At 42.0% G+C, this 139,604-nt stretch overlaps 12 protein-coding genes and 1 long non-coding RNA gene across 22 annotated transcripts in view; 8 read left to right on the top strand and 5 right to left on the bottom strand.

Moving 5' to 3' along the window:
- The window catches only part of arap3 (ArfGAP with RhoGAP domain, ankyrin repeat and PH domain 3), a 29,139-nt gene extending 8,745 nt beyond the window's left edge, over positions 1 to 20,394 (top strand). The window contains exons 4-35 of the mRNA XM_022761351.1: positions 4,380 to 4,420; positions 4,549 to 4,631; positions 4,817 to 4,890; positions 5,839 to 6,078; positions 6,947 to 7,016; positions 7,235 to 7,355; positions 7,769 to 7,953; positions 8,175 to 8,281; positions 8,719 to 8,918; positions 9,381 to 9,466; positions 10,023 to 10,205; positions 10,413 to 10,554; positions 10,751 to 10,855; positions 11,121 to 11,277; positions 11,364 to 11,466; positions 11,710 to 11,908; positions 11,996 to 12,059; positions 12,148 to 12,311; positions 12,460 to 12,672; positions 14,713 to 14,818; positions 14,897 to 15,044; positions 15,172 to 15,240; positions 15,427 to 15,501; positions 16,126 to 16,243; positions 16,509 to 16,637; positions 16,779 to 16,915; positions 17,025 to 17,107; positions 18,683 to 18,718; positions 19,157 to 19,220; positions 19,357 to 19,494; positions 19,727 to 19,765; positions 19,895 to 20,394. Of these exons, the coding sequence (XP_022617072.1) occupies positions 4,380 to 4,420; positions 4,549 to 4,631; positions 4,817 to 4,890; positions 5,839 to 6,078; positions 6,947 to 7,016; positions 7,235 to 7,355; positions 7,769 to 7,953; positions 8,175 to 8,281; positions 8,719 to 8,918; positions 9,381 to 9,466; positions 10,023 to 10,205; positions 10,413 to 10,554; positions 10,751 to 10,855; positions 11,121 to 11,277; positions 11,364 to 11,466; positions 11,710 to 11,908; positions 11,996 to 12,059; positions 12,148 to 12,311; positions 12,460 to 12,672; positions 14,713 to 14,818; positions 14,897 to 15,044; positions 15,172 to 15,240; positions 15,427 to 15,501; positions 16,126 to 16,243; positions 16,509 to 16,637; positions 16,779 to 16,915; positions 17,025 to 17,107; positions 18,683 to 18,718; positions 19,157 to 19,220; positions 19,357 to 19,494; positions 19,727 to 19,765; positions 19,895 to 20,377 (4,162 nt within the window). The 3' untranslated portion in view covers positions 20,378 to 20,394. The remainder of the gene's footprint in view (positions 1 to 4,379; positions 4,421 to 4,548; positions 4,632 to 4,816; positions 4,891 to 5,838; positions 6,079 to 6,946; positions 7,017 to 7,234; positions 7,356 to 7,768; positions 7,954 to 8,174; positions 8,282 to 8,718; positions 8,919 to 9,380; positions 9,467 to 10,022; positions 10,206 to 10,412; positions 10,555 to 10,750; positions 10,856 to 11,120; positions 11,278 to 11,363; positions 11,467 to 11,709; positions 11,909 to 11,995; positions 12,060 to 12,147; positions 12,312 to 12,459; positions 12,673 to 14,712; positions 14,819 to 14,896; positions 15,045 to 15,171; positions 15,241 to 15,426; positions 15,502 to 16,125; positions 16,244 to 16,508; positions 16,638 to 16,778; positions 16,916 to 17,024; positions 17,108 to 18,682; positions 18,719 to 19,156; positions 19,221 to 19,356; positions 19,495 to 19,726; positions 19,766 to 19,894) is intronic.
- Positions 20,395 to 24,142: 3,748 nt separating this feature from the next.
- f2rl3 (F2R like thrombin or trypsin receptor 3) lies at positions 24,143 to 30,238 on the bottom strand. 2 transcript variants are annotated; one of them, XM_022761341.1, is made up of 2 exons: positions 30,119 to 30,238; positions 24,143 to 26,034 (listed from the first exon to the last, which is right to left on the bottom strand). In XM_022761341.1, exons 1-2 carry the CDS (start codon positions 30,222 to 30,224, stop codon positions 24,974 to 24,976), a joined length of 1,167 nt encoding a protein of 388 aa, XP_022617062.1. In that variant the 5' UTR covers positions 30,225 to 30,238; the 3' UTR covers positions 24,143 to 24,973. The 2 variants fall into 2 exon arrangements, with proteins under 2 accessions (XP_022617062.1, XP_022617063.1); XM_022761342.1 differs by having other exon boundaries at positions 30,127 to 30,155.
- Positions 30,239 to 32,997: 2,759 nt separating this feature from the next.
- On the top strand, positions 32,998 to 54,242 carry rnf130 (ring finger protein 130). Of its 2 annotated transcripts, XM_022761311.1 has the most exons (10): positions 32,998 to 33,585; positions 34,575 to 34,878; positions 44,690 to 44,881; positions 47,747 to 47,997; positions 48,687 to 48,758; positions 48,956 to 49,038; positions 49,215 to 49,311; positions 49,413 to 49,434; positions 49,611 to 49,797; positions 51,332 to 51,418. In XM_022761311.1, the coding sequence occupies exons 2-9, from the start codon at positions 34,605 to 34,607 to the stop codon at positions 49,751 to 49,753; spliced, it is 1,134 nt and encodes a 377-aa protein (XP_022617032.1). In that variant the 5' UTR covers positions 32,998 to 33,585; positions 34,575 to 34,604; the 3' UTR covers positions 49,754 to 49,797; positions 51,332 to 51,418. The 2 variants fall into 2 exon arrangements, with proteins under 2 accessions (XP_022617032.1, XP_022617031.1); XM_022761310.1 differs by lacking the exon at positions 49,413 to 49,434 and having other exon boundaries at positions 51,332 to 54,242.
- Positions 54,243 to 59,955: 5,713 nt separating this feature from the next.
- Positions 59,956 to 74,814, top strand: tbc1d9b (TBC1 domain family member 9B). Of its 3 annotated transcripts, XM_022761318.1 has the most exons (23): positions 59,956 to 60,318; positions 61,552 to 61,662; positions 61,826 to 61,944; positions 62,026 to 62,257; positions 62,513 to 62,771; positions 63,036 to 63,243; positions 64,618 to 64,815; positions 65,101 to 65,247; positions 66,159 to 66,309; positions 66,546 to 66,760; positions 67,020 to 67,137; positions 67,233 to 67,435; positions 67,639 to 67,721; positions 67,803 to 67,932; positions 68,177 to 68,275; positions 68,369 to 68,437; positions 68,788 to 69,028; positions 69,142 to 69,207; positions 69,610 to 69,678; positions 71,664 to 71,717; positions 72,295 to 72,339; positions 72,642 to 72,739; positions 72,808 to 74,814. In XM_022761318.1, exons 1-23 carry the CDS (start codon positions 60,201 to 60,203, stop codon positions 73,426 to 73,428), a joined length of 3,654 nt encoding a protein of 1,217 aa, XP_022617039.1. In that variant the 5' UTR covers positions 59,956 to 60,200; the 3' UTR covers positions 73,429 to 74,814. The 3 variants fall into 3 exon arrangements, with proteins under 3 accessions (XP_022617039.1, XP_022617040.1, XP_022617041.1); XM_022761319.1 differs by lacking the exon at positions 71,664 to 71,717 and having other exon boundaries at positions 60,201 to 60,318; XM_022761320.1 differs by lacking the exons at positions 71,664 to 71,717; positions 72,295 to 72,339 and having other exon boundaries at positions 60,201 to 60,318.
- A 311-nt stretch (positions 74,815 to 75,125) lies between these two features.
- Positions 75,126 to 78,171, top strand: mrnip (MRN complex interacting protein). Its single transcript, XM_022761345.1, has 7 exons — positions 75,126 to 75,272; positions 75,570 to 75,629; positions 76,044 to 76,150; positions 76,233 to 76,287; positions 76,374 to 76,507; positions 76,678 to 76,705; positions 77,283 to 78,171. Exons 1-7 carry the CDS (start codon positions 75,213 to 75,215, stop codon positions 77,802 to 77,804), a joined length of 966 nt encoding a protein of 321 aa, XP_022617066.1. The 5' UTR covers positions 75,126 to 75,212; the 3' UTR covers positions 77,805 to 78,171.
- A 408-nt stretch (positions 78,172 to 78,579) lies between these two features.
- On the bottom strand, positions 78,580 to 82,514 carry sqstm1 (sequestosome 1). Of its 5 annotated transcripts, none has more exons than XM_022761330.1 (8): positions 82,144 to 82,514; positions 80,884 to 80,979; positions 80,455 to 80,720; positions 79,965 to 80,109; positions 79,788 to 79,856; positions 79,483 to 79,637; positions 78,998 to 79,196; positions 78,580 to 78,915 (listed from the first exon to the last, which is right to left on the bottom strand). In XM_022761330.1, exons 1-8 carry the CDS (start codon positions 82,310 to 82,312, stop codon positions 78,752 to 78,754), a joined length of 1,263 nt encoding a protein of 420 aa, XP_022617051.1. In that variant the 5' UTR covers positions 82,313 to 82,514; the 3' UTR covers positions 78,580 to 78,751. The 5 variants fall into 5 exon arrangements, with proteins under 5 accessions (XP_022617051.1, XP_022617050.1, XP_022617054.1 ...); XM_022761329.1 differs by having other exon boundaries at positions 79,965 to 80,112; XM_022761333.1 differs by having other exon boundaries at positions 79,483 to 79,616; positions 82,144 to 82,513.
- A 1,884-nt stretch (positions 82,515 to 84,398) lies between these two features.
- LOC111233504 lies at positions 84,399 to 93,427 on the top strand. The gene is made up of 3 exons (XR_002665615.1): positions 84,399 to 84,533; positions 92,697 to 92,806; positions 92,982 to 93,427. It is a non-coding gene; the product is annotated as an uncharacterized LOC111233504 (long non-coding RNA).
- Positions 93,428 to 93,431: 4 nt separating this feature from the next.
- rnf4 (ring finger protein 4) lies at positions 93,432 to 96,778 on the bottom strand. Of its 2 annotated transcripts, none has more exons than XM_022761334.1 (8): positions 96,605 to 96,778; positions 95,764 to 95,825; positions 95,029 to 95,254; positions 94,808 to 94,887; positions 94,182 to 94,194; positions 93,988 to 94,102; positions 93,790 to 93,841; positions 93,432 to 93,681 (listed from the first exon to the last, which is right to left on the bottom strand). In XM_022761334.1, the coding sequence occupies exons 2-8, from the start codon at positions 95,773 to 95,775 to the stop codon at positions 93,532 to 93,534; spliced, it is 648 nt and encodes a 215-aa protein (XP_022617055.1). In that variant the 5' UTR covers positions 95,776 to 95,825; positions 96,605 to 96,778; the 3' UTR covers positions 93,432 to 93,531. The 2 variants fall into 2 exon arrangements, with proteins under 2 accessions (XP_022617055.1, XP_022617056.1); XM_022761335.1 differs by lacking the exon at positions 96,605 to 96,778 and adding an exon at positions 95,999 to 96,428.
- A 7,370-nt stretch (positions 96,779 to 104,148) lies between these two features.
- LOC111233507 (selenoprotein T2-like) lies at positions 104,149 to 106,605 on the bottom strand. Its single transcript, XM_022761338.1, has 6 exons — positions 106,378 to 106,605; positions 105,792 to 105,902; positions 105,515 to 105,641; positions 105,347 to 105,434; positions 104,996 to 105,131; positions 104,149 to 104,686 (listed from the first exon to the last, which is right to left on the bottom strand). The coding sequence occupies exons 1-5, from the start codon at positions 106,581 to 106,583 to the stop codon at positions 105,010 to 105,012; spliced, it is 654 nt and encodes a 217-aa protein (XP_022617059.1). The 5' UTR covers positions 106,584 to 106,605; the 3' UTR covers positions 104,149 to 104,686; positions 104,996 to 105,009.
- Positions 106,606 to 107,377: 772 nt separating this feature from the next.
- Positions 107,378 to 114,311, top strand: LOC111233516 (mitochondrial inner membrane protein COX18). The gene is made up of 7 exons (XM_022761347.1): positions 107,378 to 107,556; positions 108,749 to 109,190; positions 111,608 to 111,708; positions 111,865 to 112,019; positions 112,941 to 113,056; positions 113,131 to 113,238; positions 113,806 to 114,311. Exons 2-7 carry the CDS (start codon positions 108,774 to 108,776, stop codon positions 113,965 to 113,967), a joined length of 1,059 nt encoding a protein of 352 aa, XP_022617068.1. The 5' UTR covers positions 107,378 to 107,556; positions 108,749 to 108,773; the 3' UTR covers positions 113,968 to 114,311.
- Positions 114,312 to 115,111: 800 nt separating this feature from the next.
- igfbp7 (insulin like growth factor binding protein 7) lies at positions 115,112 to 119,608 on the top strand. Its single transcript, XM_022761348.1, has 5 exons — positions 115,112 to 115,632; positions 116,072 to 116,181; positions 118,062 to 118,169; positions 118,414 to 118,540; positions 118,997 to 119,608. Exons 1-5 carry the CDS (start codon positions 115,197 to 115,199, stop codon positions 119,017 to 119,019), a joined length of 804 nt encoding a protein of 267 aa, XP_022617069.1. The 5' UTR covers positions 115,112 to 115,196; the 3' UTR covers positions 119,020 to 119,608.
- A 1,853-nt stretch (positions 119,609 to 121,461) lies between these two features.
- On the bottom strand, positions 121,462 to 130,898 carry polr2b (RNA polymerase II subunit B). Its single transcript, XM_022761339.1, has 25 exons — positions 130,796 to 130,898; positions 130,018 to 130,090; positions 129,487 to 129,637; positions 129,219 to 129,331; positions 128,918 to 129,137; positions 128,571 to 128,729; positions 128,335 to 128,499; positions 128,018 to 128,214; positions 127,810 to 127,929; positions 127,054 to 127,240; positions 126,685 to 126,828; positions 126,450 to 126,589; positions 126,201 to 126,312; positions 125,900 to 126,054; positions 125,144 to 125,342; positions 124,865 to 125,033; positions 124,489 to 124,585; positions 124,313 to 124,407; positions 123,894 to 124,144; positions 123,173 to 123,262; positions 122,979 to 123,086; positions 122,606 to 122,719; positions 122,094 to 122,254; positions 121,808 to 122,003; positions 121,462 to 121,711 (listed from the first exon to the last, which is right to left on the bottom strand). The coding sequence occupies exons 1-25, from the start codon at positions 130,812 to 130,814 to the stop codon at positions 121,622 to 121,624; spliced, it is 3,525 nt and encodes a 1,174-aa protein (XP_022617060.1). The 5' UTR covers positions 130,815 to 130,898; the 3' UTR covers positions 121,462 to 121,621.
- Positions 130,899 to 132,043: 1,145 nt separating this feature from the next.
- LOC111233522 (probable pancreatic secretory proteinase inhibitor) lies at positions 132,044 to 135,752 on the top strand. The gene is made up of 4 exons (XM_022761352.1): positions 132,044 to 132,178; positions 132,863 to 132,894; positions 134,748 to 134,860; positions 135,649 to 135,752. Exons 1-4 carry the CDS (start codon positions 132,127 to 132,129, stop codon positions 135,692 to 135,694), a joined length of 243 nt encoding a protein of 80 aa, XP_022617073.1. The 5' UTR covers positions 132,044 to 132,126; the 3' UTR covers positions 135,695 to 135,752.
- Positions 135,753 to 139,604: the final 3,852 nt, after the last annotated feature.

The following is a 139,604-nucleotide window of genomic DNA, read 5'->3' on the forward strand; positions in this document are numbered from 1 at the left end:
CTGCGAACAGCCCTATATTATGTTCTCTACCATTCACCTCCACCCCTTTGATGTCCTGGTTCTGCCTAATCGCCTGTGCCAATGGCTCTATGAATATTGCAAAGAGAGTTGGAGAGAGACTACACCCCTGTCTAGTAGACCTTCCCAGACAGAAGGGGTCTGTGAGACTACCATTCACCTTGAGCCTAGCAGTCGGCTCTTGATATAATGCCTTAATACACTGGACAGATTCCTCATTGAAACCAAATCTTTCTAACACCTTATATAAGTAAGTCCAATTGACACTGTCGAAAGCTTTCTCTACGTCTACACTAACTAAAGTTGCACTATTCTTCGTGTCTTCCTGTAATAAAGCCGGTCTGGTCTTCGCCTATAATGTCAGTCATGAATGTCTCGAATCTTTTGGAAATTATTAAGGTGTACATCTTGTAGTCCACATTTAGTACTGATATTGGTCTATAGCTGCTACAATGCTCTTGATCCTTGCTCTCTTTGGGTATGGTTGTGATAATGGCCTCCTTCCATGAGGGAGGGATTTTCCCTTCATTAATTGTGTGTCTAAATGAGGCCATCAATACCGGGATCAACTCTTGTCTAAAGGGTTTATAGAATTCTGAGGGGAATCCGTCACTGCCAGGAGATTTATTGTTCTTCATCCTAGAGATCGCCCTTTCCATCTCCTCCTCTGTGATGTCTGCCATTAATAATGTATTCTGCTCTCCCCCTATTGATGGTAGATCCAACCTGTCCAGGAAGTTTCTCATTTTTTGTTCGTCTGCCATTGCTGGTTGTGTGTATAAGTTTTGATAATATTCCCTGAATACTCTCTCTATTTCGTCTGGTTCAGTAAGCAAATCATTAGTTTTGGGGTCTCTAATTTTGTATATGGTGTTCAATGCTTGTTGTTTTCTTATACGTCTAGCCAGTAATCTGCTTGCTTTGGGACCTCCTTCATAATAGGTTTGTTTGACAAATCTAGCCTTCTTTTCCACTTCTGACAGTAATATATTATCTATTTTATTCTTTGTTTCTTTCACTTGTCTAAGTACCTCTGGGTCACTTGTGGCATTATGTTTTCTCTCCAAGTCCTTTAAGTGTCCAATTTGTGTCTAGTAGTTCACTAGTCTGGATTTCTTGCACAGCGTTGTCTGTGCCATCAAATTCCCCCTAATGACGGCCTTAAGCGCATCCCAGAGAATGGTTGGATCTACCTCCCCATTATCGTTTTCCTCTATATACCTATTTATATCCATTTTTATCCTTTCCACCAGGTCTTTGTCATTCAGTACCCCCACATTCATCCTCCACACTGTAGTCCTCCTTCTCTTGTTTAAATTTATTGTCATGTAGACTGCGTTATGGTCTGATAAATCTGCTACCCCTATCCTACAGTCCTCTACCCTATGCATATCTCCCTTTGTCATGAAGAAATAGTCCAGCCTTGAATACATTTGGTGTGGGTCTGAATAGTGTGTGTAGTCTCTCTCCAAGGGATGTAGGTCTCTCCAAACATCTACTATTCCCAAATCAACCAGTTGCGTGTTCATATATCTATTAAGCCATGTCCTATTCTTCTTTGTACTAGTCGTATCTAGATTGTAGTTCATCACCATATTGAAGTCCCCTCCACATATTAAGAACCCCTCTAGTTCTACATTAATGATGTCAAATAATGATTCAAAGAAGGGTTTCTTGCTATCTGGAGGTGCATATACGTTGATCAGTGTCACTCTCTGTCCCTCTAATTTACCCTTTACCATTATATACCTTCCCTCCCTATCACACATTTCTTTTTCAGGTTCAAATTTGGTTGAATTTGTTATTAATATGGCTACCCCTCTCCTATTACTTTGTTTGTGGCAAGTGCTATAAAATGTGTTGTTATACCCAAATCTCTTTAGTTTCTCATGTTCCTCTGTAGACAAATGTGTCTCCTGCAGAAACACCACCTGCATTTTTTCTTTTCTGAATTTGGCCATAAACTTTGCCCTCTTAATTGGACTACTCAGCCCATTCACATTCAGTGATACCACTTTAACATCTTCATGCTGCATTATACATCAGTTCCCCAATGCACTTTCATTACCCATAAGCTAAACATGGACACATAAAAAACATCAGCAACAGCTGTTCTAACTAAACAGTAAACAAAAAAGTGATCTCCCATGGTAAACTGGGGTTCTTTATCTCTCCCCATTTCCCCTGTCGGTGGGGAGAGGGGAAATCCTCTCGTAACAGGGCCCCCCTTAGCGATGGAAAACTCTCCAAACTGAAGTCCTCCGTTCACGCTAAAAATGTCCAACATATTCCAACCATCACTCCCGGCCCACACTGTCCAAACCATCCCACATAATGGAGAATGAAATAAAATAGAATACCCCATTCAGTAAAATAAGTAGGCTAACCCTAAAAAAAACTCTATACATGAGTGGGCTATGTCATTCGGTTCGTCTCTCATAGCATGCATAACCGCAGTGTTTCCCCTCATCCTTCGCCCAAATAAAATATGTCTACAGGCTACTTACGTAACTTTCAGAAATCAGTCAGGAACCAAAGAGTCTTTGAGAAAAATAGTAGGAATCCAAATAGAAAATGCAAAAGTTCGTGCCTGTTCCGTGGTATAGGCTCCAAAGATAATCTCTTCTCGTCTCCTCTCACTTCTTCCAAGTGAACCGCATCAGTTCCTTCCTTGCTCTCCCAGCGACGTCGGTCTCCTGGTCCCCAACTCTGCGCCACTTGAAAGCGGCCTCAAGCTGCTGCTCCAGCGTCGGTTGTTGTTCCTCCATCAGTCCATCCACCTTCATTCCCCTCTCCTCCCTCGCCCGTGCAGCTTCTTGTGGACTGCCGTAGGTCTGGACGCCTCCTTGCCAGTGGACTTTCAATGACGTTAGCGGTGACTGGAACTTAATCCCTTCTCCCTTTAGAACTCTCTTCAGTCCCGCATAGCTACGGCGCTTTGCAGCCACCTCTGCTGGGTAGTCGTGGTCGAACGTCACTGTCTTTCCCCCAATCTCGATTTTTGTCTGCCAGGCCTTTTTGAGGATGTCATCCTTGATTTGGTACTGCAGGAAGTTGACAGTGATCGCTCTGGGGTTCCTGTCTGGGGCAGGTTTTGGTGCCAACGCTCTGTGAGCACATTGTATTTGTAGACTGGCATCTTCCCTGAGCTTAAGCTCCTTGCGAATCAAGCGCTCTATAAACTCGGGTGCCGAATCCTTCTCTTCGCCCTCTGGTACTCCCCAAACTCAAATATTGTTCCTTCTCAATCTCCCTTCTAAGTCAGTTACTTTCTCCTGTAGCCTCCTTTGCTGCTTGAGGGAAGAGGCGAGAATCCCCTTCAGCTCTGCATTCCACTCCTCGGTCTCCACCACGCGCTCTTGCATGTCTGCAATATCTCTGCCCTGGGCTTCCATTCCCCTGTCGATGGCCTCGAACCTGTGGCCCATCTCCTCCTTAAAAGTGGCTAGTTCTTGTCTCAACATACTTCCCAGATTTTGAATACTCTCTCGAATGTCCTTCATTTCTTTTCGGTTTTCCTCGCTATTGGTCTGAATCTGCTTAGACACGTTGTCAAAGCATGCCTTCATGCTAGCTAGCATGTCATCGTTAGCGGCATCTGACCTATCGTCTCCCTTTCTATCTTCCATTTTTTCTTGCTCTCTTTGCTTCTTCTCCGTTTCTTTTTTGGTAAGTTCCCTTTTAGTACTCATCCTCTCTCTGGTTGCGCGTTTGAATTTTGGCTTTTCTATGTTTTATCACTTCATCTACCCACTCATTTGCTAAACCGGAAGTCCCAGAGTAGCATTTTCACTGTCCTGTCTCACTTCCACAAAAATACTCCGACCTAAATACTGACCAACCGACCGACCGACCGACCGACCAACCAACTGACCAACCAACCAACCGACCAACTGACCGACCGACCGACCAACCAACCAACTGACCAACCAACTAACCAACCAACTGACCAACCAACTGACCAACCAACTGACCAACCAACTGACCAACCAACCAACCAACCAACTGACCGACCGACCGACCAACCAACCAACTGACCAACCAACTGACCAATCAACTGACCAACCAACCGACCAACCAACTGACCAACCAACCAACCAACCAACCAACTGACAAACCGACCGACCAACCAACCAACTGACCAACCAACCTACCAACCAACTGACCAACCGACTGACTAACTGATAAACCAACCGACCAACCAACTGACCAACTGATTAACTAACTGAATGACCAACCAACTGACCAACTGATAAACCAACTGACCAACCAATTGACCAACTGACCAACCAACTGAACACCTGAACCTCTATCTCTGTAAACCAAGTAGTGATGGCTTGTTGATGTGTTTGTGTTTTCAGTGGCAGCACTTTAAGTAACAACTCTTCAGGATCAGCCCAAGGTAAGTTCAGACACCATAAACCGTTACTGAAGACTTTACATTGTGGTCTCACCATCAGGGGTTCAGGGTCAGATCACAGTCCACAGAGAACCTAGCTAACTCAGTGTCCTCTGTTCACCTGCTGACAGCTTCCACAGATGACCCTGAGGAGGAGATCAGTCCTTACTGTGAGACTGTTTTCCAAACCAGGAGACATCCACACACCTGTGAGGTGAGGAACCGCAGCTCGTCTTCTCCCTAATTGTCTCATTCACTGTCTCCTACCTACTCATCAGATTGATGATGTTCCCTTAATGGTCACAGATCCTCTACAGCTGGTCAAGTCTTAAACCCTGTGGTCGTTAGTTTGAAATGAGGGAAGAATCATGGCATTAACCTTTTAACATCTCATTGCAGATCCAGAGTGAAAGAAGCAGACTGGAGGGAAGAGAGACGAGGAGGGAAGAGGAGAAACATGCAGAGAATCATGGGTAAGACGCCAGACAACAATATTACTTATCCTGACACACCAGATAATTTGTTACACAGAACTGTAAACAGTTTGGAAATACTGAACAGGTGATTGGACAGGAGAGGCCCAAAAGACATAAATAAAACTGTATCATCTGCATATTGTAGCACTGTGAATTTCCTTAGGGTTCTATACTCGGCCCACTTTTATTATCTCGTTATATAAATAATATTTGTAAAACTTTTCATTATCATATTTTTATATTTCATATCCACAGGTACTAAAACTATTATGAACAACTTCCTTATTCAAATAAAGACAAATGTAAAAGTGGGCTGATAGAGAACCCTGACGGACTATATGCAGATGATACAGTTTTATTTATATGTGGCTCTCCTCTCTCAGATGCATTAAGATTAATCTACTAACTAACTAACTTTGACTTTATCATATTATAGTCTCAGCTCATTAAATTCAAGATCATTAAACGCAGACAAAACTCAATTAATGTTGTTGGAGACACTTTTCATCATATCATATAATTTAAGGCTCAGAGGAACTGACAGACGAGTTTCTGTAAGAAAAGGCAGAAAAGTGGGTTAAAATGACAGAATTTGAATTTATGAAAAAAATATATCCATCAAAATATAAAAATGTACTGAGACACTGTCATGAGTGGAACATGATAGTGATTTTTGATATTTTACTTTGAGGACAGATAATATTATAAATATTAAATAATATGTATGATATTATTCTTGTGTTGGAAAAATACAGTTATGTTAAAACTGATAATAATGTAAAAAAGATGGGGAATCATTTCTTTATACGTTTCAAAATATAAGTGTTCACATATTTCACAATAAAAGAATTTACAGGATGAAATGTGCCTGAGCCTGGGACATGGATCTCATTGGTTCTCAGGCTGTGATGTCATATTTCAATAAAGTTTTATTTGTATCTTCAGGGGTCACAAGTTCTTCTGGACCAAGCGTTTGTCTCAGGCTCTTCACTCCGGAGATTCTCAGGGTTACAGCACCGTTGGAGAACCTCCGCCCCCCCTCCGCTGCCTCTCTCTGCCCCCCCACACCTTCCACTCAGAGACCGATGAGGACCTGACCATCTCCCCCTATGCCAGCTACACCTCCTTGACTGAGAGAGCCCCGCCCATCATCAGCGGCTGGCTGGACAAGCTGTCTCCACAGGGGTGCGTTTGATTTAAAGACCTAGTTAGAGAGAAAAAAAACGCAGAGGTACATTTGATTTAAACAGCTGGTTGTGGGTTAGCTGGTATGAGGAGATACCAGATGTCCTTGGACAGGTTTCAGAGGTTCTTAAGAGACTGTACGGGGTCTTGAGGACGTTCCAGAGGTTCCTTAAGAGTTTAAATCGTTTCCCCAGTAGGTTCCAAGGGTCTTTAATGAGATTTAAAGAGAATGCAGAGGTTCTAAAGAAGCTGTGGAACTGAGGAGGTTCCAGATGTTATGAAGGAGGTATCTGAGATTTGTAAAAGGTTCTTGAGGAGGTTCCAGTCTAATCTGATGATGTCAGGTCTCCTGGGTCCAAACGCCGATAAACACTGAGAAAGGAGATGGTGGAGCTCCGCTCACGTTCTCACCTGACCAATCACAGTGGTTGAATGTTTCTGAAAGTTAAAGACATCAGTGACACAGATTGTGTGTGTGTGTTTGTCAGGGATCAGACCTCAGTGCTGGTTGTCCTGCTGCGTCTCTTCCTCTCTGCTCCTCCCTGTGTTTCCTGCCTCCTCAGGAGCTGCCTCTGCCTTGTCACCTCCTCCTCCTCCTCTTCTTCATCCTCTGACTCTTCATCCTCCACTGGGTGTGTTTCTCTCTTCCTCTTCCTCAATCTCTGCCTAAAAACTAAAAAGTTCTTCTTTGGTAAGATTTTTGTGTCTAACTCAAACAACACTGATGAACCAGATCTGTGAAACATGATATTATAAATATTATAAATATGAATATTGTAAAGGATATTATCATTAATCCCATCAGAGTCACGGTTTATTGTAAGTGGTAAATGACTGAATGTCTCTCATGTGTGTTTTTATTTTTCAGGAACTATGTTTTCCAGAAACGTTATGTGAAGTTTGATGGAAAAAACCTAATGTACTTCGGCAGTGAGAAGGTACAACATATGACTGAACTGTTGCCATGTGAACCTCAAATATCAACAGCCTGTAACCAAAACCAGCCTCCACAACCATGTAAACAAATCCTCCGGACCCTGACCCCCCCAAACACACACACACACACACACACACACACACACACACACACACACACACACACAGTGTTTCCTGACAGAGTCTCAGTAGTTGTAACGGCTCTGTCTCACTGTTTCAGGACGTCTACCCTAAAGGAGTGATCCCATTGGCTGCCATCCAGATGGCCCGCCCAGCCAAAGACAATAAATTTGAAATAGTGACGAGTCAGAGAATCTTTGTGTTCAGGACTGATAATGAAGGTGAGCTCACACACACACACACACACACACACACACACACACACACACACACACACACACACACACACACACACACACACCCACACACACACACACCCACACACACACACAAAAACACACACACACACTCACACACACACACACACACACACACTCACACTCACACACACACTCACACACACACTGGACTGTATCAGTGTGACTGATGTAAGCAGATCTGTTCCTCTGAGCTGCGTCAGTCAGGCTGGTCTCTGGTCTGTCACATGACCAGTCTGATGATGATATTGATATTGATGATGATGATGATGATGATGATGATATTGATATTGATGATGATGATGCACATGATGATGATGACGATGATGATTATGATGATTATGATGATGAAGATGCTCTGCCTCTCTATGTGTCAGTGCTGAGGCGGCGCTGGGTTTCCACACTGCAGGACCACGTCAGGGATCAGCTGGTGTTTGGTCGGAGGCGGTTCGGTCCTGGTTCTCACTGTCAGAGACACGGAGCCCTGGAACTGAAAGGAACCAAATCCCGAGTTTACGCTGCCATCAACACAGACCAGATCTGGATCTACAAGAGTGAACAGGTGAGTCCGGATTTAAAAACCTTAAAGATCCATAAAAACTTTTTTACGGTGTAAAACACTGTGATGGACATACAGCTGATTATTGATCCAGTGTGTGTGTGTGTGTGTGTGTGTGTGTGTGTGTGTGTGTGTGTAGGTCGTTGGTGTGTGTGTGTGTGTGGGTCATTGATATGTGTGTGTATGTGTGTGCAGGTCGTTAATGTGTCTACTTGTGTCTCCAGTGTTTTCATAACGGGATCGGGATCACAGTGATTGAAGCTCGAGGAGCGACAATCAGAGATGGAAAACACAAAAGCTTCGACCTCATCACTCCCTACAAGACCTTCAGGTACCATCAGAGTCCAGAGTCCAGAGTCCAGGTCCTGAGTCTTGAGCCGGGTCAGGACTCAGGACCTGTACCGTGTTGAATGAACGTTCTCTAAAGAAGGATGAATCTCAGTGTTGTGTCTCCTTTAAACCTCTAAATGCCCCAAACAGTCTAAAAGAAGGTCTAAAGGCAGAGACACGTCAGGTCCGGGGTCTTTGGTCTCAGCCTGGCAGGTCTCTGCGAGTCTGAGCCATTTGGTCCAAAAACCAGGTCATGGACTGAGAGAAAGCTCCTTACAGTAAATCCCTGCAGCTCTGGACTCAGACTGAAACTCCGTCTCCTCCGTCTCAATCAGTATAAAGACTGAACGTTAAAAACTGCTTTTGTGTCTTTAAAATGCCGTTGCCGAGGCGACCATCCACTAGACCTCACCACAGACCTCTGTTTCGCCTCCTTAGCTTCACGGCGGAGTCTGACCGGGAGAAGCGGGACTGGATGGAGGCCCTGCAGGAGTCCATCGCAGAGACTCTGTCAGACTACGAGGTGGCCGAGAAGATCTGGTCCAACAGATCCAACAGGATGTGTGCTGACTGCAAGGCCCTGAACCCGGACTGGGCCTCCATCAACCTGTGTGTGGTCATCTGCAAGAACTGTGCAGGTAGGATAGTCTGAGGGTATATACTGATCAGTTCTCTTTGTTCCTTTAAATCATCACAGAAACAATCCTGTACATCCTGTAACCTAGCAACCACCAACCAACATCTTTGTTTCCGCCAGGAGCACTTGATTATCACTATAGCAACTAAACCCCCACCATCCAAAACAGCTCACCTGGCAACCACCTAGTAACATGACAGTTACCCTCCAGATCTCAGCAACCACCTGTCAGCCTGTCTGGATCAGACCAGTATGGTCCAGACACAGTCAGCAGAACACCTGTGTTTTATACCTGAGAGACATAAAGGTCAAAATGAGACAGTTTCCATGGAGATGAGTTATATGACAGACTCAGACTCAGAACAGGACCAACTGACATTTAAGTAAAACTGCTGTTCATGAACAGACTGTGTGTGTGTGTGTGTGTGTGTGTGTGTGTGTGTGTGTGTGTGTGCGCGCGCAGGGCAGCACAGAGGTCTGGGGACAATGGTCTCTAAAGTTCAGAGTCTGAAGCTGGACACCAGCGTGTGGAGCAACGAGATCGTCCAGGTGAGACCAGAACCACCTTTCCACCTGTAGGAGTGGTCTCTGGACACCTGTGCAGGCTGTTGTTGACTTTAGGTTTATGTGAAGGTAAATGTGTGAAAAGATGTGACAGGAGTGTGACGAATCAGGGACAGATGTGTAACTGATTAGACCCAGACAGGAAGTGAACGTGGGTTCCTGCCGTCCAGACTGAAACATAGTTTCAAACTAAAACGTGTCAGAGCTACATAGTCATCACTCAGTACATGTGCAGTCACATTGTAAATGTGAAGTCACATGGTAAATGCAGTCACATGACTGCAGGTTCAGGTATCCAGGCTCCACTTGATGCAGTGTGGTCGTCCAGAATTCATAGAACTGTAGTTACATCAGGAACCCTCGTAGGACTTTTACTTTGAAACAAGGGTAAGACTGGCTCCATGTTTTAAACACGTGAAGGAGGCGTGTTCAATGTACATGTTAGTTCTGTCTGTTCTGTGATCACCAGCTCAAACCTGAGCCATGTTGTTGTTGTTGTTGTTGTTGACTTGTTTGTTTGTTTGTTTGTTTGTGTCGTCAGCTGTTCATCATGCTGGGGAACGACCGGGCCAACGAATTCTGGTCAGCCCGTCTGTCTGTGTCGGAGGAGCTGGATTGTGATGCCTCACCTGAGACGAGGAGAGACTTCATCACTCAGAAGTACAGAGAGGGACGGTACCGCCTCCCCCACCCCTCCCTCAGCAGCCAGGAGGAGCTGCTCAAGGTCTGAGTCCTGGTCTCTACCTGAAACCACAACAGGCTGCTTCACGTGTCAGAGGTCACATGTGACCAACATGGGTCAATATCATGTGGACAATCTAAGAATCACATCATGTCGATCACATGTTTATAATATGTGATATATATACAGTATATATATGTACATCTCTCTCTCTCTCTCTCTCTGTTGATGTCTCTCTCTCATTAACAGGTCTTGTGTTCAGCGGTCTCTGAACAGACTCTTCTGAAAACCGTCACTCAGATTTTCTCAGAGGCAGAGTCAGCTCGTCTTGCCAGTGACGCCAATGGCTGCCAACAACACCATCAGCTGCTGGATCACTGCCCCCCCTCAGGTCTGGACTCTGGTGTATTTCCAGATGGTCATGTTTCTGTTCACACAGCTGACTCCAGATCAGCTGATCAACTTATTCTGATCTAAAGATAAGAACAGCTGTACTGTACTGTTAGACAACAACAGTAACAATGACTGTGTGTGTGTGTGTGTGTGTGTGTGTGTGTGTGTGTGTGTGTGTGTGTGTTCTTCATCAGATCCCAGTGTGTACGATGAGATCATGCAGCCTGTTCTTCACTCTGGTTTCATCTACAAGTCCGGCTCCGTCAACAGAGGAACACTGTCCAGGAGAACTCGAGATGGTGAGGGGTGTGTGTGTGTGTGTGTGTCACAGTTCAACATATATGGAGAGTTTCCAATAATACAATGTTATTGATAATAATTAATAATGGATGGATCTTTCATTTAAACAGAGCTACTCTTTTCTGTTACATTTCTTATCTGTTATTTCATGTTTCCATGGAAACGAACATGAAGAAGTTCAGCCTGTTTATTGATGAGTACAGAAACTTGTTTCTGGGGACTGAGATCATTTAAAACCACGTCCCCCTTCTGATCCTGATCCAGACTTCCAGAAGTTCTGGTGTTCGGTGGATCAGTCTCTGCTGCTATACGAGTCGGACCGATCAGCTGATCCCTGTCTGCAGATCAGTGTTAGAGACATCATCTGTCTGGGAGTCAGCCGGCCCGACTCCTCCAACAACAACAATGGATTCATTGACAGGTACACTCACTCATCATTCATATGAATCCATGGAAACAGAAGCTTTCAGTTGTAAAGGTGTGCATCTCTCTGTCCCGCCCCCTCAGGTTCCGTTACACCTTCGAGTTGTATCTAACGTCCGAGAAACTCTTTCAGTTTGGTTTGGAGACGGCTGACGCTCTGCACAGCTGGACCAAGGCCATCGGGAAGGTGAGATACCCCCCCATCTGATTGATCAGAATCCAGACAAGAAGAAGCCAAGCTCTTTTTGGGGGGGTTGGTATTTTGTTGGAGCTCAGTATCTCTGTCTTTGCTGTGATAACTAAAACCTCAAGCTTAGTTCAGGGGTGTAGTCCAGTCCCTTGTAGTCATCATGATGATTGATTGATTGATCACCTGGTCTGTAGATAAAATAACAATAAATCTGATATTGATACTGTTGTTGACCATCAGGCTGCGACACCGCTCAGCTGTCACTGTCTGCTGACCAGGGAGTTTGAGCGGGTGGGGCTGCTGCGGTACCGTGCCATGTTGGACCCTCAGCAGTGGAAGGAGGCCTACTTCGTCCTACAGAAGTCCAACCTCTTCATTTGTCCCAGGAACGATGGAGCAGCAGAGGACATCATTAACCTGAACCGCCTGCAGGAGCTCAGTCAGTGTCCCATGCAGTCCTGCTCCTGGTCTACAAATAGTCTGTTTTAGAGCAGTTTAGATCAAAGTGTCTGTGTTTGTGTTGAAGGTCTCGCCTCCGAGAACGAGAACCACGAGAAGAAGGACATTCTGGTCTTAGTGGAGAAGGGAAGGTGAGAGGAAGATTCTGCTCATCCCAGTTTCTCTGCTGTTGGTTTCACTTCTGTCCCCCTTCATGTTCTGGTCTCCTGTCCTCGTCAGGACTCTGCACCTGCAGGGGGTCGGACGCACAGATTTCTCTCTGTGGTACTCAGACATCCAGCGAGCCGCCGGCGGGAAAGGAAACACTCTGAGGGAACAACAGCTGAGTAGGAACGACATCCCCATCATCGTGGACAGCTGCATCGCCTTCATCACTCAGTATGGTGAGGGGGGCAGAGACATGAGACATGAAACTACCTGTTACCTTAGAGATGACTGCTCTATGTGGCATTTACAGATCAGGATCTTTTCTCTCATCGTCCAGTGATTCTGTTTCTCAAAGCTAATAGTTCTGGTTCTGGTTCTCTGTAGGTCTGGGCCACGAGGGGATCTACAGGAAGAATGGGGCCAAGTCCAGGATCAAACTGCTGATGGAAGAGTTTCGCAAAGATGCTCGAAACGTCAAACTGCGGATCGGAGACCACTTCATCGAGGATGTGACGGACGTCCTGAAGAGGTTCTTCAGAGAGATCGACGACCCCATCTTCATGGCCGACCTCCACCCGCTGTGGCAGGAGGCCGCCAGTGAGTCCTGTTCAATCCAGACCATAGTCTGTGCTGCCAGGGTTCAGGTGTAGGTCTGATCTTGGACTTGTCTCGGTGTTAGATTTATTAGACATCTCGAGGTCTGAAGGGAAAACAAGGACTGAAAGTCAGGATGTGTCTGTCAGTGTGTAGCAGGTTGAATAATCAGATGTTATGGTTGTGTTTGTTGTGTTTGTTGTTGTTGTTGTTGTTGTTGTTGTTTTGTTGCTGTTGTTTGTTTATGATTGTTGTTGTAGTTATGGTTGTTGTGTTGTTGTTGTTGTTTTGTTGCTGTTGTTTGTTTATGATTGTTGTTCTGTTGTGTGGTTGTTGTTGTGTTGTTGTTGTTGTGATTGTGGTTGTTGGGGTGTTGTGGTTGTTGTGGTTGTTGTTATGGTGGTGGTTGTTGTTGTGATGTTGTTGTTGTTGTTGTTGTGGTGGTGGTTGTTATTGCTGTTGTGGTTGTTGTTGTTTTTGTTGTTGATGAGGTTGTTGTTGTTTTTGTTCTGTTGTTGTGGTTGTTGTGTTGTTGTTGTTGTTGTGGTTGTTGTGGTGTGGTTGTGGTTGTGGTTGTGGTTGTGGTTGTGGTTGTTGTTGTGGTTGTTGCAATTGTTGTGGTTGTTGTTGTTTTATTTATGGTTATGGTTATGGTGTTGTTGTGGTTCTTGTGGTGTTGTTGTGGTTATTGTTGTTTCGGTAGATGTTGTGGTTGTTGTGGTGTGGTTGTTGTTGTGGTTGTTGTTGTGGTTGTGGTGTTGTTGTTGTTGTGGTTGTTGTGGTTGTGGTGTTGTTGTTGTGGTGTGGTTGTTGTTGTGGTGTGGTGGTTGTTGTTGTGGTGGTGGTGTTATTGTTGTTGTGGTGTTGTTGTTGTGGTTGCTGTTGTTTGGGTGTTTGTTGTGGTTGTGGTGTTGTTGTTGTGGTGGTGGTGGTTGTGGTTGTGGTGTTGTTGTGGGTGTGGTGGTATTATTGTTGTTTTTTGTGGTTGTTGTTGTGGTGGTGGTATTATTGTTGTTGTGGTGTTGTTGTTGGGGTTGCTGTTGTTGCGGTGTTTGTTGTGGTTGTGGTGTTGTTGTTGTGGTGGTGGTGGTTGTGGTTGTGGTTGTTGTTGTTGTGGTTGTGGTGTTGTTGTTGTGGTGGTGGTGGTTGTGGTTGTTGTTGTGGTTGTGGTGTGGTTATTTTGGTTGTGGTGGTTGTGGTTGTTGTTGTTGTGGTGGTGGTTGTGGTTGTTGTTGTGGTTGTGGTGTGGTTATTTTGGTTGTGGTGGTTGTGGTTGTTGTTGTTGTGGTGGTGGTTGTGGTTGTTGTTGTGGTGGTGGTGGTTGTTGTTGTTGTTGTCGTAGTATTGTTGTTTTTGTGGTTGTTGTTTCGGTGTTGTGGTTGTGGTGTTGTTGTTGTGGTGTGGTTGTTGTGGTTGTGGTGGTTGTGGTTGTTGTTGTGGATGTGGTGTGGTTATTTTGGTTGTGGTGATTGTGGTTGTTGTTGTTGTGGTGGTGGGTGTGGTTGTTGTTGTTGTTGTCGTAGTATTATTGTTGTTTTTTGTGGTTGTTGTTTCGGTGTTGTGGTTGTGGTGTTGTTGTGGTGGTGGTTGTGGGTGTTGTTGTTGTTGTCGTAGTATTATTGTTGTTTTTTGTGGTTGTTGTTTCGGTGTTGTGGTTGTGGTGTTGTTGTGGTGGTGGTTGTGGGTGTTGTTGTTGTTGTGGTGGTGGTGGTGGTGGTTGTTGTTGTTGTGGTTGTGGTGGGGTTATTGTGGTTGTGGTGGTTGTGGTTGTTGTTGTTGTGTTGGTGGTTGTGGTTGTTGTTGTTGTTGTGGTGGTGGTGGTGGTGGTTGTTGTTGTTGTTGTCATAGTATTATTGTTGTTTTTTGTGGTTGTTGTTTCGGTGTTTGTTGTGGTTGTGGTGTTGTTGTTGTTGTGGTGTGGTTGTTGTGGTTGTGGTGTTGTTGTGGTGGTGGTTGTGGTTGTTGTTGTTGTGGTATTATTGTTGTTGTTGTTTTTTTGTGGTTGTTGTGGTGTTGTTGTGTAATGAAACGGAATTTCCTCAGAAATCCCTCAGAGGAGTCAGAGACTGGACCGGTACAAAGAAATCATCCGGAGTCTTCCTCGAGTCAACAGGATGACTCTGGCTGCTCTCATCAGTCACCTGTACAGGTGAGCTCACCTGACCTGAGACTAGTCCGACAGCAGCGTGAAGCAGGTGTTCTAACAGCAGCTGTTTGTCCCCCTCAGGGTCCAGAAGTGTGCTGGTCTGAACCAGATGTGCACAAAGAACCTGTCGCTGCTGTTCGCTCCCAGTCTGTTTCAGACCGACGGGAAAGGAGAGCACGAGGTGAAGATTGTTGAGGATCTGATCGACAACTACCTTCAAGTCTTTGAGGTGAGTGTGACGTCAGATGACATCAGGTGACGTCAGGTGACCTGATCAGGTGACGTCAGGTGACATCAGTTGACCTGATCAGGTGACATCAGATGACAGGTACTCACTCAGTGTGTTTGTGTTTCAGATTGATGAGGAGCATCAGACTCAGATCGAGCTGGAGATCAGCCTCATCACCACCTGGAAGGACACACAGGTGGTCTCACAGTGATGATGTCATATCATCGTTTAATGATAAATAATAAGACATTATCTCAGGTCATAATATGAATGAACTGATCAGTGTTTGGCAAGTTAATGAGTTGGTTAAACAGGTCAGTAATAGGTTGTTTATATCTGACATTTATTGATCACTTATTGATCAGTTATTGTGTGTTTGCAGCTGTCTCAGGCCGGTGATCTGATCATTGAGGTTTATCTGGAGATGAAGATTCCAGACTGCTGCATCACTCTAAAAGTAAGTGTAAATATTACCCATCAATAATCAATCAATCATTAATAATGATAACACTCATCTTCATCACTGATGAAGAGTCTGATACTGTTATTACTGCCTCACTCTCAAAGTAAGTCTGAATATTACTAATATTACTGTAATGATCACTCATCTTCATCACTGATCACTGTAATGAGTGATTAGCAATCAGTTATTAGTGATCAATAATCAGTGATTAGTAATCAGTTATTAGTAGTCAGTGATTAGTCATCAGTTATTAGTGATCAGTAATCAATGATTAGTAATCAGTAATCAGTGTGATTAGTAATCAGTTATTAGTGTACAGTGATTAGTGATTAGTAATCAGTGATTAGTGATCAGTAATCAGTGAGTAGTGATCAATTAGTAGTGATCAGTAATCACTTATTAGTAATCAGTAATCAATGATTATTAATTGGTAATTAATGAGTGGTAATCAGTGATGGTGACAGAGTGTCAAAGGTAAACTGTAAACAGCCAATCATGACACAGCAGGAATTTTTTTGTCACATGTGACCTCACAGCTTGTACCCCACCTCTGTCCCAGTGCATGCTGGGATATGGAAAAGTTGTGGTGTCACAGTGTGTGACCTCTGACCCCTGCAGGTGTCTCCCACCATGTGTGCTGAGGAGCTGACCAATCAGGTTCTGTACATGAGGAACGTCCCGGCCGGAGACAAAGACGTGTGGATGACGTTTGAGGCCATCGAGGATGGACAGCTGGGTGAGACAGCACCACAATACCTGTACACCTGTCTGTCTCTCTGTCCCCTGGACACCTGACTGTCTCTCTGACACACCTGGACACCTGTCTGTCTCTCTGTCAGGTGGAAACCTGTCTGTCTTTCTGTCCCCTGGACACCTGATTGTCCCTCTGACACCTGGACACTTGTCTGTCTCTCTGACACACCTGGACACCTGTCTTTCTCTCTGTCACGTGGACACCTGTCTGTCTCTCTGACACCTGGACACCTGTCTGTCTCTCTCAGAGCGCCCATTACACCCCAAAGAGAAAGTCCTGGAGCAGGCCCTGCAGTGGTGTAAGATGGCTGACCCAAGCTCAGCTTACCTGGTGGTGAAGAGAGTTCCTAAAGGAGAGGGCATCAACATCCTCACCTGTAGGTCCAACACACACACACACACACACACACACACACACACACACACACACACACACACACACTGATCAGTTGTTGGTTTGAATAAATGATGGAAAAGCCTCGGGTGATGTTTTGTCTCTCTCTTTCTTTCTATCTCAGCCTATAAGAGTGAGATCATGAAGGTCGGTCTGTTGAGGTGTCGTGAAGAACCTCCAAAGCTTCTTCAGGGGAACAAGTTCCAGGAAAGAACATTTCAGATCAAAGAGCACAAACTGCTGCTGCTTAAAGATAAGAAGGTAACCAGTCCACAAGAACTGGGTTTCTATCAGAACCTCAGACCACAGATCAGGGTTTCTGTCAGAACCATGTTCCATATCCTCCTGACTGGTCTGTGTTGTTGTTCAGAGCATCAAACCAGAGAAGGAGTGGTCTCTGGCGTCCATGAAGATCTACATCGGCATCCGCAGGAAACTGAAAGCTCCAACAAGGTAACAGGAAGCTGTCACTCAAATCCTACATGTCATCATGTGATCCTGTCAAAGTCAGACCTGGTTTTTATATTTTGTTGAGTTGACTTTGTTTCTTTGTGTCACTCTGAAAATAAAAATTTTACATCAGAACATGCAGATGGAGAAAATAAGAGCAGGAGAGGAATCTAATTATTATTATATTAGTATTATTGTGTAGCTGACTGCAACGAGAATCAACAACGCTGTTCTAACCCAGTGACCTCATGGCGCCTTCTGTGATCACAGCACCATTCAACCACTCACTGACGGACTCTGTATGAACACAGTGGGGATGTTCCAGAGCTGTATAGACAGAGAGTTGAGGCAGAGTGAAGTCACTCACTCTGATTTATTAATGATGTTTCATGTTTTTATACTAAAACTTAATATCAGGGCACTCACACATCCATTCATTCATTCATTCATTTTTTCATTCATCCCTTCATTCACCCATTAATTTATTCATTAATTCACTCATTCATTCACTCATCCATTCATTTTTTCATTCACTCATTCATTCATTTATTCACTCACTCAGTCATTCACTTATCCATAAATTTTTTCATTCATTCATTCACTCATTCATTCATCCATTCATCCATTCACTCATTCATTCACTCATTCATTCATCCATTCACTCATTCATTCACTTATTCATCCACTCTTTCATTCATTCATCCATTTTTTCACTTATTCATTCACTCATTCATTCATTCATCCACTCTTCGATTCATTCATTAATTCATCAGTAGGCCGCATTAAAGAGTAGTCAGTGTTTTTTTTTCTCAAAGAATTTTTTTTTTGGATTTTCAACACAGACAGAAAACAGATTCATATAAAGTACAACAGAGCATCAGTGTAGCATGACACTACCAAAATATACAATTTGTACAGTGAAACATATATATGTCAACTTTACATCACGCTTCAACTTTACAGCAACTTTACAGCTTTACAGCACGTTTCAACTTTACGGCAACTTTACAGCACATGCCAACTTTACAGCATCTTTACAGCAACTTTACAACAACTTTACAACATATGTCAACTTTACAGCAACTTTACAATTTTACAGCACATGTCAACTTTACAGCACATGTCAACATTACAGCAACTTTACAACTTTACAACATAGGCTACAGCCCAGAACTCCTCATATAAAAGGTTCTTCTCCCCTGGACTGTTTCAGAGAGGATCTTGAAGAAAAGAAAGAGAGGAAATAAATGAATAACAAAAGAGTTTAGAAATGGATAACTTTCTATAAACTGTATTACTGACAAAAATCAACTGACTGAAACAAAAGAAATCAAATAAAAGTGGAAATACATCCTTAACTTGATTGAAGATTTTGAACTTGTTGTAGGAAAGTTCCGAGACCTTCAGGAACTTTTAATAGAGGATATTTTCAAGACTGAGACAGGACATAATGTCACCAGTTATAACTGAGTTCACAGAGGTCAGAGGTCAGCAGTGTTAGTACATGATAAGTCAGCTGATGAACTCTGAAACATACCTGTGATCAGCTGATTATTAACAACCTGTTCCCACCTGCAGGTGGGGGTTCACAGTGATGTCGGACAAACACCAGCTGTAAGTATCCAGCTGTCAACATCAGCTGATCGTCATCGACATTTTTATCGATCTCACCTGGAGCCAGGGAGAACAGAGAACAACTGATCACTTGTATAACATCAAGTCATTCTGCTGTAATTAGGATATTGATGATGATTTAATCAATAAATAATCTGCAGCTCAAAGCTCTTCACACGAAAAAGACCAAAGGTAAAAACATGAATAAATTAAAAGTGATGATAATAATAAGTTCATGTAAAGCTCTGATGAAGACTCACCTGTCCTGACTCACCTGTCCAGACTTACCTGTCCTGACTCACCTGTCAGAGCACGAAACAGCAGGATCTGGATCTAAAGTGAACTGTAGTTCTCTGTGAGGATGAGGTCTCAGGTGTTCCTCATGTTGTAAAGACCAGGCTGAAGTCTCAGTTCAGTTCACCTGTGTCTCTGTCTCAGGTACCTGTCCTGCAGCTGTGAGGCCGACCTGTGGGACTGGATCACCAGCTTCCTCAAAGCTCAGGTCAGTTTAACTCTGCTCTGACCGAGTTCACCTGCAGACTGAAGACCTGATCCAGGATCACATTCAGACAGACTCTCTGGATCTGTGTGGTCTTGATTCCTCGCTGACTCTCGTCTTCTTCTTTAATTCTTTCCAGAACGATGACCCCGGTCCTCCGGTGTTGAGGCGTCACTCCTCGTCAGATATCTCCAAACAGAAGTTCGGCACGATGCCACTCGTCCCCATCAGAGGAGACGAGAGCAACAGCAGCATGCTGTCAGCCAATCAGACGCTGGTGAGACTCTTAGTCCAAAACTGATGAAAATGTTCAGTAAATAAGTAAATATTCATCACTGTGTTCAACTTCTATTATTTCATCAGTTTAAAACAACAGTTCCATGACTATACAGGTTATAAACACAGTCCGACACGTTTTAATGGAGTCAGTTTATGCCGTCCACACTGAACTCTTATGTTGTCATCTTTACAATAACTCATCAGACTTTTGTATTTTCTTGTCTCTGAAGAGGAAGTTACATGACAGACGAACTCTCTCCATGTACTTTGTGAGTATTTTGTTCTTGTTTTATTTGCTTGTTTGACTAGTTAGAACTTTGTGCTTTTATTTTGTAGAAGTTGAGATGAGGTGGTTTTGTGTAGGTCTAATGTGGTCTTCATTGTCTCTGTGTCTGCAGCCCATGAAGGTGCAGCCGGACTCCTTCGAGGAGCGTTCAGAGTCTCCAGACCTCCCTGAGCCGCTCTATGAGGAGGTCGGAGACTTCGGCCTGCAGGTCCTGAAATCTCTGGAGACCAGCTTCCTGTCCAGCAGTGCTGCAGAGACCCAGGAGGTCCCAGACCACCCGCGGCTCAGACTAGTTTCCATGGAAACCGAACATCTGGATCCCACAATTGTCCCCGACCGGGTTCGGACCGTGGGAGGCTCTCTGGAGACTCTGGAGCACAGCAGCAGCAGTGGAGGTGGAGGAGGTGACGGAGAAACAGACTGGGGCTCTCCGGACTTGAACGCCCCCCATCAGCCAGCAGTGAGGAGGCAGCAGCTGCAGGGAGTCTGTACACTGTCACAGGAACTCCTGCTGCAGGAGCTGTCGTCTGCTTTCACCAAGAACACTGAGGAAGAGGAGGACGAGGAGGAGGAGGAGAGGCCGTATGATGTCTGAGAACTTACAAAGTCTGGGTCCAGGGGGGTGGGGGGGTGGGGGGGTCTGGACCACAGCTAGACTCCAGTTTGTTTTAAGTCCTGCTCTTATTGTCACTGTCTGCAGTTCCTGCTGTCTGACTCAATGGGGCAGGTCTCAAGGCAGAGGACACTGTGATTGGCTGAGAGGTCACCTGACTCACAGTTGTTGGTTCTGTTGGTGAGGGAGTGAGCTGGATTAGACTGGACTCAGGTGGACTGATCTCTGCCGGTCTCCTTAAGTGAACTGTTGTTGCTTTGTTTCATCATCGGTTCTGATCCTGATCCTGACCCTGACCCTGACCCTGATCCTGATTCTGATCATATTTTTAAACTTTATATAAAGATACCAGTTAAAGTCATATCAGTCATAACATACATATCTGTATAAACTCTGTAGCTGTTGATGACATAAGCTCAATGTTCCTGTGCAGAGAAACCAGTTCCTTTGGTTTTAATGGGAGGAGTTTGAATGAAAACATGAATGTGTTTGATGGTAACTGGACGGACACTGTCTCTGTGTTTAACACTGCAGCAGTTTAACTGTTGATTCACTGGATTTATTCATGTTTAATTTATTTTAAAACCATTAATGTTTTAAACTGTGACGTGTCCTCACCAAAACCACTGAGACAGGACCAGTCCTCCCATAATACAGTCTGACTGGTCCCAGTCTTCCTCTAACACTGGATCAGACATCTGTTGTACATTATCCTACAAGCTGTTTGTCTCCTGATTGTTCTGGAAGGTTTCATGAAGGATGAAATTAAAATTTATTTTGGTTCAGATCATCTGTTTATTGGTTTATTGATTTATATTTCTTTGTGAGGACATGTCTCCACCTTCTCTCGGTGCTGGTTCAGACTTTAGTCCTGGTTCTAGGTTGAAGATTCTTCAATATATCTGAAAAAGGCAAAACCACATCACAACTGTTAATGAGTGAACCATTTACTACATTAGAGTTAGCATTAGCATCAGCTACCAACAGTACTTTACTAAAGAAGTTGAAAATTCTGGTCTGCCACTGTGCAGCTATAAACAAACTGTTGAATTAGGATGTTTTGTAGATGGTGGTGGTGGTGGTGGTGGGTCGTCGTCCCCCCCCCCCCGTTTATGGTTTCTTTCCAAAAGCAGATTTTACATGTTTTTTTTCTAATCACATACAAGTTATTTAGTTCTCTGTCTAACACCAGAGAAGTTGAATGAATCACAGTGAAAAGTGCTTTATGTAAAGTACGTATGACTTTTTCTGTCTGGGTTCAATAAAAAAAATCACTTTTCAGTTCAGTTTATTCAGTGCTGAGTAACTCCTCTCACCAAACAAACAATAACAATCTCTGCTAATGTTCTGTTCAGTTCTTTTGCCATGCAATTGAGTCTTCTCCCCAATAAAATAGGATCTCTGACAAGAAAGTAAACCTAAGACCTGCGTCACTGTCAGACTCACCTTTGGTACCAGTCTGTGTAAACAGGATATAAAAGCCTGGGTGGAGTTTCCTGCTGTACTGAGGTCTGGGTTTGATTGATCTGGATTAGGAGATGTTACTGACTGACCTTGGACTGTACACAGAGCCCGGAATCGGTTCACTGCAGCCATCATGTTTTCTTTCATCCATATCAAAAGTAATTGCATTTGTTTATTTTTCTTATGTTGTTATTCATATGACTCTGACAAAGTCTGGGTCGAGAGATCTGGCTAAAGTGTGGTCTGACTAGTAGCCTGAGTCCAACAACCCACAACTAAGCCTGAAACTAAATCCACAAACTAGAAGTAAAGGAATGTTAAAGGTAAAAGGTTCATCCACCCATCCATCCATCCATCCATCCATCTTCCTCTTATCCGAAGTCAGGTCTCAGTGGCAGCAGGCTAAGCAGGGTATTCCAGACCTCCCTCTCCCCAGCAACATTTTCCAGCTCCTACTGGATCCTGTGGCATCCCCAGACCAGATGGGATATATGATCCCTCTTGTGAGTTCTGGGCCTTCTCTCAATTGGACATGCTCAGATAACCTGTAAAGGAAGGCGCCCAGGAGGATCCTAACCAGAACCATCTCAACTGGCTCCTTTAGACATGAAGGAGCAGTGACTCTACAGCTGAGTCAAGACCCCCTGCGGAGGAAACCCATTACAGACTAGAGCTCCTGTAGGGTTATTATACTGCCCTCGTTAGTCCTGCAGGAGTCACACCTCCAGTACCTACCACATCTACGGTTCCTTCAGTACTCATGGTTCTGTAGAAAAACAACTACCGTCACATTTTCAGAATTCAATTTGGTCCTGAAGAACCAGTTCTGGTGACAGACCCACATGTACAGCGGGGAAAATAAGTATTGAATGTGTCAACATTTTTCTCAGTAAATATACAGTATTTCTAATGGGTCTATTGACATGAAATTGTCACCAGATGTCGGTAACAACCTGAGTCATCCACACATACAAAGAAATCAAAACATATATGTCCATAAATTAAGTTATGTGTAATAAAGTGAAATGACACAGGGACTAAGTATTGAACACATGAAGAAAAGGAGGTGCAAAAAGGCATGGAAAGCCAAGAAATCAGCTGAAATCTGTCAGTATTTAGAAAGCTATCCTGCCCCCTATCAGTGCAAATTAATATCAGCTGGTTGAGTCCTAATTGATGGCCTATAAAAAGATTTCTCATTACCAAGGTGTCACACAATGGGCATCTCATGATGGGTAAAAGCAAAGAGCTCTCGCAAGACCTTTGCAACCTTATTGTTGCAAAACATACTGATGGCATTATAGCGAACATGCAGATTGAAACAGATGAGTTTTGAGTCTTGATTTGAACTGGGGTAAAGAAACAATGTTATGGGTGTCTGGTGGGAGAGAGTTCCAGAGTTGGGGAGCAGAGCGGCTGAAAGCTTCAATGTGCTTTTTCTTCAACAATGGAGTCTTGCGCGGTGAGTGTGTATAGAGGCCATGGTGGTTGAGTGCATTACTTATTGTTTTCTTTGAAACAACTGTACCTGCTAATTCCAGGTCTTTCTGAAGCTCTCTGCGAGTGGTCCTTGGCTCTTGGAAACTCTTCTGGTTATTCTTTTGTCTCCTCTGTCAGAAACCTTGCGAAGAGCACCTGGTTGTGGCCGGTTTATGGTGAAATGATGTTCTTTCCACTTCCAGATAATGGCCCCAACGGTGCTCACTGGAACATTCAGAAGTTTAGAAATATGTCTGTAACCAATGCCATCAGTATGTTTTGCAACAATAAGGTTGCAAAGGTCTTGCGAGAGCTCTTTGCTTTTACCCATCATGAGATGCCCATTGTGTGACACCTTGGTAATGAGAAATCTTTTTATAGGCCATCAATTAGGACTAAACCAGCTGATATTAATTTGCACTGATAGGGGGCAGGATAGCTTTCTAAATACTGACAGATTTCAGCTGATTTCTTGGCTTTCCATGCCTTTTTGCACCTCCTTTTCTTCATGTGTTCAATACTTATTCCCTGTGTCATTTCACTTTATTACACATAACTTAATTTATGGACATATATGTTTTGATTTCTTTGTATGTGTGGATGACTCAGGTTGTTACCGACATCTGGTGACAATTTCGTGTCAATAGCCCCATCAGAAATAAATTTACTGAGAAAAATGTTGACGCGTTCAATATTTCTTTTCCCCGCTGTATGTGTTCTAGGATTATTGGACTTAATGAATATGAGCAAAGCAGGAGAAGCAGTCAGCAGGTTCCATTTGGAAGTATTTAATCTTTGCTGCAGTCAGTCAGGTGTGAGTGGTTACAGATGAGAGCATTAGGAAGCAGAAAGTCAAATTCATCATATTATGAAATATATAATCATGTGAGAACAAACAAAGAGATCAGATGTTCTACTGAACAACAACATAAACAAACAATGAAATTAACGACTCACTGAAACACTCAGGAACAAAGGTATCAAGGACATAGAACAAAGAACACTCAAGGCACCTGTTTCACCTGTCCAGTTAATGCACCTGTGGTCCTGCTGCTCTTCAGCTCAGCAGTTGTGACCTCACTTCCCACAGTGTGTGTTATTTAAGTAAAAATGAAAAAGAAAATACAGAAATGTGAGTGGGCATACTGTGACCAGATGAGCTGTTTGACATTTCATGTTTCTTGACTATGTTTTAATGTATGTGTAACCGTGGAAACAAGAGGTTTGTCTTTTGCTCCTTCATGTTGATCCTTGATCTGATTCATTCATGAGATCTGCCTGTTAGAGTTACTTTGTGAAATGCTAATCAAGGTCCATCAGGAACGTAACACAAACATCTTTGATGCCGTTGTTCTCTACAGGAAGATGACCATGGACTCTGACTGAAAGTTCATCTCAGGAGAAAAACATCACAGTGAATTTATTGTAATGAACTGATGATGTGAGAAATGAAAACAATTGAGTGTGACTCAACATCACCGCTGGTTGGTGTGAAATGCATGCTGGGATACTCGTCTAAAGGGTCCTGATAAAAATAAATGGTGTGAGACATCTTCAGGTCTCCTGAATGTGGACAGGACTGATGATGATTCAGATGGACTCAGAGTGAGAAACACCTGCAGGTCTGATGCCTCCTCACACTGTCTCTGACGTCCTCTGACTGGAGTGAGACAGCAGGGTGACCTTTGACCTCAGGCCTGATGATGAGCAGGAGTAGGACACATTGTTCCCCAGAGAGGACGATCTGTCTCCAGAGATGCTGTGACAGCACAGAGCGCTCCTGGCCTTCTCTCTGAACTCCACCGACACGTAATAGAAGATGAAGGGGTCAATGCAGCTGTTGAAGGTGCTAACCGCTAAGCTAACCATGTAGGGGACATAAAAGTCCTCGCCATCTCCGTCCACCAAGTTGTCGGCGTAGGTGAGTAGGAGGAGGACGTTGCTGGGCAGCAGACATCCGATGAAGACCAGCAGGACCAGCACCGTGACCCAGATGGCGTGACTGTAGCGTTTCCCCTCGGCCAGTAGGGTGTGCAGCACAGCGCAATGGCAGAACAGGACAACCGCGAAAGGCAGCAGGAAGCAGACGGAGAACAAGGTGGCGAAATACGGTAGGAAGTAGTTCTCCTGCTCCTCCTCAGGCAGCGCGTCATGGCAGGTGGTGATCTGCAGCTCGTCCAGCACGTAGGTCTGCTGCGACACCAGCAGTGGCAGCATGGCGGCCAGCACCACCGTCCACACCACCGCTGTCATGTACAGGGACATCCGCTGGCTGCGCAGTGTCTTGGCGCCAAATGGGTGAACCAAAGCGATGTATCGGTCCAGAGCCACAAGTGCCAGACACAACACAGACCCGTACATGTTGCCATAAAACACGGCCATGACAACGCGGCAGAAAGCTTCTCCCAGCTCCCAGTGGTTCCCCCTGAAGTGGTACACGATACGGAACGGCAGCACCAGCAGCAGCAGGCAGTCGGCAGCCGTCAGGTTGATGAGCAGCGTGGTGGACGGCAGCGGTTTGGTCCTGAACACCAAAATCCACAGAGCCAGCAGGTTGGAGGGCAGACCTACGATGAAGGCTAGCAGGTACAGGACCGGCAGGTACAGATTTGTGGTCGGAGCCTGGATCTCCTTCAGCTGCTTCTCCTTCAGAGTGGTGAAGTTGCAGGTGGTCATCAGCTTGAAGGCCCGCAGACCTGCAGAGACCAGAACACATGTCAGACTGTCTTTAGACCTGCAGAGACCAGAACACATGTCAGACTGTCTTTAGACCTGCAGAGACCACAACACGTCAGTCTGTCCTTAGACCTGCAGAGACCAGAACACACAGACTGTCTTTAGCCCTGCAGAGACCAGAACACATGTCAGACTGTCTTTAGACCTGCGGAGACCAGAACACACAGACTGTCTTTAGCCCTGCAGAGACCAGAACACATGTCAGACTGTCTTTAGACCTGCGGAGACCAGAACACACAGACTGTCTTTAGCCCTGCAGAGACCAGAACACATGTCAGACTGTCTTTAGACCTGCGGAGACCAGAACACACAGACTGTCTTTAGCCCTGCAGAGACCAGAACACATGTCAGACTGTCTTTAGACCTGCGGAGACCAGAACACACAGACTGTCTTTAGCCCTGCAGAGACCAGAACACATGTCAGACTGTCTTTAGACCTGCGGAGACCAGAACACACAGACTGTCTTTAGCCCTGCAGAGACCAGAACACATGTCAGACTGTCTTTAGACCTGCGGAGACCAGAACACACAGACTGTCTTTAGCCCTGCAGAGACCAGAACACATGTCAGACTGTCTTTAGACCTGCGGAGACCAGAACACACAGACTGTCTTTAGCCCTGCAGAGACCAGAACACATGTCAGACTGTCTTTAGACCTGCGGAGACCAGAACACACAGACTGTCTTTAGCCCTGCAGAGACCAGAACACATGTCAGACTGTCTTTAGACCTGCGGAGACCAGAACACACAGACTGTCTTTAGCCCTGCAGAGACCAGAACACATGTCAGACTGTCTTTAGACCTGCGGAGACCAGAACACACAGACTGTCTTTAGCCCTGCAGAGACCAGAACACATGTCAGACTGTCTTTAGACCTGCGGAGACCAGAACACACAGACTGTCTTTAGCCCTGCAGAGACCAGAACACATGTCAGACTGTCTTTAGACCTGCGGAGACCAGAACACACAGACTGTCTTTAGCCCTGCAGAGACCAGAACACATGTCAGACTGTCTTTAGACCTGCGGAGACCAGAACACACAGACTGTCTTTAGCCCTGCAGAGACCAGAACACATGTCAGACTGTCTTTAGACCTGCGGAGACCAGAACACACAGACTGTCTTTAGCCCTGCAGAGACCAGAACACATGTCAGACTGTCTTTAGACCTGCGGAGACCAGAACACACAGACTGTCTTTAGCCCTGCAGAGACCAGAACACATGTCAGACTGTCTTTAGACCTGCGGAGACCAGAACACACAGACTGTCTTTAGCCCTGCAGAGACCAGAACACATGTCAGACTGTCTTTAGACCTGCGGAGACCAGAACACACAGACTGTCTTTAGCCCTGCAGAGACCAGAACACATGTCAGACTGTCTTTAGACCTGCGGAGACCAGAACACACAGACTGTCTTTAGCCCTGCAGAGACCAGAACACATGTCAGACTGTCTTTAGACCTGCGGAGACCAGAACACACAGACTGTCTTTAGCCCTGCAGAGACCAGAACACATGTCAGACTGTCTTTAGACCTGCGGAGACCAGAACACACAGACTGTCTTTAGCCCTGCAGAGACCAGAACACATGTCAGACTGTCTTTAGACCTGCGGAGACCAGAACACACAGACTGTCTTTAGCCCTGCAGAGACCAGAACACATGTCAGACTGTCTTTAGACCTGCGGAGACCAGAACACACAGACTGTCTTTAGCCCTGCAGAGACCAGAACACATGTCAGACTGTCTTTAGACCTGCGGAGACCAGAACACACAGACTGTCTTTAGCCCTGCAGAGACCAGAACACATGTCAGACTGTCTTTAGACCTGCGGAGACCAGAACACACAGACTGTCTTTAGACCTGCAGAGACCAGAACAAATGTCAGTCTGTCCTTAGACCTGCAGAGACCAGAACACACAGACTGTCCTTAGACCTGCAGAGACCAGAACACATGTCAGACTCTCTTTAGACCTGCAGAGACCAGAACCCATGTCAGACTGTCCTTAGACCTGCAGAGACCAGAACACATGTCAGACTCTCTTTAGACCTGCAGAGACCAGAACCCATGTCAGACTGTCCTTAGACCTGCAGAGACCAGAACACATGTCAGACTCTCTTTAGACCTGCAGAGACCAGAACCCATGTCAGACTGTCCTTAGACCTGCAGAGACCAGAACACATGTCAGACTCTCTTTAGACCTGCAGAGACCAGAACCCATGTCAGACTGTCCTTAGACCTGCAGAGACCAGAACACATGTCAGACTCTCTTTAGACCTGCAGAGACCAGAACCCATGTCAGACTGTCCTTAGACCTGCAGAGACCAGAACACATGTCAGACTCTCTTTAGACCTGCAGAGACCAGAACCCATGTCAGACTGTCCTTAGACCTGCAGAGACCAGAACACATGTCAGACTCTCTTTAGACCTGCAGAGACCAGAACCCATGTCAGACTGTCCTTAGACCTGCAGAGACCAGAACACATGTCAGACTCTCTTTAGACCTGCAGAGACCAGAACCCATGTCAGACTGTCCTTAGACCTGCAGAGACCAGAACACATGTCAGACTCTCTTTAGACCTGCAGAGACCAGAACCCATGTCAGACTGTCCTTAGACCTGCAGAGACCAGAACACATGTCAGACTCTCTTTAGACCTGCAGAGACCAGAACCCATGTCAGACTGTCCTTAGACCTGCAGAGACCAGAACACATGTCAGACTCTCTTTAGACCTGCAGAGACCAGAACCCATGTCAGACTGTCCTTAGACCTGCAGAGACCAGAACACATGTCAGACTCTCTTTAGACCTGCAGAGACCAGAACCCATGTCAGACTGTCCTTAGACCTGCAGAGACCAGAACACATGTCAGACTCTCTTTAGACCTGCAGAGACCAGAACCCATGTCAGACTGTCCTTAGACCTGCAGAGACCAGAACACATGTCAGACTCTCTTTAGACCTGCAGAGACCAGAACCCATGTCAGACTGTCCTTAGACCTGCAGAGACCAGAACACATGTCAGACTCTCTTTAGACCTGCAGAGACCAGAACCCATGTCAGACTGTCCTTAGACCTGCAGAGACCAGAACACATGTCAGACTCTCTTTAGACCTGCAGAGACCAGAACCCATGTCAGACTGTCCTTAGACCTGCAGAGACCAGAACACATGTCAGACTCTCTTTAGACCTGCAGAGACCAGAACCCATGTCAGACTGTCCTTAGACCTGCAGAGACCAGAACACATGTCAGACTCTCTTTAGACCTGCAGAGACCAGAACCCATGTCAGACTGTCCTTAGACCTGCAGAGACCAGAACACATGTCAGACTCTCTTTAGACCTGCAGAGACCAGAACCCATGTCAGACTGTCCTTAGACCTGCAGAGACCAGAACACATGTCAGACTCTCTTTAGACCTGCAGAGACCAGAACCCATGTCAGACTGTCCTTAGACCTGCAGAGACCAGAACACATGTCAGACTCTCTTTAGACCTGCAGAGACCAGAACCCATGTCAGACTGTCCTTAGACCTGCAGAGACCAGAACACATGTCAGACTCTCTTTAGACCTGCAGAGACCAGAACCCATGTCAGACTGTCCTTAGACCTGCAGAGACCAGAACACACAGACTGTCTTTAGACCTGCAGAGACCGGAACACACTAAAGTGGTCCATTCAATAAAATTTAATAAAAAGTTCTCAATTCAATAAAACATTTTCTCTTCAATAGAACGTTCTGTGTTTAATAGAACATTCTCTCTTTAGTAAAATGTTCTGTCTTTAATAAAATGTTCCATCTTTAAAGGAACGTTCTCTCTTTAATAAAAACGTTCTCTCTTTGATAGAACGTCTCTTGTTTCAGGGACTAAAAGTTACCAGGGTCCTCACAAAGACAGAGAAATGGGAACATACACACCTGAATCTGACTGTTGAAATCTGTCTCAGACAACGACTAATAAAAACACCTGATCCTGATGTGACCCCGCTGGGCGTCGGACCTGTCTCTACCTGTCCATGTGTTCACTTGAGGAAGAGAAGAAAACTTACGGACGGACATGCCGGAGCATTCCTCTGCAGGTCGAGAAGAGGGAGAGACGCTGCAGACTGACCACAGCAGAGAGACGAAGACCAGAGTCCCAAAAAACACCCTCATCTTCCTCTGTCTCCTTTTCTTCTTCTGGTCCGAGTCTATCTGATGCAGCGGTGGTGGCAGTCCTCTTCTTCCTCCTCTGTCAGTCCTGTGGTTTTACAGCAGAAGTGCTGGCTGTGAGTGTATGAGCCTAGTGTGTCTATCTTTGTGAGGACCAGAACATTAGCCCTCAGCAGAGTCTGTGCCTGGTTTTTACTTCCTTAAATGTCAGTTTTAGGATCAGGTCAGGGTCAGGTCAGAGCTAGATATTTAATGTGATGGTTTTAAAGGTTAGAAACAGGTGTTCAGGAATGCAGTGTGTCCTCACAAGTATACAAGTCCCATTGTGTTTATGTTTTTTCCTCCCATGCTGTGATTCAGACTGATGGAAATGTTTATATATTGTGCTTGGCTTCATCAAACAGGAAATGTGATTGACCTGTATGTCACTAAACTCCGCCCCTGAACACTGACTGTCAGTCACAGCTCAGCATCAGTAACTAGAAACTTGGTGAAACTGGCTCAGGTCAAAGACATGAGAGACCCCCCCCCCCCCCCCCCCCAGCTTCTATACAGAGGAGCAAGATGTGACACAACCACCAACAGAGGTAGGAAAACTACAAAGAGACATAAAACAACTACAGAGAGACAAAACAACTACAAAGAGACATAAAATGCTTAGCTGTGTGTAGTTTATTGTAGTTTATTGAAGTTGTTTGTAGTGGTTTGTAGTTGATTGTAGTTGATTGTAGTAGTCGTTGTTGTTGTTTGCTTGAGTACATACATTTACATTAATTTGTGTGATGTATAGATGAGGTTCAGTTCTAGTTCCACTGGACAAGAAACACAAAGCTGCATTAACATTTTACTGACCGTCATGACATGACATATTAAGTCATTCATTCATTTTGGAGAATGAGCTACTGGAGGATCGAGGGATAGAGAGAATATTAAAGATCGAGTGATTTTGAAGACAGGAGGTTCGACCGCAGGGAGAAAATATTTCTGTCTCTGCGGCTTCCTGTCTGCACAGCAGTTGATAAGCAGGTTTCCTGTTCCTGAAACACAGAAACATCTGTGCCGTTATTGTTCTGCAGTAAATCAACTGTGCGACTGCTGCTGTCGCCATGACAACAACGACAGAAAGTAAAAACACATGAAAACACGCAGGTCCTGACTGATGGTCTGATAGATGTTCTGTCCAGATGCAGATTCTGGATCAGACCAATGACAGTTGTGTCGTGTGGAGACGCTCTGCCACAGCTCTATTAAATGTCAACAAGGATTGCAGTCTGCTCCTCTTAGTCTCTTCTGTTAGTGATGGATGAGTGGTGGGACAGTGAAACTGAGTGAACCTGGAGCTGCAGTTACAGACTGAGTCCACCAGGTGTCAGTCCTGACCAGTCTTCACCTCCTGCTCCTCCACCTCTGTGCTCCTCACACTCCCCTAATGTTTTCATGTTGACATCAAACTTTATCCCAGCCATCAGACTGTCAGCACAACCAGCAGCTGCAGGAGACCAGTTAGTTACTGGTAAACACATCACTAACTAATTTGACCACCAGATCCTCTGATAAACAACAGCAGATCATCTGAACCAAAATCCCTTTGGAAACTGGTCATTAACATATATAGCTGCAGACCTGATGGATCATATTAGAAATGATTTAAACACTGATGTGAGTCTTTAATCAAACTGATCAAAAGTCAGACTCTGTCTTCATTAACTGTCTTAATGCTGTTAATGATCAGTGTATTAATGGATCTCGGTCCAGATGTGCTGTAGCTGTTTTCTAGAGGTCAGAGTCTCTGTAGAGACTTGTAGCGTAGGGGAATGAAATAGTTACTGAAAGTGTTGTTCGCCAGACAGGAGAATAATAAAACTATCCCAATCCTGTCATTTTTTAGAAAATAAAAGGTATAAGTAACTTAGCAAGATAACCCAGTTAGCCTATTACCCTACATACATGCCACATGAGAGAAATAAACACCATTTACCAAAGCATCTTCATGAATTAAATGTTATTGGAACCAAAGCATAGTCCAAACAATCAAAGGTCACCGGTTCCTTGGTACTGCTGCCACTCTTTTTACTTTTATGTAGTTCCCTGTTTTCTTTAAGAGGTTCGGTAGATTGTCCAGAAACTGGATTAAGTTTTTTTTTTAAAGTTATCTCCTCCTTTTCACTCTCACTCCTCTCTGCTCTCCTCCATGCTGCTCTTTGTCAGACTCTTTCCCCTCCCCCGGCTCACAGGTGTGTCTCATTGACCTCCTCTTCTACCTACCTCTCTTCCATTTCCTTTCCTTCTGGGGGGTAAAGGGCTTTTCCACTCTTTGTTTGTATATGCCCTTTCTGCCACAGACTCTTCAGATGTTCAGTCTGTCCTTATGAATGTGTTATGACTGATCTATGAAGCATCAGTGAATCATTTATTAACCATTAATAAATCAATTAATAAATCCTTTAATTAATCCATTCTCTGCAAACACTGAACATATTGAGGTTGTAGAAATCATTTCTTTGTATATTTAATGTTTTTTAAATATTGTTGGTTAATAAACAACAGATTAACTGTCACTGTTTCTGGTAAATAAAGCAATAATTAAACTATTGATCCCATACTACACACAGAGAGACAGACAGGTGGACAGAGACACACAGGTGGACAGTCTCTTTCTGCAGGTATCGCGACACTTGGTTTAAATCTCGGCTACCTAACCAGGAAGGTATCACACGCGCCCTGTCTACCGCCTCCCCGTGTCGTGGCTCTGAGCATGCGCAGTGCGCCCCAAACTGAGAGACCGAGAGACGGGGCTCTAGCCTCTGCACCGTCTGCGACCACCGGGAGCAAAACCGGAATAACCACCGACCAGCAGCAAGATTTACCGCCGAGAACCCACCGATTCCCGCCGGACATTCAGCGGGAGAGAGGGCGGCGGGAGAGGGGGGGTTGGCGGACCAGGAGCCTGCCTGTCTGTCCGCTTGCAGACGGTGAAACAAAGCGGGGAGAAGCTGCTGCCAGCGCCGCTTTCAAACGGCGATTAAACACTGAGTCATGGCTCCGGATTCACTGCGGCTTCAAACCAGCTACGATTCAACGAAAATCTGAACGTGACGTTCAATTTCACGCGCAGATCCGGACTGAAGACATGACGGTGTGAAGGTCCAGATGTTGGCCTGCTGATGATGCTCCATGTTCTGACACTGTCCTGATGTCCTCACACGGTCTGTCCTCCACCTGACAGTCTGAACCCAGGGTCGTAACGACGACAGGAAACACATGCTGGGACATAAACAGGGTCTGAGGAGGACATTCAAAGACATAAATAAAGCCTCTGGGGGACATAGAGAAGACACTGAGGGACAGAACAGGACGTTATAAGGTAAAGAACCTGTAGGACATTAAAACATAAGAACATCTAAAGATGCCTAAAGACAAAAAGGACAAAGAGACATAGGACATGTTTGTGGACATAAGCATCACAAATGAAAAAATATTAAGGACAGTCAGGGACAAAACTGGACATTTTCAGGTGGGTTAGGGTCATTTTAAAATCTGGTGGACGTGAAGAAATAAAACAAAAGACAAGAGGACTTAAACAGACATTATAACTCTGAGGACAAATTGACATTGAAATATTGGAAGACAAAGAGACCCAAAGGTAATGTCAAAGAGGACATTTGATGTAACTGGAGTACATCAAAAATAAGACATTTAGTAAATATAAACAAATGAACCACTGAAAGACAAAGAGGACAGAGACATAAAATCTTTATTGAAGATGTTAAGAGAAAAAACAAAGATGAACTGACATGAAATTCAGACACTTGAAGAAGCATGTGGAGGACATAAAAAGACGTTAAATGGACACAAAGATATGACACAGGGATTTGATGTAACTGGAAACAAACTGTGTGGTGTACATAAAGACATAAAATAGAGACAGGATAAAAAGACACATTAAGACATTTACTGGGCATAAAGAGATATTACGATAAGGACATAAAAGAAAGTAAAACTGACTTTGAGGACAAACTAATTAAAATATTTTCAGAACATAGGGAGACAGAGGATAGAAGGACATCTACGGACAAAGGACATTTGTACATAAAGAAACTGGAGGACAATAGGAACCTAAAAGTGACATTTGAATATAAAGAAATCTTCAGATCTATGACAGACAGAAAAGACAAGGACAGAGGACACAAAAACAGACATCAAGACATAAATAAACACGGACATATTGAAAGACAAAGAAACATGAAGACATAGAGATGAGATACAGGAGCCATCTGGACTCCAGTCCATTCCAGGATGTGGTTGTTGTTGGACTTGTTCTGGTCTAAAAGATTTATTTTTGTTTCCTGACAGTTTGAATGTGAAGACGACTGAGGGGACGACATGACATCCCTGAAGTGGACCTGTCTCCCTGTCTCGTCGGTCCCAGTCCTAGTCCTGCTCCAGGCCCTGGTCCTAACAGGCTCTGTGTCGGCGGCTCGCTCTGACAGGAACATGGTGTCGGAGGAGTATGTTGGCGCCACGGTGAACGCCACGGTGCTGGACGGACGAGGAAACACCGTCCACACGATGAGCAGCGACGACGGGACGTACGGACAGAACTCACCAAAAGTGGACACCAGGGGCATCGTCATTGCACCTGCACCACATCATGGAGGTAAATATGGGACACACCTGAGGACACACCACACACCTGAGATCACACCACACACCTGAGGACACACCACACACCTGAGATCACACCACACACCTGAGGACACAACACACACCTGAGATCACACCACACACCTGAGGACACAACACACACCTGAGGACACAACACACACCTGAGGACACACCACACACCTGAGATCACACCACACACCTGAGATCACACCACACACCTGAGGACACAACACACACCTGAGGACACACCACACACCTGAGGACACAACACACACCTGAGGACACACCACACACCTGAGATCACACCACACACCTGAGGACACAACACACACCTGAGGACACAACACACACCTGAGGACACAACACACACCTGAGGACACACCACACACCTGAGAGCACACCACACACCTGAGGACACACCACACACCTGAGAACACAACACACACCTGAGGACACAACACACACCTGAGATCACACCACACACCTGAGATCACACCACACACCTGAGGACACAACACACACCTGAGATCACACCACACACCTGAGGACACAACACACACCTGAGGACACAACACACACCTGAGGACACAACACACACCTGAGGACACACCACACACCTGAGATCACACCACACACCTGAGGACACAACACACACCTGAGATCACACCACACACCTGAGGACACAACACACACCTGAGGACACAACACACACCTGAGGACACAACACACACCTGAGGAAACAGCACACACCTGAGGACATCTATCAATTCATGACTCCTGTGTGACATCACTGAAAGGGGAGGGGCCAGAGGGGCAACATGCTTTAAAGCATGAAGAACAGCAGTTAATGAGAAGAAGACATAAAGTGTTTCCAGCATCATATGTCTGCATGAGTTCAGTCCAGTCAGCAGCACAAAGTCAAACTGCTGGAGTCACAGAGTCCTGACATTTAAAACCTTTTCCCTCCAGAGTCTGATCTGCAGTAACAACTGATCTGCACCTCAACAAATATAAAACTGGGTTTTAACTGTACTCAACTCTAAGATGCATAGACAGAGAAGGTCTGAAAACAAACAACAAACTTCCACCTCTGTCTAATGGAGTCGAGTTCAGAATCAATCAACCGATCAATCAATCAGTGCTGAAATTAATCATTCATAACCATCAGGGTTCCCACAGTCATGAAATTCCTGGAAAAGTTATGAAATTAGAAAACCTGTTTTCGAGGTCTGGAAATGGTTTGGAATTAACTGAATGTTTTGGACAAGTTTTGAATACACACTGTTTCAGTTCTTTCCCTATCCCAGTCCCCAACAATCAGGGTTTTTTCTGCTTAGAGAATTGGGAGGCGGCCGCCTCCGTCAAATGTCGTGCAGCGTCCGCCTCCTGACAAAATTCTAGTAGTTGTTTTCTTGGTACTTGGTGGATTTGACATTTGTAACCACAATTACGGCTGTACGCCACTACGGCAATGTAGTGGCGCTGTATCGTAATCCGTGCATCAGACAGAGCCATCTGAAATTGCCAAAGAAGAGGAATACGAATGCGCTGGATTTTCTGCCTGCGGAAGGAGATGGCGACCTGATTTTGCGGCTCTTCAAACAGGTGAATGCCACTGGTCACCTGCCACCTGGCCACCCATCCTGTATAATACGGGATCGTCCCGTTTATGTTATGTCCTCAAAGTGCTGTGACTAATGTGATATCAAGTAAAAATAAACCAGTTGCCAATATTGTAGTGTGTCTTTGTTGTAGTTTAGTGTCTCTTTGTGGTAGCGTAGTGTGTCTTTGTTGTAGTTTAGTGTCTCTTTGTGGTAGTGTAGTGTGTCTTTGTGGTAGTGTGTCTTTGTTGTAGTCTAGTGTCTCTTTGTGGTAGTGTAGCGTGTCTTTGTTGTAGTTTAGTGTCTCTTTGTGGTTGCGTAGTGTGTCTTTGTTGTAGTTTAGTGTCTCTTTGTGGTAGTGTAGTGTGTCTTTGTGGTAGTGTGTCTTTGTTATAGTTTAGCGTCTCTTTGTGGTAGTGTAGTGTGTCTTTGTGGTAGTGTGTCTTTGTTGTAGTCTAGTGTCTCTTTGTGGTAGTGTAGCGTGTCTTTGTTGTAGTTTAGTGTCTCTTTGTGGTAGTGTGTCTTTGTGGTAGTGTGTCTTTGTTGTAGTTTAGTTTCTCTTTGTGGTAGTGTAGTGTGTCTTTGTGGTAGTGTGTCTTTGTTGTAGTTTAGTGTCTCTTTGTGGTAGTGTAGTGTGTCTTTGTTGTAGTTTAGTGTCTCTTTGTGGTAGTGTAGTGTGTCTTTGTTGTAGTTTAGTGTCTCTTTGTGGTAGTGTAGTGTGTCTTTGTGGTAGTGTGTCTTTGTGGTAGTTTAGTGTCTCTTTGTGGTAGTGTAGTGTGTCTTTGTTTTAGTGTGTCTTTGTTGTAGTGTAATGTGTCTTGTTGTAGTGTGTCTTTGTGGTAGTGTAGTGTGTCTTTGTGGTAGTGTGTCTTTGTTGTAGTTTAGTGTCTCTTTGTGGTAGTGTAGTGTGTCTTTGTTGTAGTTTAGTGTCTCTTTGTGGTAGTGTAGTGTGTCTTTGTGGTAGTGTGTCTTTGTTGTAGTTTAGTGTCTCTTTGTTGTAGCATAGTGTGTCTTTGTTGTAGTTTAGTGTCTCTTTGTGGTAGTGTAGTGTGTCTTTGTGGTAGTGTGTCTTTGTGGTAGTTTAGTGTCTCTTTGTGGTAGTGTAGTGTGTCTTTGTTTTAGTGTGTCTTTGTTGTAGTGTAATGTGTCTTGTTGTAGTGTGTCTTTGTGGTAGTGTAGTGTGTCTTTGTGGTAGTGTCTCTTTGTGGTAGTGTAGTGTGTCTTTGTGGTAGTGTAGTGTCTCTTTGTGGTAGTGTAGTGTGTCTTTGTGGTAGTGTAGTGTGTCTTGTGCGGCGACCTGATTTTGCGGCTCTTCAAACAGGTGAATGCCACTGGTCACCTGCCACCTGGCCACCCATCCTGTATAATACAGGATCGTCCCGTTCATGTTATGTCCTCAAAGTGCTGTGAATAATGTGATATCAAGTAAAAACAAACCAGTTGCCTCCTTTTTTTCACATAAAAGGTGGCAACCCTACAGATGAATATTATCTTTTTTACTTCGACGCACACCCAGCTTCTTGAAAAGTTTCCCTAAATCAACGTTACATCCCATCATGTATGGTTTTTTTTGTTGCAAAAAGTGCAGACGTCATTAGTTCTTATAATATGGGAATAAAATTTAATTCATGTTACTGACGAGATGCAGTTACTGTGTCAGGGCTGACAGTAGGCCTAGTTCTTAGCCACAAGTGGAAGGTGCCGGTGGAAGAGAGAATCAGAGCGTGAGAGAGGAGTCAAGGCAAGAGCACCAAGTCTTTAGGAGTGTATTAATGAGTGTATTAAAGCCGACATTTATTTATTTAAACTGTGTCATAGGCAGAAATCTAACTGGTACACGTTGCCTTTGATTTTTAATTAATTAATTTTTTAATTTTTTTTTATGAAGATAGCGACAATTTTGCAAATTTTATTTTCTCCCGCAGTTTCATTGCAAAAAAACATCTAAAGATATAGCAACTTTTAAGAAAAGCTGTGGTGAAATCAGGTATTTTAGCTGTAACATTCCCTAAAAAACCTTATGAAATCCTGGTTAATAAACCAAAACATGTCTTACATTATGAAATACATTCCTTTTATTGAAATTAACTTTAACCAAAAAACCTGTAATTTAAAACTTCTATGCCTTATTACTTTTAAATTGATGAATGGGGCAAATGCTGACATTCACTTGACTACACAAGCCAATGCATGATTAGTGAGAGTAAAAGCATATGGATGGGTGCAATAATGAAGCTTTTTCTCTAGTGCCCTATACACTAGGTTAGGTGGTACAGCAAAAATGTGGCACGAATTGGAATGTAATTCTGAGTTGACTGTGTGTGACAAAGAAATTCCATTCCAAAGTTGTTGTACTGTAGTGTGTCTTTGTGGTAGTGTAGTGTGTATTTGTTATGGTGTGTCTTTGTGGTAGTGTAGTGTGTCTTTGTGGTAATGTAGTGTGTCTTTATTGTAGTGTGTCTTTGTTGTAGTGTAGTGTGTCTTTGTGGTAGTGTAGTGTGTCTTTGTTCTAGTGAAGTGTCTCTGTGGTAGTGTAATGTGTCTTTGTTGTAGTGTGTCTTTGTGGTAGTGTAGTGTCTCTTTGTGGTAGTGTAGTGTGTCTTTGTTGTAGTGTAGTGTCTTTTTGTGGTAGTGTAGTGTGTCTTTGTGGTAGTGTATTGTGTGTTTTTTGTAGTGTCTCTTTGTGGTAGTGTAGTGTGTCTTTTTGTAGTGTTTCTTTGTGGTAGTGTAGTGTGTCTTTGTGGTAGTGTAGTGTCTCTTTGTGGTATTGTAGTGTGTCTTGTTGTAGTGTGTCTTTGTTGTAGTGTAGTGTCTGTTTGTGGTAGTGTAGTGTCTCTTTGTGGTAGTGTAGTGTCTCTTTGTGGTAGTGTCTCTTTGTGGTAATGTAGTGTGTCTTTGTTGTAGTGTAGTGTCTGTTTGTGGTAGTGTAGTGTGTCTTAGTGGTAGTGTGTCTTTGTGGTAGTGTAGTGTCTCTTTGTTGTGGTGTAGTGTCTCTTTGTGGTAGTGTAGTGTGTCTTTGTTGTAGTGTAGTGCATCTTTGTGGTAGTGTAGTGTGTCTCTGTGGTAGTATGTGTGTAGTATCTCTTTGTTGTACTGTATTGTCTCTTTGTTGTAATGTATCTTTGTGGTAGTGTATCTTTGTTATAGTGTAGTGTGTCTTTGTTGTAGTGTAGTGTCTCTTTGTGGTAGTGTAGTGTCTCTTTGTGGTAGTGTAGTGTATCTTTGTCATAGTGTAGTGTGTCTTTGTTGTAGTGTATTGTCTCTTTGTGGTAGTGTAGTGTCTCTTTGTTGTAGTGTAGTGTGTCTCTGTGGTAGTGTAGTGTCTCTTTGTTGTATTGTAGTGTGTCTCTGTGGTAGTGTAGTGTCTCTTTGTTGTAGTGTAGTGTGTCTCTGGTAGTGAAGTGTGTCTTTGTTGTAGTGTAGTGTGTCTCTGTGGTAGTGTAGTGTGTCTTTGTTGTAGTGTAATGTGTCTCTGTCTTAGTGTAGTATGTCTTTGTGGTATGGTAGTGTGTCTTTGTTGTAGAGTAATGTGTCTCTGTCTTAGTGTAGTGTGTCTTTGTGGTATGGTAGTGTGTCTTTGTTCTAGTGTAGTGTGTCTTTGTGGTAGTGTAGTGTGTCTTTGTTCTAGTGTAGTGTGTCTTTGTGGTAGTGTAGTGTCTCTTTGTTGTAGTGTAGTGTTTCTCTGTGGTAGTGTAGTTTGTCTTTGTGGTATGGTAGTGCGTCTTTGTTGTAGTGTAGTGTGTCTCTGTGGTAGTGTAGTGTCTCTTTGTGGTAGTGTAGTGTCTCTTTGTGGTAGTGTAGTGTCTCTTTGTGGTAGTGTAGTGTGTCTTTGTTGTAGTGTAATGTGTCTCTGTGGTAGTGTAATGTGTCTTTGTTGTAGTGTAGTGTGTCTCTGGTAGTGAAGTGTGTCTTTGTTGTAGTGTAGTGTGTCTCTGTGGTAGTGTAGTGTGTCTTTGTGGTATGGTAGTGCGTCTTTGTGGTAGTGTAGTGTGTCTCTGGTAGTGTAGTGTGTCTTTGTGGTAGTGTAGTGTCTCTTTGTGGTAGTGTAGTGTCTCTTTGTTGTAGTGTAGTGTGTCTCTGTGGTAGTGTAGTGTCTCTTTGTGGTAGTGTAGTGTGTCTCTGTGGTAGTGTAGTGTCTCTTTGTGGTAGTGTAGTGTTTCTTTGTTGTAGTGTAGTGTGTCTCTGGTAGTGTAGTGTCTCTTTGTGGTAGTGTAGTGTTTCTTTGTTGTAGTGTAGTGTGTCTCTGTGGTAGTGTAGTGTCTCTTTGTGGTAGTGTACTGCGTCTTTGTGGTAGTGTAGTGCGTCTTTGTGGTAGTGTAGTGTGACTCTGTGGTAGTGTAGTGTCTCTTTGTGGTAGTGTAGTGCATCTCTGTGGTAGTGTAGTGTGTCTCTGTGGTAGTGTAGTGCACCTTTGTGGTAGTGTAGTGTGTCTTTGTGGTAGTGTAGTGTCTCTTTCTAGTAGTGCAATGTGTCTTTGTGGTAGTGTTGTGCACCTTTGTGGTAGTGTGTTGTCTCTGTGTAGTGTGTCTTTGTGGTAGTGTAGTTTCTCTTTGTGGTAGTGTGTTTTTGTGGTAGTGTAGTGTCTCTTTGTGGTAGTGTAGTGTGTCTTTGTTGTAGTGTAGTGCGTCTTTGTGGTAGTGTAGTGTCTCTTTGTGGTAGTGTAGTTTTTCTTTTTTGTAGTGTAGTGTGTCTTTGTGGTAGTGTAGTGTCTCTTTGTGGTAGTGTAGTGTGTCTTTGTGGTAGTGTAGTGTCTCTTTGTGGTAATGTAGTGTGTCTTTGTTGTAGTGTAGTGCGTCTTTGTGGTAGTGTAGTGTCTCTTTGTGGTAGTGTAGTGTGTCTTTGTTGTAGTGTAGTGCGTCTTTGTGGTAGTGTAGTGTCTCTTTGTGGTAGTGTAGTGTCTCTTTGTTGTAGTGTAGTGTGCTTCGCTCAGCCTCTGCTCTCCGTCTCTGTCTCTCTCTTTCTTAAAATAAAATAAAATAAACACATTGACAACAGACTGTCTATCAGGCCATGGGGAGCACTGGGACAGATCCATCTCTGTCTGTCTCTGTCCTTCAAGACTCACTGGACAGTCACAGTCTACACTGACTGATGGAGCTGTTTATATTATTTATTTGTCACAAAGTCCTTGGCCTTTTAAATATTTGCAGTGGAGCACCTCATGCACGGTGTCCTTTAATAATTGATTGAAGAGTGTTGATTCTGTCTCTGTGTTGACTCTGTGTCTAGTTCCGTGTGTCTGTCCTGTATCTCTTCATATCCTGTTGTTGTGTATGGAGCAGATGGAGCATATGTAGTGTGTTGTGTTGAGACACTGCAGAGGTTTTCAGGCTGTTGAAGGTCGGAGTGTCTCTGCTCTGAAGTGTCAGATTACAGTCAGACGGTCCAAGGACACTGCAGCTGCTGGACGGAGCTCCGACTGTCTGCAGCATCTGATTAAAGCACAGAGAGACAGAGCTTTAATATCTGTTACAGCTGCAGCTTCTCGTTCTGATGCCTCCACTCATATAAACGCTGTTTGTCCTGAAGAGAAAGTACAGGTTGACAGAAAACACAAAAACAAATGAGCAAATACAATGAAGTAACCAATTAATATCCAATAACTGAAATAAACTCAATAAAGTAGAATTAATAAAATCTAAGGGGTCAAATCTAAAATGGCACTTTTCAGTTTGAAGTTTAAACTAAATAAGATTTGAGTAAAAAACAAAATAATATCTTATTAAATGTGACTATGTAATCTGTGAAATCTGTCTTAAACTCATTATTTTTTACATCAGCATGTGAGATTTCTCTGTTGAAACAGGAGAAAATAAATAAGAAAATATATTGAACAATTGATTTTTAATAAGAAAACACTTTTTAAAATCTCAGTTTCAGATTATCGGTAGATTCATTGATAATGAGCTCTAGATGTAAATAGTCAGACTGAATGACCTGGGCAGAGCAAAGCATGTTGGGACAGTGATGGTGCAGTGTCTGAGGAGTTCCCATCTCTGATGCAGGATCTGTTTCAGATTAAACAGAGACAGTCTCGTGTGATGTGTTTGACCTGGTCCAGACCAAAACAACCACACAGACCCTTCACAGGATTTGGTCTGGGTCCAGTGCAACCTGGATCCAGATCCTGTAGATTAGTATTCTTAAAGAACACAGACTCAGCCCAGACTCATGTGTCTGAGGTTCAGGTAGAAAACAGCCTCAGGACCTTCTGCCTAAGAAGACCTGAGCTCAGGGTCTGACCTGAGCTCAGATTCACAAACCTTCCTCATGTGACCTTTTTCTCCCTTATTATTTATTTATTATTTTGTTATTTAAATTTTTCTTGAATTTAAATGACATTGATACAGGGGTGGTGGTACAGCTACTGGTTCTGGCATAGACATTGTGAAACATGGTGCATAAAGAAGAAATGTACTGAGCAATCAAAACAAATAAATAAATAAATAAAATTCTAACTCACATATATGGAAGAGAAACATTCAGTTCACAATAGAAAGGGAGGGAGTGTCCAGCTCAGTCACTGGTGCTCTGAGCCAAGTTTTCATCAGTCCTTGTAAAGGTCCAAAAAAGCTCCCAAGGGACTGTTCCATCTTCCATGTTCCCCTTCAGTCTATTAAGCATAGACTCATAAGATGCCGTCTCCACCATGGCATTCATCCAGTCCTTCATGTTTGGTGATGCAGCAGCTTTCCAATGTGTTAAGATAATTCTTGAGGCTGTAACCAATCCTACCATAATAACAGAAAATGTCCCTTTTGATACATTTGGTATTTGAGATCTATCCCCTAATAAACACACAGCAGGAGTCGAGGGGATTGCTACGCCCAACCAGAGACTTAGGAAGTCCACAACTTTGACCCAGAATGGCTTTACTAATGCACATTCCCATATACAATGAAGGAAAGTTCCTACCTCCGTTTTACATTTCCAGCATAAATTATCATTCATCAGTTAAAATCCTCCCTCAGCGGCGGCTTTGCCAGGCTCGTCTCCACTCCGAAGTCTTCATCATACTGTATGTGTGGCTCTTTCATAACGGCATAAATGTCTGCTCACCTGCCTCGCTGGATGTTCAATCTTCACTATCGTCGTTGTTGTTGATGAACCGCAGTGTCGCTGGGTAGGCTAGTGTGTATTTCATGTCGAGTTCCCTCAGTTTACGCTTTGCAGAGGTGAAAACTTTTCTCTTCCCCCCCAGCTCTTTTGGAAATACAGAAAGCCGACATCCTTCCCATTCGAAGCCCCGCTTTTCTTTGGCCGAAGTAACCACCTTGTCCCTTGCTGACTGTCTGAGGGAGCGTATGAGCACTGGTCTTGGAGGTCGGTCTGGGTCCGGCATCGATACGAGCAGTTGATTTGCTCTGTCAATCTCAAACAATGTTTCTGCACAAAGCCCCAGACCCTCTGTCAAAATCTTCTGAACACAGCTCAGCAATGTGCCATTAGTCCCAAAAGCCTCTTTCAAGCCTACCAGTAATTCCTTTTACTGTGGTTTTCCAGAGCTTGAATGTGGCCCCACATAGCATCCGTTAGCTTGCCTCTCTTATCTTCGCCCATGAGAAGCAGCTCCGAGGCCTCCTCTAGGCGCATAATGCGTGTTTCAGCTTCCGCCAATCTCTCCTGCATCGCCGTCACTGTGGCTTTCAGCTCCGTTGTAGTCTCCTTAATAGTTGTAACATCTGTTACCACTCCCAGCAATGTGGTGTTCATTTTAGCAATTTCTGCTAACAAACTGTTGAAGCTTGGCAGCAGTTCACCTGCAATACCATCATCATCATGTGGGGGGCTTCTCCATGTCTGCACACGGCCTGCACCTTTGAAATACTTCGACGTCGACATCTGGTTTTAGTCGTGCCTAAACAACGCCAACTGTTTATTTTTCGGAGTGGAGGAAAATTTTTAAAAAAGTACAAGCCTCTATAATTTGTAACTTTACATGTAGCTGAGCGGAGAGTCCTTAACCCGCTGCCATCTTGTTCGCAGTACCCACGTGACTCTATTTATTGATTATTAATTATTGATCATTGATGCTGCCAGTAAAGATAGCAGGATAGATAATCTACGTTCCTTTAGAGCACGAGTGGGTTCCACCAGAGCTCTGGACCCATCAACCTATTACTGCATTGTTGTCTAATCATAATATATTTGTAATGAAGAGGTGTTTAATGCAGTAACCATGGTAACGGTGTGTCTCTTCAGTGGTGGACCGGCAGGGCTGCGACCCCAACACTCGTTTCCTGGTCCCCCCGCGGAATGTCCACTGGGTGGCGCTGCTGCAGAGAGGGAACTGCACCTTTAAAGAGAAGATCCTGAAGGCGGCAGCGTACAATGCCACGGCTGTCCTCATCTACAACAACTCCACTGACAAGACGGTCAAGATGGGACACGAAGGTCAGAGACATGTTAACAGACTGGTACTGAACCTGACCGGAGCAGGTCCGCATCACTACACCTGTTCACCTATTCACCTGTTCACCTGACTGTTACAACCCCGAAAGCATGTAACACTGACACACTCTACATGTATTCAGTAGTGCAGGTGTAGAGCTTCACCTCTAATGATTGATCAGCTGGTTATAAGTTCACCTCCACAGTTTGAACATTTATCAGATATCAGTAGCCACATGAACAGACTCCCTTTCATACAGAAGGTGGTATGATGTGAACTTTTTACTCCAGTTACATAAACTGAATTATCCATTAAAGATCCAGCTTATGATTCTCTGTAGGTTCATCACAAACTGATGTTCAGATCAGTACCACTTATGTCCAGACAGCAGCTGGTTAGCTTAGCCTACCTTAGCATAAAGACTGGAAACAGCCGTTCCTTTAAAAGTTGTGACTTAGCCCCTCAGTGGAGGGGAGGCGGGGGTTTAAAGGTGTGCGTGTGTGTGTGAACAGTCACTTCCTGCTGATCGATGTCAACTTCTAAATATAGTGAGGAACGTGTCATTAATTGATGAGGTCACAGTGACCTGACTGTGTGTGTGTGTGAGTGTGAGTGAGTGAGTGAGTGAGTGAAATCCTTCATACATGAGCTGGAAGTAAAATTAAATGTAATAAAAACAAACATCAACATAGTGTGAGTCTGTAGTACTGTTATATTGAAGTACTGTTATATTGAAGTACTGTTATATTGAAGTACTGTTATATTGCAGTACACTGTAGTACTGTCATCCTGCAGTCCTGTTATACTGCAGTACAGTGTAGTGGTGTTGCACAGTGTAACAGCTGAGTCACTCTGATCAATAACACTGTTTTATGACATCACAGTTGTAAGCCAATCAGGAGAGGGGATATTATAAGTTAGTTTAGTTTAGTTATTACAGTTGATACAGTGTAGTTAGTACAGTTAATAAAGTGTAGTAATTACAGTTAATACAGTGTAATTAGCACAGTTAATACAATTTAGTTATTAAAGTTAACACAGTGTAGTTATTACTAGGGCTGTGCCATATCATACAGTCCAAGATAACACCGGTATAAATTTTTACATGATAAAAAATGTCATCTTGCGATATCAATGATATAACGCACAAAACAACGACAGAGGCCCAAACATGGCTGAGAGTGAGAGCAGCGTGTCAGCCTCCAATGACGATTTAGTACCTAATAAGTGAGCTACTTCAGTAGTATGGAAGTGGTTTGGCTACAAGAGGTCAGACCTCCAACAAAGAACAATACTTTGCAAAATATGGAAGAAAACTGTTACCGCTAAAGGTGGAAACACACCAGACTTGTTTCACCACTTTAAGCAAAAACACCCCGTCGAGTTCAACCAGGCTATGAAGGCAGGCGAGGAGGAGATACAAGTAGCTGGTGATGTGCGTCCCAAAAGTTAACAAATGACTCAGCACTCGCTAGTTGCACTCCATATGACAGGAAGAGTAAACGGTGGGTGGAAATTACTGATGCGATTACATGTCGTTTGGCCAAGGATCTGATGCCAATCCAAACGGTGGAAAAGGAGAGCTTTAAGCAACTGTTTAATATTTTTCAAAGACATCCTTGCCTGCGATGTATGAAAAATGCCGCAAACTAGCAGCTACACAGTCATCGGTGGAGTTTTTTGGCTCAGCTACGGACAGATTGCTGCTGTTTGTTAACATTTGGACTTAAAATTTGAGGTCAATTCTATTAGCTGACAAAAGTGTGCAGGTTCCTGAAGAGTTACAAGGTTAAGTTACTTTAGTTATTGTTATTGTTAAACCAAAGTGTAACAGAGTTATGTTATACTTTTACTTAAGATTTCCAGGGAAAACACTACCTAGGCTTCCTTTGTGCTTACATCTGACTCATGCTGTGTCACTGCTATTGCACTATAATGCTGCTGCTGCTGTCACCTTGTGGCAATAGATTCACACTTCGAATTAGGCAGTCAGTCATCAATGACAGTAGCTCATTGGAAAAGAAGGATGGAAAATGCCCTTCATTTTGTTTGAACTAATAAATGCTGCTGCCGGCAAGTTGCAATCACTGATAAAACAATGTTCAGTATTTTTTTTCTATATCGTCATAAATATCATGATTGCAGATTTCCTTGAAATATCGTGATATAATTTTGAGGCTATATCTCCCACCCCTAGTTATTACAGTTAATACAGTTTAGTTAGCACAGTTAATATAGATTGGACCTGTAAAGGAGTTTGATGTTGGGGGTTGAGCTAGTTTCACTTCATTATGACACATTTCATTTATTCATGATGAAATAAAACCAGTGACAGTGTGTTGGGGTGAGTGTTACTCTGAGAGACGACAGTCTTCACCTCATGAACATCAGAGGATGAAAACTTTTCTGCTCTCAACATGTTTGAACTGGACCTCCATCAGAAGATGAATCACTGATCTTTCTCTTCCTTACACATCAGGAATCTGTGGTGACTGACTCACCCAGCCTCACCCTGTCAGGCCTCACCCCATCAGAAACTGAACCCTGAGGTGAAGGCTTGACTCTCCCGACACCTTTTATTCTGATCCAAATTACATGTGTGATATCCAGGCGTGGTCTGAACATGTCTCACCTGCAGCCACAGGTTCCTGATCCTCAGATCAGTCTCTGAGTTCAGGTTTAAAGGAGCATTCTGGTCCCTGTTTCCTGAAGGTCTTTCTCAGTCTGAGTCCATGTGAATCATCAATTGTAGTTCTGTCCACATTCAGGTGACCTGAAGAGGTCGCTGGTCCTGGTTCTGATTCTGATTCTGATCCTGGACCTGGACCTGGTGCTAGTTGTGATTCAATTCCTGATTCTGAGTGCAGGTACTGGTGACACGGTGGCAGTGATGATCACGGAGGTGTATGGTAAAGAGATTCTGGCTCACCTGGAGAGAAACCTCACGGTCCTGGTCTCATTGGTTGTGGGTCAACGTGGTCCCACTAAAAACATCAACCGAGGCTCGCTGGTCTTTGTCTCCATCTCCTTCATCGTCCTCATGATCATCTCGTCGGCCTGGCTCATCTTCTACTTCATCCAGAAGATCCGCTACACCAGTGCCAGGGACCGCAGTCAGGTAACAGGCTAACAAGCTAATATACAGCTAACATGATAATAAACAGCTAAAAGGCTAACATGTTAACAGGCTAATATATAGCTAACATGCTACCAGGCTATGATACAACTAATATACTAACATGCTAATATACAGCTAACCTGCTAACAGGCTAATGAAGGCGCTAACAGGCTAGCATGCTAACAGACTAATATACAAGCTAATATCCTCCTGACTCAGTAATATTTAATGAGGTAAATCTCTGCTGAGAGTCTAATTGAGCAGTGGGTGGTCACAGCCCCCTCCCCCTCAGTGTAATCGAACCGTCCTCTCAGTTCTCTGCCCCCCACCCCCCGACCCCCTCCTGCAGAACATCCTTTACTTCACCTCCTGCTTCCTGCAGTAAACAGCGACTCAGATCAGTTTAAACTGTGCTCCTCTGATCAAAGTCAAAGCTGAAGAATCTGTGGACATTAAAAAATTGAAGTCGACTACAACTCCCAGGGTGCATTTCAATTAAAACTAAACTAAAGACTAAACTATTAGAAAACAGGTTTTACAATCTGCAGCTGAAACCAGGTCAGAGTTAAGTTCTGGGTCAGCTGTGGGTGAATTCAGTAACCATAGCAATGTGTTTTAAATTCACATGTAAACAGGCTAATATACAGCTAACACGCGCACACCTTTGTCCTCTGTGCTCTGTTTCTCAGCGTCGTCTCGGTGACGCGGCAAAGAAAGCCATCGGGAAGTTGACGACGAGGACAGTGAAGAAAGGGGACAAGGTAAACACATCATCATCATCATCAGAAGGATGAAGATATAAATCAAATCAGACCACCACACAGCGTAAAGCTGTTGATGCTCAGCTTTTAACATGTCCTCCTACCTGTGTGTGTGTGTGTGTGTGTGTGTGTGTGTGTGTGTGTGTGTGTGTGTGTGTGTGTGTGTGTGTGTGTGTGTGTGTGTGTGTGTGTTACAGGAAACGGATCCGGACTTTAATCACTGTGCAGTGTGTATTGAAGCGTACCAGCTAAATGATGTGGTCCGGATTCTGCCCTGCAAGTGAGTCAGAGACTGTTTCTTCAGGGTTCTCATTCTGTATGTTTAATATGTGACCAGGATCAGACCAGGATCACAGTGGTCCACCTCAGACTCTCTGATGACCCTGGTCCCTGGTCTAGTCCAAACTGCTGAAAGACCAGGACTGGATGATGACACGTGTCTCTGTGTCTCTGCAGACATGTCTTCCATAAAGTGTGTGTGGACCCATGGCTGAATGAGCACTGCACCTGCCCCATGTGTAAACTCAACATCCTCAAAGCTCTCGGCATCATGGTGAGTCCCAACGGGCCGTCAACAGGTCTGACGCCTTGTATATCAAACAGTGAGGGGTCAGAGGTGAACTTTGAACTTAAAGTGTGTGATGTGTCCAACAGAAGCTTCATCAGAAACCAGCAGGTGTGTTTTCATGTCCTCACCTGATCCGACAGGTTGTGGTGTTTCCCCCTCTAAACCACGCCCACACAGGAAGTGGCATACACTACACACAGGTTATAAATGAGACCTGTTGTGTTTATATGACACCTGTTAATGCTCCATCTTCTGTCTCCCCTCTGTCCGTACCCTGTCCTCAGACCAGTCTTCCCTGTGTGGACAGTGTGGTGTTGGATGTGGAGCGTCTGGGTGTCAGTCAGGCATCTGGCAGCCAGAGGGCGCCACTGGGCGACAGCAACCAGCCGTCCATCAGCCTGGAGCCGCTCAGCCCCCCCCACCCTGAGGCCACGCCCAGAACACCGGCTGACATCACCATCGCCGTGACCAGTAAGAACGCAGCACGACATGACACAACACTGACAACACATTCCTGACACAACTTAGAGTTTCCACCCGTCCTGTATATCAGAATAAAATTTCACTTTAAAAATCAGAGGTTCAGGGCGGCTCACCTGGTAGAGCTTGTACCACCTCATCCTCCCCCTCTCCCTCCCAGACTGTCCTCTCTCTCACTGTAACTGTATCTGAATAAGGGCAAAAAATAACTTAACTAACATAACTTAAATTGGTGATTCTCCGACACTCTTCGGCGGACAGGGAGCAGCTGGAAACGGAGACAGCTCTCCTTTGTTTCTTTAATAACTTATGAACCAGACGCTCAGGAGGTTTTTACCAGCATCTGAATTATCCACAGAAGTGTCCTCCTCTACAAAACAAATAGACCAGGGGATTAAAACCAGTAGAAACACCCATAAAGCAGTTTCACTTTAAGAATCAGTGATTCGCTCTTAAGTGACACAGAGCAGGACGTCTCCAGCGGCTGGGAGCTGAGCTGTCTAACATTTCTTCAGCTTGTTTCTCTGATAACTTCAGATCCAGACGTCCCATGACTAAAATCATCTGGTTCAAATAACGAGCTGAAAACCACCAAGGTGTAAAAAGTGTCTGTGGATTAAAACTAGATAAAAGTCAATGTTGAGCTTCTGTCAGACAAACACACTGAGACATGACCATAGAGGATATGATGTCATTGACAGGAGACCAATGAAAGCGTTACTATGATTAAAATCACAGATTTCTCTGGTTTGAGAATTGATGGAAACATTTGGGATAATGTAAGAACGCAACAACATATAGAACATAGAACAGAGGTCTAGTTGTTTTCAGACATTTTAACGAGGAGACGTTACAGACTAGAAGATCCTGGCTGTTTTTACAGATGTTGCTGCAGTGTCTTAGATTGTCCACCAGGTGGACCCAATGCTGTCATAAACACATGATGTCATCAGATCAGCCTGTAGATACTGATCAATAGATAAACTGTAGTGTGACATGTTCACTGTGAGTTCAGTTACTCAACATGTGTAAAGACTAAGAGCCCAAAGACTATAAGTAAAGAAAACAATGATTGGAAACAAGAATCTAAATTTGGGTGTCAGATTTTTTCTTCTTCTTGTTTCTTGAATGTTTCCCATGATGCAGTTCATGAACTCCCTATAGGAGAACTCCAGACCACCAGAATGGGAATCACTGACATGAGCTGGAACTAGATATTATTATCATTTTTATACAAGCAATAAATCATATTTGCTGATTATTTTTCTGTTGATTGACTGATTGATTATACATTATAGATTATAGATAAAGAGTAATATAGAATCATTGTATCAGCTGTACGCATCATGATTAACCCTCTAAACCTGCACTAAAGTCATTGAACATCCTTTACTTAGTAAATGTCTACTGATCCAGACCCGGACTGTGTGGACTTGGTTTCAGTAAATATAGTCAACATGTACTGATCCGGACCTGGACTGTTTGGACCTGGTTTTGAAATGTTTGTGTTTTTCTGTCTCATCAGGCGGCGGTCACTTCTTCAACAGGAACTCCATGTCTCCTCGCAGCGTCGTTTGTGAGATGGAGCTGCCGGACATTCAAGCCTCGCTGGACCTCTACGATGACAACAAGTCCTGAGGACTGTCGTCATGGTCACAGCCCCCCACCACCACTACCACCTCTCCACCTGCTGATGGAGGGAGGAAGTGTTTTCTTTTGGGGCGGTAATGGCAACCTGAATGGACTAGTGAGCAGTGATATCATTGGACTTTCTTCAGACTGAACATGGTCTCTGGAGTCTGGATCCTGGTCTGGATCCTGGTCTCAGTTTAGATTCATTTGCTCAACACTCATTTTTTTATTTTCCCCAGAAGCAAAACTGGAGATACTGGAGCTGGTCGTCGGATCAAATCCTTAAAAAGACGTTTTCCAACAAAAAATCCAGAGAACTGAATTCAGCCCAGGAACCAGAACTTGAACTAGGTTCCTGTGGCAGAACTAGGGGTGATGCTGTCGTTGAGTTCCTAAAAAGGTTCCTGGGTCCCTGAAAAACTTCCAGAGTTCATTAAAGGCTTCTGAACAAAGTTCCTGGGTTCCTAAACAGTTTTTCCAAAATTCCCTGGATTTTAAAGAGGTTCCAGAGCTCCTTGAAATTCCCAGGTTTCTGGAAAAGTTCCAGAGATCGTAAAGATGGTTACTGGTAAAGTGTGTGAGTTCCTAAAGATTTTTTTGATTTCCTTAATGGTTTCCTGGAAAAGTCCCCAAGCTTCTAAGAAGGTTCCTTGGGTTCTTTGAAAACTTTCTGAGTGGCTAATATGTACCTGGAAAACTTCTTCAGATCCTGACAATGTTCCTGGAAATGTTTCTGAGTGCCTAAAAAGGTCCTTGGGTATGGAAAAAAGTTTCTGAGTTCTTAAAGTGGTTCCTGGAAAAGTTCCTCAGCCCCTAAAATCGTTCTTGGGTTCATTGAAGCGGTTCATAGAATTTCCTAAAGAGGTTCTTGGGCTCTTAGGAAATTTCCAAGTTCCTAAAACCTTTCCTGGAGAAGTTCCTGAGTGTCTAAAAAGGTTCACAGAAAGGTTCTTGAAGTCTAAAAGGGTTCCTGTGTTCTTGGAAAAGCTTCCAAGCTCCTAGAAAGGGTCCCCAGGACTTCCTACATGGGTCCCTGAAACAGTTCCTGAAGTTTTGAAATGTTTGTTGTGTTCCTGGAGAATACCTCGAGTATCCCTCACCCAAACCTAAATGGACCTGACAGCAGTTGGACCAGAATCAGAGCAGACCCAAAGAACCTGAACCCAAGTTCCTGTCAGTGTTCCCTGTAACCTGGCCTCCTGTTTGGCTGACTGATGATTACATCACTGACACTTGTGGACTCCAGTTTGAATCTGGACCTGGATTATAACTCATCTGTAAATACTGACAGAGCTGTTTATAATCAGACTGGAACCATAACCATTAGAGGACCTGGACCTGGACCTGGACTCTGATCCTCTGGAAACAATCATGTGACCTTTAACAGTGTTACACCCCCCACCCTGACACCATAGCAGAAACATGTTTCTCTGTAGAACAAAGAGTCATTAGATTTAAAGGAACAGTCCAACATTTCAGGGGACCTCCTGTTCTCTGTTCAGTACTGTGGAGTTCCTCAGGGAACTGTCCTGGATCCTCTGAGTCCAGATTTAAAGGAACATTTACGAAACCAGATTCAGTTGAACACATGAATTTTAGGTACATTGGAGACAGGTCCAGGATGTGGTTAGCCTAGCTTAGCACAAAGACTGGAAGCAGGGGGGAGCTGTTAGCTTAGCTCCATCAAAAGAACAGCAACTTCAAGTCTGTCTGCTTTTTACCTTACCAAGTAGTCAGCTGTGTTCAGCCGACAGGTGAGTCAACACAGGTGAGTCAACACATCTGCAGGCATCACATCTGGGACCCACAGGTCTGAGACCCAGGTCACTTTTAAAACCTGGTCCAAAGTCAAACCTGTGTCTAGTCTTGTTTCCTCGTCTGTATGAACATGACTTGACTGATGGAGATAAACAGCTGATGGAGCAGATTCTCCAGTCGCTGCCATTAAACCACAAAAGAAGAAGAGGTGATAGTTTTCTGAATCTCTGACATGTTCAGACATTTTATCTTCAGTTACTGAGACAGAAACAGAGAAAACTGAAAATATTTTGACTTGAAGTTGACATAAACAATTAATCAATTATCAAAATAGTTGTCAATTTCTGTCAGTTGATCAATCAGCTGACCTGCGCAGCTCAGTTTTACATTAGCGGGTTCAGGTGGTGGACAACAAACCTGTCGGTTTTCTATTGGTTCAAATGAGGGTCAAAAAGATTTAGAGCTTGTAAGTGAAATAATTCTAAAGTGTATTGCTGTAAATCGCCCTGTAAAATAAATAAGTCAGGACACGTGTAGAAAAGAGTTGTACTGTGTGGCCTGTGTTAATAAAGTTTGAAGGGATGACATCAGTGGTGAGGTCACAAGCAGAAACTGCTTGAGATCTGTTTGTTTGATTTACAGCTGCAAACTGTGTTCATCACTTTATGAGCTCAAAGTCTTTTTTATCCTAATTTGATCCCATAGTTTTTTATCTTTATCAGGTTAACCCATATAACATTTAAACCAGGAAATATACTGTATATAGTTTATATAGTATCTGGTTTAACATTAATTCAATGATCAATCATCACAATAAACATCAGTAAAATCAGATTGACTCAGCTTGTCAAGTCATCAGTTTTTATTTGTATAGTGCCAATTCACAACATAAGTTATCTCAAGGCACTTTCCAAATAGAGCAGGTCTAGACCTTCTCTTTATAATATTATTTACAGAAACCCAACAATTCCCACCAAGAGCAGCACTAGGCAACAGTAGCAAGGACAGCCAGAGGCAGAAACCTCGGGCAGAACCGGACTCAGGGTGGGTGGCCATCTGCCTCGACCGGTTGGGTTGGGGAGAGAGAGAGAGAGCACAGAGGAAAAGAACGAGAACGTGCAATGATAGCAATATTAATAATAGTGGCAATAACAGCAATAATAATGTAATGGTAACTGTAATACTCCAACTGATAAAAGTAGTAACGACAGCTTATAACAATAATAATGATCATTATTTATAGTAAAATTTTAGCAGGTTTAGCAGCAGTTGTTAAACAGGATCATGGGGCAGTAGCTGGTTTGTAGTTGCAGATCCAGACTCTACAGCTCTGGAGGCGGGAGGAGCTGTGGAGATGGAGAAGGAGAAGGGAGAGAGAGAGACACACAGCCTGGGTGCTTCATGTGCTTGAGGGAAAAAACAAACGGTTAGAATGATGCTGTGATTTTCAGAAAGTTTACAGTGATCTCATTGGCAGGACAACCTGGACTATACTGTTATACTATACTATACTGTACTGTCTTAATACAAGTGTAAGTTGAGTGCATAATAAAGCTGGTAAGGAAGTATGTCTACAGGATGCACTCTCTAGCATTAGCCAATAAGGGGTATCTGAGTTATATATGACATTCATCCAGTACATCAACGCCCTGATGTTGGCTGCCCAGTAATAAAACAAAAATTAGGGAGTGCCATACCAGCATGAAGGCAAGGCCTCTGCAGTATACCTTTCTGTATACGTGGGACATTTTTGTTCCAGATAAAGGTTGATATAAACTTGTCTAATGAGTTAAAGAACAATAGGAAGATTTTGAAACAGATAAAGGAATGTAGGTAACACATTCATCTTGATGGTATTGATCCTTCCACTCAGAGAAAGGGGCAGCAAATCCCAGCATTTAATGTCCTGCTTCAGACCACTTATCGGGGACAGAAAATTAGTTTTATAAAGGTCTTTATGTGTGATCCAGATATCTGAACTTTTTCGTGTTAATTTTAAAAGGGTTGAACTGAAGGAAAGATTTTTGGCTTATGTATTAATTGGCATCAACTCACTTTTTTGAAAGTTTATCTTATAACCTGATATTTTGCAAAATTCCTTTAACATGTCTAATAGCCGAGCAAGACTAGACAAATGGTCCGAAAGGTATAACAGCAAATTATCTGCGTATAGCAAGGCCTTATACTCCAGGTCTTCTTGGTCAATTCCTTTAATATGCATATCCTGACATAAAGACAGAGACAAAGGGGGGCAAGTATTTCTCAGAATGTCTTATAAAACTCAGACAGATAGCCGTCAGGCCCAGGTGATTTGTTGCTCTGCATGCTTCTAATCACCTCTAAGATTTCCTCAATTGAAACATTGCCATCTAACTCAGCACCTAGGTGCAGATATTTTTTGGGGATGTTAACATTGTGAAAAAACTTATCCAAGGCAGATTCATCTTCAGGTGGCTCTGAAGTGTAGAGGCAGGAGTAATGACGAAAGCAAGAATTTATTTTCAAGAGATCAGTGTGTCTTAAACCTTGTCCCCCACTAATTTCAGGTATGTACTGATCAGCTGTCCTCTGACTTAGTTGGTGAGCTAAAATTTTCCCAGCCTTTTCTCCATATTCATAGGAGCCATGTCTAGACTTCAAGATAAAGTTTTCTGCTTGGCGTGTCAAAAGGAGATCGAACTCTGTTTTAAGTGTCAGATGCTGTTTAAGTATATCATTCGCATTGTGCAGTAAGAGATAACCTGCCCCCTAAAGTATCATTGTGGACAACATTCCCGGGGTCTGATCATGGTTGAAAAAAATGTATTTCAGATTTAATAAAATGAACAAATGCATCGTCTGACAGAAGTAAGACACTGAGTTTTCATGAGCAATGACCAGGGACCACACCAGGAATGCATAATGCCATAGTCAAGGGGCCATCCCAAAATTTTAAGCCAGCGGATATTAAAGCATGAAAGACAATGTAAATAGCGAACGAAACAAACTAAAAATGTAGTTCTGGTGAGTCCCCAACCCCTGCTACATAAATGAACATGGTGGCTACAAACCACTTTGAAAGCAAAACCACACATTGAGTGATGGTAATGGGGAACTGCTTAGTGTCCAGGGTGACCTGCTCCTGCCCAGCCTCCCATAGGAAATAAGGGCATCAGGCCATAACAACATTCAATAGTATCAGTGGAGCCATGTGGGGAGATGAACGAAGGGAGACAAAAGATTTTTTAAAAAGGAAGAAAAAAATAGATAAGTAAATAATAATAATAATAATTATTATAATTATAATTATTATTATTATCATCATTATTGTAATTAGCAGTATTAATAATAACGATTATTATTATTATCATTATTATTATAATGATAATAATAAAAATGAGAAATAAAGACAAAAACCCACATGTATAGATTAAGAAATAATAAATAATGTGCCCATATCTTGAGATTCAAGGCACATGGCATTTTGATAGAAAGAGTGTCATGGCACATCTAGAATCATACCCACCTGAAACCATCTAAATCACTCCAAACTAAAACAGTCCGACAAATCACTTCGTTAAGAGAGTGCATACACGAGGATGAGAACTAGCATTGCTAATGCAGATATGCACCTACCCTATGAAGAGAAGAAGAAAAAAACAAAACAATCCACTCTCAAATGTTATACAAAGACAGTCAGCAAGTGAGTGAGTCCCTTGAATAGAATTGCCTCTCAAACCTTCAAAATAGTGGCATCCATTCAGGGGAAGAAGATAGTAGGCTTCAGGATCAGAATGAGTCTGAGAATTTACATTACTTTGCAGCCTCAGCTGCTGGAATAGTGTTCTTAATGTAAGCCATTGCCTTCTCTGGATCCAGGAACTCCTTCTTGTCCCCATTGTAAGAGACGCAGAGTCGGGCTGGGAATATTATGCCGTATCAGACATCCAGTCGGCCTCGGAGTAGGTCCCTGACATCATTGAATGCAGCTTGAGCTTTGGCCACACTTGCGGTGTAGTCTGGAGAGATGGCTATCGGTTCACCCTTATAGCGGAGCGGGCATTGTTCCCAGGCTCGGTGTAGTAGCGATGATAGCCCGAGGTTTTCCACTTGCCTTTCATGGTATGAGGCCTCAGCGTGAGCGGTCAATCAGGATTTCCTTCTCCATATGCAATGTTTCCTTCAGTAGTTTAGAGACCGCCATGGTAGAGCACGAACTAGGTTCCTCTGCAATGCCCATGATACGAATATTGCATCTCCGCATCCTACTTTAAACATCCTCATTTTTCTCCCTCAAAGTGGCCACCTCTGTCTTAAGTTCAGCCACTGTTGTCTGTAGCACCTCGACCTCACTCAACCATGTTGACAGGCTTTCCTCCATGTTGCTTATGGTGGCCTTCATAATATCGATTTCAGTATGAATAGCTGCTGTGTTGTTTACAACTTTGCACTTTACCTCTTTCAGTTCACTTTTCAGGAAGTTAAAATCTTCTGGGAGTGCATTCTTTAGCTCGGCCCTGACAGCCACCGAGATGTCCACTCTCAGGTTGTCGGCATCCATCCCTGACTCTGGCCGTGGGGAGAGTGATTGGACACCGTGCTCTGTAGAAACTTGTGTCGCAGAGGTGTCAGGCCTAGTACTTGAGGGACCGTTTTATTTGTTTTTATGGAGCTTAGTCACCATTGAAACAACGTGAAAACAGCTCCACTGACTCTTGCGTATGTTAAAGGTTAATGATAAATTTGCAGAAAGTGTGCCCTGAAAAAATAATTTTAAAGAAGCTAGGCAGGAGCTCGACTTGACACATCCTACTCCATTGCTGGTTCACTAGTGCCCCCCAGCAGACATCTTTTTAACTCTGGGAACACACAGGAGCCCTAAATTCTGGGAATGGAGAGCACGAGATGGAGTATAAGGTTTAAGCAGCTCAGACAGGAATGAAGGAGCAAGTCCCTTATATGCCATCAAAAGCACCTTAAAGTCTGATCTGATATGGACAGTAAGCCAATGAAGGGAGGCTAAAATCGGTGTAATATTGTAAAATTTTCTGGGTTGGCAACAATTCTAGCAGCAGCATTCTGAACCATTTGAAGACTTTTAATACGAGCACGTGGCAGGCCAGAAAACAAAACGTTACAGTAATCAAGTCTAGATGAAGCAAAAGAATTAAAATTTCAGCATCAGTCTTAGAAAGAAGAGACCGAATCCTAGCTATGTTATCTATATCTTTAATGTGCTGATCAAAGGGAAGGGAAGAATCAAAAGTGACTATGTGTCTATGACGGGTTGGGCCAATGAATAGCATCTCAGTTTTGTCTGAATTTAGTAGCAAAAAATTATGAGACATCCAGCTTTTCACAGCAGACAAGCAGACCTCTAAATTCATAATCTGGGAGGAATCATAAGCCTCTATAGGCACATACAGCTGAGTATCATCAGCGTAACAATGGAAATTAATTCCATGACTGCGAACAATTTGACCAAGAGGTGAAATATTGAGAAGCTTCTCTGACAACATGTCGATAAATGATCCAGACTTCCATTGAGTCCTCTTCCTGCTGGCTCTGAGGTCTGTAGGTGGATCCGGTCTGAGTCCAGGACTTCAGGTTTTGGTCAAGCAGCTACTGACGTGTCTGGTCTTCCAGCAGAGGTTTTCCTGGAGTGACGGACTGCTCCTTTAAAGTGTATTAAACAGCTTCTGAACTACTCAGCGTGTAATAATCAGATATTAACTGCATTATACAATCTATAACCTGATCAATATTATCTCTGAAGTGACCTGAAGACGTCCTGATGGAGCCTGATGGAGTCTGTCTCTGTGTCACATAGTACTGACAGAGATGAAGATGATGGTGAAGTGATAGAGGATGTGTGTAATGCTTTCAGTTCAGTCTCTTTACTGCCTCAGCATTAAATGTCAAAGTGTCATTAAATGTAATTAATGTAATTAAACTGTCATTATTGCCTTTAACACAGACTCAGTGTATTTATCACCTGAAACAGATTCAACACACACACACACACTTGTGTGTGTGTGTGTTGAATTACACACTTGTGTGTGTGTGTGTTGAATCTGTGTGTGTCAGCAGGATCCACTGAACGGATCAGCAGAGAACCAGGTGGATTATGAACCAGAGAGGAACCCAGTAACTTTGATCCAGATAATTTTCTAGACTACAAGTGTGTGTGTCACGTAAAGTTCAGTAAATACTTTTTACTTGTGTAATTATACAAAGTGAGTTTAATGATTATTGATTAATCTGATGATTTTCTTATATATAACATGAAGTAGTGAAAGAGTCTGACTGATGAACACATGAATCAACTATGAAAACAGCTGCAGTGTCAGCTGTGATGAATACACAGTACATACATGTGAGTGTCCATACAAATAATAATACATTTTATTTGTACAGAAACAAAGTTACAGAGTGCTTTACAATAAAAACAAAACTTACAATAAAACAACATTTACAATAAACACCAGAACTGAAGATATAAGATTAAATCATTTCAATAATTACAACTAATATCAGTGAAGACAAAGCTGAACGATAAAAGTGACTTTAAGACATTAAAAGACTTGAAGCAGGATATTGGCTGAATTATTTTTACTGTGATACTTAGCTGCATGAAGTACTTTTACTCTGATTCTTTAGCTACAGGAAGTACTTCTACTATGATACTGAGGATATTTGTGTACTGTGACTGGAGTACTTTTACATTTCAGTACTAGTACTTTATTTTTTCCTCACTGTTGTGAATAAAGACGAAAATAAAAAAACCGAAATGTTTTTTTTTCCGGTCTGTTTGCGTCATGACGCAGAGGGCGTGTCCTGAGTCTTAAGACCCGGAAGTGATGTGCAGTCATCTGACGGGTGAAAACAACATCAGCTCCGTGTTTGTCTGAATCTGACGGAGCCGCTGCTTTGTCCCGGTGTCTCCCGGCGGGGGGAGGACGACATCTCCCGTTGTTTTGTGGTGAGGGGCGGTGACTCCCGGAGTGAACCCGGCGGAGGGTGAGATGTGGATCCAGCCGGAGGAGGTGCTGCTGGCCGGAGCTCTGTGGGTCTCTGAGCGGGCCAACCCGTTCTTCATCCTGCAGAGGAGGAGGGGGCACGGCCGCGGCGGTGGCCTCTCCGGTGAGTACAGTGTCTGAGGACCGGTCCGGATCTGAATGATTCGCTGTAGTTCATTATGGTGGACTCATCAGAGGAGAGCAGGGCCTGGGGGGGGGGGCGTACAGTCTACTACAGTCCACATCAGTCAGTGTAATGGCTGGATTACCCCTCACCCCCGGACTCAAGGTCCACTGACACGCTTTCCTGAGCTTTCAGCAATTATCACTGGGTCTTCATCAGTGGGTGGAGTCTATTCAGTTGTCATGGAGACGGACCTCTGCGAACATTATCATAACCTGAGTTACAATCCAGCCATAATGCAGAAATATAAAGTGCAGCAGAAAGGTCCCACAGTCCATGAACTCATCACGGATGACATCATGTACTGCAGTATAAGTACACAAGTACAACTGTGCTTCAGTACTAACAGTAAATGTACTTGGTCACTCTCCACCACTGATTTACTGAGCAGTATAAAGTCATACCGTCATTTTATCTTTATATATTATTGAATTTTCAGACTCTGCAAACTGACCCTGAACACAACACACACAGTTCACATTGTTCTCTTTTATTAGATTTTATTGCTGCTCCTGGTTCAGTCTCCGGTACCACCTCTGGTTCACTCCTGATCCACGCAGACCTGAACCAGAGTCTGGAGAGTAGACCTGGTTCTGGCCTGTGACCTTTTACCCTCATTCAGTTTTATTAGTGTTGAAGCTCTGTAATGATTCATCATGCTCCACAGTCAGCTGCTTATATTTCTGTTTACATCAACACAAACAAACAAACAAACAAACAAACACTGGCTGCTACAGTAACAGTGGTTTGATACATTAACATCAGATTCAGCTCAGTGTGGAAACAATTCATTATATTCAGTGTTATAATGATGATGATGTTGAACCTGGATCATGATGATTCATCAGACTCAAACATCAACAAACCACTTGTTATGAATTAGTTAGTAATGTCAGCTGACAGGAAGTCAGCTGCGACCCACACTGTCTCTAAGCAACATCAGTTTATGTGTGTTTATTTTTTCAGACTGTAGTTTAGATAAATCACTCAGTCTTTAAATTCAGGCAACATCTTCATCGTCTGTGTTTATGTAGACCCCTCACCTGAAGGCTCAGTTAAAGGTGTGTCCAGAGTCCATCACATCCCTGATACAGTCAGACACGTTAGACTCAGTAAACCAGTAACCTGTGAGCAGGTCTCCTGGTTACCTGTGTACCCGCTCTCTGTGTGCAGGTCTCCTGGTTGGGACACTGGATGTGGTTCTGGACTCGAGTGCCAGAGTGGCTCCTTATAGGATCCTGCTACAGACCGCAGACTCTCAGATCTACTGGAACATTGCTTGTGGTGAGTGACCTTGACTGTACTTGACTGGACTCTGCTGTACTGCACTGTGTTGAACTGTACTGGACCAGTCTAAATTCTACTGGACTGGACTCTGCTGCACTGGACTGTACTGGGAGTAGCGGGATTGGCTGAATGTTTGTTGACCCTCAGCTGTGTCCTCCAGGCTCATCCAGGAAGGAGATCACAGAGCACTGGGACTGGCTGGAGTCCAACCTGCTGCAGACCATCTCCATCTTCGACAACGATGAAGATGTCACCACCTTCGTCAAAGGGAAGATCTCTGTATGTTACTTCCTGTGTGTTCTCCTCAGACTGTTTCTCTACCTGTGTGTACCTGTCAGTAAGTGATGTCACTTCTTGCAGGGCATCATCACAGAGGAGAACCGGCTGAAGAAAGGGGAGGAGCAGGAAGAGGACTGTGGGAAGTTTCGGGAGGCGGAGCTGAAGATGAGGAGGCTGTTTGGGATGCCTGATGAGGAGAAGCTGGTGAATTATTACTCCTGTAGCTACTGGAAGGGAAGAGTCCCGCGGCAGGGCTGGCTTTACCTGTCCGTCAACCACCTGTGCTTCTACTCCTTCCTTCTGGGCAAGGAGGGTATGACCGGCCAACTACAGGCCAGAACTTACTTCTGTTTTCACCAGGGGGTACTTCTGTTTTTACTAGGGGGTACTTCTGTTTTTTACTAGGTGGTACTTCTGTTTTTACTAGGGGGTACTTCTGTTTTTACTAGGGGGTACTTCTGTAGTTACCATGGGATAGTTCTGTTTTTTTCTGTATGCCACTCATTCATGTTTTATTTTACATTCATATATTTTATGAGTTTAATCCCACATCCCCCCACACCCTCAGTGACTCTGGTGGTGCAGTGGACAGAGGTGACTCAGCTGGAGAAGAACGCCACCCTGGTGTTTCCAGAGAGCATTCGTGTCAGCACTCGGAACACTGAACATTTCTTCTCCATGTTCCTCAACATCAACGACACCTTCAAGCTGATGGAGCAGCTCGCTAACATCGCCATGCGTCAGCTGCTTGATAATGAGGCATTCGCCGCCGACCGCTCGCTGCCCAAACCCTGCAAGACACTCAAAAACGTCTCTGCACTCAAGAGGTCTCACTCTGCTCAGTAACCATGCACCTGATATCAAGCTCACAGGGTCCACATGATTAGACTGAGGTGGACATATAAATAAACAGCACCATATTCAGCAGGCACAGGTTTCCAGATAGATGATAAATATTAGTAAATACACACAGACAAACTGATATCCGTTTTCTATCAGCAGTGATGATGTTCATAATGCAGCTTGAACCATCAGACTAACATTTGGTTTTGGACCTGATCAGCTGTTTCTGGTCTGTGTCATTGCTGCAGGGATCTGGATGCCCGCGCAAAGAACGAGCGGTACCGCATGATGTTTCGGCTGATGCAGGACGAGCGTCTGGACGGACACACGGACTGCACGCTGTGGACGCCATTTGCTAAGATGCACGTGGTCGGACAGCTGTTCATCTCCAACAACTACATCTGTTTTAACAGCAGAGAAGAAGACCTGTGTCAGCTCATCATACCACTCAGAGAGGTAAACAAGTGACCAACACGTGAGTTAAATACAACTCTGAAGGAAGATCAACAAATATATCACTAACTTCATATCAGTCATATGTGACTTAATTGTTTAGGCAGCTTTTAAAGAAACTAAATCAAGTGCAGAGTGTACAGTGGGTAGTTCAGGGAGCCTGGGGCAGTGGAGAGTTTTCAGCAAATAGAGTCAGTGGATGCTTACACTATAGATGGAGTCATCATAAATGTGTGTATCAGGTTGTTCCTTCCAAATGCAGTGAGAATCTAGAATACAGCCCCCTCATGTCTCTTATGCCTTTTGAATGTGAGTCATCCAGGTCATGGTACAAGAAAAGTGAATGGAGGGCAGCTGAACTTGGTTGTAGATACTTGAAGACGTTTCACCTTTGATCCAAGAGGCTGTCTCCTCACCAGTTAGTCAGGACTGAAGAAGCCTCTTTGATGAGAGGTGAAAGTCCAGCTGCCCTCCATTCAACCTTTCTTGTATACCATGACCTGGATGACTGAGAATCTTCACAGACATTCAACTTTTCTTGGATATGTGTTTTAAAAGTCAGGTTACTTGTTGATGCATGTCTGGATATCTGTTCTCATTAAATGTTGTAGTTTTTATCATCAGCTCTGCTGGCAGGGATTAAATGGTCAGATTTGTTGGGACTGAATCTGCATCCATTCTTACTGTGTATTAGGTATTTGCAATCATTAACATGTCTTTAAGGCATTATCTGAGACTATTTTGATGTTTTATGCTAGTAGCATAGCTGCTTGGTGGCTCTATCGAGCTTTAGAATTTGCATAATCTTGTTGCTTCTTACATAGTGATTACTATAAATAGGCAGCTATATTCTGTCCATGTGAATTGCTCAGACATAATATTTATCACACAGCACTTCTCCTTATACCCAATGTTTGTATGGGCTGCATACATTTAAAAATTGTCCTTTGTATACATTTTGTAATATATTCAAATATGTCATAATTATGTTATATAGAAATGTAATATTCATATGTGGTACACCACAGCCGAGTGCCTGAAATTCATCTTTCTTCCAGTTTTCCTCTGGTCATCATTTTGAAGGAGACGAAACACTTGTCTCTTGTCAAGGTCATCTGTCTGCTTAGCTGTGCTGAACAGGTTGAACAGTGAGGGCAGAACATCAGCCTTTAAATTCATGATATATTCATATGAGCAAAGATCCAGTGAAATGATTGAATCACTAGAAACATTTAGGTCATTACTTCAAACATTTTATTTAGTGTTCATGTTTATGATCCTCTTAAGAACTGAAACCTCTTAAACCCTTTTAAAACTCTAGTTGTACATATAAACAAGATCAGACCAGACTTTTACCGATAATCCTCTGCTGCTCAGGTGACCATCGTGGAGAAGGCGGACAGCAGTAGTGTCCTGCCATGTCCCGTCTCCATCAGTACCAAGAACAAAATGAACTTCCTGTTTGCCAACCTCAAAGACAGAGACTTCCTGGTCCAACGCATCTCCGACTTCCTACAGCGAACGCCTGACAGCTCGTGGGGGGATACCAGCCCGCTGTCTCTGATTGGTCACTCGGTATGTCACTCATCTAGACAGTCAGATCTGCTATGTCAGCAATTAGATAAAATACATCAGACAGATTGGAAGTTATTTACTGTCTGAAGTCTTGAGTTATACTACCACCGTGTGGATGAGTGGTGTAACTGTTTTCAGCTGTTGCTCATATGTCACAGTGATGAGTCCAGCTCAGCTGCTGAACGTCGGCTGATTCCAGACATTGTCTGAGGGTTATGATTAGAGAGAAGAATCCTCACAGCAATGAACTTCCAATTTTATTCAGACTTTTTTATGTGTCTTCAGGCGTCCTCCAGCGCCCCCTCTTCCTCGTCTACAGGATCTGAGTCCGTCCACAGGGGTCGTCATTACCACCCCGGGCTGCCCACGGCCAGCCAGGGTCTGCTGCAGCTCTACCACCGAGACGCTCCAGAGGACCTGGGACCCAAAGCCGTGAGTTCAAGTCCCAACACCTTTAGATACTGGATTGGACACAGAGTACTTGTACTGTTAGAAGTCACAGAGTGGGGGCACCTTGGTGGCTCACCTGGTGGAGCGCTTACCACGTGGGCTTAGTCCCATCCGCAGTAGTCAAGGGTTCGAGTCCGACTTGTGGCCCTTTGCTGCATGTCATCCCCTCTGTCTCTCTCTCTCTCTCACTTCACTATCTGAATATCTCAAAAAGAAAACTTAAAAAAAAAAAAAAAGAAGTCAGTATTGATACTGTTAGATACTCATGTCTACCAGTACTGTTAGTTCCAGCTCTACTAAATACTGAGGATTACCACGATTGCATATCTGCAGACAACACAGGTCAGACAGGTGATTGGTTTGAGATCTAATAACACTCACTGACTTAAATAACTTAATTCAGCAGTGTGTCTTCATTAAATATTAAGTTGGAGAGCTCATTAGGGTGTGACTTTTCTACTGGGCACCAACAGGCTAAACTAATGGTACTGAGAAGTAAACAAACTGTAATCAAATGTAATATGCTCATTACTTTAATGAAGAAATTAAAATAGTTACATTACTTATTACATTTTAACAGGGCAATTGATAATCTGTAACTTAATTACATTTCCAAAGTAACCTTCCCAGCACTGACCATTAGGTACAGAGGAGTAATGTTAGATACAGAGGAGTACTGTTAGATACGAAGGTACCTAACGGTACAGGGCTAACCCTAACCCTAAATGTACACCTCACCAGGGGGTTTGACCGGTCATTGATCCAAACTGATATGTCGATGTGTAAGTGTAAGTGCAGCATTTTAAGTTCCTGTTTCACATTGTAGAAGTAAATCTCCACCTCCTCCCTAAGCCTCTCCTTCACACCTTCCTCACCTTCTTCTTCTTCTGCAGATGAAGGAGAAAATGAAGGAAGAGGCATGGAACATCCATTTCTCAGAGTTTGGTCGAGGTGTCTGCATGTACCGGACCTCCAGAACCAGAGAACTGGTCCTCAATGGGATTCCAGAGCGCCTGAGAGGAGAGCTGTGGCTGCTGTTCTCTGGTTAGTGTTCATTCACTCACTCACTCACTCACTCACTCACTCACTCACTCACGCATTCATTCACTCATGCATTCATTCACTCACGCATTCATTCACTCATGCATTCATTCACTCATGCATTCATTCACTCATTCATTCATTCACTCATTCACTCATTCACAAACTTGAGAGGAGATCTGTGGCTGCTGTTCTCTGGTCCCACAGTTAAACTGAACTTTATTCACCTGTCCATCCAGGAGCGCAGAACGAGATGTCAACCCACCCTGGTTACTATGGCGACCTGGTGGAACAGGCCATGGGACTGTGCTCATTGGCTACAGAGGAGATTGAGCGTGACCTCCATCGCTCGATGCCTGAACACAGAGCCTTTCAGAATGAGACAGGCATCGCTGCACTGCGCCGCGTCCTCACTGCCTATGCCCACCGCAACCCGGGCATCGGATACTGCCAGGTAATGTAAAGAAAAACTTTTATATTTAATTCAATTCAATTCAATTCAAACTGTATTTCAAACTCGCCAGAAGGGAAATTAAAAGAAAGACAAGACATACAAGATAATAAAAAAACAACACAATTCAACATTCAATTTAAGATTTAAAAAGTTGATGGGTATTTAAAAACAAAAAAGCAGTGGGCGTGGCTAGCAGCCTACCTGTTGTTAGTTAGGTTAAGTTAATTCAGTTTTTTAAATAACTGTCTCCTCCCCTCAGGCCATGAACATCGTCACCTCCGTCCTGCTGCTCTACTGTACGGAGGAAGAAGCCTTCTGGCTGCTGGTGGCGCTGTGTGAGCGGATGCTGCCTGACTACTACAACACCAGAGTCGTTGGTCAGTAACACAGTCAACAGCCTGAGCTTTGACCTCTAACCTCCTGTCAGGGTTGAGTGCTGGACTCTTGTCTGATGTGGTCTATGTTCTTGCAGGAGCTCTGGTGGATCAGGGGGTATTTGAGGATCTGACCCGGGCCTTCCTCCCCCTGCTGTATGAACACATGCAGGAGCTGGGAGTCATCTCCACCATCAGCCTCTCTTGGTTCCTAACCCTCTTCCTGTCGGTGATGCCGTTCGACAGCGCCGTCCTATTGGTCGACTGCTTCTTCTACGAGGGCATCAAGGTCATCTTCCAGGTACTGGCCCCGGTTCTGACTGGTTATTTACTGGTTACTGACTGTTGACTGGTGAGAAGAGAAACAGTGTTTAGCTGACTCAGTATACAGTGGTGTGTTAGTGGTACTAATACCTGTCTGTCCAGGTGTGTCAGGTGTGTCAGTGTACATCCCTCCACTGACCTCTGCCACCTGTAACTAAACTACTTCCTGTCTACCTGCAGGTGGCACTGGCTGTTCTCCATGACAACATGGACGCCCTGTTGTCCTGCAGCGACGAGGGAGAAGCTATGACCATCCTGGGCAGGTAGTAGGAGTCAGACTGGAGTCAGACTGGGAAGGTTGCAGTGATAACTATATACTACTGTGTGTGTGCATGTGTGTGTAGGTACCTGGATAATGTTGTGAATAAACAGACCGTGGCTCCGCCCATCCCTCACCTGCATGCCCTGTTGACGAGTGGAGACGACCCTCCACCTGAGATCGACATCTTTGACCTCATCAAGTCGTCCTATGAGGTCAGAGCAGAACGATGACACATCATGATGTTATCACACTCATTCAGTGTCAGTTGATTATCATTGTGTGGCGCCCCCTGCAGGTGAGACACCTCTCTGATGTACATTACACACAGTGATAAAGATCTGGATGAATAAACAGTCCAGCGACTCTGTCTCTAGTCTAATTCCTGTTCCTGCACGGTGTCTGTCTAATTCCTGCAAGTGTTTTTGAGCTAATCCCATTTTCTTCTTCTCTGAGCAGAAGTTCGGTAGCCTGCGCTCTGATGTCATTGAGCAGATGAGGTTCAAACAGAGGTTAAAGGTCATCCAATCACTGGAGGACACAGCCAAGAGGAGCGTGGTGGGTGATGTTAGCATGCTGCAGGCTAATGCTGACATGCTAATACAGATGGAGTGTTTACAGGTCTGCGTGTGTGCGCGTGTGTGTGTGCAGGTGAGGGCAATGATGACGGAGTCGGCCTTCAGTATCGAGGAGCTGGAGGAGCTCTACTGTCTCTTTAAGGTCAGAACAAACACACAAAGCTGTTTACACCTGGAACCACGGAGTCTAAATAAAAACAACAAGTTCTGCAGGATGTAGTTTTAGTGTCATCTTTGTTTTTTGGCAGCACATGCTGGAGGTGTCGTTCAGCCCTGAGTTGTGTCAGGTTAGAGCAGCCTGTATGTGGCCCGAGGCTCACACTGACTGAAACTGAAAACTGAAGGACCTGTTGTTATTTGGGCGGTTGGGGGGTGTGATCGGTCTGTCCTGTTTGTGGTGAATCTCATTCTCAGTTTGGTCCTCGAGATGTTTCTGACAGCTGGTTTGAGTTGTGGTTGACCCCACTCTGTTTTTGTTTTGGACCCCTTCAGTCCAAACACATGACCAGCTGTTACTGGGGCTCCAGCAGCTCTGCAGCTGAGCGACACGACCCCAGTCTGCCGTACCTGGAGCAGTACCGCATTGACCCGGCCCAGTTCACCCAGCTCTTCACCACCCTCGCCCCCTGGATCTGTGGAGGCCACACCCCCACTCTGTCAGCCCGCCTCTTCAGACTCCTGGACCAGAACCAGGATGGACTGGTCAACTTCAAAGAGTTCATCACTGGACTCAGTGAGTTCAGATCCAGATCCAGGGGACACATCGATACACACACTCATGGGTGTATAATGAATGGATGACGACAGATAACAGATGAATGGATGATGTGTGTTGTTTGTCGGCAGGTGGGATGTATCATGGCGACATGACGGAGAAACTCAAGCTGTTGTACAAGCTCCACCTCCCACCAGGTAACACCCACACAACTCACCTGGACATGTGACTATTGAGGGATCAGGATCAAACATGGTGGTCTTGACCAGTGACACCCCCCAAAGAACTCACTGAGTCTCCTGATCATCAAACTCATCAATTCACCAGCTTCCCTCAGTTAAATTCACAAGTGGTGTGCAGTTGTTCTTCTGCTGTGACCCTGTCTGCATATCGGACCATAACAGACCCCATGTAGGACCCAGAACCAACGTTTTAGAATCTCAGGGTTAAAGCGATTTGTTTCTTTCTCTCTGAAAAAAAAGATACAAAAATTGTATTTAATTTAATGAACAGTGGATTTGTTCTTAATAACTTCCTCTTGTGTTTATGTATTGTGGTTGTTTGTTTATTCTATTGGTTTTGTTTTGCTTTGTTTTCAGCTCTGTGTCCTGAAGAGGCAGAATCTGCTCTGGAGGCGACGCACTTCTTCACTGACGACGAACCACAAGGTGACAACTGAAAAACACAGTAAATGACTACTACTACTACTACCGCTATATGGAAAGCCGTTTGAGCATTTATTCGATATCCTTGATATCAAACGTAAGTTTCCTCTACTAGTTCGGTCTTTGGCAGCACTAGTTGGACATTTTGTCGAACTAGTTGGCCATTTTGCCGTACTAGTCGAACAAAAACTCGAACTAGTTATGCTTTTTCAGCAACTAGTGACACTTTTGGCCGACTAGTTCGGATAAAAGCCGTACTAGTTGAGCCGAGCGCCGTACTAGTAGCGCCAAAGTCCCAACTAGTACGCTTTTTTGCGGACTAGTTGACTACTGGACCCAACTAGTAAAGCTCAAAGTCTTACTAGTTAACTAGTGCGCTGCAAAACTGCCGACATGTTAACTAGTCGAGCGCAACTAGTAAAGCGTTGCAACTGTCATACATGTTAACTAGTGAAATTTTAGAACGTCATTAGTAGTACTAGTTGCGCACTTGTGTTGACTAGTATGCAATTTTGTTGAACTAGTATGATGAAAACGTCGACTAGTGCGCCGAAAACCTCAACTAGTTTGACAAAAAGCCCAACATGTTAAACAAAAGTCGTACTAGTTGCGCGCAGTTGCTTACTAGTGCAGTGCGAGGCTCAACTAGTTAAAGGAAAGTGTCAACATGTACGAAAAATTTCCTACATGTTCGCTCAAAGTCTTCTACTAGTTAACTAGTAAGGCAAAAATCTGTGTTACTAGTTAACTAGTTAAACTTTTTGGCGCTTACTAGTACTACTAGTAAGGTCAATAACTCACTACTAGTGCAACTAGTGGACATTTTGGCTCCTACTAGTACTACTAGTGGACATTTTGGCTCTTACTAGTACTACTAGTAAGAGGCAAAATGTCCACTAGTAGTACTAGTAAACATTTTGAGCTGCACTAGTAGTACTAGTAGTACGGGAATACGGCAACTAGTAGTACTAGTTGACTGCATGCACGTGAAACAGGTGGGATAATGAGGAAATTCTGAGTCCTGATTGGTTGGTTTTCTTTATTTTGAACTGGAGTGCCAATTGGAAACCTCAGTTCATGCCTCATTATTAGCATTTTGTGCAACTAGTGTAACTAGTAAGCATTTTGGCTCTTACTAGTACTACTAGTAAACATTTTGCCTCTTACTAGTAGTACTAGTAAGGCCAAAAACGCCCTACTAGTGCAACTAGTGGACATTTTGGCTCTTACTAGTAGTACTAGTGGACATTTTGGCTCCTACTAGTACTACTAGTAAACATTTTGAGCTTTACTAGTCAACTAGTAAGGCGAATTTGCGCTCGACTAGTTAACATGTTGGCGGTTTTGCAGCGCACTAGTTAACTAGTAAGGCTTTGAGCTTTACTGGTTGGTTTACTAGTTGGTCTAGTAGTCAACTAGTGCGCAAAAAAGCGTACTAGTTGGGACTTTGGCGCAACTAGTACGGCTTTTATCCGAACTAGTCGGCCAAAAGTGTCACTTGTTGCTGAAAAAGCATAACTAGTTCGAGTTTTTGTTCGACTAGTACGGCAAAATGGCCAACTAGTTCGACAAAATGTCCAACTAGTGCTGCCAAAGACCGAACTAGTAGAGGAAACTTACGTTTGATATCAAGGATATCGAATAAATGCTCAAACAGCTTTCCATACAACTGCTACTACTGATACTACTACTGCTACTACAACTAAAACTACTACTACTGATACTACTACTGCTACTGATACCACTACTACTACTACTACTAGTACTATTACTACTACAACTACTATTACTGATACTATTGCTGATACTACTACTACTACTACTACTACTACTACTACTGTTACTACTACTACTACAGGTAGTACTACTGCTACTACTGTTATTACTTTTTTTGATTTGCCTGAAAAATCTTTTCATTAACAGATCTGAGTGTTTCCTCTCAAACTGCTTCCTCTTCCTCTTCCTCTTCTTCGTGTGTTTCCCTCCAGAATCTTCCTTCTTGTCTGATCTGGACATTTTGGGGCAGCAGGAAGTGACATCAGGTTTGTCTTTTGTAGCTCAGAGGTCTGTACTATGAAGCAGGATCTGAGGTTATCGACGTAACTTCAGGGTTTACGTTGGTGGTTCAATTGTAACCGGGGTACATCACCATGGTAACTGCTCTGGAGCAGGTTCTGTTAGAGATAACAGATTAACATTTTTAAAAGCTCCACCCACTGACTAATTAATTCTCTGGGACTACAGCATCACCATGCGTAGAGGATCCTGTGGCGCTCAGGGTACAGATGGCCAGAGGGTCTGAAAGGATTCTTTACATGAGCGACCCTCATATCAGAGTACCGGCTCGTAAGCAGGAGTGCACTCTAAACTAACCCTGTTCACAGCCAGTGATGTCACAACACAGGTATCACTGTGCTATGACATCATTGATAGGGGCGTGGCCAGAGGTGCAATTTGCTGCAGTGTTCGAGGCTGCAGATCAAAGCAGGAAATGGAAATTATTTTAACCTGATGTCTGTTATCAGGGTTAACTAGCTTAACTAGTTTAACTCAGATTTTAACAACCTCAGTGTTTTAGTTACTGTCACAGTCTTGATGATGATTCTTCTCTGTGAACAGGTGAGGAGGGGAAGGATGGAGGAGGAGACAGTGAGGAGAAGAAAGGTAAATGCCCCACCCTTGTTGACAGGGTGTACAGGTGATGTACCTGTCTCTAACCTTCACTCTGTGACTGTTCATGGAGGAGTGAGCAGGACATAAACAGAGTCTGAGATGCAGGTCCTCTGTGGATCAGGTCCACAGGAATCTTGTCCAGTAAAACAGATTGTGATCCGAAGTGAATTTTGGTTGAATACTGTACATACACCCTGGACTCTCTGACATCAGCAGCTTTTAGTCACTTTATAGAAACATGGCTCCTGACCTGTGACAAGTGACCTCTGACCTCTGACCTGCTGTTATTGCAGAGGAGAAGGTGAAGGACTACAGGTACTACCTGAGAATGTGGGCCAAAGAGAAGGAGCCCAAGAGAGAGACCATCAAAGACCTGCCCCGGATGAACCAGGTGAGGACCCGGCCAGGTGTGGGCTCAGGTGTGGGAGTGGCAGAGTTAACCTGTGGTTGTGGTTGCAGGAGCAGTTCATCGAGTTGTGTAAGACTCTGTACAACATGTTCAGTGAGGAGCCTCTGGAGCAGGAGCTCTATCACTCCATTGCCACTGTGGCAAGTCTGCTGCTGCGCATCGGAGAGGTCGGCAAGAAGTTCAACAACGGGACTAAGAAGACTGACACTGCTGCCTTGCAGGCCCTGCCCCCCACCCAGACCGCGGCCTTAAACCCTCAGAGGGAGGAGGGGCCTTGTGAGGGGGGGTCAGATGAGTCTCAGGTGTGCCGGGCTCTGGCGGACGCCCAGCTGGAGCCGGCAGCTCTGCAGACATCTGACGAGGAAACCAAAGATGACACATCGGTGTCGTCGTACTCGGTGGTGAGCTCCAGTTCGCTGCAGTGCGAGGACATTGCCGACGACACTGTGCTGATTGGCGGTGAGCAGAGGCGGGGCAGCACCCTGGATGTTGATTGGTCAATCACCTTCGAGCAGGTACTGGCGTCGCTGCTGACGGAGCCGCCGCTTGTCGACTACTTTGAGAGGAAGGTGGACATCCAGAACAAGATGGCCGCCTGTAAGGCCCAGAGAGCGGTGGAGCGTCAGATAAGCTCCGCCTCCGACCACGAACTCACCCAGCACTCAGTATGACTCAACTGTACCTGTCCACCTGACCAACCTTTACCTGTCTACCTAACTCACCTTTACCTGTCCACCTAACTCACTTTTAACTTTCCATCTAACTCACCTTTACCTGTATTTATTTCAGCAGGGAAGCTCCTTGAGAGCAGATCCTTGATTTCAAATCAGCTGATCGATCAAGTGGTTTATGATGATGTCACCTCCCGATTTGAGCGTTCCTGATCATCTCACACTCTTTTCAGCAGCAGACACTCTCTGATTGGCCGGTATGTCCTTAGAGACACAGAGAGGAAACATGTCATCAGTCTGATTATTATGGTGTGATGTCACTACTCTGTGATGTCACTGACCCTTTTCATTCAGGCTAACTTTGGACTAAACCCCATTCCAGGACCAGACCATGGTCCAGATCCAGGTTTTATTCTTCATGTCACACTGACCCTGAAATCGTCCCCTAAGTTTTTGCACTGTTTCCAGATAGTTGTTATTAAATGCTCTCTCTATTGATCTGGTATTGATTTGGTATTGATTTATAGATCTTGTGTGTGCAGGTGAGACCTGTTTAAAGTCTCCGCAGGATCAACCAGTCAGCTGAAAACTAACAAACTAACTGATGGGCAGGTAAACAGGTCAACAGGTAAACAGGTCAACATGACACTAACACAACTACAGAAGCCCCAAAGTCCAAAAAGGTGATTTTGTTTTGTTGAACAAATGTTTTTTCACAATTTGAAATTCTGAATCTTTGAGGTCATGCGATCATGTGACCATGTGATCGTGTGACCATGTGACCATGTGATGAGCATGTGATGATCATGTGATCATGTGTCTGTGTCATGGAGTCCTAACATCTTATTATTAAATGATCTGACAGTGAACCTCAGATCCGACTGAATGAATTCAGTTGGTGCACCAGGTTTATCTCGGAACCTGGTCTAAAGAAGTTGGTTTCTGTTGGAAACAGGCAGAACTGAACTGATAGATTGATTTTAAGAAAATAAAATGCAATTAGATAAATGGGGAAGTCGAAACTTTATTTAGAGGAAATAAAATAAACTTGTTTCATGTTTAAATGTTTTAGTTTCTGTACAGTTCACTTATATTAACTGTATATTGATAAAACCACAAGGTCGTATTAATGAAAAAATGTATGCTTCACCAGGTGAGTTCACACCTGTAGACTCTTATTTTGACGTCACTAAAGCCTTGTTTGTTTATCTGCCTGTGTGATGACATCACTCCTGTTTACTTCTTGACCAGTCTGACTTCTTTACTTGACTTGATGTCAGAGGATGTTTCTGTGCTTTTATTCTTCTCTGTATATATTCACCAACCTGCTTTTAAATCTGTCATATTGATCAGTTATTGATCTGTATTCTGTTCTAATAAATACTACAGGAAAACACTTTTTTCTTCTATGGTGTCATGTTTTTAAAATTATAAGAATTAAATGAGTTTCTGCTCATTTCACATGTAAATTGAATTATTAAAAAAACAGAAATCTGTCAAATTTACTATATTATATTATACTATTTTATATTATGTTCTTTTTTATTAATAGTCAACAGTATATACATCTATTCCTGGTCTTCTGGTCACAAAATCGGATCCTCCGGCCTGCAGGGAGCGCTCTGACGTAATACGCACACTGCTGCCGCTTTGACGTAGGGTGTGACGTGCAATCTCGCTTCAAATACACCCGGGAAAAAACAAGAAACAGCCGGAGTGGGACTCTGAAGACCAGAACCGTGTGGACCAGAACCAGGGCTAGATCCGTTTCAAACCTTTTCGTCATGGTCCAGGAGTTTCACGTGGTCAGGTGTTTCTCGTGTGAGAGTTTTCAGGTTCAACAGGTAACACATTACACACACACAAATGCTGCGGAGCAGAATGCTAAGCTAACAGGCTAACACAGAATTCCTTGATATTATTGTTTCCCACATTTGTCTTGTTCAGTTCTATCGCCGCAGAGCACAGTGTTGTTGTGTTTTTATTAAAGACCAGATATTTCTTCAAAATAAAAACCAACAGGGTGTCATCAAATTAAAAGTACTTAGAAATATTGGGTGACGTTTTTGTCTGATTCTGGTTTTATTCTGAAGGCATGACTGCAGAGATACTTTCCCCCTGTGTTGTTTTGTGTCTGACAGGTGAAGAAGGTGAACAGGTGGAGCTGTAAAGTGTGTGGAGATAAACAGTCGCTGCTCAAGGTCAGAAAATAACTTTATTGTTGAAACACAGGAAATCGTGAACACAGAGGTCCACAGAGTAAAGATCATTATTATTGATTATTAATCAATATTTTGGTCATTAATTGTTTTGTCTTTAAAATCCCAAAGAGATTCAGTCAATGTGACTGTCGCTACACATTAGTCACCTGAGAGTCCAGTTCAGGGGTCATCTAGCTGGGAACAGGTGTGAATCAGCTCTGTCTGGTCTACAGACCCGAGTCAGAGACCTGGTCTTGGGCTCTGTACTCTCGTCACTCAAACTGTCAGTTTGATCTGATCGATCAGAGAATTAAAACAAGTAGGGCAGGTGCTATCATGTAGTCTCACCTGGACAGATGTGACTGATGAGCCATGTGTGTCACCTGTCAGCCTGATTGATTTACCAATTGACAGGAGTTTGGGCGGGGCACTGGGGCCGACTGCAGACGTCATGTTCAGAAACTGAATGCCATGAGAGGAGCCATGATTGAGAAGCAGGAGCAGAACACTTGGTCGCTATGGTAACTAATCTGTCACACAATACACTGCAGTTTCTTTGAGCAGCATCAGTCTCACCTATGTCTGACTGATGTTTGCTAACAGGGAACAGGTGGAGGCAGATGGAGAGGAAGAACCTGAGGAGGAGCGAGACAACCAGGTGAGAAGACACACACACACACACACACACACACACACACACACACACACACACACACTCACACTCTCTGCTCTGACTGTCTGCAGGTGAGACAGACTCAGGTGAGCCGTTGGTGCAAGTACCTGGATGAACCAGAGGAGGCGAATGAAGAGGGGGAGCCGGAGGAGGACAATATTTTGATGGACAGACAACAGCTCCATGGCAACAACATGACTGACAGGTGGGACTTCAGAGAGAGTATGTTGTTAAAGGCCCCACCCACATACCTGTAGAGACAGAGCAATTCTGATAGATAACTGATCAAAAACTGATTGATAACCAGGTGAGGGGGCGCTGTGGCCTGTACATTAAAAAATTACCTCTGACCTTTAACCCTCTGTGTTCCGACAGGAAGAGGAAGAGAACCACAACTGTACAGGTAATGTACTGACATCACTGTAAAAACTAACACTACCTGTACAGTTAGGGACACATCACTTACAGTTTCCCCCTGCTGAATACAGGCGGGTACAGTCAGGTACAGGTGAATACAGTCAGGTACAGGTGAGTTAAAGCCGTTGTCATCATTAAATTCACTTAGGAACCAGTTTGTAATGACACAGAACCAACACCATGAATCAACACACTCGATTCTATAGAGGATTCTGGACTGATGTGTATCATGTTTGATGCGAACAGAACTTAAATTGATCTAATTAGTCAGAACCATCTGCTCCATAAAACCAGTTTTTACTTCAAATGTTTACATTTACAGATTTATTTACTTTGTACGAATCAAAGTCAAATTAAACCGCTCAAGTCCTCTGGTATTTGGACTGTCCCAGTCTGAACCTTGTGGACTCTGGACTGATGAAAACCTGGAGAACCAGTGTTGTGTTGTTTATAATAAGAAGGTCAGAGGACCCAGAATGTTTCCCTGAGGAACCGCAGAACCTACAGAACAGGAACCTTGGACTATTAAGAATTAAACCTCCTCCTTCTTCTTCTCTCTTCAGTCCAGCTGCTCCAGACCCTCAGCCACAACCACCAGCATGACCGACACCAGACCTCCCAGTCTGACCCACACTAGTCTTCCTAGTCTGAACCACACCAGACCTCCCAGTCTGACCCACACTAGTCTTCCTAGTCTGAACCACACCAGACCTCCCAGTCTGACCCACACTAGTCTTCCTAGTCTGAACCACACCAGACCTCCCAGTCTGACCCACACTAGTCTTCCTAGTCTGAACGAGTCCAGTCTGACCCATACCAAACATCCCAGTAAGAAGAGAATGAATCCTCCTAGCCTGAGTACTGCTCCAGTCTCCAAGTGGACTTGGTTCCTCAGTTCTGACTGTCAGGTGCAGGAGGGGAAGGAACCTTCTATCAGTGGGCAGAATCAGCCAATGGATAGAGCCACCTCTTTGTCCTGTGATGTCATCAGGCCCCACCCCCTGCGTCCTGGTTCCTCCCTGTTTGAGACCGAAGAGGAGTTCAGCTTTGAGGATGAGGAGTTCCTGACGGATCTGAGCGTTTAAACCATAGAGTAGATGAAACTGGTTCTGAAAGAACTGGAACTGAACCTGTTTCATCTGAACTGTTCAGTTCTGAAACTTCTGGAGTCTGGTTCTCTGGTGAGAACGTTCTCATGTTTCTGACTCTGGGTTCTAGACAGAACGTGAAATTAAAACTCACTCATCAGCAGGTTAATGAAGGTGATCAGCTGTTCTGACATTGATTAACCTGCTGATTATTTTGTTATAAATATCAGTTTACTGATCAGAGAATGATATTGATCAATCATTAATTAGTTATTGAAAAATTGTTGCAGCTCTAGAAGAAATAAAGACTTAAACTTAAAATAATATTTCGTTGATTGATTAATGAACTGATTGTTTCCTCTATGAACTGTAGCTTCTCTGTAGCCATTGATGTATTGATCAGAGCGGAGACAATATATAATCAATTAGTAGATGAATCTGGAACTATTCTGATGATTATTTTCTAAATGGAAAATCTTTGCACTGAGACAATAATCAACAGGTTAATTCATAAAAATACTGATTAGTTACAGCTCAGATAAAATAACTGATCAGAGATGACTGAGTTTCCTGTCAGTCAGAAAAGTAAAAACATCAGAATGAATTGATTATCAGAATTTTCTCTGCTCTAAATATCAAACGTGAAGTGAAAACTGACTAATCTATCAAAATAGCAGCTGATTAATTTCAGCTCAGAAAAAACAGTCAGCAATATTTCACTTTATTTACTGATGATTTTAGAACCGATCTGTAATGATCAATAACAACTGAATCAGTTTAAAGTTGAGTTTAATAAAGTTTTTATTTAGAAACGTGACTAATACAAAGACTCACTAATCAATGAGTTAGAGTATTGATTTATGATAACAGCCTCAGATTATGGGAAACAGTATAAACAACCTCATGTCATTGGTTTAGTATGGGTGATGATGTCACTGATGTCATCAGGGCTGGTGTGGACGGGGCTGTTTGGCGTACTGGATGGCGTCGAGTGCGGCTCCGATGTCGAAATTTTTGGCCTGTAGGAGTCGAGTCAACCACCCCCCCTCGTCAGTGAAGCCCATGGACAGCATAAGGGACAGGGACTCCACCAGGCGAGGGTCTGCCTCTGGGGGGGGGATCAGAGGTCATTAAAGGAAGGGGTCAGTCGTCTCAGTTAGTTCAGACTCAGGTTCAGGATGTGGTCTTACCTTGAGGCAGGTGGGGGTATAGAGCTGCCTCCCTAAGACCTGTTGGACCCTGCTGTCCCTCTGACGGGGGCCCTTGCTGTCCCTCTGACGGGGGCCCCTGGTCCTGGTTCCCAGGCTGGAGGGACTGCAATTCTCCAGTGGAGGGGTCGACTTCTCTGGAGCTCAGGTGAGTCCACTCCTCATCAGAGTCTCTGCTCACCTGTAGACCACACAGTCCAGAGTCTGGTTTATAATGGTTTACACTGGTTCATACTGGGTATTCTAGTGTCTAGTGGACCTGGTTCAGGTTTAGACCAGTCCCCTGTGAGTTCAACTCTGAACTAACACCTGTATCTCCATGGTAACAGACTGTTCTCTGACCTCTGACCTTCACATGTTGAGTTCACTTGTTAAAATTGTTGCCAATTAATTTCTGTAAGTAATCATTTCAGCTGGGGTTACCTGAGGTCACAACTTCTTGTTTCTGGTGATGATGTAGAACTGACCTTTGACCCCTCGCTGGCTCCACTGTCTTCACCGCCTCCATCAGTTTTCGCATCACCCCCCCCTCCAGTCTGAGAGGGAGGGGTCACCTTCGTCCTCTGACCCTCGTGCTCCACATCGATGTCCACGTCGATACCTGCACACATGACATCACTTCCTGTTTGAGGCCAGTCGTGTTAGTCAAACTGAGGTAAATCACTTCCTCCTTTAACTGAACTTTTATTTTGAAAAGAACACCATCACTTCCTGAGTGTCAACCAATCAGAAAGCGTTGTTAATCTCAGGTGTGATCAGTGACATCACTCACCCAGCGGGCTCAACATGGCCGCCACACCCTCCCCGATGTTCTTCAGGAAGTCCACATTGGCCTGAGAGGCTGCGGATAGAGGTCAGAGATCACTGATGATGTCATTAGTTAGGAGAGGTCAGAGGTCATCAAAGGTCAGTTATTGATTATTAGGTAAAAGCAGTTCCTGATACTGACCAGATTCATCTGCAGGTGTGGAGGGTCCAGCCTGGTCCTGGTCATGGTCCTTGTCCTGGTTGAGGGTTTTACCCTGGTTCAGGTTCTGGTTCTGGTTCCCCGGGCAGTTTCTGATCCTCTTCATCCACTTCCCCCGAGGAAACCACTGCTGGCAGACGGAGAAGGAACAGTTCAGCCACACACCTGACTGAGCGTTGAAGTCACCACTGGTGAGCTCACCTGTCAGTGACTGAGGTGTGTGTGTGTGTGTGTGTGTGTGTGTGTGTGTGTGTGTGTGTGTGTGTGTGTGTGTGTGTGTGTGTGTGTGTGTGTGTGTGTGTGTGTGTGGGGACCTGGGTCCTGAACTGTTTCAGGAAACATTAAGAGTTGCTGTTCATGTCTGAAGCTGTAAATAAAGTTTTAATAATAATAAAGTTCCTCTGGTGGTTAACCCACCTAACTGCAGTGATATCACACTATGACATCATAGGTATCCCATGATCCCCCTCACCTGCAGTGGGTGCCAGATGGGCAGCAGAGCGTGCTCAGTGTGTGTCCCCTGAGCCTGGCAGGCAGAGCACAGGTCATAGTTCGGACAAACAGAACATTTGAAGCGAGTTCCCACCACCGGACCCTCGCAGCCGTCACAGGTGACATTAGGGTGCAGGGCAGGGGGCGGGGCCAGGTGAGGAGCTCCAAGTGGAGGGGGAGGAGGGGGGCCAAAGGCGAAGGGGGGGAAGGCGTGGAGAGGAAAGTCCCGGCGGTGCTCTTTTTTTTCTAAAGAGTTAAAACAGAAACACTGCAGTTTAAACCAGATCATTATCATTATTATTATTATTATTATTATTAATCTGATCAAGTGTTACAATATTATTTTATTCTTACAGTCACCATCTGTCTGAAGATAGGTGAGCTCCAGGTGTGTGGATCATGTGTTTACCTTTGATGAAGAGGCGGAAGGTGTCATCCTTCATACAGGCCAGCCCCATCATCAGTTCATCATCAGAGGAAAAGGCCACCAGGTCTCCATCTTCATCTGGAACAATCATCATCATCATCTCCACTCTAATAATGACATCAAAACCTCTCAATCTGAAACATAAAAGCTTCAGTCTGATTGTTTAATACATTAAACACAATACATTACACAACATTAAACATCATTAAACTAACACATTTACATTATATTCATACTCAGTAAATTTATATCAAATCTAAATAAAGATTGAAATTTTTTTTAAGTTATTTTTTTGCCTTTAATCTGATAGTAGAGAGGCAGGGAGGGAGGGAGGGGGAGAGGACATGCAGTGAAGGGCAGCGGGCTGCTGTGGTGAGGACTAACCCTTTGTGGTACGTGCTCTCTCAGGTGAGCCACCATTTATTTTATAAAATAAATAAAAGTGTCATTCAAACAGAGTGAAATGAGTTTGAGAATTACATTCTCCAATAATGCTTTTAATTTAAATGGAAATAAAAAGTTAATTATTATATTAGATTGTTACAGTAACATCATGATATTAGAGTTAATTATTATTATACAGTTTTATCTCCTCACCAACATATAATGGTTTTAAATTATTTAAAGGTCACAATCTGAAGCTTAACTTTATTATTGTTTGATCAGAAAAATAATTCTAATAAAAATAAATCTAACACTCCTCTGTTGGTCTGTCTGAAGGTGTGAGGACCATAGTGGACCTGATCCTGACCTGAACCTGGTCTGAACATTCAGACACCTGCGGTAGTCAGGACCATCTAGTCCTGGTCCCCACAAACACCCAAAACACTGCAGGGGGAGGAGTCAGCGCACTTGAGCTCATACAGAACATATCACCTGTTCTACTTGATTTTAGTGCAGCAGCTTCAGGAGTCAAACTGTATGTTTTATTTAACACAAATCGGTTTTAATGACAGATTTAACTTCAGAAACACCTGTTCACTCAGGTATGTACACCTGTCCCTGCCCAGTGAAACCAGTCTGACCATCCTGAAATTAGAAGCAGGTGAAGGTTCACACCTGAGCCTGTGTCACTGCAGAACTCGAACAGAGAAACACCTGATTTAAATGTGCAGGTACATTTCATGTTTATATATTTATAATCATCTCAGTGTTTTATCTTCAGTGGAACTTTTTATATTGACTGATCTGTATCAAACACGTCGATTGCGTAATCAGACAATAATAATATAAATGTCTTACCTCTGTAGTACAAGTTCAACCCGCTGTTCTTCAGGTTGTTAAAGACTCCCGCGGTTTTCTTGCTCAGGTACTCGAAGTTGCAGGAAACGTCCTGATCCACCGCGAACCTCCGGATCTCCTTCACCGACTCGTCTTTCCCCAACAGGTAGGCCTTCACCGTCACTGACATGCTGCTGTGGGACCCGGGTACACCGCACACTGAACCGGACCAAACCGAACCAGACTTTGAACCGAACCAAACTGAGCCAGACAGAAGACTGAGACTCAGCGCTGACCGCTCAAAGTGGACCAGACAACACGCACTTCTACACTCGTTGAAAAACTTTGTGACGCAGCGTTAAAACCTCTCAGCTTAGTTTATGTTTACTTCCGCGACAGACGTCATTGTCGTTAGGAGACGTAAATGTTGTCGCGGCCTTCAATTGGTCGGCGCACATGACTCCGCCCAGTCGACCAATGAGAGCTCAAGGAATGACTAAGCACTTTCCAATGAGGGGATTTCCCCAATGAGTCAGTGGACCAATTAGATTCACCCTGTGTAAAGTTCATGAATAATAAGATAAATAAAAATAAAACGGAGTCATCGTCATGAGACAAGATAGCGGATTGTTTAAGTGTTTAACTGTAAAGTGTTTTAGTGAAGCCTGAAATGTAAACAGACAGGTTTAATAAAATTGTATAAGGTTTAATAAACAGGTGTAATAAAGTTTAATAAGGTTTAATAGAGATGCATAAGTTTTAATAAATAGGTTTAATGAAGTTTAATAAACAGGTTTAATAAAATTTTAACATGTTCTCAAACTTCCATTCTGTTTTCACATTAAACTTTTATATTAATTGAACCATCAGTTGAACAGACAAACAGATTTTTAATTTCAATTTCAATTTCATTGATAAAATAGAATATGCTCTCCAATGCAGATATATATATATACACATGGCCTGTTCTTCTGAGTGCCAGAGTGTCCTATTATAAACTAAAAGTCTTATTAAATACACTGAAGTTTGGTTTGTAGACATGAAACTCCCAAAAACCCCCCTACAAGTACAAATACAATATAAAACATCAGTCCTTCATGTGGTTCTTCCATGCTTGATTAAAATATTTCAATTTATCTTTGAAGTCAACTGTTTCATTTATCAGTAGATTAATCAATGAATTAATCATTAAAAAAAACCCAAAAAGACCCAACAATTTTCACATATGAATAATTGTTAAAACATTTTCTGTTACGGTTTGTTGCTGCTCTTTGTCGTAAATCACAGTAAACGTAAGTTTTTTGGATTTTGGACAGTTGGAGACCCAACATGAGACATTCAAAGACATCACTGGACCATGGGAAATTATAAGTTTTTACTATTTTACATTTAAATAGACCAAAGAATTCATCAAAAACTAATAATCAGCTACTGAATTATTGATGACAATGATCGTTAGTTGCAGCTCCAGACCGGGGTTGCAGCTCCAGGTCTGGAGCTGCAACCCCATCAGAGGGACCAGCCAACATTTTTTTCATTCATCACTTCATTTATAATATTTTGTGTATGTCCATACTATTTTTCATGATCTATGATGTATTTGATTGTTTTATTTTAGTTTTTTCTGCTGATGGTCTTAAACTGTATGACATTCTAGTTTTTTAAAGTTGTTTTTCTGTATCTGTTCTACTTTTTAATTCTGTGAAATAAATGAAATGTATCTTTAAAAACAAATATTAACCCTGTTTACAGATATTCAGCTCTTCAGTTTCATTAAACTGATTAAACCTAAAATCAGTGCAGACCTGAACACACACGTTCACTGTTCTTCCTCCTGAACATGAGCTCTTCTTCATCCTCCTGTTGTGTTTGTGTTTAATTTCTGTTTCTTCAGATGAGCTCACTTTTTTTTCTCATCTGTATTTCCAGAAGTTGCTCAGGTGTTACATCATGACATCACTCATCAGCCAATCAGCAGCAGAACAGGGGTCAGGTGACAGTGAGTCATCAGTCTTGTGATCAGAGAGTGTGAAGTGAGTCAGAGTCACAAGATGAAGCTCAGCATGAAAACAAACTGAACAGAAGCTGTGGTCAAACACTGAGTACCAATACTAAAGTAATACTACAGTATGAGTAGTCATACTACAGTATGACTACTAATACTACAATAATACTACAGTGTGAGTACTAATACTCCAGTATGGGCACTAATACTATGTTATGATATTTTTCTGATATTTTTCTGACATGCTATACTATGTGTAAGAAACTGCAGAGTCATATTCCCTCCTCTCCACAAGGGGGCTCCTCCTCCCACCTTGTAAATAGAGGACTTCCTCTTTGTCTCCAACCCCCGTCACCTCTTGAATTCTGGTGTGTGTTTGTCATGTGTCTTTTGCTTTATCTTCTGTGTAAGTAGTATTCTCTTTATCTCTCGTCTTCGGGATTATGGTTTATTCTAGTTTGATTTTGTTTACTCTATATGTTGTTGAATTTGTTAATTAAATAAGTAGGGGTAGGGGGCGACTCGGTGGGTCACCTGGTAGAGTGCATACCACGTAGCCTCAGTTCTAGCCGCAGCGGCTATGGGTTCAAATCTGACTAACGACCCTTTGCTAAATGTCATTCCCTCTCTCTCTCTCTCTGTCATTTTCCTGTCTATCTCTCACTGTCCTATCAGTATCAAAAGGAATAATAAAAGGCAAAAAAAAAAAAGCTTTAAATAAGTATGGCTAATGATTATTTGACACATTTATGATTTAAAGGCCAGATTCAGGATTTGTTGGGCAGATTCTGTAATGTCATTTTTATGAAAAACTATAGTATGGCATTTTTTATGATACTTTTATGACATACTATACTATGACATTTTCTATGATACTTTTATGACATACTATACTATGATATTTTCATAATGTACTATACTATGACTTTTTATATTTTTATGACATACTATAATATGAAATTTTTATGACATACTATATTATGACATTTTTTATGATACTTTAATGACATATTATACTATGACATTTTTATGACATACTACACTATGATATTTTTATGACATACTACACTATGAAATTTTTATGACATACTATACTATGATGTTTTTAATGATATTTTTATGACAAACTCTTCTATGACATTTGTATAACATTTTTTATGATACTTTAATGACATACTATACTATGATATTTTTATGACATGCTATACTATGACATTTTTTAATAATATTTTTATGGCATTGTCTTCTATGATATTTGTATAACATTTTCTATGATACTTGAATGACATACTATACTATGATATTTTTTATGATACTCTAATGACATACTAGACTATGACATTTTTATAATATACTATACAATGACATTTTTTATGATATTTTTATGGCATATCTTCTATGACATTTCTATAACATTTTCTATGATACTTGAATGACATACTATACTATGATATTTTTTATGATACTCTAATGACATACTAGACTATGACATTTTTATAATATACTATACAATGACATTTTTTATGATATTTTTATGGCATATCTTCTATGACATTTCTATAACATTTTCTATGATACTTGAATGACATACTATACTATGATATTTTTTATGATACTCTAATGACATACTAGACTATGACATTTTTATAATATACTATACAATGACATTTTTTATGATATTTTTATGGCATATCTTCTATGACATTTCTATAACATTTTCTATGATACTTGAATGACATACTATACTATGATATTTTTTATGATACTCTAATGACATACTAGACTATGACATTTTTATAATATACTATACAATGACATTTTTTATGATATTTTTATGGCATATCTTCTATGACATTTCTATAACATTTTCTATGATACTTGAATGACATACTATACTATGATATTTTTTATGATACTCTAATGACATACTAGACTATGACATTTTTATAATATACTATACAATGACATTTTTTATGATATTTTTATGGCATATCTTCTATGACATTTCTATAACATTTTCTATGATACTTGAATGACATACTATACTATGATATTTTTTATGATACTCTAATGACATACTAGACTATGACATTTTTATAATATACTATACAATGACATTTTTTATGATATTTTTATGGCATATCTTCTATGACATTTCTATAACATTTTCTATGATACTTGAATGACATACTATACTATGATATTTTTTATGATACTCTAATGACATACTAGACTATGACATTTTTATAATATACTATACAATGACATTTTTTATGATATTTTTATGGCATATCTTCTATGACATTTCTATAACATTTTCTATGATACTTGAATGACATACTATACTATGATATTTTTTATGATACTCTAATGACATACTAGACTATGACATTTTTATAATATACTATACAATGACATTTTTTATGATATTTTTATGGCATATCTTCTATGACATTTCTATAACATTTTCTATGATACTTGAATGACATACTATACTATGATATTTTTTATGATACTCTAATGACATACTAGACTATGACATTTTTATAATATACTATACAATGACATTTTTTATGATATTTTTATGGCATATCTTCTATGACATTTCTATAACATTTTCTATGATACTTGAATGACATACTATACTATGATATTTTTTATGATACTCTAATGACATACTAGACTATGACATTTTTATAATATACTATACAATGACATTTTTTATGATATTTTTATGGCATATCTTCTATGACATTTCTATAACATTTTCTATGATACTTGAATGACATACTATACTATGATATTTTTTATGATACTCTAATGACATACTAGACTATGACATTTTTATAATATACTATACAATGACATTTTTTATGATATTTTTATGGCATATCTTCTATGACATTTCTATAACATTTTCTATGATACTTGAATGACATACTATACTATGATATTTTTTATGATACTCTAATGACATACTAGACTATGACATTTTTATAATATACTATACAATGACATTTTTTATGATATTTTTATGGCATATCTTCTATGACATTTCTATAACATTTTCTATGATACTTGAATGACATACTATACTATGATATTTTTTATGATACTCTAATGACATACTAGACTATGACATTTTTATAATATACTATACAATGACATTTTTTATGATATTTTTATGGCATATCTTCTATGACATTTCTATAACATTTTCTATGATACTTGAATGACATACTATACTATGATATTTTTTATGATACTCTAATGACATACTAGACTATGACATTTTTATAATATACTATACAATGACATTTTTTATGATATTTTTATGGCATATCTTCTATGACATTTCTATAACATTTTCTATGATACTTGAATGACATACTATACTTTGACATTTTTATGACGTACTATAGTATAACATTTTTTATGATACTTGAATGACATACTATACTATGATATTTTTTATGATACTTTAATGACATACTAGACTATGACATTTTTATGATATACTATACTATGACATTATGATGACATACTATACAATGACGTTTTTTATGATATTTTTAAGATATACTTTACTATCACATGGCATACTATAATATGACATTTTTTTATGATATTTTTAAGATATACTTTACTATCACATGGCATACTATAATATGACATTTTTTTATGATATTTTTAAGATATACTTTACTATCACATGGCATACTATAATATGACATTTTTTTATGATATTTTTAAGATATACTTTACTATCACATGGCATACTATAATATGACATTTTTTTATGATATTTTTAAGATATACTTTACTATCACATGGCATACTATAATATGACATTTTTTTATGATATTTTTAAGATATACTTTACTATCACATGGCATACTATAATATGACATTTTTTTATGATATTTTTAAGATATACTTTACTATCACATGGCATACTATAATATGACATTTTTTTATGATATTTTTAAGATATACTTTACTATCACATGGCATACTATAATATGACATTTTTTTATGATATTTTTATGGCATATCTTCTATGACATTTCTATAACATTTTCTATGATACTTGAATGACATACTCTTCTATGACATTTTTATGACATACTAGATTATGATATTTTATGGCATACTATAATATGACATTTTTTTATGATATTTTTAAGATATACTTTACTATCACATTTTAATGACATTTTTATGACATACAATACTAGGACATTTTTTTAATATTTTTATTACATACTATACTATGATACTTTAATGACATACTATACTATGACATTTTTATGACTTACTACACTATGACATTTTTATGACATACTATACTATGACATTTTTTTAATAATATTTTCATGGCATTGTCTTCTATGATATTTGTATAACATTTTCTATGATACTTGAATGACATACTATACTTTGACATTTTTATGACATACTATACTATGACATTTTTTTAATAATATTTTTATGGCATTGTCTTCTATGATATTTGTATAACATTTTCTATGATACTTGAATGACATACTATACTTTGACATTTTTATGACGTACTATAGTATAACATTTTTTATGATACTTGAATGACATACTATACTATGCCATTTTTATTATATTTTTATGACATACTATACTATGACATTTTTTATATTTTATTTACATACTATACTATGATACTTTAATGACATACTATACTATGACATTTTGATGACATACTATACTATGACATTTTTTATGATATTTTTATGGCGTACTCTGCTATGACATTTGTATAACATTTTCTATGATACTTGAATGACATACTATACTATGACATTTTTATGACATACTAGACTATGATATTTTTATGACATACTAGACTATGACATTTTTATGATATACTATACAATGACATTTTTTATGATATTTTTATGGCATATCTTCTATGACATTTGTATAACATTTTCTATGATACTTGAATGACATACTATACTTTGACATTTTTTATGATACTTGAATGACATACTCTTCTATGACATTTTTATGACATACTAGATTATGATATTTTGTGGCATACTATAATATGACATTTTTTTATGATATTTTTAAGATATACTTTACTATCACATTTTTATGACATTTTTATGACATACTATACTAGGACATTTTTTAAATATTTTTATTACATACTATACTATGACATTTTTTTAATAATATTTTTATGGCATTGTCTTCTATGATATTTGTATAACATTTTCTATGATACTTGAATGACATACTATACTTTGACATTTTTATGACATGCTATACTATGCCATTTTTTATGATACTTGAATGACATACTCTTCTATGACATTTTCATGACATACTAGATTAGGATATTTTTATGGCATACTATAATATGACATTTTTTCTATATTTTTATTATATACTATACTATGATACTTTAATGACATACTATACTATGACATTTTTTATATTTTATTTACATACTATACTATGATACTTTAATGACATACTATACTATGACATTTTTATGATATACTATACTATGACATTTGTATAATATTCTATACTATGACCTTTTTATTTATTTTTATTACATACTATACTATGATATTTTTTTTGATACTTTAATAACATACTAGACTATGACATTTTATGACATACTATACTATGACATTTGTATAATATTCTATACTATGACCTTTTTATTTATTTTTATTACATACTATACTATGATATTTTTTTTGATACTTTAATAACATACTAGACTATGACATTTTTATGACATACTATACTATGACGTTTTTTATGATATTTTTATGGCGTACTCTGCTATGACATTTGTACAACATTTTCTATGATACTTGAATGACATACTATACTATGACATTTTTATGACATACTATACTATGATATTTTTATGACATACTAGACTATGACATTTTTATGAGATACTATACAGTGACATTTTTTATGATATTTTTATGACATATCTTCTATGACATTTTTATGACATACTACACTATGATATTTTTATGACATACTAGACTATGAAATTTTTTATGATATTTTTATGGCATATCTTCTATGACATTTTTATTTACATACTATACTATGATACTTTAATGACATACTATACTATGACATTTTATGACATACTATACTATGACATTTGTATAATATTCTATACTATGACCTTTTTATTTATTTTTATTACATACTATACTATGATATTTTTTTTGATACTTTAATAACATACTAGACTATGACATTTTTATGACATACTATACTATGACATTTGTATAATATTCTATACTATGACCTTTTTATTTATTTTTATTACATACTATACTATGATATTTTTTATGATACTTTAATAACATACTAGACTATGACATTTTTATGACATACTATAATATGACATTTTTATGACATACTATACTATGATGTTTTTTATGATATTTTTATGGCGTACTCTGCTATGACATTAATACAACATTTTCTATGATACTTGAATGACATACTATACTATGACATTTTCATGACATACTATACTATGATATTTTTATGACATACTAGACTATGACATTTTTATGATATACTATACTATGACATTATGACATACTATTCTATGATATTTTTATGACATACTATACTAAGATATACTTTACTATCACATTTTTATGACATTTTTATGACATACTATACTAGGACATTTTTTTTTACATTTTTATTACATACTATACTATGATACTTTAATGACATACTATACTATGACATTTTTATGACATACTACACTATGACATTTTTATGACATACTATACTATGACATTTTTTTCATAATATTTTTATGGCATTGTCTTCTATGATATTTGTATAACATTTTTTATGATACTTGAATGACATACTATACAATGATATTTTTATTATATTTTTATGACATACTATAATATGATATTTTTTATATTTTATTTACATACTATACTATGATACTTTAATGACATACTATACTATGACATTTTTTATGATACTTGAATGACATACCATACTTTGACATTTTTATGATATACTATACTATGATATTTTTTATGATACTTGAATGACATACTATAATATGACATTTTTTATATTTTATTTACATACTATACTATGATTTTTTTTTATGATACTTTAATGACATACTATATTATGACATTTTTATGAAATACTAGACTATGAAATTTTTACTCTTCTATGACATTTGTATAACATTTTCTATGATACTTGAATGACATACTATACTATGCAATTTTTATTATATTTTTATGACATACTATACTATGACATTTTTTATATTTTATTTACATACTATACTATGATACTTTAATGACATACTATACTATGACATTTTGATGACATACTATACTATGACATTTTTTATGATATTTTTATGGCGTACTCTGCTATGACATTTATATAACATTTTCTATGATACTTGAATGACATACTATACTATGACATTTTTATGACATACTATACTATGATATTTTTATGACATACTAGACTATGACATTTTTATGATATACTATACAATGACATTTTTTATGATATTTTTATGGCATATCTTCTATGACATTTGTATAACATTTTCTATGATACTTGAATGACATACTATAGTTTGACATTTTCATGACATACTATACTATGACATTTGTATAATATTCTATACTATGACCTTTTTATTTATTTTTATTACATACTATACTATGATATTTTTTATGATACTTTAATAACATACTAGACTATGACATTTTTATGACATACTATAAATATGACATTTTTATGACATACTAGACTATGACATTTTTTATGATAATTTTATGGCATACTATAATATGATATTTTTTATGATATTTTTGTGACATACTATACTATCACATTTTTAGGACATACTAGACTATGATATTTTCTATGATACGTGGATGACATTCTATACTATGACATTTTCTTATATTTTATTACATACTATACTATATTTTTTATGATACTTTAATGATATAATATACTATGACATTTTAATGACATACTATAATATGACATTTTTATGACATACTAGACTATGACATTTTTTATATTTTTATGACATACTATACTATAATATTTTGATGACATTCTATAGTATTAGTACTGTTAGTGCAGTATGCATACTTTAGTAATATTACTCACACTGTAGGATTAGTACTTTATAGTATGAGTATTAATACTAGAGTGTTTTAATATAAAATATTTATATTTATTATTTATAATATAAAATGATAAACCCTTGGTTAAGTTTTAAAAGTAGTATTTTTACTCTGCAGTATTAGTACTTCTACTGAAGTAGATGATCTGAGGTTTTCCTCCAGTACTGGTTTAAATGGTTCTGGATTGTGTTTGGAACAGAGGCCTGTACTACAAAGTAAGTTTAACAAACCCATAACTTGTAGTTATCTGGTTTAACTGAACTTAAAATTGACCGTCCTGATAACCTGTACTACGAAGCTGGTTATCAACTGGTTCAGTTAACTCTGGTTTATCTGTCCAGGTATGAGCACATTCACATGAAAGAGGCAGAGTTTTTAATTATAATCAACATCGTCAGAACCACGGATAAAGTCCTTAATATGATCTGAGAAGACATGCTGACACCTGCAGGTAAGTTCAGTTAAAGTGACGTCATAAAGTGAAAGTCAATGAGGTGAAATGTAAACAATATGATCACACGTGCTGGTCTGGAACAAACAAAACAAAATGATTCCACTGATTTATATGAATATCTACTAATCGTTATTATTGATCGCCTCATTGTGAACTCTTTTATTTCCGTCAGGCTCCTGTAGAAATGATGACTCAGTGTTTCCAGTGATCTGATTGGTCAGTGGTTTGGCTGTACGGAGCAGATTAGGAGTTCAGCACCAGTTACCATGGTGATTTACCTGGCCACAAGTGGACCACCAGTGTCGGACTTAAAACCAAGAGTTAAACCTGAAGTTACCTGATGACCTCAAATCCTGCTTCATAGTACAGACCTCAGGACTCTGATGTACCCTGGTCTCTGATTGGTTCTTCTGATGAAGTTTAGAAAACACAAACTGTTTTCACAGTCAATAAATGTATTTATTAATTTCTACTTTTACACATGAAAATAAACATTTAACAGATGAAAACAAAGATGAGCTGGAAACTGAGGAATGAGACATCAATCAAATATCAATAATCAATCAGCTCTGACTGAAGGTTTCATGTTTCTGATAAAAAAAACAAAAAAAAATTAAAAAATAAAATTCAGCAGCAAAAAACATCCGATAATGTCACTGATGATGTCACTGGAAATATGTTGTCCAACAGCAGCAAATGTGTGTGGTGATGTCAGAGTGATGTCAAATGTAGAGGGGGTGGTACTGGCGATGAGTGAGTCTCTTCCTGCAGTTAGGACAGGTGTGTGATGATGTCAGAGCGTCTCTCAGACACTGACTGCAAAATACGTGACCACATTTAGTGGATACAACCAATCGGCCGCTGTCGACGATCTGTGGGGGAAATAAAAACCAATCAGAGAGCAGGATACTACCTGCTGTTCAAACCAGCCAATCAGAGCACAGGATTCTACCTGCTTTTCAGGTATCAATTAGTCTCACCTCAGAGTACGAGTCCAAACAAACGGGACAGCTGATTGTCCCCGGAGGTGACCTGGAACACAGAGAGAGAGAGAGAGAGAGAGAGAGAGAGAGAGAGAGAGAGAGAGAGAGAGAGAGAGAGAGAGAGACTGTCAGCAGGGATCGGTCTATTACCTGGCTCTAATATAGAGATAATGTAATGATGGATCCATCTAATACCTGGAAGTGTGAACAGAGGACACTATGGCAGCATTTAGGACAGGAGACGTGTCCTCATCTTCATCACTGCTGACGATGTAGCTCTCACCTGTGGGGACTCTCCTGTTCTGAGGACCTGATGGAGGACACCCAGACAAATGTTAGACTGTCCCTTTAATTAAACCTTAAAACAACATGTCTGTCGAGTTTTTTACCTTCATCCAGCAGCTGGATACAGCAGCCAAGAAACAAGAGAAGAAGAATCAATGTTTACATCAACAAAGTCAACTGTTACAACTCAGAGTACACAGATACTGACTGACTGACTGACTGACTGACTGGTCACCTAACTGACTGACTGACTGAGTGATCCACTGACTGACTGATAACCTGACTGAGTGATCCACTCACTGACTGACTGACTGATCAACTGACTAACTGATCACCTGACTGACTGATTGATCAACTGACTGACTGATCAACTGACTGACTGGTCACCTAACTGACTGATCAACTGACTGACTGAGCACCTGACTGAATGATCCACTGACTGACTGACTGATCACCTGACTGAGTGATCCACTCACTGACTGACTGACTGACTGACTGATCAACTGACTAACTGATCACCTGACTGACTGATTGATCAACTGACTGACTGATCAACTGACTGACTGGTCACCTAACTGACTGATCAACTGACTGACTGAGTGATCCACTGACTGACTGACTGCCTGACCACCTGACTGACTGATCACCTGACTGACCAACTGACTGACTGAGTGATCCACTGACCGACTGACTGGGGTTAGGATTAGGACTGACTGATGAATGTTGTTACCAGCACTGAGTCGTTGTTTGTGAGGTCGACCACAGCAGCTTCTGATCCTTCACAGGTCAAATCAACCACCTCCTCCACAACTGAACACATAACAATACATACATCACTTGTTGATTTTATGTGCAACTACATTATTTTCAGTTTTCTGATGTATGTCATTATTGATTATTGGTTTATTGTCCTGACAACACTAATCAATAAGAGTATTGATCTGTACTAACTGTCCTCAGTGTTGTCCATCACATCAATGGTCTCTGTGGGGGGGGCAAGGTCACTATCAGCCATCCTGCTAACGTTAGCCATCCTGTCAGCTGTACTTCTAACTGTCCTGCCAGCCGTCCTGCTAGCCGTCCTGCTAGCCACTCTGTTAGCGTTAGCTGCTCTGCTGTTCTTGCTGCTAGGTCTGGAAACCAGAGGACTTCCTGTGGTCCTCCTCCTCCTATGAGCCTGAACACACACACACACACACACACACACACACACACACACACACACACACACACACACACACACACACACACACACACACAACATCACAGCTGAGGGTGGGTCTTGATCCATCTGAACAGGTACCCTGGAGTCGTGTTGGTCCGGTGTCTGTCTAAAACTCTGATGTAATTAAATCAAAAGGCTCTGATCCCTCCAACAGTTAAAGTGCAGGTTAAATAATCAGTACAGATTGGTACATCAATGAAGGTGATTTCTTGGCCATTGATGGGTTACCTGGTTAACTGGTGATCTATGTAGAATTGAAGACTAATAAAATAAAATGCAGCACCAACTTTGTTTTTAAAACATAAAAGTATTAATAAGAGCCATCACCTGTACTGATTAGTCTATTCAGATAAATGATGAAGTGATGACTGGATGAACTAATGAACAGATGAAGTGATGAATGAATGTTCAGGTGCTGCAGATCGAACTACAAATTGTCAGAGAAGAGGAATTCATCTTACAGAGCTGCTCATATCATCAGAGGCACCAAGGACTGACGACCAAGGACTGAGGACCCTGAGGACTGAGGATAGGAAACAGAGACAGACAGGGTTAATAAAAGACTCAGACTGCATTCACCACTTTAACCTCATCAGATTAAACCAGATTAACTCAGATTTGACTTTCACAGAAACACACAGAACATTAACTACTAAAGACAGTTACCATCGGTTACTTTCAGTAACCCTCAGTTACCTTCAGGTAGCTTCAGTCACCATCACTTAGCTTCAGTCACCATCAGTTAGCTTCAGTCACCATCAGTTAGCTTCAGCTACCGTCAGTAAGTTTCAGTTACCGTCAGTTAGCTTCAGTCACCGTCAGTTAGCTTCAGTCACCATCAGTTAGCTTCAGCTACCGTCAGTAAGTTTCAGTCACCGTCAGTTAGCTTCAGTTACCGTCAGTTAGCTTCAGTCACCGTCAGTTAGCTTCAGTTACCATCAGTTAGCATCAAATAGCTCCAGTTAGCGTCAGTCTAATCCTCCTGACACTTAACATTTCATTAGTTACAGTGTTTAAATAAAACCTGGTGATGTTAGCCTCCGTTAGCTAGCAGCAGCTGTAGCAGGTACATAAAAGCAGGTGTTGTGATAAAATATTTTGCCTTTTACAAACTGTTTCCTGTCGCGCTGCTATCTTAACGTTTGGTTACGTTGTGTAATAGGTGTATTGCAGGCTACGCGTCAGGTACAAGTGACAGGTAAGAGGTGACAGGTGGGGTTACTTCTGTGCTCAAGTGGTTCAAGACTCAGAGTTTGGAAGAAAACAGATTTTGACATTTAGCAGTTAGCTTTTTAACCTCACCGTCAGTGTATTCCCTGTCCCGTTAGCAGGTAACAGGTAGCGGGTATGGTTCCGCGGCAATTTTAAGATGTGTAGTTCTAAACATCAGAACCTCAGAATAACGAATATTTGACCAATTTATTCCCGCCGAACATCTGATGCTAACGTTAGCTGCTACCACCGCCTTCTTCCGGAGCTTCTTCTTCTCTGACTGAAGTTGATAACAGAGTTAGAAGAGCTTCAGCGCCCCCTGCAGTCTCTGAGTGAAGCACAGATTCAAATGTGTGGTCACAGTCCGCAGCAGATCAGTTCAATAATTTTTTAATAAATAAAATTATTTTTGATCATGTGTTTTTAATACACATCATTAATGCCTCATGTTTTAATAAAGCTCATTAATGTATCTGGGTTTTAGTAAAGATAAATAAATGCATGTTATGTTACTGTTAAAGTCAAGCATTGAGGTGTCTCCTCAGTAAAAGAGCACAGTTTGAATTATGATAATCAGTTATTGAGCCGTGATTAAACGGGACATTTAACCTGCAGAGGTTCACGTTTTCTCTGACATGAACATGATGTACCTGTACCTGGATCGGGTGTCACATTAGAAGAACAAAGAGACACATGATCAGCTCTCTGTGAAGCCCCACCCACATAAAGTCTACCTGTACACGTGAAATCTCAAAGCGTCAGAGGGGAGAAGAAACGCGGAGATTACTTCGGCAGTGATGGATAAAATCAAGAGATGGTTCAATAAACCAAAGAAGGTAAAAACTTTTAGCTTTTATTTTATTGTTATTATTATTGGTGTACATTTATATCATTATAACTGCCCTTTGTTTAAAGGGACAGTTCATCATATTAATATCATCTTATATTCATTTATTGAGAGCAACAAATTGATGGTACAATCAACAGCAGGGTCAACCTAGTAACTAAACCTGTAGAAAATCCTCAGGTCCCATTCATCAACCCATACATTTCTGACCCATCACACCCACCAGGTCAGGGTGAACTGTGTGTGTCTAAATGTGTCTAAAACAAATTCCCTTGGGGAATCATTCTATATGAACAATGACTGAACAGCCACAGATGAAAAATAAACAGACGAAACACACCAAGAATAAATAACTAAACAATAAATAAGATAACAGTAAATCTTTCACTGCTGAAATTAGAATCAATAAAAACTAGAAACAGGAAAAACAGTGAAGGATTTAAAGAGAAGAAAATAAGACTCAAATATAAAAACAGCTGATAAGACTGATTCTGATAACTTACTACAGGTGTACTTTGTGAGGCACACCTCTAGAGTCTAATGTAACATCCCAGTTTAGCTCAGAGTTAAAGCTGCTGTTGTTTCTAATGTTTACACCTGAAGGGACAGAACACCTGATCATAACTCAGTCCACTACATCAACTCACTGATAAAACAACAAACTCAATCAATCAACTGCAGAAACATTAGAACAGTCCACTTTATGAAGAACAGGTGGGTAAGACTGTACAAGCGTAGTTCTGAAGAACAGGTGGGTTAGTCTGTATACAGGTGTAGGTGTAGTGACTTTTCTGTCCCTCCTCAGCTCCTGTATCTCTCTCAGTTTGTGTCCTCTGGCAGTTTAACAGAGTTTGAATAGAAAGTTAGAAATCTTAAACCTGGGACTGAGACACATTTAAGGTCCAACATGTGAGTCCACATGTTGAAGAAACATGAGACCCAAGACCTGAAACTCAAATCTGAGGACACAGATTTAGTTTCTACAGAGGACAGTCTTTGTTAGATTCTCAGATGATGTTCAGATCTGATGTTTGTTTGCGGGTGAATCAGACTGATGTTAAACCTGCTCATAATAAATATGTTGTACCATTTCCTAATAAGTCACCATTTAAAAAAGATATCCTTTTATTAAACAGACAGATTGATGAAATATTAAAACTCCTTACCAAGGGCAGCCAAGAGGCTAACCTGGTAGACCACATACCACAGACTTAGTCCACAGGGCCTGGGTTCGAGTCTGACCCGTGGCCCTTAACAATAACCCTAACCATGAATGGCAATCAAGCAGTTCATTCATTTTTACCTTAAAATAAACATTTTTAAGGTTTAAACTATACAGAACATTCATGATTACAATTTTAACACATTACCATCTTTTATCTCTGCAGCCTCTCGATAATAAAATACCTTAAATACAGCATCATTACTAGGTGAATGAATGTGATTTTAAAGTAAAGGTTAGATCATACTAACAGTAAGCAGTAGTAGTAACAGTGGTAGTAGTGCTAACAGTACTGGCAGTAGTACTAACATTAGTACTATACCTTTTTTGTCATACTCCAACAGGAACTAAAAAATCTGCTGATTCAACCTTTGACCTCAGAGGCCTGTCATCATGTCCCGGTCGTTATGGAGATCCTGAGCACCCCACAGCAGCTGGACACTCTGGTATTGGGCACCAGGTGATGATGTAATCGAACATTAACACTGTCGTAAAACTATTAAAACTTTATTAGTCACTGCATTAATAGACCTTTCAATCATTCTGACAGGAACAACAATGTCTTATCAAGTGGCTTTATTTTTGGTGGTGGGTGGGCCCTTTTAACAAGATTTAAAGTAATTAAATTTTTTTTAAGCCACAACTCATTAAAGTTGTGAAGAAAAATTATTTTACATGATTTTTCAAAAATAAAAATGCCATTAAATTTTATTGAAGGTCATGTACCTGTAAATTCAATATTTTCAGGAGACATTGGAATGAATTTTATCTCAAACTGAGAAGTTTCAGAGAAAACAGTCAGCAAGAAACATTTCGAGTTTTACTCCCAGCTCGTTTCAGGTGAAACAAACATTTCAATCATTTGAAGCATTAAAATTTAAATCATCAGGGACGTCGAGTGGCGCAGTGGGTTGAGCAGTCACCCCACATGTAGAGGCTACAGTCCTCGCCACAGTCGGCCCCGGTTCGAATCCCACATCGGACGGCCCTTTACTGCATTCCCCCTCTCTCTGCCTCCCCATTTCCTGTCTCTCTCTACTGTGCTGTCAATAAAGGCATAAAAAGCCCCCAAAAAAATTTTAAATCATCAAAAAACAAAAATAGACATTAAAATACACAGAAAAATTTAGTTAATTCACTTTGCCCAAGGATGTCAGATTGTAGTGCTCAACAGTGGCTTAGAAATAAATAACAGAACATCCATATGTGTATGTAACTGAACATTGAAGAGTTGTGTGATTGTTTTTGGTTCTACTGGTTCTACTGGTCATACCCTTTCTTGTGTTTCTGTTGCAGAGATCTGGATGGAGGAATTATCAGTCACACCAGGACAGATGGATCTGATCCAGATCTTAGCCTGCCCACCAGACTGGGCATGCTCAGGTGAGACAGACAGGTAGAGAGACAGACAGGTAAACAAACAGAAAAGTAAACAGTCTCAATATGTGACAGGACTTGCTGAGAACACAGACTCAACTCTTACTCTGGTTATACAAGGATGAAAGGAGTCATAGGTAAGATAATGGTCCTGGTACCCCAGACTCCAACAGTACCCCCCAGAAGACGTCCCAGGGGACATGTTCATAAATCTTCTCCAAGTCCACACATATAGACTGGATGGTCAAACTCCAATGACTCCCCCAGGATCCCTGCATGGGTAAAAAGCTGATCCAGGACCAGAAATAAAATCCACATTAGTCCTCCTGAATCTGATGCCGAATCATCAACTGATGATCTTTCTGGCCACAACTCTGGGCATCCACCTCCACAATGAAGGATCTGATCATGACATCATATTGTCAAACTTCACTAGGATGCAGCAGAAATCCAATACCAGCACAGAAGTCCAATCAAAACACACCATTCAGGTTCAGACTGGACTGTTCATGTGAGACTTGAAGTCCAGGGTCTTAACTACAGAGTCATGAGGCCTAACCCTCTCCAGGACTCTACCCAGAGACTTCAGCTGCAGCTCAACACAGTTATGTTTTTTTAAACCAAAAAACTTCACTTCCCACCATCCTTTCAAAATAAGTATATTCTTTCACGGCACCTGTTCACCTGAAATGCATGGAATCTGATCCAGAAAGGTCTCTCATACCAGAGGGGAGTTGACCCTAACCCCAACGATCTTGGTGAGACTCATGGAACCTGACCTGGCCTATCAAGCCAATGAAGCCGGCCACTAGATACTGTAGAGCACCTGCTGTCTGCTGGTCAAAAGTAAGTTAGGTCGGGTTAGAGGTCTCCTGTCAGAGGGTTCAATAGATTTGTGACAACCACTGCAGAACCTAAACATTTAATACTGGGCTTCCAGAGGAAGGATCACCCAGCCTTCGGCACATTTTACTGTGTTCTGATAAGAGCTAGTTAGGTTTATTTTTGTGATTGTTTATTTTCAGGGAACTTCTTCAGGGAGAGGAAGAACATCTCAGAACAACACGGTCAGTCTGCAGACCTCAGCCCTCCGCTCCACCTCCCGTCCGGAGGTCACTGTTCCAGGTAGAACAGGTGACAGGTGAGTCGACCCTGATTCACCGGAATGTCCCAGAGGCCACCGACACTCAGAGTCCTGGTCCAGACTATGATCCCAGATCAGACTCAGGCAGTCTGACACCCGACATCTATGACATCATCAGCCTCAGACCCACAGGGGGAGGAACCTCAAACACATCAGTGTCCTCTCCTGTACTTCCTGTCCGACCTTTCCTAAAGACAAGAGACGACTTCTTCCTCCCCTCCTCCCCTCATCAAGGGGCAAGGGGGAGAAGGCTTCCTTGTTCCATGCCCTGCTCCCCTCTACTGCGGGGGGGACGCTGGAGGTCCTATCCTTCTTCCCCCACTTCCCCCTCTCCCTCCTCAGGTCTGTCCAGGCTCTGGGTAGAAGCAGCTCTGCAAAGAAGCAAAAACAACCGACAGGTTAAACCCAATTCACCTCTATCTACACCTCACCCCGCTACTCCATGGTCCCCACAGGTGAGGGAGGAGGAGGGGCAGGAGGGGCAGGAGGGGGAAGGGAGCAGTAGTAGGGAGACAGGTGAGGAGGCTGAGGAGGAATGGAGTGATGAAGAGGAAGAAGAAGAAAACCAGGTGAGCACGGTGAACACTGTTGGGATCAGACTGTCGAACATCTTCAACTTCAGATCAACTGACCAACTGCAGTGGGAGGAGGAGGGGAAGGAGGAAGGGGATGAGGAAGATTCAGACCTGTGGTGTTTGGAATCTGTGAACTCGAGGTACTGTCTGCAGATGCCCTGTGCTTGTTTCAGGTATGAAATGTCATTCATTCATAAGATATAAGACACTGTATTTGTCATTGTTTAGAGGTTTCTGGTACAACTTCACAGAGAAAGGAAAACTCTTAAGAGGTCAAACAGCAACACTTACAGTAAACAGAATGAGTTTATTAGACTGATGTGTTTTGGCTTGTGGCCTTTATCAGGGTCAGTGCATTGGTCTAATAAATTGACCTCCTGAAGCTGAGAGTTTAGCCTGTTTGAGTCTCTTAAGGGAGAAAAGCCCCTGTTGAGCTCCACCAGGTGGGAGGTGTTCAGGGACCATGTGAGGTCTTTTCTTATGTGGATTCCCAGGAGTTTGCGTGGAGGGGGATGTGCAGTCTTCCTGGTTCTCCTAAAATTTTAATTTATTTAACCTTGAATGCTCTGAATGTTATTGATTCTAATCTGAAGAATCAGTTTGACTTTGTGCTGCTGATGACACATTGTCAGCTGCTGAACTTTCTGACAGAGCAGAACAAGTAAACTTAACAGACATTTGTGGGCATTGATTATGGTAATGAGCACATCTCAAACAGGCAGAGTTCATACAGTTGGGTATGACTGTGAACACCAAGAAAAAAGACAGAGTTTAAGGGTATAATACAAACATGTTTTTGCATTAGGTCCAAAGACTCAACAAAGTTGACATACCTTTGTCCTACCCTCAGGTGTCCCAGTGCTCCTCCGTATGAAACTATAGTTTTCTCAGCTGGAGACGTTCAGACAGTTTCTTCATTCAGCTCTGAAGATGAGAGACACAGCAAGAGATTGACTCAGCTGAGGACAGACGTCCAGAGGACAAGGGAGGACAGTGAGCAGAGTTTACAACTGAGTACCAGCCCCTCTCTTTACCCCAGCCTGAATCTGTGGAGGATTACAGGAGACATTCAGGTGAGATGACTTGTCATCGTCTGTTCACCGGAGACGTGGCTCAGAGTCAGAGCGAACCTCAAACATTTGATTCAACATGTCAGCAAACTCGTCGTCTCTGATGGCGTCACGTTTCTGACATTACGTCAATGGACAAACTGAGACTTCAAACCCTTTCAGGTCTCAGACCTTCACAATAAACCTCTTCAGCTCCTCTAACTCCAACCCTTCCATTGTTTAAATAGTTTCTCAACCTGTTTACACTTGAACTGGCACCAACTACACCTGGAAACACCTTTCAGTCTTTTCACATAAACTTTCACCTCAGCTTTGCTCATGTTCCTCCATTTTAACTGCCACTTTCTGTCAGTATTTGAACTATTTCAAAAACAAAGATTTAATCTTTTCCACTTTAAAATAAAGTTCTAAGTTGTTTTAATTATTAAATTGTTTTCAGACTGAACAGAACAGGAAACAGGGAATAAACTCCTATGGCTCCGACAACCCCAACAAGTCGTGTTCCCATAGCAGCAACACTGATGATCACCTGCAGCAGTTAATCTCAGGTGAGTAGAAAACTGTGATTTTGATTTAAATATTTCAACACATGCCAGAATATTTTTGTTCTCACCTGTCTGCACCAGGTAATGTTCTGAAAAAAAATGTTTGATTCGACCACCTGCAGTAATAATACAGGTGAGAGTCTCACACCTACCAGACAGGAAAATCTTCATTTACCTGAGTCTGTCCTGAGTTCAGGTGTTCAGGTGAGCTGCAGGTGAAGTGAGTCATGTTGTAAACTGTCGTGTTTTTTGTCTTTCGGCAGTTTGTCCTGTTGAGTCCTGCAGCTGCTGTTCAGACAAAGTCAGCATTATCAAACATCACTGCAGAAACTGTGACCAGGTAAACACTCACCTGTGGTCATGTGAACACTGACCTGTGACCAGGTGAATACTAACCTGTCCTGAAGTAAAAACAGTACAGGTGTATATGATTTACCTGTCCTGTGTTTCAGGTGTCCTGCTATGTTAGCGATTGATTATTAGTGGTTGAACTTTATCAATAAAAATCTGATTTAACTGTTTTTGATCAGTAATCAAAATGTAAATGTTTATCAATAATAAGCATCTGATGGAAGATATCATTGGTTTCCATTGACTCATCTCAGCTGATATTTTAATTAACAACACATTGACGACTCATCATCAGATCAGTTCAGGTTTATGAGAAACATCAACAACTTGTCTGTGGTTGTTTTCTGTCAATAAAGTTTGATCAAACTAAAAAAAGTGTCCTGATGAAAGTCTCTGTTCAATAAATAACTGCAGACGATTTCCTCCACACCTGATTATTGATTATTTACAAAGAGCTGAAAGAAATCCAGGGCTGAGTCATGATTAACTAGACTGACAACCAATCATTTGAATAATTTTAATCAGTTTCAAAGTAACAACACAGTTCATTTCCTGTTTTCAAATTAAAAGCCTGACATTAGTTTGATGTTGAATTCAAACTTCAAAAGTCACAAACTGAAACTTGTTTTTATTTCAGACATTTTACAGATTGAATTAAAAACTAACAGACTGACACATTAAGAGCATTTTAATTATTCATTACATTTCGGTTTCCTGTCTGTTACTTCCTCTCCAGACAGAGGCTAATTAGCAAGAAGCTAAGAGTGGTACTGTAGTTTAATATTGTTCCTGCCGAAAAAAACAGAACCCCAAATTAAATAAATAAAATAAACCTCAACCGACAAAAACCTGTCCTCATCCTGTCAACAGACTCCACCTGCTGACAGGTGCATTGTGGGTACTGTAGTGCTGAGCTGTGACCAGGTGTAGAGGGAGCGCTCGTTTCGTGGCGGGGAACATCCGGCCGGGCCCCGCAGAATCTGCTTTAGGGCCAGACCTTCATGAATGCCAGCTGCTGAACGTCCCGCTGAGCTGGGACACCTGAACACAGAGAGACAGGCAGGTGAGAGAAAGGTGAGAGGACAATCCATATCAAATGACCTGTGCAGACTGCAGGGGCGGAGTTTAAGAAGACTGAATTCCACTTCCTATAGCGCTGGTGAGCTCCGGGCGGCTCTCACGGTGTAACAGCAGTTCTCTGGGTTTTGTTTCCCCCAGCTTCAATATCATTTCAATGGCTCAATTTTCTCTTCTTCTCTTCGTTTATTCCTTTAATATTAGATTAAAGTTGGTTTAAAAACCAAGTACAGTCTTCATGAACTCTGTGTATGGTTTCCTGTGTGTGTTTACCTGTGTGTGCAGGCCTAAGTGGAAGAGAAGGACATGTGATCCACCTGGTTCATCTTCAGTTGGGTGTCGAGGATCTGACAGATCTCCTGGATGTTTGGGACATAACCCGACTGAAGCTTCGACCACACAGGGACGTCTGAGAGACAGAGAGGACAATAATCACCGTTACACCATCAGAGAGGGGACGATAATCTCTGTTACACCTCCCAGACCCCTCCAGGGAAGCGGTGGAAAAATCCTTTTTACTTCAGAAAGAATGACTCACTGTTCACAGTAACATCATGTTGACTTGAACCAATCAGACTCACTGTTCAGAGTGACATCATGATATTTTGAACCAATCAGACTCACCATTCAGAGAGACCTCAAAGGCTCCAGTCGACAGGAAGTGAGTCTCCATCATGTTGCAGAGGAAGAAGGCCATGAGACAGGAGAAGATCTGAGAAAACACAGCCATGTGATGTTAGAGCCATCACCGTAGTAACCAGCTGCAGCATCTGTTACCATGGTAAGAGGTACCTTGTTGTCCTGACTCCAGGTCCAAGCTCTTGGAGTCTCAAGGCCGAGGAGGAGGAAGGGGTTCTGACCACTGACAATGAGGAGGATGGACAGCAGCTTCAGGTAGGAGATCAGGTTACCCACACACCTGGGGGTTGAGAGAGAGAGAGAGAGAGGCTGGAGACTGTGTAGTGATGTCACAGCACACCTGTTGAAGGGCGGGGGGCAGTGTAGTGATGTCACAGCTCACCTCTTTGGGGGTGGGGGGATGGGGCAGTGTAGTGATGTCACAGCTCACCTGTTGAAGGGGGTGGGGGGGTAGTTTTCCCCCTCTATGCGGATGTCCGGATACAGCTTGCTGATGGTGTGAGAGTAGTCCTGGAACACTTTGCTGTAACCTCAGGAGATGCTGGAAATATGCACAGAGGAAACACCCGGCAGGTGAGGTCAGGTGAAGTCAGATGAGGTCAGATTTTATCTACCAGACTCAGTAGATTCTCTCTCTTTTGTCACATTAATCAGTTTTTACACTTTATCCAAATCAGTCAATCGACTGAGAGAAAAATCACCTGCAGTTCTGATCACTAGGACAAAGTCAAACGTACCATGACCCATTTTTACTCAGAGTTCATAGTAAATTTTATATGCCTGAGTTTTAGAGAGTGTCAGCTCAGACTGTAAACATTTCACATATCAAATCATTAATCCAGAAAATAATCGATCATGGAATGAACTGTGATATCTGATGTGAAACCAGCAGCTATCTATAGCTGATCTGATATATAACTCACAGTCTGTCCCCAGTCTGGTTCAGTCTTTATAAAACCTGTCTGACAAGCTATTAGCCTGTTAGCTGTTAGCCGTTAGCCTGCTAACGAACTCACCAGTACTGGAACCTGAGCACTGGCCCGGTGTAAAGGGAAGACTTGGCGGGTTTCCCGGGCTCTGCGTCCGGGGGAGAGAGGCCAGGGCTGTTGACCGGTGGATGTCCGCGCTGCGGGCTCGATCTCCCGAGGTAAACGTCCCGGACCGTGAGAGCCGTGAAGAGGAGCAGAGCCGCCAGGAGGCCAGCCTGGCTGTATTCCGCCATGGCCGCTGTCCCACTTGAGGGGGGTGGGGAGGAAGGGGTAGTGATTTCCTCCTACAAAGCTGCCGGTGTCAGGGTTTCAGACTTCACAATAAAAGACAAAAAGAGACTAGAGGATTACAGTAACTCAGCTGTCCTGTACTGCACTTAACTACAGTTTCAAGATACTTATACGTTACGTGAGTTGTTGTATTTCGAGGTACTTGTGCTTTACTTTTGATGAAGTAAAAATTTGTAACTGAGTTATAAATTGTAGTTTTACTACTTTTACTGAGGTAAAGGATCTTCCACCTCTGGGTTTTTAATTGAACCCTGAATAATTTGAGATCAGTAGCTTTAAATGTCGGTGTTTTGTTTGAGTTGTCCTTCCTAGCCAAATGACATGTTCACCAATGCTCCAGTTTTAATGTTTATGTTTTCTTTGATTGTCTTGAAAGACCACTAAATAAAACGTCTGCTTAATGGAGTTATGAACATATTTTTATTAATTGTTTTAAAAAGCACTCTTCGGATCCATTTGCAGTAGCTTTTCAATACAAGTAACAACATAATGACATTTAATAAGACGCAGATATACAGTATGCTGCCGTCCGTTTCTACGCATTACAGTGTCATGCTTTTATTGTGAAAGTGCGATTGCGTATATTCCGGTTTGAGTTTGGCGTGTGGAAGTTTCCGGTAAATTTCCGTCTGTCAGCTGATTATCTGCTCATGAACTGCGTTTTTAGATTTTCTGATTAATTATACTTTATCGTTTTTAATTTTTTTTTTTTTTTTTTAAATAATGACCTCTATATGACGTCACATTTGCCTGTCACACGGCGGTAAACAGAATGACGTCATATGTGTGGGACGCTGAGTTGCCGGTGGATGGAGGAGTGAAGGTGACAGAATAATAATAAAATTGAATTTAGTGATTTATTCTCCTCCGCTCTGAAACTCGGGAACTCCTCACCTGAGCGCTGACGTCACAGAGGTTCGTTCAGGTTTGATTTTTCACAGTAGAATGATCTTCAGTGAATTTGGTTCGGTTTGTGCTGAGTCTGTAATAACTGATGGTTAGATAGTTATTGATCTGCCAGATCTGTACACATAGTTAATGATTAGATAGTTACTCAGATAGTCTTTTATTCATAATGTAGTTTGAACTGTGTAAAGACATTTATTCACAGATTAAAACAATCAGCTGTTATGGATCCAACATCCAAACCAATCAGCTGTTAGATCAGAGAAGAGAACAATAAAGTGATCAATAATAACGAGCACTAGATATAAAATATAAATCACTGGAATAGTTTTCCTGTTTGAGTCTTTCCATGTGTCACTGGTTTTAAAACAAAACTTCTAAAGAATTCACAGTTTATCACACTAAATAAATATATAATAACTATTATAGCTTCATTTTAATTGAACAAATATTTTTTAATCAACAGGATTCCTGACAGTGTAGATGCTTTTACTCTCTTCTTCATCACTGCAGCTCAGAACATGAAGAGACTCTGTGACAACTGGAGATAAAAACTAAACCTGACTAAACCAGACTGACTCATCAGACATCAACTAGTCCTCTCCTCGTCTTCCTCTCCTCTCTGCAGCAGAGACAGTCTGATATTAACTTTAACTGTTTTATCTGCATCACATGTTCAGAAGTTTGTTCATCATCAGACAAGAGCATAAATACTCAAACATAATGACAATTCATGCACTTATTTACAATATATCTTTAGTCTGACTTTAATAGAAATTATATTTAGACATGGAAATAATATTTTTTAATTCCAGTCATCTGATCATATTGTCACATTTCACCTTGTTGATATCACTTTTGGACGCTGCTATAATCGAACTTACTGGCAAGTATCAGTGTGTTTACTCATATCATATTAAGAACTTCATTCATGGTTCAGACGATGTTGCTTATAACTAACTCCGCCTCTTTCACATGAACGTGCTCGTAAACGGACAGGTAAACCCAGGGTTAACTGAGCCAGGTGATAACCAGCTTCGTAGTACAGGTGATCAGGTCAATGTTAGGTTCAGTCAAGCCAAATAACTAAAAGTTATCCTGGGTTTGTTGAACTTGCTTTGTAGTACAGGCCTCTGTACTGAGAAGGCCTGCTCAGGTTTAGGGTCCTGGACTCAGTCCTGTTTGTCTCTTTGTGTTTTAGGACTTTGTGGGGGGTGGGGGTCACCATGTGGAGTGTGGGGGGATCATTGAGGTCCAGCTTCCTGCAGCTCCGCCTCCCTCAGCTTCCTGTTCGAGGAGTCTGTTCAACTGTGATCCACAGGAAGTCAACTGCACCTGGTCTCACCTGGTCTGCACCTGCATCTGTTGGACTCACTTCAGTCTGCTGTCAGAGGTCACTTGTCAGGACTGCCTCAGGTGTCAGTGGTGGGGATGTTGCAGGTGTTGCAGGTGCTGCAGGTGCATCCGGCTGGTACAGCAGCCTGGCGGACTCTGCTCTTGTTCACCTGTGTGAACACTTCCTGGTGAGTGTCCAGCAGGTGAGCGGGCTGCCATGGTGGATGAGTATCGCTGTGGCAACGTTGTCGGTCAGGACACTCATCACTCTGCCGCTTGCCGCCCACCAGCTGGTCATCGTCTCCAAGGTGAGTCTGGAGGGGTGGGGCTCTGATAGATCAGGATGACTCTGTGGTCTGACAGGATGATTCAGAATCCGTCAAATGTTCTGAGTCACACTGTTAGTGTGCTGAACTTCACTTCCTGCAGGGGGCGACATGCTGCCCCTGCTGTGGCTGAACCTCCACCTGCAGAGAAGCAGCTCTTCATGATAACAACAACAACAACACATCATTCAAACAGCAGTTTATGTTTGGATCAGATGTTTGTTTGTTTTTATACGTCTGACGTCAGAGGCTGATGTAAATCCATCAGATGAAGTGGACCAGGACCAAGACTGGATGTTTAGCAGCCACACATCACATACACACTGATAAATGTTCACACACACACTCAGCCCCGATGTGTCTGAAACCACAGTGAGCAGATGTTTTAGTAAATGAGTTTTTATTAGATTTACAGTACTGTGCAAAAGTTTTACGCAGGTGTGAAAAAATGCTGTAAACTAAGAATGCTTTCAAAAATATAAATAATAATTGTTTATTTTTATCAATTTACAAAATGCAAAGTGAGCGAACAAAAGAAAAATCTAAATCAAATCAATATTTGGTGTTACTACCCTTTGCCTTCAAACCAGCATCAATACTTACAGGTACACTTGCACAAAGTCAGGGATTTTGTAGGATTATAGTCAGATGTATGATCAACCAGTTATACCAAACAGGTGCTAATGATTTCACATGTAGGTTGAAACGCAGTCATTAACTGAAACAGAAACAGCTGTGTAGGAGGCTTAAAACCGGGTGAGGAACAGCCAAACTCTGCTACCAAGGTGAGGTTGTGGAAGACAGTTCATGTCACAGATGTGCTGTTTTGAAGAAGCACAAAGAAACAGGCAACGTTGAGGATTGTAGACGCAGTGGTCGGCCAAGGAAACTTAGTGCAGCAGATGAAAAACACATCGAGCTTATTTCCCTTTGAAATCAGAAGATGTCCAGCAGCTCCATCAGCTCAGAACTGGCAGAAACCAGCGGGACCCAGTTACACCCGTCTACTGTCCAGAGAGGTCTGGCCAGAAGTGGTCTTCATGGAAGAGTTGCAGCCAAAAAGCCTCCGACATGGAAACGAGGCCAAGCAACTCAACTATGCACGAAAACATAGGAACTGGGGTGCAGAAAAATGGCAGCAGGTGCTCTGGACTGATGAGTCAAAATTTGAAATATTTGGCTGTAGCAGTTTGTTCGCCGAAGGGCTGGAGAGCGGTACGATAATGAGTGTCTGTAGGCAACAGTGAAGCATGGTGGAGGTTCCTTGTAAGTTTGGGGCTGCATTTCTACAAATGGAGTTGGAGATTTGGTCAGGAATAATGGTGTCCTCAGTGCTGAGAAATACAGGCAGATACTTATGCATCATGCAATACCACCAGGGAGGCGTATGATTGGCCCCAAATTTATTCTGCAGCAGGACAATGACCCCAAACATACAGCCAATGTCATTAAGAACTATCTTCAGCATAAAGAAGAAGAAGTCCTGGGAGTGATGGTGTGGCCCCCACAGAGCCCTGACCCTGACCCCCTCCAGTCTGTCTGGGATTACATGAAGAGACAGAAGGATTTGAGGAAGCCAACATCCACAGAAGATCTGTGGGTAGTTCTCAGAGATGTTTGGAACAACCTACCAGCCGAGTTCCTTCAAAAACTGTGTGCAAGTGAACCTAGAAGAATTGATGCTGTTGAAGGCAAATGGCAGTCACAGCAAATATTGATTTGATTTATATTTCTCTTCTGTTCATTCACTGCATTTTGTTAATTGATGAAAATAAACTATTAACACTTCCATTTTTGAAAGCATTCTTAGTTTGCAACATTTTCTAACACCTGCCTAAAACTTTTGCACAGTACTGTACATCTTCAGTAGGAACCAATGAGCTCAGAGCTGAGAGACACAGAGGAGGGAAGAGTTAAGAGACAGATCAACACACTGTTGGTTGGAGTCCTAACATGAGATTTAAACATAGAATAACCAGAGTTAAACTTTCATTCCAAGTAGTCATAATATTGTTTTAGGTTGTGTTGTTTAATATATAAACATTTAATTATGTAAATATATAAACATGTAAACTTGTGAACATACAAACTGAGGTCAGTGACTCATGACTGTAAATCTGAACTGTGAGTTTAAACAGTTTGTCCTCCGAGTAATGAAACATTTCAGGAATGCAGACATCAGCCACACTCTCCCACGATTCTCTCCTCCTCCTCCAGATGTTCTCTCATCCTCAGGGACATCCACATTAAATGTCTAAACATCTTTTTCCTTCATTGCCGTACATCTTGAAGCTGTCTGTCTTTATACATGATCCTGTTTGCATGTTATTTCTCCTGTTTGCATCCAACTACCTGTTCCTCTATCACGGTAACCGTAGTAACCTCCAGCTGATGTGTAGGTGGAGGGGCTGCAGATGGAGATCTCTGAGCTGGCGAAGAGACTTCGATACGAAGTTTCAGTCCGAGCAAGAGAGAGAGGCTGGACCGACAAACAGAGCCGGTAACAAACAAACAAACAAACAAACAAACAAACAAACAAACGTCTGTCAGTAGGTTCTTATCTTAATTTATTCTATCTCCTCAAACTCATCATCCTGCTGTCTGGTGTTTGTGTTGTTTGTTTGTTATTGATTATTATTTATTGTTCTCTGTTCAGGTTCCACTTCCAGAAGAACCTGCGTCGGCTTGTTTCTCAGCTCTACATCAGAGACAACTGTCACCCCTTCAAAGCCAGTCTGCTGGTCTGGGTTCAGCTACCCCTCTGGATCAGCCTCTCTCTGGCCCTTCGAAACCTGAGCCTGGATCAGTCTGGTAAGGACAGAATGTGGACTGGAGTCACGACCAGTCATGGCTTAGTCCTGGTCCTGAGGTCTGTACTATGAAGCAGGATCTGAGGTCATCAGGTAACTTCAGGTTTAACTCTGGGTTTTTAGTCCTACGACTGTGGTTCACTTGTTACCAGATAAGTCACCATGGTAACTGATGCTGAACTCCTAACCTGCTCCGGATCAGATCAAAACCTGTCAACAGCCAGGCTACTGACCAATCAGATCACTGGAAACACTGAGACTAGAATGTCATCTTTTTTACAGGAGCCCGACAGGGACAAAAGAGTTTACAATAAAGTGATCAATAATAACGATCAGTAGATATTTGTATTGATCAGTGAATGGTTTTAAAACAGAGGAGAGTGTATCACTTAATAACTCCATAATAACTGGTCTGGTAATAAATAATAAATAACAGTCTGACATTCACTTAAACTGTTTCATCACACGTTCAAACAGTTTGTTCTTAATCAGACAAAAGAAGGAACTTGATGATTCATGATTTTATTTACAGTCAAATTATTATTTGTTTCTGTTCTAATTTGTTTACCTTTCACATGATGATGTCACTATACCGAATGTACCTGCAAGTGTCAGTGTTTCTTCTGCCAGACTAATCCAGGACTGGTCCATATTAATACTTTATTCATGGTTCTGATGATGTTGTTTGTAATTAAAACTCTTCCTCTGTCACATGAACAACCTTGTGCTTGGACAGGTAAACCAGTTACCTGAACCAGGCGATAACCAGCTTCATAGTACAGGTTATCAGGACAATGTCAAGTTCAGTTTAACCAGATAAAGACAAGTTATCCTGGATTTGTTGAACCTGCTCTGTAGTCCAGGCCTCTGGACTCTGGATCAGTCCTGGTCCAGGACTTTAACCTGTGTATTATTTGTGCAGCGCTGCAGTGTGATCTGGCAGCAGGGGGCGCTCTGTGGTTCTCGGACCTCACCTCACCTGACTCCACCTGGATCTTGCCGGTCTGTCTGGGACTCATCAACCTGCTCATTGTGGAGGTCAGTCTGTCAGCAGGGGTGTGATCACCTGACCTATGATGTTATGTCTAACTTCCTGTCCTCTTCTTCTTCAGGTGTTTTCTCTTCAGAGAGTCAGTCCGACTCGGTTCCAGAAGCTGGTCCTGAACTTCACCAGAGGATTCTCAGTCCTGATGATCCCCATCGCTGCTACCGTCCCCTCGGTGAGTAGAAGGCCGGTCCGTCACTTTTCACCATTTCCTCTACAGTGTCATTGAATCAGCAGGTTTATGAAGATTAATTAGTGACGTGTGCTCGTGCTTCCAGCAATGGTAACATTATTATTATTTATTATTATTATAGTAACAGTATCAATCGTATGTTTCAGACCTTCTGTGCTTCATCTGTGAAAGATTGAGTCTGAGTGTGAAGGTCTCAGAGTGGATCCAGGTTCAAGTTCAGGTGCAGAAGGAATGCAGGTTTACATGTTGGGATCTGTTCACATTCCTCTCAGTGTTGCGTGTTTGTCACATGTTGATCAGATTAAACACATACAGACATGTTTTTTCTGAGATCAGGACCTGCACCAGGGCCCGCAGCTCTGAAGACATGTTTCTGATGGAGGACAAAAGTCTTTACAGTGACTTAGACCTGAACCAGACCAGAACCAGACCTGTAGAGACCTTAGAGTTTATTATTTTACTTTGTATTTTATTTTGAAGAACTCTTCCTATATGGTGTCTCTCACTCTTTAACATCACTTTGTTTTTTGTTTCTGCCCCCCCCTCCAGTCCATGGCTCTGTACTGGTTTACCTCCAGTCTGTTGGGATTCAGTCACAACCTTCTCCTTCGTTCTCCTGCGATCCACAAAATCCTCAAACTCCAAACTCCTCGCTCAGACTCTCCATACAGAGACCTGCTGTCTGCGTTCATCAGCAAATACTACAAATAAATACACAGACTACTGCAAATATAAAGTACTTCAGCTGTATATATGTTTTCTATCAGTGTGCCTCAGACCTGGTCCATGTGATTTATGGTTTAAACATTCAAACTCTTGTTAAATTATTATCCATAAACATTCATTCAACACTCTAATACTCAGTGTTAAAATTTCATAATATTACATTAAACTCTGCAGTTAAATCCTGCTCTGCAAAAATGAACCAAAAAGAGTTTGAACAATAACAGGAAGAATAAATGTGACCTCTGACTCTGGGATATTTCCTGTTTGTTTTTATCCCACCGACCAGCTGACAATTGACATCCTGCCGTTTTATAAAGCCCTCAAACATCCATGAACGTCTCCTAAATGTCGTCCTAAATGAAATGTCTCTGAAACATCTCCTAAACATCTCTTACTCCATTTACACCTGGCATTAAAATGTGTTTTGGTTAAATGCACACAAAATGGATTGAGGACGGATTGTGATCTGATCGACCTAACCACCTCTAGAGATGTTTAAATTAAAATTATATCTAGATACAATTACAATAGAATTAACACTTGTGAAACATCTCTGAAATTTAAAATGACTTAATGAATCAGCTATATGTTTGTTTACAATCTTAGAGGAAGGACTCATAAAACTTGAATCACAGCAGTTTCCCATTCTTCCAGCTGATCACATCATTTAACTGTTGTTTCCATTTATGATAAATGATATTCTACAGAAATTCATTGACCCTGATTCAATAATGAACAGATACAACACGTCCTGGATGATGCCGCCAGTTTGACATAAAGACTAAATCTCATCTTTCAGTTATTTATTGTTAAAAATTTAAAAATTCCCCCAACCTAATCAACCCCCAACCCCCCTTGCTTAAAGCTAATTGTATATTAATGAAAGTATTAAAAAACACCTGCAGCAGTTTTTATTAAAAACATCAGTTCAAACACTGAATATATATATTATATATATATATATATATACAGTATATATATACTACAATACTACTAGTAGTCCTAGTAGTACTACTAGTAGTACTAATTTTAGTATTCAGTTGTTCAGTCCGTGTTGTTCCTCCAGAGACCTGGTCTGTGACTGGGATCAGTTCTTGGTTTGAGGCGGAGTCAGCAGCTTTTAACAGCTCAGTCTCCAGATCAGACCTCAGACTGTTACAGACTGTTACAGAGTCCAGATCAGAGTCCAGATCAGAGATCTCCATCAGACAACAATGAAGTCTTTCATCTTTCTGTGTCTGGTTCCGGTCCTGTCGACCCTCCCGGTGCTCTCGGTCCGGGTCTCATCGGGTTCAAGCTGCGGACAGTGTGACCCGGCTCAGTGCGCTCCTCTCCCGGCGGAGGGCTGTGCCGCCGGTTCTCTGCTGGACTCCTGCGGCTGCTGCTCGGTCTGCGCCGCAGCGGAGGGAGAGCTGTGCGGCGGCCGCCGCGCGGCAGCGCGCCGCTGCGGCTCCGGACTGGAGTGCGTCAAAAGCGATGAGGACAAGAAGAACAAGCTGGGAGTCTGCGTTTGTAAAACCAACTACGAGGTCTGCGGGACCGACGGGGTGACGTACAAGAGCGGCTGCGCCCTGAAGAGCGCCAGCCTGAAAGGCCAGAGCGAAGGGAAAGAACCCATCAACGTCCAGAACAAGGGCCGCTGCGCCACAGGTGAGTGACATCATACAGGTGAGACTGCTGATGACAGGTGAGGTCAGGCAGGCCATACACAGGTGAGACACAGGTGAGACAGGTGTGTCAGTGTGACAGAAAGAGTTGAACAGAAAATGATAGTGTGCAGTATTGATGAGAATCAGTGATCAATGAACTGTGTTCCCGCCTCGCTGATGGTCTGACAAGAACAGGCTCTGATCTCTGATAATCCTCCATGATCCCTCTGAAAACACCAAATTCCTTTCTACATGAAAACCCTCTGAGAAAACTGGATTCCTCTGATTCCTAGGACCTGCTCCATCCTGCTGCACCCTGTTTCATCCTGCTGCACCCTGTTTCATCCTGCTGCACCCTGAGTCTCTGCAACTAAACTTTATGTAAATTTCTCTAATTTAACCCTGTCTGTCTGTCTGTCTGTCTGTCTGTCTGTCTGTAGCTCCGGTCATCGTCACTCCTCCAGGTGAAGTCTACAATGTGAGCGGCTCTCAGGTGTACCTGAGCTGTGAGGCGGTGGGCGTACCCACACCTGTTCTCACGTGGAAGAAGGTGAGTGAGTCCCAGTTTACACCTGATAGGAACATGAATATGAGCTGGTGTTTCTCTGAGCTGCAGTGCCTGGACTCTCCCTCTTCCTGTTTCTGCTGATTTCCTGTTTCCTGCTAGTGTTTGTTGAGACAATAAAAGTCTGCAGGGACTCCACCTAAAAATAAAAAACAGGAAATAAATCTCAGCTGAACTGAACTGAACGATGGAGGAACTTTTATTTTTTGAAAACCTCCTGCTGGACTCCAGACACCACCTGTACAAATCAACCAGCGGACAGAAGGTCCTCCACTCTCCAGTAACATCTAATGTCAGTGAAGTCTGCTGGTTATAAACAACAGTATATGTAGACTCACTTCATCAGGAACACTAACACTGAGTCAGGCCTCATTACTCTGAGACTCTGCTCCATGTTAACTACATCACATCCTCCTGTTTTACCACATCCACTTCAATTTAACTTTATTTGTATAGCACCAAATCATAACAGACATTATCTTCACAGAGTCAGGTCCAGACCGTAGAACATTATAGAGAGAAACCATCAGAGAGGAACAATTCCTTTGAAGTACCAGACTCAGTATCTGAGGAGAGAAAATACAAAGTTAGGGTCATGAAGCAGTTTGATATAAATGTAGAGAAACATCTGGATCCAGAGGTTTAATTACTGCAAACTTACAGGACTGTGGTTCATGTTAATAAATGTACATTGATCAGATCTAGTGTAGAAGTGTTGATTAAAGGTAAAAAAGTGTTCTACTGGATTCAGGTCTGGACTCAGAGAAATTCACTGTCATGTTGATGAAACCAGTTTGTGACATGGAGCCTGATCCTGCTGGAAGGAGCAAGGAAGGATGGACATGTTCAGCAACAACTATCAGATAGACTGAGACATTCAGACCATGATTGATTGATTGATTGATTGATTGATTGATATGATCAAAGTCAGTCAAGAAAACACCTCAAGGTTGGACATGCTTTTCACTCTGAAGCTTCTCTGCTCACCGCAGTTGTAAAGAGTGGTTATCTGAGTGACCAGAGTCTTTCTGTCCATTCTCCTCTGATCAACACAGAGCTGCTGCTCACTGGATGTAAAAACTCTAGAATCTGTTGTGAGTGAAAATCCAGGAGATCAGCAGCTTCAGATACAGGTACAGGTGTTCCTAATAAAGTGAAACAAAGTCGAGAACATTTTATTAATTTAAGATCAACAAGGTGAAAAAATAATGAAGATGTAGAAATTCTCCAGATATGAGCTCATATGTCACCTCCAGCCTCAGGTCTTCAGGTATGTGCAGGTGTGTGCAGGTGTGTTCAGGTGTGTTCAGGTGTTAGTGCATCTGTCAGCAGCTTCAGACTCTGCTGAAGCTTGAACTCACTGAGCTGTGGAGGAGACAGAGACGAGCTGCAGCCTGTTTCTGATCCCGTCAGAGATGAAGGACGAGGGCGAGTGCGAGCAGGTCGACGAGTCTGAAGGTAACAAACTTCAAAGTTAAACAGACAAGTGACATCATCATGAGGCCCCGCCTCCAGCAGAGCGCAGATCACTTGATGAACTGTAGTGTCCAACCTGAGGCTCAGGGCCCTCAGTGATTCGTCACTTCACTCTAACGGATTCAGTGAATGAATTATAACAAAGTAAAGCTCAGATTATATTTAGTGACTGACAGTTGTCTGTTAATATGAAGCATCTCGGATCAGTTACATGTGAAGAAATTAACTTCACACTTTAATTTAGTCTGAAACTGTTTGACAGACACAGTGGGGGAACACAACTGTTCATTTGTCTGTGAAAAAGAAATATTAGACACAAGTCAGAGATACAGCCTGTGATGAGGAGGATGACTGTGATGATGATGATGATGCTTGGTGTCTTCCCTCAGGTCCTCAGTGGGAAGAAGAAGATGGAGCTTCTTCCTGGAGACAGAGACAATCTGGCAATTCAGACCAGAGGAGGACCAGAGAAACATGAAGTGACCGGCTGGGTGCTGGTCAGTGATCTATATATACACTCACACATATATATATATATATATATATATATATACACATTATACACACACACACACAACACCATATACATGTATATATAAAAACTGAAATCAAGACTTCTGATACTGTATATGTACACACACATTTATATATATATATATATATATATAGTGTACATGATATGACGTCATGACAGCAGCTCTCTGTTGGACCGATGAGAAGGATCTGCTGTTTTTATTTCAGATCTCTCCTCTGACCAAAGAAGAAGAAGGATCGTATGAGTGTCACGCCACAAACTCTAAAGGTGAAGCTTCAGCTGTGGGAGCCATTCACCTGGTCCAGTCCATCGATGACATCATCGTCAAGACAGGTAGTGACATCATCAACAAAAAAACAAACACAAAGTCACAAATACAACAAATTAAACAACATCATTGTAGAGAGATACCGACAACATAACCAAAAATCAGTGATAAAAAATAAATACACAAACACAAGGTCAGACGAAGAGGAAGAAACTGAAGCAGTAAATCATTGATCTCACTAATGATTTAGAAAATACCAACGCTCCCTGAACTCATCACGGTAATGTAAAATATGCTGAGACCTTTAAATCTGAAGAATAAACGTCAACATTAAACGCGTTCCACATTAATTTCAGAGCATAGAATAAAAACATTTTCATATCAATTATATGAATTAAGTATTATAAATTTAATAATCTATAAATTATATTAATTAAAAAAGAGAGAGAGGTACATTCTTAGGAAGTAATAATTTGAAAATCACATAAAAATCTCTGACTGATGATGTCATTTCCTTTCAGTGACGAAGGAAGATGAACTGTGATCAGCTGGTCAGAGATCAATGAAGACGATCTTCACAGGAAAAAATTTTTAAACTTTAAAACTTTTTAAACTTTTTAAATTTTCTTATTTTCTTTCTTTGAAACTTTATTTTGAATTTTAGTTGCAACTTTGTTGTTTACTCGTTCTGAGTTTAGAGGTGAGATTCAGGGTTGAGGGTTTTCTTCTTGCTTTCAACTGACGAAACATCTGGATTCAAACTTTTTGTTAAAATAAACTTTTCTTCTTTTAATATTTTACACTTTTATATTTCATTGTTTTTTCCCTCTGAGCAGCAACTTAAGTCAATCAGGCTTTTATTTTGGAAAGACTTTAATCTGATTTTAAGATTAATTCATTGATGCAGGTCACCATAGCAACAGTGCTGATGCTTCACTCTGATGTGTGAATGTTTTCACGTTGACGGAGAAGAAACGTTTTGTTTTTATTATTTCTGATAAATTTGATAAATTTATTGATCTGAACAGTTTATTTCTGAAACTTTATTGATCAATTCTGAATTGATGTGAACATTAAACTCTTTCCTCTGAACTTCAGTTTGTTTCTTGGTGGAAAATGAAAAATATTTTCATGTTTTTCTCTGAATAAAATAAAATGTCCTTCATTGTCATGTTTTGTCATTTTTATTGTGTGAAACTGATCAATAATCAATATTTTCACTTTCTGAGAGGTTTTCTGGAAACAATATTTTATGATTAAATATTCAAGGGATGTCTGAATTTCTTTGACTGAAAAACTTTTATTCTCCGTACATGTTGAACTGACTGTGGAAGTTCAACACATTTGAATTTTACTTTCAACCCTTATTATTTTAATTATTGTTTGCATGAAAGAGCTTCTTCCAGAAAACCTCCTGATAAATAATTAGTGATGTTTCTGCAAAATAAAGTGTCAAAGTGTAAATTCAGCAGTTAAACTGAATCACGTCTCACGCAACCTTTGACCTCTGATCTGGTCGTGAGTATATTGAGTATTTAATTTAATACTTGAAGTACATTTTCCTGAATATTCTTTCACTACTACTTATACTTTCACTGAAGCAACACTGAATGCAGGACTTTGACTGGTGATGGAGTATTCTTACAGTGTGGTGGTAGTACTTGTTTGAGTGGTAGTATTACCTGTTTGAGTGGCAGTATTACTTGTGTGAGTGGTAGTAGTACCGGTAACTTCAGGTTTAACTCTGGGTTTTCCGTCCTACGATGGTGGCTCACTTGTAACTGAGGTAAATCACCATGGTAACTTACGTTGAACTCCTAACCTGCTCCGGCGCAGGTTAACTTCAGAGGATCAGATCAAAACCTGTCAACAGCCAAACTACTGACCAATCAAATCATGGGAATAACTGAGTCATCATTCCTACAGGATCCTGACAGGGACAAAAGAGTTCACAATAAAGTGATCAATAATAACGAGCACTAGATATAAAATATAAATCACTGGAATAGTTTTCCTGTTTGAGTCTTTCCATGTGTCACTGGTTTTAAAACAAAACTTCTAAAGAATTCACAGTTTATCACACTAAATAAATATATAATAACTATTATAGCTTCATTTTAATTGAACAAATATTTTTTAATCAACAGGATTCCTGACAGTGTAGATGCTTTTACTCTCTTCTTCATCACAGCAGCTCAGAACATGAAGAGACTCTGTGACAACTGGAGATAAAAACTAAACCTGACTAAACCAGACTGACTCATCAGACATCAACTAGTCCTCTCCTCGTCTTCCTCTCCTCTCTGCAGCAGAGACAGTCTGATATTAACTTTAACTGTTTTATCTGCATCACATGTTCAGAAGTTTGTTCATCATCAGACAAGAGCATAAATACTCAAACATAATGACAATTCATGCACTTATTTACAATATATCTTTAGTCTGACTTTAATAGAAATTATATTTAGACATGGAAATAATATTTTTTAATTCCAGTCATCTGATCATATTGTCACATTTCACCTTGTTGATATCACTTTTGGACGCTGCTATAATCGAACTTACTGGCAAGTATCAGTGTGTTTACTCATATCATATTAAGAACTTCATTCATGGTTCAGACGATGTTGCTTATAACTAACTCCGCCTCTTTCACATGAACGTGCTCGTAAACGGACAGGTAAACCCAGGGTTAACTGAGCCAGGTGATAACCAGCTTCGTAGTACAGGTGATCAGGTCAATGTTAGGTTCAGTCAAGCCAAATAACTAAAGTTACATGTGTCGAAGTTCCAGGCCTGTTTTGTTAACGAGTCATTTGTTACCATGTTGTCCGTTTCTTGACGTGTTATCTTTTCACGTCTTGTTGTCTGTTGATTTCTGTTGTCAACAAAAAAAAAACATGTCAACAGACATGTTGATACCTGCCTGTCTGTTGACATTGTCTGTTGTTTGAGTACAACCAATGAGGAGTCAAGAACAGACTCGTGACCAAGAAAATCCGATTTATTCTACTTTTACAAAAACAAAGTGAGACGACGACATGAAACTGTAAAAACATTAAACTAAACTAAACTTAAACTTTCACTTCCTGCTGATGATGTCACACTTAAACTCTGCAGGGAGGTGTTTGATAGGCCGAGCCACTCTATGATGTCATCATACGAGGGGCGATGCTCATTGACATCAACTCCTGGAAGAGAAGTTTACAAGCATACGGCATCCGGACCAAAGAGATCTGAAACCACCAGAGACAAACGTTATTGATTACTGTGATTGGTTATTGATGGTGTTTACCTGTGTCTCACTGTGACTGGTTATTGATGATGTTTACCTGTGTCTTGTTCCGGCAGCCTCGACACTCGTACGTGTGCGTCCGTGTGTTGGCGATGGCCATTAGTCCACACAAGTTACAGACGTGAACTTGATAAGGATCAGACGCCTCGAAAAGACGCTCTCTGAGGAACTGAGCCGCTCCATGAGCAATCTGACAGTCACGCTCCATCTCCCCGAACCGCAGACCGCCATCACTGAGTAGCGACAAGTGGGAGACAGACAGGTGAGAGACAGGTGACAGACAGGTAACTCAGACAGGTGACTCAGACAGGTGTGTCACTCACCGTGATCGTCCCTCCATCGGCTGCCTGTTGAGTATCTGGACGGGGCCCCGGGCCCTCGAGTGGATCTTGTCATCCACCATGTGCTTCAGACGCTGATAATACGTTGGGCCGATGAAGATCTGAGAGGTCAGCTTCCTCCCCGTGAAACCGTTATACAGAACCTGATCACAAATCAATTATCAATCATCATCGACATGATGATGTTCAGCAGTTTGAAACCTCTTCAGGTAAAATGTGTGACTGTTTCTCATTTTAAAATTTTTACAGAATATATCCCAGCATGCACTGGGGGAGAGTGCCTGGTGTTTCTCTGTTAAAGATTTTAAATGGTGTTAAATATGATGATCATGACTGAAAGTTCAGGACGTGAATCGACCTCACCCTGATGTCACAGTGACATCATCATACAAACAGACAGTCTTTGTTTGATGATGTCAAAATGACATCATCACACCAACAGATGCAGGGTTTGTGTGTTTAGCATGAAGTGAACAATGTGACCTCACGCTGACCTCATTTCCCCTCAGGTGGTATCCGTACTCAGACAGCAGGTTCGATACTTTCTGTACGTTGACGGCGTCGTTAAATGGTGTCGCGTCGCCGATCTCACCTTTGTTTGCAGACACCTGAAACAAAACGAGCAAAAATACTTAATAACTTCTGTCAATGTGTCAATATAAATATGTGATTGATCAGCAGCTGCAGAGAACCTATAAGTCAACAGAGAGGGGCACAATAACCCACCTCTTTCCAAATAAAAGCTGCTATAATAATAATTATCATCATAGAGACTGATCATTACCATGATGTAATAACTGATTATTACCTTGTGATCAGTCACCTTACAGTTATTGATTATTGCAGAACAGAATGATTGATTAGTACCTTGCCCTGCAGACACTCGATCAAATGGCCGACTGTCATTCTGGACGGGATGGCGTGAGGATTGATGATGATGTCAGGTGTGATTCCCTCACAGGTGAACGGCATGTCCTTCAACACAACACACACACCAGAGTCAAACTCAGTTTACAGATGATCAATGAGACGATCAATGAGTCGATCAATTTCCTGTTTACCTCCTGTCTGTACTGGATCCCACAGGTTCCTTTCTGTCCATGTCGGCTGGCGAATTTGTCTCCGATCTGAGGAATCCGGACTGAACGCACCTGGAAGAAGAAGCTCGTCAGAAAACACCTCAAAACCAACGTCATTGACTCAGTGTCAGGTGTCTCAGGCATTGTTCCAGGTGTCTCAGGTGTTGTGTCAGGTGTCTCAGGTGTCGTGTCGGGTGTCTCAGGTGATGTGTTGTCTGTCTCGGGTGTCCTGTCATGTCTTTCAGGTGATGTGTTTTGTGTCTCAGGTGTCGGGTGTCTCAGGTGTTGTGTCAGGTCTCTCAGGTGATGTGTTGTGTGTCTCAGGTGTCGAGTCGATGTCTCAGGTGTCATGTTGGGTGTCTCAGGTGTGGTGTGTGGTGTCGGGTGTCTCAGGTGATGTATTGTCTGTCTCAGGTGTCCTGTCATGTCTTTCAGGTGATGTGTTGTGTGTGTCAGGTGTCGAGTCGATGTCTCAGGTGTCATGTCGGGTGTCTCAGGAGTCGTGTCAGGTGTGTTGGGTGTCTCAGATGTGGTGTGTGGTGATGGGTGTCTCAGGTGATGTGTTGTGTGTCTCAGGTGTCGAATCGATGTCTCAGGTGTCGTGTCGTGTGTCTCAGGTGTCGTGTGTGGTGTCGGGTGTCTCAGGTGATGTGTTGTGTGTCTCAGGTGTCGAGTCAATGTCTCAGGTGTTGTGTCCCCTCACCCTGATCTTGCAGAACTTGTAGCCTTCCTGGTTCAGGGTCACCATCACCTGGTCCACAATGCCGGTCTCACTGGTTCTCAGGAAGGTGCTGCAGTCCCTCTTGGTGTAGCGGCGGTTGGTGCTGTCAAGCTCGTCGTCATTCTCTGGCAGTGTCACCGTTTTCCCAATGATCACGTCTTCACCAGACACACGGACTCCGGGCGCGATCAGGCCATCGTCATCCAGCTTGTCATAGATGGCGTGTCTCATACCTGAGGATGATTCAGTTTGTTATCACTGCGCGATGTGATTTAACCCCGCCCACCACTAACATCTGTGACTGGACACTGCTACCACACCTGAGATGACTGACAGGTGATTCCACACTGCAAACTGAGACTACAACTAAGAAGCAGATTCTGTGTTTGATCAGTTCTCACCCTGACAGGTTTCACGTGTCGGCTTCTCAAAAATCTCCTCCTGGTCAAAACCTTTCTTTGACTCCTGCTCTTTGTAGGACCGATAGAAAACAGACCTGCAGGAGGAAAACAGCAGCGTCAGACAAACCACAGACTGAAACAAGCACTCAGGTGTAGTCAGAAGAGCAGAGACTCACCTGAAGAAGCCTCGATCCACAGCCGACCTGTTCATGATCACAGAGTCTTCCTGGTTGTATCCTGTGTACGAGGCAATCGCCACGATGGAGTTGATACCTGAAAAACACAAAGTTTCAGCTACAGACACAAACAAGATCTCTGCATGACAATCAGTGAGCAGGGCAAACAGGTGTCTGAAACACAGAGTAAACAAACTAACTTGCCTGGTTTCAGGTAAGTATAGAAACTCACCTGACAGTTGATCTAAGAGGAAAATACCTAGCTTGACCTCAATCTCATTTTCTACATCTGAACACCCGAGGAGCATCATGTCTTTCTACCTGAAACTTCCTGACATCATTCCTCTGAACTGTCTGACTGTACAGGTGTTTTTACCTGCAGGCAGCTCTCTGAAGCGCAGGTACTCCATAGATCGGGTGGTGACCAGCGGTTTCTGAGGGTAGTACAAAACGTGAGCCAGTGTGTCCATTCGTACGTGGAAGTTGGTGATGTAGACGCCCATGGCCTGTTTACCCATGGCAGACTGGTAGGTGTTCCTGGGAGACTGATAAACAACAAACACACAACATCTTCAACACGTCACTGAGAGAAGAGTCACTACATCATCCATCATTAACACATCCCAGGACTTTTTAAACCAGACCTCCTTTATACCTGGTTGTGGTCAGGGAAGGGGATGATGGAGGCACAAACTCCGAGGATCATGGACGGGTGAATCTCACAGTGGGTGTAGGTGGAGCAGTATGCCACGCCCTTCTCCTGGAGGTCATCAGGGGTCATGGCGAGCATCACCGTCTCCTCCTCCAGAGTGTCAATGTACTCAACCACGCCGCTCGCCACCAAGTCCTGCCAGCTGACCGTCACAAACAACAACAACAACAGTTCAGCAAAGAAAACATCTACTGCAACAATTTATTGACAGAAATCCATCAACTGGAACGACTGTCAGGGCAACAACCAGCAAACCAACAAAGTACAGAAACACCCCACAAAGGGTCTGGGAGCAGTTTAGGTTGGGGGACAGGTTTGGTCTCCTGTGGTCTGAGGAGAGACTTCGTCTGGACCCTCTGACATAAGGTCCAGATCAGTGGAGAAGCAGTGATGGTTGTTCATGTAGAGGTTTCTCTGGAGCTAAGAGAAACCATCAGGGTCTGGCTCTGAGGTCTCAGTTAGTCCAGGTCCAGGTCTAGAGGAGTCCTGGTTCCAGACTTCTTCGTGTCAGAATGATGGAGGACACTGAGCCTTGACACAATCCTGTCTCTGAGCTCTGACCTTATAGAGACAGGTGTGTCCACAGGTGGACTCCAGTCACGGTGTAGAAACATCTCAGATGATCCATAGAAAAGAAGGAACCTGTAAAGTGTCTGAATACTTCTGTCATCTCTGTCTCACCTTCAGACTCTGTCTCACCTGTAGTTGTTGTACTCTCTCTCCTTCAGCTGGTCGATGTGTCGTCTCTTCAGCAGTAGTTTTTGTTTCTCGACGATCAGCAGCGGTCGACAGATTCGCCCAGCATCTGTGTAAATCCTGATCTCACGTTCTCTGATGTCTCTGATCATCGACACCTGAAAAGTTCAGAAGCAGCAGGAAAAACGAGACATTCACCTATTTAAAAGGACACAGCTGCTGATAGTTTATCTCATGTTGGACACATGATTGTCTGTTAGTATGAATATGACGGTTTTCCATTCCAGGTGAAAGGCGTCGTTACCTCGGACACGATGATGTCCATCTGTCGCCGCAGTTTCCTCAGTGTGTTCATCAGCTGTTCGGGATCTTTGTGGATTCCGACCCAGCAGCCGTTCACAAAGATCTTAGTGGCACTAAAACATAGAAAACACAGGTGATGCTGCCATCTGCAGGTGAGTTTCGGACATGCACTCGTCTCCTCACCATCAGAGACTCAGACACAGGAAGGATGATCAGCTGATGGACAATTTGACATATGACAGTTACTGACTCTGCGATGGCAGCAGGTGAGATCTCCTCCAGGTTCTCCATGCTCCACTCCTCTAGAAACTCCAGGATGGGGGATGGCTGAGAGCCCACAGAGATGTAGGCCATGAGGGCCAAGTTCTTGACCAGACCCACAGCATGACCCTGAATCACAAAATGTGTTCATCAATAAACTGATCAATGTGATCAACCACTGAAGTAATAAACAGAATTCACTCTGTCTGAGGTTTTTATTTGACCTCGGGCGTCTCGGCTGGACACACCATCCCCCACAGTGTGTTGTGCAGTTGTCGGGGTTTTGCCAGTTTGCCGTCTCTGCCGATCGGAGAGTTGACTCGGCGGAGGTGGGACAGAGTGGACGCAAAGGTGAGACGGTTCAACACCTGCAAACAGGAAAATGTTCAGAGGCTGACCTCATGACATGATCCAGTCTGACAGAGACAGACTGAGACCAGCTCACGAAACATCTGTCTGAAAACTTCTGATGGATCTGAGCCTCATCTCTGGCTCAGTGAGAGGACTCACTGCTCAGCTTCAGTTCAGCTGATAAAAACCAATGTCTGGTGATTGATTGTTTCACATGGAGGCCTGCAGCCAGGTGATCTCACCTGTGACACTCCGGCTCGGGCCTGGTGAGCCTTCTTGACGTCGCCCCAGTTTCCGGTGGCCAGAGAGTATTTGAGTCCATCGGAGATGATTCTGGTTTTAATGGCGAGCTCCAGGTTAAAGTCTTTTCCTCTGTCTATGAATTTCTGAGCGTAAATCCTGATCTCCTTCAGCAGGTTCTTAAACATCCTGAAGGACGAGAAAAAAAGAGGTCACAGGTTCTTTATCTCCAGTTAAACCTCATTACATTTCAATGTTTCATCAAATAGATATTCTGTCTATACACATTTACAGTTCTGTCTAAAGTTTCACACATAAAGTGAAGGTTCTTTCAAAATAAAACCATGAATAGTTTTCATTTCTCAGTGAATCTCACAGTTGAGAAGCTGCCTCAGTTCTTCTTCATGTGATCACAAACCGACTCTGCTCAGTGCTCTACTCGTGTATATCAGAGTTTACACTTGATTAATGAAATACAGAATTATAACGTCTGTGTTTAAAACATTTGCCTAGAATATTAGTTAAGTAGTTGGCCCGACTGAACTGTCTGCTGTCATGTCAAAGACGAGCGTCGTAACATGACCAAACACAGTTCATATTTAAGTTGTCTTGGCAACATATTTAATACGTCAGATAATATTGTACTAATGCCATTAAGTATTTATTTGGCTGTTGATATTTTCATTTAATGGATGACACAGGAACTCTGGTGTGTGTGTTGTTAAAGGTAAGATGTGATGAAAGTGAAAAGCCCCCACCCTCTGAACAGAAAAGCCAACAGTGGCCCGGCGAGGTCCAGCCTCTTGTTGCCATAGTGATCTCTGTCGTCCAGCTCCCGTCTGCCGAGAGCAGCGAGCAGCAACCTGTGGACCATGTACCTGAAAACATAGGAATACACACAGTGATACACACATACTACATATCTGTATCTCACCTGGGACTCACCTGTACAGGTGTAGGACTCACCCTAAAAAGTAAGCCTTCTTGGTCTCACAGAAGTCGCTGACTCCGACGTGCGGCAGCATTTCTTTCTGCAGAACTTCTTTTGCATATTTGATTCTTCGTTCTTTTGTCACTCCGGGTTTCGCTCCTCTAGAACCGATGAAGTTCAACGCGACATTCTGCTCCTGGATCACAAACGCTTCGTCCAGAGACGGCTTCACCTGGAAACACCGTGCCATCACAGGTGACATTACTGACTACCTGAAGATTCTCCTCTAGTTTGTTAACTGCCCAATCTCTGAACAAATAAAGTCGCAGTCAATAACTGATCGATGACTAACCATTTCCATCATCTCGGGGTCGTCAAAGTCGTAGATAATGTGTTCCAGGATGTCTCTGTCCGACACGAAGCCCAGAGCTCGAAACACAATGATGATGGGAACTTCCTGTCTGATGTAAGGCAGCGTGGATACGATCCTCTGACCAATCGCACTCTTCTTCACTCCCTGAGTAATACAATCAATGTTTATCAATCAATAATCAACATTTTTGTATGCAGTTGAACGTCAGGACTCACCTGTCCTCCCCTGGCCATCATGCTGACCCAGATGGTGCTGGTGGGACGGGATGAGTTTTCCAAACACGACCTACACTCAGCTGTGTAGGCATACTTCGAGTCCTTCTTGGCGAAGACATAGACTGTGTTGGTGGCCATCTTCTCCTGAGCGATCAGCACCTGAAAAACCAGGACAGTCCAGATCACATCAGACCAGCTCAGGTTGATCTCACTTTCCTGTCCACACAGCCAGCAGCTGTTAGCTTAGCTTAGCATTAAGACTGGAAGCAGGGGGAAACAGCTAGCTTAGCTTATCTTAGCGTAAAGCTGCTGGATGATGTCACATGGTGCACCATTTCAGAGCGTACCTTCTCTGAGCCGTTGATGATGAAATAACCTCCAGGATCTAGTGGACACTCATTGAGCTCGCACAGGTCTCGATCCGTCAGGCCGCTCAGCAGGCAGTAGGTGGAGCGAAGCATGATGGGAATCTTACCGATGAAGGTCTTCTGGTGCTGGGTCTGCAACTGGTCCTCTCCCTCCTTTATTATGGTCTTTGTGATGTCAACATACAAGGGGGCCGAGTACCTGTGGGAGGGGGAGTGACCAGATGAGACCAGGTGAGAATGAAGAGACCTGGTGAGACCAGGTGAGAGTGAGGAGACCTACGTGAGGTTTCTTAGTCGGGCTTCATTGGGCATCATGGGAGAAGGAGCTCCATCTCTCTCCCAGTGTGTGGGCTTCGACAGGTAGATCTGCTCGAATTTCAACAAGTAACGAGGCTGAAACACAAAACAGGTGTCAGAGTGATGCCACAGTGATGTCACCGTACCCTCCCACACTGACCCTGAACACTATTCAAACAACTTCCTAAACACCAGCCAAACCAGGTCCTGATCTAGATGATCCAGGCCTGGGTTCAGGTGTTGCGGCTCACCGGCTCCTCCACCTCCCCTGAGGTGTGCTGGGCTTCAGCCTGCAGGTCGATGGGCGGAGCATCCTCCACAATCCTCTGAACCGACATCTGAATGAACTCATCGAATGAATCCAGCTGCTGCCGCACCAGACCCTTCTCGTCAAAATAAGAGCTGAAAGATAACAGAGAATCTTGTTCATTCTTGGTCAGCCTTTAAACACCACTTTCACCTGGACACAATAGCAGATAATAAATTGATCTGTATTATTGATGTCTTTTCATTTTTTGTGAACGGATGTGTGATGTGTTTGTTTTATTGATCTTTTATTGAATCGGTTATGTGTTGTTAAATCCATTAAGTTTTTACTGGTCCTCTCTGTGCCCAAGTGTGCTGCGTGTCTGTGTCTCCCATCAGCAGAGTCCATTTCACTGAGAGCATGTCTTATTGCTTAATTAATAATCTGTTACAGCCTATATCAATATTATTGATTATTACAAGGATTTTCTCTTCAGTACACTGACACAGGTGTGGTGAGATCTAGGTGAATTTACCTGATGACGATCCAGCAGGCTTCCTGCCACAAATCCGGAGTGATTTCATCCTCATCTTCATCGTATTGATTATCTGACAAAGGAAAATTTGAGATCATTTTACTGATGAATATCTGAGTGATCAATATCAGTGGGCTGACCCTCAGCTCAGAGAATGTTTTTTGGTTTCTGCTGTTTGTTGACACTGAGTATAATTTTACACAATGTGAACAGTAAAGTTTTCACTAACTAACTAACAGCAACACATTAGCTTCACTGTGCTGATCCAGAGACATGTTGATTCTAGCAGCTTTAACTTCTGTTTGCTGATGATATTTCTGGACCTTTACTGCAGTAACACTTTACTTGACGTTGTGTATTTAATACTTTAACGCTGTAGTATTTGTTCTTTTCCTGTAGTATCTGGAACTGAGTACTTCGTTCATTACAGTTTGTGAGTTTCATTATGTGTACTTTAACGTGTGTGTGTGTGTATTTTAATTGATGTGTATTAATAACAGCAGCATCTGATCAGGCTGTTAGCCTGTTAGCTGAAACAAAGTGCCGCGCTGTTAGCTGTTATTAGCATGTTGGTCATTGGTTACTGCTAGCAGATGAAGCTAACGTTAGTGTTTTGGGTGTTACCGATGTTAGCATGTGTTCATCTCTTTTCAGAGGAGAGGCTAACATTAGCAGCTAACCGCTAACCAACAAGAAGCTAATGTTGTGTTGATAAAGTGTAATCAGCCTGGGTGTCGATTAGGTTTAGTGACAGGTTGTGCAGGTAATGGTGGCTCACCTTCGTCCTGATCGTACATGATTTATCTCCGGGAAATATTAAAATTGACTAAATGAACACTCCGATACTACGAAAAGACAAGACCGCGCGTCCCGGAAATGAAATTACGCTTCCGGTTCTCTCTTCTTCTTTTGTGGTGCCGGACACAAAGATAACGCGCTGCTGCCCTCCTCAGTCTGCATCGCGATACTGCAGCCGTTACCTTAACCAGCTGATACCTGAACCAGCTGACACTGTAGATAGGTAAATTGTGTACATAGATAAACACATATATAAATATATGTAAATTAGACGCATTGGGAGAGTTGATCTGTAACATAAATAATTCTGATAATAACTGGTTTCATAAAGCTCGTTATGAACTGGTAATCACTATCTGATGTTTGATGTGTATGTTTTAGTGATCTTTTATTGAATCAGTTATCTGTTGGTAAATCCATGTCAGTCAATGATGATAAGAGAATAATGATTATTGTGTTTATATTTCCTATCACACACCATATACTTTACTGGTGTCATGAAAGTAATCAGAATCTTGAGTTCAACCTTAAGTAAAACAGAGACATCTGCAAGTAAATGATGTAACTACAGCTGATGAAAGTCTGACAAAATAAACATTAAATGAAGAAAAGTTCATGCTGACAGCTGAACTGTGATTCAGTTTGGATCATGAGTTCTTATCAGAGAAAATCTCGAGCAAAGATGAAGAAGCCTTAGGTCATTGATAAAGTCAGTCCTCAAACATTAACACCCCCCCCCCCTTCTTCTACCATGTTTTACTGTATGTGTTGGTGTTTTCCAGATTGTCATTCATATATTTGTCTAAATGTTTTCAGATCATTTCATGTAAAGCATTTAGAACAGTATTAGTATTAATTTAAAGTTTACAATAATTATGATTATAATGTTGTAGGCCAACATTGTGTTTGCTTTGTGTACTTATGATCATGTCTTTGTATTCAGAGCTTGTTTTTCTGCAGTTGTCTTTTTGCTTGCCAACTTTTAATGTCTGTATTCGTGTGTATGTTGTTGTGCAGACTCGTGACAGAGCTGGTTGCTTTTCTGCTGTTGCGTTTGTGTTGGAGTCACTGGATGTTTTTCCTAAGTCAGCGATATGTTGGAGCAGACAGTATTGATCCCGAGATTAAAGCCTGAACAAAGGAAAGCAGACAACAACACAGAGCCCATCCTCTATATGACGACAGAACACCGACGGCAAACATCACAAACACAGAGTGTGTGCACACAGACACATCAGCAGCCAATCAGACGACAGAAAAGATTCAAGCTCCTCTCAGACAGCTTCATTTGATTCTGAGTTTCCAACCAGGATGGTTAGCAGGACTCTTCTCTTCATTTGTGTGGCTGCTTTCTTCTGCGCAGGTAAGACTGGACCAGAACAGGTGTACAAACAGGGTCTGATGTATTTACAGGGTCAGGTGTATTAACACGGTCAGGTGTATTAACAGGGTCTGATCTGACAACAGTGAAAGCAGCTCTTCACTTTTTCAAACTTAGCTTCATTGTGAAATATACATTTTTTAAACCTGTCAGCTCAGTTTGTAATTGTTGATCTTCCTTATCATCAGGCAAAATGAAATAGCTGCTGCAATGTCAAAAGGGCATTTCAAAGTTCTTGCTTTTGCCACTGACAGACTCATTGTTGTTATAAGTCTCTAACAACATTTCAGAAATTATTCCTACAGAGATAGACCTTTTTATTAAAGACTAAGATCATATCTGTTCAACAACTGTTGTATTGCTCTATTCAAAGTCACCAGACACAATTCACAAATATCGTAATTTTACCTCACAGAGGTTACTGTTTACCGCTACCTTGATCAGTTAGTTTGTTTGTGTTGTGTGACCTTCAGTGGTGGCAGAAGTATACAGATCCTTTACTTAACTAAAAGTACCACACAATAACACTAACTAACTAACTGACCGAGGCAGCTGTATTCCAGTAACTCCCATTTTATGCACTTACAAAGTCAGGTGAACAGTCCAGGTCAGACTAAATATAATACACTGGGTAATTAACCTGTTTCACTTAACTGTCTTTTTTAGATGCGGAGGATAAATCCAGCCTCTACAGGAGGGTATGAAACAGACATTTTCTACATGTTTTAGAAACGTATAATGACAGAATTAAAGAAAATGTAACCTAATTGATCTGTTAAACCTATAAATTCATTTTTAATTTCTATCCCCAACGCTTAAGGGAAAACCATAAACCTGTTGGCTTTGATTGTTCTTCCCAACTAAATTAAATTAATTAATTTAAATTTACACAAAGTAACACAATTTCTCTCCAGTGCAGTAATTTCCACACGGTCCCTAATATTTACCAAAGTTACAACATATTTCACTCATGGCAACAAATTAAAACCGTGTTATACACTGGCTCAGTGGTATTTCTTCAGGCAGGTCTAACTGGAAACACTAACACCTCAGATCAGATAAAAACCTCCGACTAAGGATCTCAGACTATGTACAGGCTCATCAGGAACTCAAAGCAGAAATATAGTGAGGAACCGTGAGTAGCCTCAAAGGTGATCAGTAAGATCCCCTCATCCCTGATGGTTAGTCCATCAATAAAGTTTTAAGACAGGTGAAGACACTGCGGCAGTGATGAAACTGTTAACAGATCAAAGTCTTTGCAAAGTTTCTTTGTTTCATGGTTCGTTGTTAAAACTTAAACTCACCGAAATGAACTGCTGCATCTTTAGGCCCAGGACACACTGCCTGTGTTATGTGTGCATGTCACCAAACGCCTTGGTTTTTATTTCAGTGCCTGTGTTAATAGGTTAGTGAAGTCACACAGCCTGGCTGATCACCTGACAGGAAAGAGATGTGTTGATTACATCATAACAGCAACATCACAGAAAACTAACATTTCTCCCTATAGTTTCAATGTCTAGGCTGTATCATAATGACAGGCATGAGGAAATATAAACATCATATTTTTTAACCATTTTAAAAGCTGCATATAGAGACAGTGACGGTCTCATGCATTAAATGAGCTGAGCCTCCGATCCCCTGCGACTAAACCTAGTTATGTTCAGCGTTGGATTGAGATCAGTTTGTCTGACATGTAACTAGGGATGGGTATCGTTAAGAATTTAATGGTACTACTACTTTTAGCGATACCACTTATCGATCCGGTACTTTAACGGTACTGTTATCGATGCTTTTATTGATACTTTTTTGTCATTTTGTAAGAAAAAAACAAAACAAATGAAGAACAAAATTAACATTGCTCATTTTCTCATAGCATAGCTTAACAAACAAAGAACTTGCCCATAAAAATCAGATGACTATTGGTTACTTTTCATCATTAACCCATATTTGTACAATTTAATTTACTGTGTGTGGCTCCAGGCTGCAGCATACACAAGAAACATTACACGACAGATGAACTACAAGCTAGTTGGTCGATAACTGTAAACTGTACATTTTTCCGTTTGTGTGTAACAGACATTTACTGGATGTTTCCAGAGATTGCTCGTGTTTCCGCTCTTACATGCAAAGACTGAACCACACTTGAAAACATTTAGTTCTCACTGCCATTGACACTAAGAGCAGGGTCTGTGTCTCTGTGCTGCACTGTGCTCTGGCAAATGACACAAAGCTGCCCCCGCCCCTCACATAGAGAGAGAGAGAAAGAGGTCTCTCCTCTGGGGTGGGAACAGTGAAAATGCATCATTCATAGATGAATGTCTTCATCAGAAACTGAGTTGGTGAGAGAGAATGTGCAAGAGGGCATTTATGTTGCAATAATAAACAGGAAATCTATTTTCTTAATTTCTCAAGTACTGAAAGCAGAACTGATAACGCCCCCGGTGCCTGTTTAATACCGGGTTCTGGTACCCATCCCTACATGTAACATCTGAGGTTAACTGTTTGGGTCGTTGTTGGGTTTGTTAGCAATTGTATTTATTTTTTCCTGCAGCCCTCCTGTTTGGGGAGGACAGTGACTCCACCGTGTCCTCTGAATTATTCGCCAGTGTGTGGCAGCAATGGCCAGACATACGCAAATGAATGCGCACTGTGTGCCGACAGACTGTGAGTCTACAGTATCATTATCTAACCCTGAGGAAACAACTTACTCTGTTGGTTTCATTTTTTAGAAACCAAGGATGTTTTTAATCTGTTTGATTTGTTTTAGGCTGAAAAAAATGTGTGCTTTTTAGAATAAATTAACAGAAATGTAAATGCACACAGATGGTTAACCAGCAGAGGGTCAACCAACAGAAGGCCAACTGTATCTGCATTACTGTGAAAACTTTTAAAAACCAAACAGCCTTAACCTAGACTCGCTGTCAACTGACACCAGATCAGTAAAGACAAAGATCATTAACAGACTTACTAGGTTGGGGAATATTAAGAAGATATACTGAAGTAAAGCTCTGGATTGTTCTGGATGACTTTAACCCCTGGGTAACATACGCGTTATTCTAGTTTCAGATTTTACTGGCACTAGAGGTTGTATTGTACTAAATAGGCCATAAACCATCTGAAGCACTGTTGCTGTCAGGATGAAAAAAAACTTTTGACCACATGTGTAAAATCTTGAAATAAGATATTTTGTTCCATGATAAAGTTGAGAATATACTGTAATGCTGCCAAAAGCTGCATGTTGTTAGCTGAAAACCTGAAATAAGATGTTTTAGTGCAGAAACATTAAGACTGAAAATATTCATTTGAAATGAGTTCAACAGTCATACTGAGTCAGCACAACACAATCTAACTCAAACTCAAAAGAAGTCAGGCCAATTTGAAATGTAATTATAATGTACTTATAAGTACAGGTTTTATAGTTCATTCCTTGCTGATTGATTATTTCTGTTCAGGGCAGACAATGCTGACATTTTGATTGTGAAGGAGGGACCCTGCTGAGGATGACATCACACTCCTACTTAACTGATGAAATCATCACATGTATCTTTCACTTCTAGTCTGAATGTAGTTGTTAGCTGTTGTAGCACACCCACACATGGCTGCTCATAATTCTAATACATTTATTGTATAATAGTGTGTTTTATATTTTCATATCTCTGTAGAGAATTTTTTTCCTTGAAATGTTTCACCAATAAATATTTTCCTTCTTCTCTGAGGTCAGCTTTGTCACTTTTTAACACAAATATATTTATTGTTAGGGGTTTGGTGGTGGTGGTGGGGACATGTAAATCCATCCTGATCCAGAACAGGGGATATTTCCTTTTAGACCATCTTTCATGAGCTCCTTTTCCAACCTTACCAGGATATTTTCTTGTTAAAATGTCAGTTTTCAGTCATTTGAGATTTAGTTTATCTCCTGTCACTGGGACTACATCTGTCAAACTATAGGACTTTTGTAGTTTTTTAGGTCTGACACTCTTTCTAACTGAAGCAACTGAGGGACTGTGTGAATTGGCACCATGCAATGAGCCTCCAGTTGACCATAGACTGTTGTTAGATGGTAGTGGTCAACAGCTGCTGGGGAATCTGCTAGGCCCAATTCCAGTCCCGTCCCTACACACTCTCACTCAGAGATGGAGTTTAACTCCGTGTGGAGTCACATTCGTGGCTGTGGAGGATCTTTTCATCAAGGAGAAGGGTATAAATACAAAGGCAGACTTTGGAACACCCTCACCTTGCTCTGATGGAAACAGGAAATTCATTGTTACTCAAAATATTTCAGAAAGATATTGTGGTTAAATCAATATTTATCTTAAAGATAATCTTATACACAGCATCGACAAATGTGTAGGTGTGTTGTCAATGACATGGCCTTAATCAAATTCATAGTTAGCTTGTGAAAGAATATTATCAATTGAATAAATATAAATTCACGCCCATGCTTCTTTGACCACATTTCACTTTTACTGAACATGTTTTTGTTTTCCGTCATAGTGTAATTATATCCCTACTTTTTCGACAGTTTAACTTTCAAATATCAAGTCAAAATATAGCTGCAAGCGGCAATTATCTGGGTTCAACTAGCTCGCAAGAATTTAATTACCATATGTAAGAATTCCTATATAATTTTAGATGAAGCAGAACTGAAGCAGGATTATGCCACCTGGGGTTTCAAACCCCTGACCTTCCACAGAGGAGGTGACTTACTGGTTGTGCCACTGGGTTTCTGTTTGATTTTAACACTTAAAACTGACAAAATGTTGTTGTGAAAGTTGTGAGAAAAATCACACATCATTCTAGCCTATTGGCTCCATTGGGAACTGTCAGCCAATCAGAGTGTCTGATTCAGAGGCTTGGCCTGCCTTGGCAATATACCTGCCTAGACTGTATGGGAGCAGTGCTGTTTTCCTCTGATATCAAGGTGAGGAGAAGTTATTCAGAGTTTATTGAAGTGAGAGAACAAAGACAGAAGATGTGACAGTCACATTTTTAGTGCAGCGGAGGATTTGGAGCTGAGTTTTCAAGGACCAGACAAAAAACGCCCATAAATACTGGTCCAGGGAATAAGCATATCTCATGAACAGATGGAACAACTCAAACAAATAAGTGCAACTTATGTGTTGAAGTTTTCTTTTGTTATTTTGGTTTGCAACTTTTACCTATAAAATAATGAAGAATTCCAGGTCCCTTTTTTTCTTTTTTTTAACCCCTATTACAGTGAAAAGAAGTCTTTATTGAGTGACATTGATAATTAGCTAAGGTTGAGCTGATTCTGAATATGTGTATTTTGAAACTATTAAAAATGACAATTTTGACAAAAAAGTCTTAATGTTGGCCTCTTAAAGCTGTTCTGCAGCAATGGAAGTAAATCAAATGAGTAAATTATAGCAGTGTTGAAACAGACTGTGTTACTACACCATTTGAAGCATGATTTGGACAATATTGCACTGCAGGAAGAAGTACTGCTGTAAGAAAGGGGAGAAAAAGCAAGTAGGCTAACAAAGGAAGTCAGATGAGTTTGTCAGGGCATCATCCTTTAGCAAAATAATGAGCCACAAGAAGAACAGAATCAGCCGGTGGCTTCACATGATGAAGACTAGCAAAGTCTCCAGACCTGAACCGTGTGGAACTGGTCTGGGATGATGTTGACAGAAGGTGAAAGCAAAGCAATCTGACAGTCACACACATTAGTGGGGACTTCTGCAACCGTGTTGTTGATTCTATGATTCCTTCAAAATATCTCCATTTGTTCTACAATACATTAAGACATTAAATTATGTAAATCTCAACAACTGGAAAAATTGAGGTGCTCTACCCTGTACAGTGACAATGAAAGTGATTGTGACAAAGTGCCCAAATCAAACACTTCCTGTCCACGCTGTTCTTTATCTTTTGAAAACCCTCTTCTCATCTTACATATAAGATATTGGGAACAAAAACTGTTTGGCCATCTGCAGGAAAATTAATCTTTGGACTTTGTCTCCCGCAGAATTTAAAAAATGTGAATATTTCTCTTATGTTCTTTTCCTTACCCCTGCTTACAATATGTGGCATGACAAACAGAACTCACATAGCAGAGTGAAGACAAGTAGTATATTGGGTCTGTGTTTAAAATGCATTTTGTTATCTTCAAGTAACCTACAGTCGCAAGAAAAAATAAGTGAACCCTTTGGAATTACCATGTATATATAAATGTGTCCTTAAATGTGGTCAGATCTTCATCCAAGTTACAATTATGAACAAACACAATCTATTTTATGTATGTGAACCCCTCAGCTAATGGCATCAACAAAAGCTAACTGGAGTCAGGAGTTATCACAAACCTGGAGTCCAGTCAATGAAGCAGTGTTGTAATCTCCAAACATAAAAGTTTGTCCAAAGTCCACAAGTTTGGTGTCTACAGACTCGGCTCGTCACGCTGAGTAACATATGTCAACCCCAGCCTTCTGAGTCGCTCCCCTCCGAAGGGCCGCCATGGGTAGTTTCTCAAATGCTGCCGTGGCACACCGTTAAATTCTGCGTTTTAATAAAAAAAAAAAAAAAAGTTTTTCCAAAGTCCACAAATTTGGTGTCTACGGACTCGGCTCGTCATTCTGAGTAACATATTTCAGTCCCAACCTTCTCAGTCGCTCCCTTCCAAAGTGCCGCCATGGGTAGTCACTGATATGCTGCCGTAAAACATTGTTAAATTCTGTACCTGCCTGCCTGCCCCCTTGGTCCAGGGGTAACTCACTTGCCTGCCACACAGGAGACCCGAGTTTGAGTCCTACCTCAGCGCTTGCTTTTCAAGCTAAGTATCCGCCGGCTTAAACAACTGTGTATACTGACCTGAGTCCAGTTTGTTTTCCTGTTGAGTCCAGTTTGTTTACCTGTTTTGAGTGAAATAAAGACCTCTGCTTCTACTACTGACAGTTGTGTTTCATTTGGGTCCTGCTACTCCCCGTGACACATATGTCATCCCCAGCCTTCTGAGTTGCTCCCTTCCAAAGGGCCGCCATGGGTAGTCTCTCATATGCTGCCGTGGCACACCGTTAAATTCTGTTTTAATCTTGAAAAAAAAAGTTTGTCCAAAGTCCACAAGTTTGGTGTCTACGGACTCGGCTCGTCATTCTGAGTAACATATGTCAGCCCCAGCCTTCTCAGTCGGTCCCTTCCAAAGGGCCGCCATGGTTAGTCTCTGATATGCTGCTGTAAAAAACCATTAAATTCTGTGTTTTAATCTTGAAAAAAAAGTTTGTCCAAAGTCCAAAAATTCAGTGTCTACGGACTCGGTTCATCATGCTGAGTAACACATTGTCACAATCAACTTTGCTGCTCTCCTGCTGTGGTGGAAATTTCCACTCACACCTCATCAGCCAAATCTGCCACACCTGGTGTTTCCAGCTGAGTCTCATCACCCAGCCACTTT

Source organism: Seriola dumerili, unplaced genomic scaffold, assembly GCF_002260705.1.
Source record: "Seriola dumerili isolate Sdu_G_001 unplaced genomic scaffold, Sdu_1.0 BDQW01000398.1, whole genome shotgun sequence".
Lineage (NCBI taxonomy): Eukaryota > Metazoa > Chordata > Actinopteri > Carangiformes > Carangidae > Seriola > Seriola dumerili.

What these genes read in the sequence shown, in the direction of transcription:
- f2rl3 (XM_022761341.1), bottom strand. Translation starts at nt 30,224, where the DNA reads ATGAGGGTGTTTTTTGGGACTCTGGTCTTCGTCTCTCTGCTGTGGTCA. An exon ending in ATGCTCCGGCATGTCCGTCC is followed by an intron (nt 26,035 to 30,118) that starts GTAAGTTTTCTT and finishes TGGTCTCTGCAG; the next exon opens with GTCTGCGGGCCTTCAAGCTG.
- rnf130 (XM_022761310.1), top strand. Translation starts at nt 34,605, where the DNA reads ATGACATCCCTGAAGTGGACCTGTCTCCCTGTCTCGTCGGTCCCAGTC. An exon ending in TCAAAGCTCTCGGCATCATG is followed by an intron (nt 49,312 to 49,610) that starts GTGAGTCCCAAC and finishes CCCTGTCCTCAG; the next exon opens with ACCAGTCTTCCCTGTGTGGA. An exon ending in CATCACCATCGCCGTGACCA is followed by an intron (nt 49,798 to 51,331) that starts GTAAGAACGCAG and finishes CTGTCTCATCAG; the next exon opens with GCGGCGGTCACTTCTTCAAC.
- tbc1d9b (XM_022761318.1), top strand. Translation starts at nt 60,201, where the DNA reads ATGTGGATCCAGCCGGAGGAGGTGCTGCTGGCCGGAGCTCTGTGGGTC. An exon ending in TCATCATACCACTCAGAGAG is followed by an intron (nt 63,244 to 64,617) that starts GTAAACAAGTGA and finishes TCTGCTGCTCAG; the next exon opens with GTGACCATCGTGGAGAAGGC. An exon ending in AGAGTTCATCACTGGACTCA is followed by an intron (nt 69,029 to 69,141) that starts GTGAGTTCAGAT and finishes GTTTGTCGGCAG; the next exon opens with GTGGGATGTATCATGGCGAC.
- mrnip (XM_022761345.1), top strand. Translation starts at nt 75,213, where the DNA reads ATGGTCCAGGAGTTTCACGTGGTCAGGTGTTTCTCGTGTGAGAGTTTT. An exon ending in GGCAACAACATGACTGACAG is followed by an intron (nt 76,508 to 76,677) that starts GTGGGACTTCAG and finishes GTGTTCCGACAG; the next exon opens with GAAGAGGAAGAGAACCACAA. An exon ending in AGAGAACCACAACTGTACAG is followed by an intron (nt 76,706 to 77,282) that starts GTAATGTACTGA and finishes TTCTCTCTTCAG; the next exon opens with TCCAGCTGCTCCAGACCCTC.
- sqstm1 (XM_022761329.1), bottom strand. Translation starts at nt 82,312, where the DNA reads ATGTCAGTGACGGTGAAGGCCTACCTGTTGGGGAAAGACGAGTCGGTG. An exon ending in GTTGAACTTGTACTACAGAG is followed by an intron (nt 80,980 to 82,143) that starts GTAAGACATTTA and finishes TGATTGTTCCAG; the next exon opens with ATGAAGATGGAGACCTGGTG. An exon ending in CCATCTGGCACCCACTGCAG is followed by an intron (nt 80,113 to 80,454) that starts GTGAGGGGGATC and finishes TCCGTCTGCCAG; the next exon opens with CAGTGGTTTCCTCGGGGGAA.
- rnf4 (XM_022761334.1), bottom strand. An exon ending in TCCTCTGTTCACACTTCCAG is followed by an intron (nt 93,842 to 93,987) that starts GTATTAGATGGA and finishes TCTGTGTTCCAG; the next exon opens with GTCACCTCCGGGGACAATCA. An exon ending in GTTTGGACTCGTACTCTGAG is followed by an intron (nt 93,682 to 93,789) that starts GTGAGACTAATT and finishes TTTCCCCCACAG; the next exon opens with ATCGTCGACAGCGGCCGATT.
- LOC111233516 (XM_022761347.1), top strand. Translation starts at nt 108,774, where the DNA reads ATGTGGAGTGTGGGGGGATCATTGAGGTCCAGCTTCCTGCAGCTCCGC. An exon ending in AGCTGGTCATCGTCTCCAAG is followed by an intron (nt 109,191 to 111,607) that starts GTGAGTCTGGAG and finishes GCTGATGTGTAG; the next exon opens with GTGGAGGGGCTGCAGATGGA. An exon ending in CCTGAGCCTGGATCAGTCTG is followed by an intron (nt 112,020 to 112,940) that starts GTAAGGACAGAA and finishes TTATTTGTGCAG; the next exon opens with CGCTGCAGTGTGATCTGGCA.
- igfbp7 (XM_022761348.1), top strand. Translation starts at nt 115,197, where the DNA reads ATGAAGTCTTTCATCTTTCTGTGTCTGGTTCCGGTCCTGTCGACCCTC. An exon ending in CAAGGGCCGCTGCGCCACAG is followed by an intron (nt 115,633 to 116,071) that starts GTGAGTGACATC and finishes GTCTGTCTGTAG; the next exon opens with CTCCGGTCATCGTCACTCCT. An exon ending in AAGTGACCGGCTGGGTGCTG is followed by an intron (nt 118,170 to 118,413) that starts GTCAGTGATCTA and finishes TTTTTATTTCAG; the next exon opens with ATCTCTCCTCTGACCAAAGA.
- polr2b (XM_022761339.1), bottom strand. An exon ending in CCCGAGCCGGAGTGTCACAG is followed by an intron (nt 126,829 to 127,053) that starts GTGAGATCACCT and finishes TCCTGTTTGCAG; the next exon opens with GTGTTGAACCGTCTCACCTT. An exon ending in CCTTCCCTGACCACAACCAG is followed by an intron (nt 125,034 to 125,143) that starts GTATAAAGGAGG and finishes GTTGTTTATCAG; the next exon opens with TCTCCCAGGAACACCTACCA.
- LOC111233522 (XM_022761352.1), top strand. Translation starts at nt 132,127, where the DNA reads ATGGTTAGCAGGACTCTTCTCTTCATTTGTGTGGCTGCTTTCTTCTGC. An exon ending in GGCTGCTTTCTTCTGCGCAG is followed by an intron (nt 132,179 to 132,862) that starts GTAAGACTGGAC and finishes TGTCTTTTTTAG; the next exon opens with ATGCGGAGGATAAATCCAGC. An exon ending in GCACTGTGTGCCGACAGACT is followed by an intron (nt 134,861 to 135,648) that starts GTGAGTCTACAG and finishes ATTTCTGTTCAG; the next exon opens with GGCAGACAATGCTGACATTT.